The 144,179-nt window shown below is 43.3% G+C and overlaps 3 protein-coding genes and 1 long non-coding RNA gene across 6 annotated transcripts in view; 3 read left to right on the forward strand and 1 right to left on the reverse strand.

Annotated features, from left to right (window-relative positions):
* Nucleotides 1–3,700: 3,700 nt before the first annotated feature.
* On the forward strand, nt 3,701–14,436 carry LOC141126958 (uncharacterized). The gene is made up of 3 exons (XR_012241469.1): nt 3,701–3,800; nt 14,180–14,260; nt 14,349–14,436. It is a non-coding gene; the product is annotated as an uncharacterized lncRNA (long non-coding RNA).
* Nucleotides 14,437–42,272: 27,836 nt separating this feature from the next.
* LOC141126972 (killer cell lectin-like receptor subfamily B member 1A) lies at nt 42,273–70,057 on the forward strand. Of its 3 annotated transcripts, XM_073613062.1 has the most exons (7): nt 42,277–42,385; nt 53,039–53,128; nt 58,870–58,953; nt 64,136–64,223; nt 68,091–68,239; nt 68,873–68,970; nt 69,705–70,057. In XM_073613062.1, exons 4-7 carry the CDS (start codon nt 64,199–64,201, stop codon nt 69,832–69,834), a joined length of 402 nt encoding a protein of 133 aa, XP_073469163.1. In that variant the 5' UTR covers nt 42,277–42,385; nt 53,039–53,128; nt 58,870–58,953; nt 64,136–64,198; the 3' UTR covers nt 69,835–70,057. The 3 variants fall into 3 exon arrangements, 2 of the variants coding, with proteins under 2 accessions (XP_073469172.1, XP_073469163.1); XR_012241472.1 differs by lacking the exon at nt 68,873–68,970; XM_073613071.1 differs by lacking the exons at nt 53,039–53,128; nt 58,870–58,953 and having other exon boundaries at nt 42,273–42,385.
* Nucleotides 70,058–80,385: 10,328 nt separating this feature from the next.
* On the forward strand, nt 80,386–108,152 carry LOC141126984 (uncharacterized). The gene is made up of 8 exons (XM_073613082.1): nt 80,386–80,497; nt 87,889–87,981; nt 88,290–88,373; nt 89,182–89,268; nt 94,132–94,218; nt 105,068–105,210; nt 107,662–107,768; nt 107,956–108,152. The coding sequence occupies exons 1-8, from the start codon at nt 80,449–80,451 to the stop codon at nt 108,083–108,085; spliced, it is 780 nt and encodes a 259-aa protein (XP_073469183.1). The 5' UTR covers nt 80,386–80,448; the 3' UTR covers nt 108,086–108,152.
* Nucleotides 108,153–128,082: 19,930 nt separating this feature from the next.
* Nucleotides 128,083–144,179, reverse strand: part of LOC141128874 (cytosolic phospholipase A2 gamma-like) — a 63,819-nt gene continuing 47,722 nt past the window's right edge. Inside the window, exons 10-13 of the mRNA XM_073616489.1 lie at nt 142,435–142,530; nt 137,815–137,972; nt 130,334–130,505; nt 128,083–128,255 (exon numbers count right to left, since the gene is read on the reverse strand). Coding sequence (XP_073472590.1) covers nt 128,083–128,255; nt 130,334–130,505; nt 137,815–137,972; nt 142,435–142,530 — 599 coding nt within the window. The remainder of the gene's footprint in view (nt 128,256–130,333; nt 130,506–137,814; nt 137,973–142,434; nt 142,531–144,179) is intronic.

Consider the following 144,179-nt stretch of genomic DNA (forward strand, 5'->3'; position numbering starts at 1 on the left):
TGTGAGGGCTCTGTGTACTCTGTCCAGTTCTAAACGTTCAATAGGGATATCTGGCTTTAGTTCTTGTAATAGAGCAGTAATAGTAGATTGCAGGTCTGTCACAGATTCAGGTATTCCCCTTATGCGCAAGTTTGAACGTCTGGCTCTATTTTCATAATCTTCGAGCTTAGTTTGAAGTATTAAATTCTCTTTTTTTAATTGTTCCAATTCTGTTATATTTTCTTGGGTTGTAATTTCAATTTCATCCATTTTTATTTCTAAGGCTGCGGTGCGGTTTCCCAGCTCTCTTATTTCTTTGGTTAGGCTGTTTGTTATTTGGTCTGAGGTTTGTTTTAAAGCCTTATGAAGCATCTTTTCAAATTGTAATAATATTACTGGGGATACTGAGGAGGCTTGTGGAGAAGTTTGTGAGAGGATTTGTTCTGTATCTGACTCAAATGGAGAGTCTTGCTGTGACATTTTCTGTCTGTGAGAGCACCCTGATGCTGTATCTTGTGAGGTGACTGGAGCTGCTTCAGCTGCAGTGAGTGCCTGTGAGCTCTTTGTGAGGTGATTTTTATTTCTGCCACGGTTTCCTCCCAGTACCATATTTCCTGCCCAAACTTTCACAGTTTGTTCCCTGGGGCAAAAAGGTTCAAATGGATACCTTTTGAGCCTGCAGGCTCCGCTTTGTCCTTCTCTTCTCTCCTCAGCGGTGTGGAGCTCTAACAATGCATGTCTGCTCCGCTAGGCTCCGCCTCCTGCCCCTCATCATTATTTTTTTTTAATCTTGCTTCGGGGTTCCCCTGTGGGGAATTCCCATGCCGTTTTTATCAATGAACTTCTATGTGTATTGTCAGACCGGCAATTCATTAATAGCCGTGAGTAGTTTTAAATGGCTTTTTTCCTTCGAAATGTCATTTTGCTGTCAGACTGTTCTAAACACGGGAAACATGCGCCCCTTTGCAGGAATACTATAGACACCCCCCAGCTACGAAATTTAAAGGGATATTACACTTTTATTGTTTGACTTTAAGCATTATTAAAATCACTGCTCCTGAAAAAACGTCCATTTTTAAAACTTTTTTTTGCATTGATCCATGTCCCCTGGGGCAGGACCCAGGTCCCCAAACACTTTTTATGACAATAACTTGCATATAAGCCTTTAAAATTAGCACTTTTGATTTCTCCCATAGACTTTTAAAGGGTGTTCTGCGGCATTCGAATTTGCCGCGAACACCCCAAATTGTTCGCTGTTCGGCAAATTGTGAACAGCCAATGTTCGAGTCGAACATGAGTTTGACTCGAACTAGAAGCTCATCCCTACCCCTGACATATATCAAAAACTGTAAATAGGAATGCACTAAAAAGCATTCATAAATAATCCAGTAAAAGTCCATCAGAAAAATAGAAGAGAAGTGCTCTTGTGCAAAAAGTTCATCTAAAATTGTGTATCAACAAAAATCCATGTTTCAGTGTGGATAGCACAATCTTCACACCCAAAAGTGCACACCCAACTCTCGAACCGCTTACCAGCTACTCTGACCCCAAGATGGGGGTCTGGCTGCACTTTATCCCAGTATTCCTATGGGATGGATGGATATCAGGAGCCAAGATTCCAGGATGGGTTACCATACGACCAGGATGTTCAACAGCAGGCTCAGCAAAAGGGAAAGACAGAGGAGGAACTTATGGTGTAGTAATTAAAAATTCAGGTTTTTTTAACCACTTCCATACCGGGCCTATTCTGGCACTTCTCTCCTACATGTAAAAATCATAATTTTTTTGCTAGAAAATTACTCAGAACCCCCAAACATTATATAAGTTTTTTTAGCAGATACCCTAGGGAATAAAATGGCAGTCATTGCAACTTTTTTTGCACGGTATTTGCGCAATAATTTTTCAAACAGCTTTTTTTTGGAAAAATAATGGTTTCATGAATTAAAAAATAACAAAACAGTAAAGTTAGCCCAATTTTTTTGTATAATGTGAAAGATGATGTTACGCAGAGTAAATATATAACTAACATGTCATGCTTTAAAACTGTGCACACTCGTGGAATGGCGCCAAACTTCGGTACTTAAAAGTCTCCATAGGTAACGATTTGAAAATTTTTACAGGTTACCAGTTTATAGTTACAGAGGAGGTTTAGGGCTAGAATTGTTGCACATGCGGCGATACCTCACATGTGTGGTTTGAAAGGCGTTTACATATGTGGGCGGGACTTGTGTGTGCGTTCGCTTCTGAGCGCAAGCTACCAGGGATAGGGGTGTTTTAAAAAAATTTTTATAATTTTTTTATTGTACTTCATTTTTTTTATTATTACACTTTTTTTTTACATTTTTATTTTTTTGATCACTTTTATTCCTATTACAAGGGATGTAAACATCCCTTGTAATAGGAATCTATTGTGACAGGTCCTCTTTATGGAGAGATGCGGGGTCAATAAGACTCATCTTTCCTCCAGGCTGGAAAGCTTGGGATTGAGAAAAAAAATTCACCGATTTCATGCTGACAGCCGCTTTGTTTACATCTGGGAACCCAGGGGTGACGCATAACGTCGCGCCCGGGCCTCCGACGGTCAACATCTGGTCACCGGAAATCTCTGTCGTCATCATCCAACACGGGCCGATTCTTTCTCTGAGTCCCCGATGGCACGGGAGAGTCTGGAGAAGCACCGGATAGTGGCATGAGGGGTGGTGACCATATGGTCACCGGAAATCTCTGTCGTCGTCATCCGGCACCGGTTGATTCTTTTTCTGAGTCCCAGGAGACGGGAGAGTCTGGAGAATCGCCACTGGATCCCCTGAGCTCTTCCACTTCTAGCACTTTGTATCTTAACGCGTCACCCCGTTTCCCTGAAAAAAAAAGAGGGTATCTTCTTGTGAATTTCAACAGCAACAGGCCCTTTAGTAGCATCCTCAAAGTAGCACTGGTACTAAGGGTATGGCCAAGTACCCTATGTCTCTGTGGGAGCAGTTAAAGCTATATATAAGTATAACTATAGCACCCTGGCTCAACAGTTTCACAATAACTAAAGTTGTAGGCAATGGGCCTTTCTCACAATTTCCAAGAGGCAGATTTTGGCCAGATCCCCCGCAACACTCTTCAGTAGGAGAACCCTCCTCCAGTCTCAACAGGTGTTTCTTCTTCATACTTCCAGCCCGTAACACATGCTGGGGCCTAGCACCTTCTCACACATTGTCCTCTTCCTAGGAGAAGCCCAAGGGGAGCAAGCCCTCTAAACCTTTTCCCTCTCCCAGGCCATACCTTCTGAATCCACACTTCATGGGTTCACTGGGTTAGATGAACATCCATAACTCTAGAGGTGGACCCTCCACACTATATGTTGGAACATCTTTCCACCAAGAGTCAGGATCAATACACTAGGTTTATGTAGAACCTGTAGCACCCCGGATAAATAGATCTCAGCTCAGCTGGTTACAGCTCAGCCGTAAACACACTAAACCTTATTATTGTCCAAGGCAGGGGTACTACATACCATTTATTATATTTCTTTATAACTTCCTTTAGCACAGTGAAGACCTTTTAGTTCCTTTTGACTCACCTCACCGTAAACTGGTTATAGTTTTTCTATACATGGGTTAAATAAAAAAAAGGTGATGACGTTTCATAGAAATGGGAGGGCAGAGATGAAGAATGGGTTTGCCTTCCTATATAAATAGAAAGACCAGCTTCCTGTCATGTCAGTTAATCTCTAACACTTTGACCACATCTGCTGGCCCTGCATGGTCTATGAACCTGGCCGACTTTGGTGGAATCTGTGACTTACGCTGATCTTCAGTTCAAAGCTGGTACAGGTAAAGGTGATTTCTATTTTCAGTCAGGTAGGAAAATATCACATTTACAGTAAAGTACCAACACCCCCCCCCCCCCCAAAAAAAAAAACCCAAAGAACTCTAAACCCAGATTTGATCCAGAGGAACGTAAGAGAACCTTTAAAAGGTGTGAGCTAAATTGCTCCTACTGGGAAAAAAAATACCTTTAATCCCAGCCACTCTCTGGATCAACAAATAAAAAAAGAATATTAATAGCCAGATATGTTTGGTGAATTCTGAAACACATCCAGCCTTTACAAAACCAATTTACAGAGCTGGGACTAGAAGCAATCCATGCATGATATAAAAATATTATATATGTTATATAAAAAATAATATATGTTATATTATATATTATATAATCATTTATATTATAATTATATTATAGCATTTGTATATTATATCATTTTTAAATGTATATATTTATTTTATTTAAATATATAAATTATACATCTAAAAAGATATTTTATTTTAAATAAATATATGTTATAATCGATAAATAATAATTAGATATAATAGTTTTTTTTTCATATTATAAATAAATGTAAATATATCTAGAAATATTTTATTAAATTAAAATGAAGGCTAAAAATGAAAAAAACTTTTAAAAACCATATATATATATCTATATATATATAGATATATATATATATATATATATATAGATCTCTATCTATCTATCTATCTATCTATCTATATTTTAATATATATATATATATATATATATATATATATATATATATATATATATATATATATATATATATATATATATATATATATATATATATATATATATATATATATATATATATATATATATATATATATATATATATATATATATATTAAAATATAGATAGATAGATAGATAGATAGAAAGAAAGATAGATAGATAGATAGATAGATAGATAGATAGATAGATAGATAGATAGATAGATAGATAGATAGATAGATAGATAGATAGATAGATAGATAGATATCTATATATATATCTATATATATATATAGATATATATATATATAGATATATATATATATCTATATATATATATATCTATATATATGATCTCTGTCTCTCTGTCTGTCTGTCTCTCTCTGTCTCTGTCTATGTCTCTCACTTCTCTCTCTCTCACACACTCTCTTTCCTTTTAAATATATTTTTACATTGATATATTTATATATATTATATATTTTATATACTATATATTTTATTTCAAATACATATATTTCATGACAAATAAATAATAATCATAAGTATATAGTTTATTTTTATACACTTACATTATATTAAAATTAAAGTGAAAAAGAAAGATATAAAATATTCATAAAGATATGTATCTAAAAATATTTTATTAAAACAATATGAAAACTAAAAACTGAAACAGATATATATATATATATATATATATATATATATATATATATATATATATATATACACACACACACACACACACTGTATATATACTTTCTCTCTCTTTTTATGAAAGTCATTATTACTCTGTGGAAGTTTTTGATGGATTTTATGTGTAATTTACTATTTTGTAAATATATAGTGTAGATCTGGTGCTCAGCCTGAGGCCCATTGGTACTTGCTATGTAGACCTTTGCAGACCGCAGTAGTGGAGGGGATTGCATTGATTTTGCAGAGGGGCTGTAATGACAATGATCTCTAGCAGTCTCATATCACACATTCTCATTCTATGACTGTCTTCAGCAGCAGGACTCCAGTCTCCAGCAACACCTGAAACATATCTCTAGTCTCTGACCATCTCCTCTATTATGTCTGAAGTAGGGATGAGCCGAACTGCCCTGGGTTCGGTTCAGTAGGGATTCTGCGAACTTCAAAGAATCTCTGATTCTGAATCCCATCTCTACTGAAATCAATTGGAGCCAAATCTGTCAAATTAAAAATGCCCATTTTCTTGACCAATAGGCAAAGGGGGTGTCAAAAAAATAGCAATACCCTGGTGAACATGCACCAATGCAAATTTTTTATATATTTTTTTCTATATCCATTTGGCCATTAGATAAAGGCTTCTTAGCCGAAATGCGTCAGTGTATAGCCTGTACCATGTAACTAATAAAGTACTTTTATTCAAGAGCATCTGAATTGCCAGCCTTCCTGATTTAAGTATGGTATCTGTGGGTCCTGAACGTCCTGGCTAAAGCACCGGATCACAGTTCCTGGACTTTTATATTGGCAGTGGAGCTGGGGTAACCATTTGTTTCTCATTTGGCCAGGAGTAGTGATTTTTTTTTTTTAATGCTTAAAGTGAACTATTAAAAATGTCCAATTCTTTTAACCACTTCAGTCCCAGAAGGATTTACCCCCTTCCTGACCAGAGCACTTTTTACAATTTGGCACTGCGTCGCTTTAACTGCTAATTGCGCAGTCATGCAATGCTGTACCCAAACGAAATTTGCGTCCTTTTCTTCCCACAAATAGAGCTTTCTTTTGATGGTATTTGATCACCTCTGCCGTTTTTTATTTTTTGCGCTATAAACGGAAAAAGACCAAAAATTTTGAAAAAAAATGATATTTTCTACTTTTTGTTATAAAAAAAATTCAATAAACTCAATTTTAGTCATACATTTAGGCCAAAATGTATTCAGCCACATGTCTTTGGTAAAAAAGTCAATAAGCGTATATTTATTGGTTTGCGCAAAAGTTATAGTGCCTACAAACTAGGGTACATTTTCTGGAATTTACACAGCCTTTAATTTATGACTGCCTATGTCATTTCTTGAGGTGCTAAAATGGCAGGGCAGTACAAAACCCCCACAAATGACCCCATTTTGGAAAGTAGACACCCCAAGGAAATTGCTGAGAGGCATGTTGAGCCCATTGAATATTAATTTTTTTTGTCCCAAGTGATTGAATAATGACAAAAAAAAAAAAAATTACAAAAAGTTGTCACTAAATGATATATTGCTCACACAGGCCATGGGCATATGTGGAATTGCACCCCAAAATACATTCAGCTGCTTTTCCTGAGTACAGGGATACCACATGTGTGCGACTTTTTGGGAGCCTAGCCGCGTACGGGGCCCCGAAAACCAATCACCGCCTTCAGGATTTCTAAGGGTGTAAATTTTTTATTTCACTCCTCACTACCTATCACAGTTTTGAAGGTCATAAAATGCCAAGATGGCACAACCCCCCCCTCCCAAATGACCCCATTTTGTAAAGTAGACACCCCAAGCTATTTGCTGAGAGGCATGTTGAGTCCATGGAATATTTTATATTTTAACACAAGTTGTGGGAACGTGACAATTTTTTTTTTTTTTTTGCACAAAGTTGTCACTAAATGATATATTGCTCACACAGGTCATGGGCATATGTGGAATTACACCCCAAAATACATTCTGCTGCTTCTCCTGAGTATGGGGATACCACATGTGTGGGACTTTTTGGGAGCCTAGCAGTGTACGGGGCCCCGAATCCAAGCACCGCCTTTAGGATTTCTAAGGGCGTAAATTTTTGATTTCACTCTTCACTGCCTATCACAGTTTCGGAGGCCATGGAATGCCCAGGTGGCACAAACCCCCCCAAATGACCCCATTTTGGAAAGTAGACACTCCAAGCTATTTGCTGAGAGGTATAGTGAGTATTTTGCAGCTCTCATTTGTTTTTGAAAATGAAGAAAGACAAGAAAATTTTTTTTTTTCTTTTTTCAATTTTCAAAACTTGGGGACAAAAAGTGAGGTCTGCAAAATACTCGCCATACCTCTCAGCAAATAGCTTGGGGTGTCTATTTTGCAAAATAGGGTCATTTGGGGCGTTTTGTGCCACCTGGGCATTCCATGGCTTCCGAAACTGTGATAGGCAGTGAAGAGTGAAAAAAAAAATTTACACCCTTAGAAATCCTGAAGGCGGTGCTTGGTTTCGGGGTCCCGTACGTGGCTAGGCTCCCAAAAAGTCTCACACATGTGGTATCCCCGTACTCAGGAGAAGCAACAGAATGTATTTTTGGGTGTAATGTCACATATTCCCATGGCATGTTTGAGCAATATATCATTTAGTGACAACTTTGTGCAAAAAAAAAAAATATGTGTCTTTTTCCAGCAACTTCTGTCACAATATAAAATATTCCATGGACTTGACAACCACTTGAAGACAAAGCCCTTTCTTGCACTTTTAGTTTACATGAAAAAATTATTTTTTTTTGCAAGAAAATTACTTTGAACCCCCAAACATTATGTATTTTTTTAAAGCAAATGCCCTACAGATTAAAATGGTGGGTGTTTCATTTTTTTTCACACAGTATTTGCGCAGCGATTTTTCAAACGCATTTTTTTGGGGAAAAAACACACTTTTTTAAATTTTAATGCACTAAAACACACTATATTGCCCAAATGTATGATGCAATAAAAAAGATGATCTTAGGCCGAGTACATGGATACCAAACATGACATGCTTTAAAATTGCGCACAAACGTGCAGTGGCGACAAACTAAATACATTTTAATGTATACACACTACATAGTTACATAGTAGGTGAGGTTGAAAAAAGACACAAGTCCATCAAGGCCAACCTATGTGTGTGATTATGTGTCAGTGTGTGATTTTAAAAGCCTTTAAAAGCCTTTACAGGTTACCACTTTAGATTTACAGAGGAGGTCTACTGCTAAAATTACTGCCCTCGATCTGACCTTCGCGGTGATACCTCACATGCATGGTGCAATTGCTGTTTACATTTGACGCCAGACCGACGCTTGCGTTCGCCTTTGCGCGAGAGCAGGGGGGGGACAGGGGTGCTTTTTTTTTTTTTTAATTATTTTTTTGCTTTTTTATCTTATTTTTAAACTGTTCCTTTCATTGTTTTTAAATCATTTTTATTGTTATCTCAGGGAATATAAATATCCCCTATGATAACAATAGGTAGTGACATGTACTCCTCTGCCCTCAAAGCATCTGACCACACCAAGATCGGTGTGATAAAATGCCTTCCCAATTTCCAAATGGCGCTGTTTACATCTGGCAAAATCTAAGTCATGAAATGCTCCTAGCTTCCGGTTTCTTAGGCCATAGAGATGTTTGGAGCCACTCTGGTCTCTGATCAGCTCTATGGTCAGCTGGCTGAATCACCGGCTGCATTCTCAGGTTCCCTGTTGGAACAGGAGAGCCAGAGAAAGACATGGAAGACGGTGGGGGGGGGGGCATTCCCTCCCACTGCTTGTAAAAGCAGTCTAGAGGCTAATTAGCCGCTAGGATTGCTTTTACATGAAAGCCGACCGCTGGCTGAAAAGAATGATACCAAGATGATACCTAAACCTGCAGGCATCATTCTGGTATAACCACTCAAAGTCCAGCAACATACCAGTACCAGTATGCAGCCTGTGGGCTGAACGAAAAAAAGAGATTGATCGGTGGGTGTGCCCACCATTAGAATACCTCCCTTCATCCACCCACTTCTAATGATGGGCATACATGCACCGTTTATATATGCCGAAGCATGGGGGCATCCTCCCGCGAAAGGTAGGAGCAAATCGCTCCTCCGCCCCTGCTGCCCCCATGCTTTGGCATATATCACCTCCGCTGGAGTCACAGCTTTATATATCGTGGGAGCAAACACTGTTGCTGTCAAGATAAATAAATCCGCGCTGCAGCTGAATGGCATACCTGAAGACAAAAAAATGGTTAACAATAAAGCACAGTAAACGGTAAAGTATAAAAAATTGCATACCTGAAAAGCAAACATGATAAAACACAATAACAATAAAACATTGCAGAATAGAATACAGTAAAAAAGAGCAGAACAATAGAGAGAGAATAGAGAGAGAGAGAACAATAAAACAACAACTATTTTTATTTTATTTTATATTTTTTTGTGGTTTTTTTTTTTTACACTTTTTTTTGTAACTAACTTTTATAACTGTAACCGGTTCCAGGTTCGGGTCTCTAAAAATGCGATGGCATCTTGGGAGACCCTGTGAAAGTGTGCCTAGTCTGTGCAATGCTGTACCCTACGCTAATACTCAACTAGTGTATGGTAGCATTCAAAACATTCACCAATGCAAAGACCAGGATTATCAGGACAGAAGGGACAATAATAGCGGGTGTCACGCCTATATCCGCGCTTGCAGCAGACACGACATCTTTTTTGGGGGGGTTCGTTGGGTAGGGGTACTCGGGAGGACATAAAGAAAATGCCTCTCATGCAGCTGACTGCATTTGGTTGGGGATGTGAATGGGGGAAGTACGGGCGCTGCAGAAGTGGTGGGTTCCCAATTAGGATTGGCGAATGCAGCAGGAAGGGCATTATGGGCATGACGGGCCTGTTTGTCTTCTTCTTGGTGGCAGCGGGACACTACTTGTGCTTGCCACCTCACCAGCTTGAACTGCACTTATGGGACTCGCCACGTCACCAAGTGTTACTGCAGTGCTGGTTTGACTACGACCGGGGTGTACTAGGCCGCTGGTGATTGCCAGTTCCCCAAAACGCTACCAAAAAAACTGTTAGTGATCGCAGGGATCAGGCCTGACTCTGCGAACGCTGCAGTTATGCGTTTAGTGTTTTGTAAGTGACAGTGATCGATCGATACTGCACTTGGGTGGGCTGGGCTGGGCCGGGCGGAGGGGCAAAACGCAGGTGCTAGCAGGTATCTGGGCTGATCCCGCTAACACTGCGTTTTTGGGAACCCTAAACTGCTGAGACGCTAGTATAGATCTGATCAGATCAGATATTGATCCGTTCAGATTCTATACCACTAAGGGAGGTGTATGCTGCGTGCGTGGGTGTTAGCGGTACTGGCGCTAACCTGACGCTGCCTGGGGCGACGCAGACCCTATCTGACCGTAAAACCTAACTTATATCACCGCCGGGCGATCAGGGGGCTTAACCTTTATTAGGTAATAAACGGCGGGTGCCCTGAAACTATAATAAACAAACTAACTAACCAGCATCACCCGTAACACTTATACGGTGATCAGTGGTGAAAGGGTTAACTAGGGGGCAATCAAGGGGTTAAAACATTTATTAGGTAGTATATGGGGGTCCCTGACGCTATAAAACGCTGACGGCGAACTTAAATATTTACCTCCCTAACTAGCGTCACCAGTGACACTAATACAGTGATCAGAAAAATGATCGCTTAGTGACACTGGTGACGGGGGGTGATCAAGGGGTTAAAACTTTATTAGGGGGGTTAGGGGGGTACCCTAGACCCAAAGGGGGCTAACCCTAACTGTCCTAACACTCTAACTGTCACAAACTGACACCAATGTAGTAATCAAAAAAAAAAACTGCTTGGTGTCAGTGTGACGGGGGGGGGTGATTAGGGGGTGATTGGGGGGTGATGGGGGTTGTATTGTATGCCTGGCATGTTCTACTGTGTGTGTGTTTGTGCACTCACATTGATGTCTTCTCTCCTCGGCGTCGGAACGGAAAATACCGAGCCGGGGAGAGATGACATCACTTCCTCCGCTTCTGTTTACTATGCAGAAGCCGAGGAAGCATTTCATTCGCCAGGAGCGATCGCGAGGGGGGAGCCACGAATGAGTGGCCTCCCCCTCACCTTTGAACGCCCCTGACGATAATCCGACCGCCGCAGGCACGGGGAGGGTCCAATCGGACCCTCCGCCCGCAGGAAGGCAAGGACGTACCTGTAAGTCCTTTTGCCTGCCCATGCCATTCTGCTGACGTACATGCGGTCGGCAAGTGGTTAAACAACATGCCTGGGGGTGGAGGTCCTAACCCCGCCTGTAAAGGGACATCTCTGTTATGTACAGAAAGTGCTGCAGCTGCACTGACATTTACAAAGGGAAAAAGGGTTTACAATTTCCAGTAAATGACATTTCATTGACAGCTTCTTTGTTTTTTGTTGTTTTTTTGTTTGTTTGTTTTTTTTTTTTTTAACAACACACGGACCCCTCCAAGAGATTTCCATGTATTTTGGGGAACCTTTGGAGGGGTCTGTGTGCTGTGCCGCACTCTGGTACTGGAGGCGATCGGGTCCTCTCTCTGGCTTGGTATCAAGACGAGTGAGGGGAAGATGGCCCCCACCCGTCTCCATATCACTGCAGGGCGGAAGCGACGTCAAAACGTCACTTCCGCCCATAGCTCTTTAAGGGCCATTTTATTTTTTTAATTTTTTTAAATTACATTATTTTTTATTGCATTTTAGTATAGTTATGAGATGTGAGGTCTTTTTGACCCCAGATCTCATATTTAAGAGGTCCTGTAATGCTTTTTTTCTATTACAAGGGATGTTTACATTCTTTGTAATAGGAATAAAAGTGACACAATTTTTTTTAAAGAACAATGTAAATTATAAAAAATAAAAGGTAAAATAAATTAGAAAAAAAAAAATGTAAACATGCCTCTTCCCGCTGAGCTTGCGTGCAGAAGCGAGCGCATATGTGAGTAGCGCCCGCATATGAAAATGGTGTTCAAACGAAACATGTGAGGTATCGCCGCAATCGGTGGAGTGAGAGCAATAATTCTAGACCTCCTCTGTAACTTAAAACATGCAACCTGTAGAATTTTTTAAACGTCGCCTATGGAAATTTTTTAAGGGTAAAAGTTTATCGCCATTCCACGAGCGGGCGCAATTTTAAATCATGACATGTTGAGTATCAATTTACTCAGCGTAACATTATCTTTCACGATATAAAAAACATTGGGCTAACTTTACTGGTGTCTAATTTTTTGATTCAAAAAAGTGTATTTTTTCCAAAAAAAGTGCGCTTGTAAGACCTCTGCGCAAATACAGTGTGATAGAAATTATTGCAACGACCGCCATTTTTTTCTCTAGGGTGTTAGAAAAAATATATATATAATGTTTGGAGGTTCTAAGTAATTTTCTAGCAAAAAAAAATGATTTTAACTTGTAAACACCAAGTCTGAAAAATAGGCGCGGTCCTTAAGTGGTTAAGTAGGCTCAAATCGCACCGAATTGCAGGTGCATGCACTTTTTTTGGAGTCGCACTGCAAACAGATCGCATTGTTATTTTGTACTGTGTTTGCAACCTGCGTTTGGGGTGTTGTTACCTTTGTATTGACACCCGCAGCAGATCACAAGAGCAGTGGGATTAGAATGCGGTGCGGGAAACACGCATGGATCACGGTTTTTCCCAGCACTGCATAAGTGTGAACCTTGCCTGAGTCTTCTCTCTCCCCTTCCTCTACCTCCTTCCTGGTCTCACAGGCTATTGGCTCCTGCTGCTGTCAATCAAATACAGTGAGGAGGGAGTAGGAGGGTGGAGCCGAGCTGTGCTGTGTGTGTGTCTACACAAGCACATAGCTTGGCTCGGAGTGAGCCTGCAGGTGCACCACCATAGTAAGTGGCTTTGTATGGTGGTGCACAGAAAATATGAGGAGCTGAGACCAGGGTTGGAACAAGGGGTGGGCAGGAGGGGCCGCTGCCCTGGGTGCAATGGGTTACTTTTGGGATCCTTCTGTTACAAGGCTGACATCAATAGTGACTAAGGTTGTGTTTTTAACAAGCGAGTGACTGCTGGGTGGGAGAGGGGACGCAGTTTGGCATCTTTGCCCTGGATGACCTTGTGACGGCACTCATTGGACCCAGGCAGCACTTTGAGATGACGCCCAAGTTTTTTTTTAGCAGTTTTGTGTATCATCCAGGGGTGGACTGGGCCGGGGGACAGGGTGACAACTGCCCCGTAAAAAGGCCACCCTGCTTCCCCCTCAACAAGCATACTCAAAGTTGCCGTGCGCAAGGGCACTCACACACAGTCTAACACCGGCTGTTAAACACTCCAGCACACATGAAGAGCTCAGGTGTGTGTGCAATGAAAGATCCCTTTCCCTCCAGCTCAGTAGCTGATGTTCGAGTGCAGCCTGCGAGGCTTGAATTTCTATTGGGTGGAACTGAAGGAGGGGGTGTGGTTGGCCTTGCACCCGGCCCGCCTTCTGCTCTGGTGCATGCATGAGGCTAGGCACTCAAGACTGAAGGGGGCAGCATTTATTTCTTGGACCCAGGCATCACAATGTCTTGGGCCAGCCCTGTGCACATGCATGTAGTCCTATGGTGGTGATGAGAGTGACAACCTCAGCCTGGACTCCAACCTAGCCACGGCCCCAATGTGTTTCTGCTGCACCCGCAGAGCTTAATCATCATGTCCTGGCCCTAGCTGAGACCACCGGCGGGCAACCCCAGAAGAGATGGTTCAGGTTCATTCAATACCATTGCGCGGAGTCGGTAAGTATAAACCTGGTTATTTTATTTAAAGACACAACAAGACTTCACAATCACTTTAGAACTTGAGGAATGGTGGATTATGCATTGCTCACTTGCTACATAATAATGCTATTTGTATTGATATGAGAAAAAATTTACTGAAGACTAGTTCTGAATTGTCCGTGCACCTTCCTTCCCCCGGGAACTCCCCAGCCAGGTGTAAAGCATCCCAGAGCCCGGTAGGTCCAGAAGATGTGAGTGAAGATCTTCCCAGACACAGAACGAGACACAGAGGTATTGCTGGTGGCTCCGTTTACTTGCTCATCCTAATTGTGGACCTGAAGAGAAGCCATACCAATATTCCATTGTTCTTCATTTGCAGATATTCAGATCATGAGATCTGTCATTGTGGTCCTCAGTCTTCTCTGCCTGCTGCTTCTCATATATATCGGAATAAAGTTGAAGGGTAAGTGTGTGGCCAAAGTATACATTCCTGGGAGGAGATGGGTGAAGGGATGGGGGGGCTCTGTAATAATACGTACTGCAGCAATGTTCTAGTAAAAAATACATAATGCAAAAGTAAAATAAAAGTCTGACTCTAAAGTAAAAAAATTGGGCTAACTTTACTATTTCATTTTTTAAAATTCATTAAAAGTGTATCTTTTCACGAAAAATTGCATTTGTAAGACCACTGCACAAATACCGTGTGACAAAAAATATTGCAACAACTGCTAAAAAAATATATATAATGTTTGGGGGGGTTCCAAGTGATTTCTAGCAAAAATACTGATTTAAATTTTGTAAGAAACAAGTGTCAGAAAAAGGTTTAGTCTTTAAGTGGTTAAACTTCCCTCATTTACAGACCGAAGTTCATCCCTTTGATCTAAGATCAAAGTTACAATGTTTATAGTTATCTACCAACACAGACAATGTTGTGAAAAACTTGGCAGGCTGCCATTTTTTTTTCTTTTGACAACTGAGTGAGCAGAGAACTCTCTACACTTGTTACATGTATGAATCGGGAAATTCTGCAAAGGGATCGTGAGGGGGGTTGAATCGAGATCCTGATTTAATAACGATTAATCGTGAAGCTCTACTCTATAGTCTCACTCACATGTGTCAAACACAGGCCCACAGGCCAAATCTGGCCCATATGACCCTTGCACCTTTCCTGCACCCCATCATGTCTGCACCCCCAGAATTAATATATAATCATATATCAAGTGCAAATAGAATTCCACATGTGTAAATAAAATATGTTAACAAAACCATAAATTAAATAAAAATTATGAAATTAATAAAAAAAAAAATCAAAACCAATTTCTTGTGCAATGTGTCCTATGCAATGTGGCTTAACGTGTAAGGGGTGGAGCCTGTGTTGCAAGATGTTGGATGCATCTGTGAATAGTGTGGGAGGAGAGGTGCGTTGCCCGTGAGCTACACTTTGCTATACATAGCATTTTAAAGGGAAATAGTATAAAAAAATACTTTCATATACAAGCTGAAGCCCCTATCAGGCGCCCCCTGTGGTGGTCTTTTATATGTAAAACATTTCTCATGCACCTTGAATGTGAGTGTATTTCCTTTTGTGGCTTTTACGGGTGACCCTGCCTTCCTCTGATGTCACGTGGCATCAGAGGGGGTGGGTTCATCCGTTTACATCACCGGGTGGCCACCCACCCCCAGCTATATTACAGCTGTAATCGCAAAGAGGCTTCAGTCAGTGGGAGCCTGCTATGGAGGCGGAGTTGTTGCATTTTTTTTTTCTCGGGTCGTCAGATGCTGTGATCGAAGATGGATGGACATTGCAGGACAGTTTTTATTTTTTTCCCAAACTGTCTCCTGTCATTTTTACCATTTCGACACTTTTTTTGGTGAATGTGTAGGGGTACAATGTACCCGATACTCATTCACATGGGGGGCCAGGATCTGGGGGCCCCCTTGTTAAAGGGGGCTTCCAGATTCCGATAAGCCCCCCGCCCACAGACCCCCACAACAACCGAGCAAGGGTTGTGGGGATGAGGCCCTTGTCCCCATCAACATGGGGACAAGGTGCTTTGGGGGGGACCCCAAGCATCCTCCTCATGTTGAGGGCATGTGGCCTGGTACGGTTCAGGAGGGGGGGCGCTTTCCTTAGGCCTGCCAGCTTGCTTGCTCAGATAAGGGTCTGGTATGGATTTTGGGGGGAACCCTACGCCATTTTTTAAAATTTTGGCGCAGGGTTCCCCTTAAAATTCATACCAGACCTTAAGGGCCTGGTAATGGACTGGGGGGGGGGAACCCATGCTGTTTTTTCAATTATTTTTATCTAAATTGCTAAGACCCGACAATTCATTACAGCCGCGAGCAGTTTTAAATGACATTTTTTTCTTTAGAAATGTCATTTTGCTGTGGTATTGTTCTTAACACGGGAAAAATGTGCTACTTTACAGGCATACTATAGACACCCCCCAGGCACGATATTTAGAGGAATATTTCATTTTTATTGTTTCACTTTAAGCATTATCAAAATCACTGCTCCTGAAAAAAACGTCCATTTTTAAAACTTTTTTTGCATTGATCCATGTCCCCTGGGGCAGGACCCAGGTCCCCAAACACTTTTTATGACAATAACTTGCATATAAGCCTTTAAAATTAGCACTTTTGGTTTTTCATGTTCGTGTCCCATAGACTTTAATGGTGTTCCGCGGCTTTCGAATTTGCCATGAACACCGCATAATGTTCGCTGTTCGGCGAGTAGGCGAACACCCGATGTTTGAGCCGAACTTACGTTTGACTCGAACATCAGGCTCATCCCTAGTCTGGAGAGTGGCTGGAAGTGAATGGGGGGCTGGGCAGGGTGACAGGTGGATCTACTACACTCAGCGGCCCCACGGGGATACCGCTACATTAAATATGTATAATTTTATGGAAAGCACTGTGATGGTTTCTTTGTTTTTTTTTTGTTTTTTTTCCTGAGCTTCTATGTGAGAGATCTGGAGGTGTGCATTCCTTAGTTGGTTTCCAATCAGATCCATTGGGCTATTTCTCTTAAAGGGACAAGCGCACACGACCTATTGGTTATATAACGTGTGAAGCACAGAAGAAGTGTTTGCCAAGAAGTTGTAGAAGTTAATATAAGGACACATTGCATGGGAAATTTGTTTTGAATTTTTGTATTTATTTAATATTGTTTTTATTAATTTCATTCTTTTTTATTTAATGTATAGTTTTGTTCATCTTTTATTTGCACATGTGGAATTTTTTTTACACCTGATATATTATTATATATTGATTCTAGGGGTGCAGCATGGAATTATTATGAAGATATTTTCTGTTTGGTGTGTGGTACACTAGTAAATTCCAACAGCAGCACAGTTTTTACAATAATTTATGGTTTTTGAATATATATATATATATATATATATATATATATATATATATATATATATATATTTGTAATATTTTTTAGATTTTGAGGTTTCATATTAATTGGAACAACTAGTGTGTTTGTTTTTTTGTACCCCCTCATCTCCGCCCCCTACCTTGTCTCAGCAGTCAGCAACAACACAATGGAGGAAAGAACTCCTACAGTTCCTGTGCTTCTCTGTGCAGCCACAGAGAGTCTAGTCTCTGCCCCCCCCCCCACCCCCTCAGCATCTGACAGCAGAAAGGAGGACAGAACTCCTCTGCCAGATTCAGAGCCTCTCTGTGCAGTTGCAGCACCCCCTTGTCTCCCCATCCCCTGGTCTCAGCATTCAGTAGTCTTTGGAAGCTGAATTCAGCTCTCCTCTGGTTCTCCTCTGGTTCTCCTCCAGACCCTGCACTTTTTGCTTCCTAGCAGCAGCACAAGGTACAGTGGTGGCCCATCCATAGAGGGTGCACGGGCGCCGCCTCCCCTATTCATGATCTACATATCAGGGCACCGGACTATGAATTCCAATGTGGCGGGGTGTTTTTTTAAGCACCTGATTAGAGCCAGAGGCTCTAATAGGCTTAAAAATAAGGTGCGCTCAGAGTGCAGAGCATTGCACTCTGAGCCCACTCAGTTGTGTGACCATAGCGAATTAATTTTTTGCTATTATCACACTAAAGTGCACACTAAAGTTCCTCCCCGCCATTCAGGAGGTAGGTCTGTGAGACCTGTTTCCCGAGTGGCCAAAGCGTCAGGCGATCCCATTGGATGCCTAGCGCTTTGGCGGAAGAGACACGGCAGAGGAAGCTGGAGGAGCTGACACCAGTGCCACCACGGCCGCTGCCTGCACTCCAGGAGAGGACACCACAGCCCGCCACACAAGCGGGTAAGTGCCAGGCCAGACTGCCCGCGAGGGGGGGTGGCTGTGCAACGCCGCCGGGGTGGTGGTGTTTGTTTGCTGCCCCCCCAAAGAAGAACCCACCAGCCGTCATTGGTAATAGGGTACAACTGTGATGTAAGGGAGGGTGGAGGACTCTTGGCTTCTGATGAAAGGGTGAAAGGGTGAAAGGGCTCTTGACATCTGTATAAGGGGGGGGATGCTCTGGACATCTAGTCTTACAGATACAACTGGCCCTTTGAGGGCAACCATAATTATGATGTGACCCAAGGAAGATAATATCTTGTAAAAAGAATTATGAAATACCGTATATACTCGAGTATAAGTCAATTTTTTCAGCACATTTTTTTGTGCTGAAAGTGCCCCCCTCGAGGAGTCAAGCACTTTTCTGCAGCAAAAAAATTCATTTTCCGAACCGAATTTGGGGCCCCGTATCTCAGGGCCACTTGGTGCTAGGAACCCCAAATGTGGTGTGCAAGCCCAGTGGAACTGGTACCACAACATATCCAAATCTGGAGTTCCTAGCACCAAGTGGCCCTGAGATACGGGGTCCCAAAATCGGTTCGGAAAATGTCATTCTCTGCTGCAGAAGAGTGCTTGACATTTTCTGAACCGAATTTGGGGCCCTGTATCTCATGGCCACTTGGTGCTAGGAACCCCAAATTTGGTGTGCAAACCCAGTGGACCCAGTATCATAACATATCCCAAGCTGAGGTTCCTATCACCAAGTGAGCCCGAGATACAAGGCCCCAAAATCGGTTCGGAAAATGTCATTCTCTGCTGCAGAAAAGTGCTTGACATTTTCTGAACCGATTTTTGGGGCCCTGTATCTCAGGGCCACTTGGTGCTAGAAATCCCAGCTTTAGATATGTTATGGTGCTAGTTGCACTGGGTTTGCACACCAAATTTGGGGTTCCTAACACTATGTAGCCCCAAGATACGGGGCCCCAAAGTCAGTCAACTGTGTCCATCTGCAGCAATGTCATTTTGGGACACTTTGGGTTCAGAGACCCCAAATTTTGGCTGCAGCTAGGGGGGCATCTAGGAACCCTTAACTACCGAGTTTGAAGTTCAGGGGACCTATGGCTGCAAATGGGCACAGTGAGGCTGCAAATGGGCATTGTTGATCCTCTTTTCCACTTACAGTAGCTGTGCATTTCAAACCCTCGACTTACATTCAGGTCAATAAGTTTTTTCCATTTTTTTGTGGTAAATTAGGGCCTCGACTTATACTCGAGTATATACGGTATATATATATTTATACAGAAGATGATCACAGTCCAAGGTTCCAAAAATGTATTAATCTCTACAAAGGTGTAGCCACCCTGTCATCAGAGGTTTCTAGTAAACTTAGATATCCTGGATAGTAGTTTGTCCAAGCCAAATTGTACTTTTTTCACTGGGCTCTTCTCAAGGTTCAGAGTTGCAGCTGTACCCTGCTGCTGCCACTGGCTGTCACTGGTACTTAGGACAATAGTCTTGGGCAGTGGTCCCCAAACTGTGGACAGGGGCCAAACGCATCCCTTTTATTGCTTTTAACTGGTCCTTGGGGCAATATTTCATCCTCTGACACCAAAGAAGTGGCACACTTTATCCCAATGACACCAATAATGGGGCACAGTTCCTCCCAGTGACACCAACGATGAGGCATGATTCTTCCCACCCAATGACACCAACAGTGGGGCACAGTTCCTCTCACTGATATTAAACATAGGGCATTTGTTTACTCCTGATGATGCTGGGGCATACTTCCAATGGGTACAGTTTGCCCCCCTCCTCCTAAAGTTTGAAGGACAGTAAACTGGCCCTGTGTGTAAAAGTTTTGAGACCCCTGGTCTTATGGGCGGTAGCAATCTTGAGTTGTTGAGCATTTATGTCCCCTCTGGCAACCACTAGGGGGTTCATGGCCAGTGGAGCATATGGGGGAGGATATAAATGTTTGTATAGGGGCCTGGTGAGCTCTCTTCCCCCAAGGGCTGGGGCCTGGGGAGATGTGTGCAGTGATTTATGCTGAGTTGGATAGGAACTGTTTGGGGCCCCGGCTCAGAGTCCTTAAGCTTAGCTACCCGGCCTGGTCTCAGAGAGTAAAGCCCCCGAGGTGAAGAGACAAAGGATGGAAGTCTTGGTGAAGGAGGATTGTAATGTGCCCATAGAGGACCCTGGCACTCCATTGAATGGAGATGTGTGGTGGAGTCTGGAACCCATGTTGCTTGAGGAGCATGATATCCTACCCCCCCCCCGCAAGGACCAATGAAGGACCTCACACTTTTTGTTTTCTTGTGGGGTACCTGTAGGGTTTGGTATACATTATGTTTTGTTTTGTTTTTTTATTATTCTTGCTGCAGAATGTGCTACAGCAAAAGTAACACACACAGAACCCCTAAATGTCCACCAAATCTGTACATCACAGAGATGTGCCCCTTTACAAGCAGGATTAGGACACCCCCTCCCTCCAGCCCACAGACATGTTATTTAAAGGAATTGAACATTTTTCTTTAACTTTAAACATTTTTTTTTTTAATTCACTGCTCCTGGCCGAATGGTACTATTAAAGGCTAAACTTTGGATGCAAATTCAACTTTTTGCCACCTAAATTGTTGGCAGCATGTTCTAAGGAGGCCTCATTGGTACATTTTGCACCAGGGCAACTCCCATCCCCTTGCAATTATTTTCAACTCCCACCACCCCCACCCCACCCCCTTGCCTGTTAGCCCAGAAAATTATCATTTTTTAGTTGACAGATTTGTCTCTCATGGATTTCAATGGGGTTTAGAGTCGGCATCGAAACTTCTTTACAGTTCACCAAACAATGAATAAACTGAACTCAGGGGGCAATTCTACTCCTTCCTAGTGAAAATATAGAGTGGGGGGAAGAATATCTGTATTATGTGAAAGTACAAAACATTTTTCAGCATGTGGCAGGAGAGAACAGGAGACAGATATTGGAAGGGAGTAATGTTATTATTATTATTATTATTATTATTATTAATATATGCACAAAGATAAAATGAATATACCCTGTATAGTGTCTCCTATACAATGCTATATATTTCTTTTTTGTATAGGTAACTCATCCACCAGGAAAGATGAATGTATTTCAGGTTATGGTAATGTACACATATTTATATTCTATGGTCTGCAGACAACATATTATATTTTTCGTTGTTACTCTTTTGGTAATTGTGTTGCTTATTTAACCCCCAAAGCCCCATCATTCCTATAGAGGTGATCGGTGTCTATAGATAAATCTGTACATCAGTCTCATGAGATCAGTGTTTCTGCTGCATTGACTCTGCACACAGCCAGTCACTGTAAGAGATTGTAATTGGGTAAATGTAGCTCCACCCTTATATCTTCACCCTGTCACTCCCCTGCAGACCAGGAATGTGATTGAAAGCTATTAAGGGCGTCCATGGGGCACAGACATCTCTCCATGGGTTGAAGGCACCCAGGATTAGGATTAAACATCAGGATTAAACTTCTTACATAATGACAGATGACTGTGTTCCTCATCCAAGAGCTCACAACTACTCGCTACTTATGAACCTGTGATAGAAGGTGGGATTTCCTACCATGGATCACTGACATTAGGGAAGTGTTAAGGGGGTTGTTTGAATTCTTTATTGGACCCCTCCTCGCCAAGCTCTTCATCAATGCTAATAGAATGTTTACCAAACGTCCTCTAATAGTGATGATGCGCACATGACCTAACGAGTACCCGGGTCATGATGGTGAACCATGGAATTCATTAAACCCATCCAATTGGTATTCATTAAATGTTATGGCTGCAAACTAGAAGGTAAATAGTATATCTTGATTAGGGGTATATTTCTAGAATCAAGGTATGAGTAATTTAGTCTTTGATGGAATTCCCTGGAAGGAGGGCACACATCTTTTGTTATAAGATAGCGGCAAAAGTCTGTTAGCGCCTGATGAAGACAGAGGACCATGTCCAAGAAACGTATTGAGCGGAAAGACTATGTTGTATAAATGTTCAAAGAAAAACTGTGCTGGTAGGACAAAAAAAAAAAACCACAAAAGCTGCAACTCAAAGTGAAATACACACCATACAGATAAAAAGCAAAAAGAAGCTGCACTAAAAGTAATAGGTGAATAAATAGGGTAAAATAAATTGAACAAAAAATGTTCTCCAAAAAATAAACCAAGAAAGTAACCAAAAGAGCAAACAAAGTTGATTCCAATCCGATGACGTGACCTACTTAATAGAAAAAATGAGAGGCTACCAACATGAAATGAATAACGTAAATGCTGCGAATGAAAAATTGGTGAGTGAACCAATACTATACTAAAAAAAAAATTATAGATAATAATGAATATGAAAATACAAATAAAAAACAAATTATGAAAATTGCCAAATAATAATGCCCTGTACACACGATCGGACATTCCGACAACAAAATCCATGGATTTTTTCCAACGGATGTTGGCTCAAACTTGTCTTGCATACACACGGTCACACAAAGTTGTCGGAAAATCCGATCGTTCTGAATGCGGTGACGTAAAACACATACGTTGGGACTATAAACGGGGCAGTAGCCAATAGCTTTCATCTCTTTATTTATTCTAAGCATGCGTGGCACTTTGTGCGTCAGATTTGTGTACACGCGATCGGAATTTCCGACAATGGATTTTGTTGTCGGAAAATTTTATAGCCTGCTCTCAAACTTTGTGTGTCGGAAATTCCGATGGAAAATGTGTGATGGAGCCCACACACGGTCGGAATTTCCGACAACAAGGTCCTAACACACATTTTCCGTCGGAAAATCTGACCGTGTGTACAGGGCATAAGTCCACAGGATAAACCAATGATGGTAAGTGAATAGTCACTTCCAAGGTGCTTCCTGAAGGGGAATGAATGTTGAGGACACCCAGTGAGAAGTCTTCTGTAATCAAAAAGGACACTGTGAATCCACCACCAAATAAATTGAAGGCTTACCAGCTGAACAAGCTGTCAGAGCTTGTGGCTGTGGACGTGACAGAACCTGATCGTCTCCGACGCTACCGGCAGCTCCGGCAGGTGGCAGGGAGGACCGGAGCACGGTGGAAGGGGGGTGTCCCTCTCCTGCCCCCAATAAAAGTGATCACGGTGAATCCGCAGCTGAGACCACTTTCATCTGAAAGTGCAACGCCTGCTGAAGAAGAGGATACTAGGGTTATGGCAGCTATCTGCTGCCATAACAATGGTATTCCTCTTCAAACAGCTGCTGTATAATGGCGGCGGGCGGTCTGTAAGTGGTTAAGTAACATGTCGGGGGGGTACCCTGACCCTGCATGTGAATTGCTTGATCTGTATGATGTATACAACCTACTACAGCAACATTGACATGAACAAAAAATAGAGTGTATAGATAGTTGAGAAAATTACAGCTCTGACAAAGCAGCCCAGGAAATCCATTTATCTACGGAAAACAGCTGATGTATTCAAAGGGGCAGGTCTCCCAGGTAGCGTCATTGAACATATGTCCATATTTGGTCAATAACGTCACTCCAGAGATCCTCCCCTTTGCATATATTAGCTGTCATCTGTCAGACCTGTCATTTGGTGAAGTGATTAAATAGTTAATGTGCATCATGGCATTGTTTTTATTTAAAGTTAAAAGCTATATTTGTGTTTTGTTTTTTTATTGTTTATATTGTTGGTAGGGAATAGAGGAACTTACTCATTCAAAGTGGGGGTGTGTATCTGGGGGCCCCCTTATTTTTAAAGGGGGTTTTCAGATTCCGATAAATCCCCCTCCCGCAAACCCCCACAACCTCTAGCCCAGGGTTGCGGGGAAGAGGTCCTGGTCCTCATCAACATGGGGACAAAGCGCTTTGGCAGTTTGGGTCCTGCCTGGCAAGGTACAACGCCCCCACGTTGAGGGCATGTGGCCTGTATGGTTCAAAAGGGGTGGGCTGCACGCTCTCCCACACTTTCATGGCCTGTGAGGCTGCAGGCTTAGATACGGGTCTGCTTTGTGTTTTTGAGGGAAACCTCTGCTTTTTTTTTTCTTGATTTTTGCATGGGGCTTCCACTTAAAATCCATATCAGACCCATAGTCTGGTAAAGAATTGGGGGGGGGGGGCTTAGGCTGTTTCTTTTGTGGGGCCCCCTTTTAAAATTTATAACATACCCAAATAGCCTTGTATGAATTATGGGGTAACCCCTGCAGCATTGTTTTGTTGACGACTCAGCTGTCATGTATAATAGTGGTAGTAATATCACTAACACATATGACATTTGGCTCACCTTCAGGTCTTGCAGAATATCGTCTGGAGAGATGGTGTCATCTGAGAAGGTCATGTGAAGGGCCAGCTTTACCTATATGGGAAAATCTTCCAGCAATTCCTCTTTTCCCAATGTGCTTCTGTGCTGTGTCTTCAGCCAGGCTGCCTCTGTCTACCTGGGTGACCTCTTTATAAACTCCTCTCCTCCTCTGGTGTTCTTCCAGGTCAGCTGTGCCCGGAAGGCTGGATTTACCTGGATTCTGCCTGCTATTACTTTTCTTCTGAGAAGATGGATCACTCCAACAGCTCAGGTGATTGCCACTCCAAGAACTCCCAGCTGGCCCATGTTGACCGACATGCAAAATCCCTGCAGGTATGTAATACTGTAAATGGGAATCATAGAGAAATCGAACCAGATGTTTTGACTAGAAGAGATGGCACTCACATGTTCCGACCTGCTGAGACCCTATACATTCTGTTCAGGCTTTTCTTCCTGACATAAATGATTCTTCATCACATACTAGGCATTGGTGTGACCAGGTCCATGGATCGTCCTCCATGCAGATATCCTTCTATAATGTGAGGATCATAGCAGGACAGATATCTTGATCTAAAACCAATAGGTATGTTTATGCGTTATACATATTCAGCAAACCTCGGTCTTTAATGTTATGTAACTTATGATATTTATCAGAACCCATCTAAACCATACAAGCAAAATGTTGTATATTGCAGGCTAAGTCTAAGAACAAGTACAGAAAACACAGGTTAATCCTGATAGAAATGCTGTGTTCCTATCACCTTCATGAGAGCTGAAAAAGCATCCTAAACAGAGTTATCTTTATTTTGTAAACTACTAATCCAATCAAACCACCATATAATGAGGATGGTCAAACACAGGTGTTAAGAAAAGATTCACCTGCTAGTGGCACTGTGATTCTCAGACCTGAAGGTTATAATTCCAGTATCCAACAGTGGGTGTCTCCCAGCTTCCAGCATTTTCTTACAATTAGTCTTCACCTCATGCTGGCTACTGGGAGGGTTTTTAGTCCCTCTTCTGTTATTCCATTTTGCTTCAGTGCTTTGCCTGCTACCTATAAGGTTGAACTGGATGGACTTGTGTCTTTTTTCAACCTGACTAACTATGTAACTATATACAGTACTTGCCTGCCAATTTCTGCTTTCTCCTGTACCATATATCTAGTACCCTGTATTCTGTTACCCTCTCTCTGCTCCCCTTTTTCCCAATCCTGCTCATGCCCGGGTATATCAGCTCTCCTCCATTTGTACATAGCGTATTATAGTTAGGTTGTTGGTTTGGTTTTGCTTCCCTGTCAAACTTATTTTTCACTTTTGCTTTGCTTATGGTTTGTTGGCATTGAATTGGTGTTGTGTGCATTAATAAACCTTATTGTATTCATACTCAGCCTGACCCCAGTTTCACAAGTGCAGATACACAGTAACCCCTGCCGCTGGATCCCATATACTGTACAGTAGACATGCCTATAATTTTTAAATGTATTGCAACCCTAAAATGACACTTTGCTACAATGTAAAGTAGTGAGTGTACAGCTTGTAAAAAATTTGCTGTCCCCTCCAAAATAACTCAACACAAAGCCATTAATGTCTAAGCCACTGGCAACAAAAGTGAATATACACCTAAGTGAAAATGTTCAAAATTGGCCCAATTAGCCATTTTCCCTCCCCGGTGTCATGTGGCTCATTATTGTTACAAGGTCTCAGGTGTGAATGGGGAGCAGGTGTGTTAAATTTGGTGTTATCGCTCTCACTCTCTAATAATGGTCAGTGGAAGTTCAACATGGCATCTCATGGCAAAGAACTCTCTGAGTAACTGAAAAAAAAAATTGTTGCTCTACATAAAGATGGCCTAGGCTATAAGAAGATTGGCAAGACCCTGAAACTGAGCTGCAGCACGGTGGCCAAGACCATACAGCAGTTTAACAGGACAGGTTCCACTTAGAACAGGCCTCACCATGGTCAACCAAAGAAGTTGAGGTCACGTGCTCAGCATCATATCCAGAGGTTGCCTTTGGGAAATAGACGTATGAGTGCTGCCAGCATTGCTGCAGAGGTTGAAGGGGTGGGGGGTCAGCCTGTCAGTGCTCAGACCATATGCAGCACACTGCATCAAATTGGTCTGCATCACTGTCATCCCAGAAGGAAGCCTCTTCTAAAGATGATGTACAAGAAAGACCGCAAACAGTTTGCTGAAGACAAGCAGACTAAGGACATGGATTACTGGCTAACATGTACTGTGACATACTGAAGCAGAGCATAATCCCTTTCCTTCAGAGACTGGGCTGCAGGGCAGTATTTTAAAATGATAATGACCCCAAACACACCTCCAAGATGACCACTGCCTTGCTAAAGAAGCTGAGGGTAAAGGTGATGGACTGGCCAAGCATGTTTCCAGACCTAAACCCTATTGAGCATCTGTGGGGCATCCTCAAAGGAGGAGCGCAAGGTCTCTAACATACACCAACTCTGTGATCTCATCATGGAGGAGTGTAAGAAAATAAAGTGCAGCGCTAAACCTACATGCAGAAAAATAAAATAGTATGTACCTCTGAATAAGTGACATATAGTGACAAACATCAAAAGTATAAGTGTACAGTGACGTACTGTGAATGGACAAAATAATGTCTCTAATGTCTCTAAAAAATGTGACACAATCAAAAGTCCATAAATGGTGAGATAAGTAGAAGTCTTCTCCAAAGCGAGGGGGGTATCATATATCTTGGGGAGACTATGGACACTCCAATAGGAAGGCGGCCACAGGTAACAAAGACACTCAAATCTTCAAGAAGAAAAGATGGGTACCCTTACCGGATCCGTAGGACGCATCTGCCGTATAGCAGTGCGTCTGTAAGGCAAAGGGGGTAGTTATCCAGGATATCCATAGATAGAATAAAATATTTACAAAAATGTGAGGGATGTAATCACTTTTGTGGGATACTGTGTATACTATATATCCAAAGGCCAAGCAATAAAAAGAAGAAACAGAGCATGCTGTATAGTGCAGATACAACCACTTTAAAAAAAATGTAATAAATACAAACACAGAAGTGGCCTGATCAGGACATATTACCAATAAACTCTTCTAAAGGATCGCAAGGTCACCCAGAATTGATGCTGATTGCTGAATCACTCTGACACCATGGTGGGCAGTAGGAGAGGAAATTAGTCTGGTGGAAAAATGCAAAAACATCCCAAGCTGTTGCAAAGAAAGAGGACCATGATTGTAACCTTGGTGAGCAGGTGCCTCCATTGCACTTTTGTATTTTGGGACCCCTTTATAAGTGTGATGTACTCAGTGGTGTAGTGTGGTTTGCCAGCACCCAGGGTGCCCTCTTGTGTAGGGATGAGCTCAGAAGTGTCTAGACAAGAGTTAGAACCTGCCCAAGTTATCCTGCTTGAAAGTTTTCAAAGCTGACAGCGAATTATAGGTGGTGGAGGCATTTCCCACCCCGCAGTCAGGGGGCTGCTGTTGGGGGGAATGCCTACACTGCCTATGATTGATTGTTGGCTATGACAGCTCCCTGGCACCCCTTAGGAATGTTGCGTCCAGGGCAACCACTCCTGTGGCCCAAACACTCTATACCACTGGAGGTACAGTCAGCCTTAGGGCTTTTTTCGATCATGTGGCCATCATTGATGCCCCTCGGAAAAGCAAGTGGATCACTTCTCATAGGGTGTTTGACAGGTGGCAAGGGGGCCATATGTCACCTTCTCATCACCTCTTTTAATCCTCAAACCCGCCCAGCATGCCACAATTGGTGCATTGCATGCCATTTCAGGATGATTGTGACGCTTGTATGGGTCATGTTTGGCAGTGGTTCTGCATAGCATTTATATTGTGTTTTATATAATCTCTAGTTGCCACTGCCGTGCTTTGGTGCTTTATTTATTTGTTTAATAAAATCCTGGCTTGCTTTTTCAGACAGTGCCTGGGGGTCTTTTGTCCTCTTGAGAGATATTTATTCTCTTTGTTTTGCCACTGCCGTCAACTTGGTCATACTGTAGCATTGTGGAAAACAAGTATGCAAAAATACAAAGTAACAATACAACCAAACAACTGTTGCTAAAAAAATCAGAAAAGAAACAAAGTATACAGATCATCAAGAATGGGGAGTGCAGAGAGCATCATATCATAGAAGACTGAGCCTCCAGACCCTCATTAAAGCAGACCTTCACCCCAATTACAAATGTATCGCCCGCCTTCTCCCCCCTCCCTCTCACATTCAGATGTCATTTTTTTCTTAACTAATGTAAAGGATTTTTTATGCTGCATTTTAGGCAGCCTAGACAAGAACGAAATTCACTGCTCCAGAATATGGCCAAGCACATGAAAGCTCCTTTCCAGCTTGTTAGAAATGTATAGATAATTGATTGTCCATAGTCCGGGCACAGGGTCACTTTAGGAAAATGACTTTTTTTTTTTTTTTTTCAGGCCGTCATAAATGCAATATCTGCTGAGTTCTGGGTCAGATTAGACAAAGTCAATGGGAACACCAGTCACAGGTATGTACAGTATGTAAGTATGTCATAGGTCATATCTAATGATGGGGGGAATCTAAGGGTGTACCTATACCCATAGCAGTCACTCCAGATATGAGTTGATAAGAGTGGTTTGTTCTTTACACGTTAATTTCAGGTTACATTGATGGTTGTTGAGGTATGTCCCAAAGTCTTTTATAGGTGAGTCTTTATGAACAACGAAAATGAGATTATCTATGTATCAGGAAAAACCTTGATTTGGTTTCTAGAGGGATTAGTATCTTCAAAGACATGACATTCCTCCTACCAATCCATGTATAATTTGGCATGTGTGGGGGAAATTTTGTGCCTGTGGAAGGGCCACATCTTTGGAAACAGTAATCCTCATATAGTAAATAAATGTGCATTAAAAAAATACAGTAGCTTCCAAAATAAACTCCTTCAAACACATTAAAGGGATTGTAAAGGTACAAACATGTCTATACTTATGTACTCTGTGTAATAAAATCGCACCGAGCAGCCAGGAACCTCCCCTTTCGGGTACCCCGCCTGTGCTTTTGGCCTCTCCTCTCTGGCCAGTACCCCAATGGGAAGCTGCTTCCCATGGGAGCACTTGAGTCCCTCTGCTGCGTCCACTGACACAGACAGCGGGTCTTGGCACTGCCCCCCGCTCCCTCACTGGTTTGATTGACAACACTGAGCCAATGGCTCCTGGTGCCCTAGCAAAGCCAGCGAGACCCGGAAGTAAGGGGAGAAAAGATCTGCAGACGTGCACGGCGCTGGATCAAATGTGGACTCAGGTAAGTAAAAAGGGGGGGGGGGGATGAGGGGGGATGCTGACGCCTAAACATTTTTTAACTTAATGCAAAGAATGCATTTTTTTTAGACTTTACAATTACTTTAAGTATTCACTATAGCTGTCTAGATGATATTGCATATCAAACAGTCACAAGACCAGGCTATGAGGCATTCAGGAATTTACAGATGCGACCTCATAGGTGAGTCACTTACTATTGATGTACCACATCTTATGCCGCGTACACACGACCGGACTTTACAGCAGACTTTGCCCGGCGGACTTTTCGACGGACTTTACGAAGCACTTTCTGAATGAACGGACTTGCCTACACACGATCAACCAAAGTCCGACGGATTCGTACGTGATGACGTACAACCGGACTAAAACAAGGAAGTTCATAGCCAGTAGCCAATAGCTGCCCTGGCGTCGGTTTTTGTCCGTCGGACTAGCATACAGACGAGCGGACTTTTCGACCGGACTCGAGTCCGTCAGATAGATTTGAAACATGTTTCAAATATAAGTCCATCAAACTTTTGAGAAAAAAAAGTCCGCTGGAGCCCACACACGATCGGATTGTCCGACGGACTCCGGTACGCCAGACCGAGTTTTCCGGAAAGTACAATCGTGTGTACGCGGCATAAGTCTCCAGCCTTTGAATGATGTGTTGGTGTTGTGTAGATAAGTAGGTAAAGTTCTCACCAAAGGCTGCAGAAGACTCTCAACTAGGGATGGGCCGTACAACCCCCCTGTTTGGTTCGCAGCAGAACTCCGGAACAAGGGAAATGTCCGAACAGTGAACCTCATTGAAGTCTATGGGAGCTGAACAGGAAAAATCAAAAATGTCCATTTTGAAGGCTTATATGCAAGTAATTGGCCATAAAAGGGCTGTGGGGGTCAGGGTACATCCCTGGGGGACATGTATCATGTATGTATGTATGTATTTTTTTAATGCAGTCTTTTTTTGCAGGAGAAATGGTTTTAATTATGCTTAAAGTGCAAAAATAAAATTTAATAATTCCTTTAAATATTGTGCCTGGGGGGTCCCCTTAGTCTGCCTGTAAAGTGGCACATCTGTAGCATGTATAGAACATGCTGCAGCAAACTGACATTTCTAAAGAAAAAAAATGAGTCAAATCCCATTTAACCATTTAAAGCGGAGGTTCACACAAAAATACAGTAGCTTCCAAAATAAACTCCTTCAAACCCATTAAAGGGATTGTAAAGGTACAAACATGTCTATACTTACCTACTCTGTGTAATAAAATCACACCGAGCAGCCAGGAACCTCCCCTTTCAGGTACCCCGCCTGCGCTTTTGGCCCCTCCTCTCTGGCCAATACCCCAATGGGAAGCTGCTTCCCATGGGAGCACTCAAGTCCCTCTGCTACGTCCACTGACACATACAGCGGGTCTCGGCACCGCCCCCCGCTCCCTCATCACTGGTTTGATTAACAACACTGGTTTGATTAGCAAAGCCAGTGAGACCCGGAAGTGAGGGGAGAACACACGGGTCCCAGAGACAGTAGGGACCAACCAGATTGCGCAGCGCGACTCGCGCATGTACAGTAGGGAACCAGGAAGTGAAGCTGCAACGCTTCTTTTCCTGATTTCCTCACCAAGGATGGCGGCGGCAGTAGCTGAGAGCCAAGCGATTGATTGGCTTTGGCTCCGGCCTCGCTGGACCCTGGGACAGGTAAGTGTCCATTTATTAAAAGTCAGCAGCTGCAGTATTTGTAGCTGCTGGCTTTTAATATTTTTTTTTAGGTGGAGCTCCTCTTTTAGGACAGAGCCTCTTTCTGAGATTTGGTGTTTACAAGTTAAAATCAGTTTTTTTTTGCTAGAAAATTACTTACAACCCCAAACCTTATTTTATTTTTTTCTAACACCCTAGAGAATAAAATGGCGGTTGTTACTTTCTGTCACACCATATTTACGCATCAGTCTTACAAGTACACTTTTTTGGGAGAAAATATACTTTTTTGAATTAAAAAATAAGACAACAGTAAAGTTAGCCCAATTTTTTTTTATATTGTGAAAGATAATGTTACGCCGAGTAAATTGATACCCAACATGACACGCTTCAAAGTTGCGCCCGCTTGTGGAATGGTGACAGACTTTTACCCTTAAAAATCTCCATAGGTGACGTTTAAAAAAATCTACAGGTTGTATGTTTTGCGTTACAGAGAAGGTCTAGGGCTAGAATTATAGCTCTCGCTCTACCGATCACGGCGATACCTCACATGTGTGGTTTGAACGCTGTTTTCATATGCGGGCGCTACTCACGTATGCGTTCGCTTCTGCACGCGAGCTCGTCGGGACGGGGCACGTTTACATTTTTTTTTCTTATTTATTTTACCTTTTATTTTTTATTTGTACACTGTTCTTTTAAAAAAAATAAATTGTGCCACTTTTATTCCTATTACAAGGAATGTAAACATCCCTTGTAATAGACAAAAAAGCATGACAGGTCCTCTTAAATATGAGATTTGGGGGGTCAAAAAGACCTCACATCTCATATTTACACTAAAATGCAATAAAAAAAAATTTAAAACGTGAAATGTCATTTGAAAAACATAAAAATAAAAATGTTTTCCGATACACGTCGGCAGAAGGGTACGTGCAGGCAGATTAATGTACCTGTACATTGCCCTTTAAGAAGCAGTTTGTAGGCGCACGCACGTGGCCGGCGGCACGCGCGCCCGCCGCGATCTCTCGATGTCCGCAGGGATACCCGCGATCGTCTCACGGAGAGGAAGAACGGGGAAATGCTGATGTAAACAAGCATTTCCCCGTTCTGCCTAATGACACTGACACTGATCACAGATCCCTGTAATCGAGAGCGGTGATCAGTGTCATGTCACACACAGCCCCCCCCCCCCACAGTTAGAATCACTCCCTAGGACACACTTAACCCCTACAGCGCCACCAATGGTTAACCCCTCCACTGCCAGTCACATTTACACTGTCACGTTCATTAATAGCCGCGAGTACTTTTAAATTACTTTTTTCCTTTGAAATGTCATTTTGCTGTCAGACTGTTCTAAACATGGGAAACATGCGCCCCTTTACAGGCATACTATAGACACCCCCCAGGTACAAAATTTAAAGGAATATTACACTTTTATTGTTTCACTTTAGGCATTATTAAAATCACTGAAAAAACAGCCGTTTTTAAAACTTTTTTTGCATTGATCCATGTCCCCTGGGGCAGGACCCGGGTCCCCAAACACTTTTTAGGACAATACCATGCATATAAGCCTTTAAAATGAGCACTTTTGATTTTGAACGTTCGAGTCCCATAGACGTCAATGGGGTCCTAACGTTCGTGCAAAGTTTTGGTCTGTTTGCAAGTTCTGGTGCGAACCGAACCGGGGGGGTGTTCGGCTCATCCCTAATTGCTAAAATAAAGATCACAATTTTTGTTATAGTGTGAACATTGTTGTATGGTCTCGGAAGATTTGACACTCCATTTTTTGTTGTTTTATTTACAGCATCAGCAATGAAAGTTGTGTGACGTTTGCTAAAAATATAAAGTTTGTGCCGTGTGACCTGTCTCTGCGCTGGATCTGTCAACGGAACTCCTCCTGGCCAGTCTGCAGGGACTGACCTAGACACAGAAGACCCTCAACAAGGATCGGCCAGCTTTTCATCATCAGTCAGTCCAACCCCTTCTCTGGAGCTTAGACCATAAGCGTCCGCAGAACTTTTTTCAGGGGGGGGCATCATTTTAGGTCACCCATGCTCCGCCCCTTTTTGACAATGTCATGAAGGGTAGAGGCTTAGTCATTATCACATAAAGCGCAGGCATGTGCCAATCAAATGTGGCCTGTACAGTACCGAGGGTTACAGTATGTGTATATATAGGGGGTGGATGGTGTTAGTATATACAGGATGGGGGGTGGGTGTATATAGCTGTATACAGGACATATGATGTATATCTGCAGTCAGTGATGATGGAGGAAGGTCTCTATATACAGGAAGGAAGGTGGGTATATACAGCTACCTCCATCATCACTGACTGCAGATATACATCATCTGTCCTGTATACAGCTATATATACAGGACAGATGATGTATATGTGCAGTCAGTGATGATGGAGGAATACAGGAAGGAAGATGGGTGTATATAGCTGTATACAGGACAGGACAGATGATATGATCTTTCCTATATCTGGCACCCCCCCCCCCCCTTCACTGATTATACCTGTATGCACTCAGCTGCCCCCCTTATCTGTATATATGTCAGACCCCCACACACACACACATCTGTAAGCACACACACACAGCTTTGCCCCCCCCTCCGTACACATACAGCCTCCTCCCTCCTCCTCACAGCCCACACTTGTAAGGTCACGGTGGTCTTCCTTCTCCCGGGTCCTGTTTCCACATGTCCCTGTGAAAATACAAAAGGCAGCAGAGCAAACACGAGGGGCGCACATACAGGAAGCAGCCAGAGGTGGCAGTAAAGAGCTCTGTAAGCTCGGTGACACTGATTTGCAGCAGCTGTGAAGCCGACTCTCACAAACCCAGAGAGCCAGCACAGCTACAGATGCAGCCACGGCAGACCCTTCCGATTCCGGGGGGGGGGTCACTTCCCCCCCCTTGCCCCTACCCGCGGATGCCCATGGCTTAGACCTTCATTGTACTACTTTGTAAATGCTTCTCCTCATCCCAGGTTCTCGTCTTGTCGTGGCCAACCACATTGGTCATAAAGCGGAACACTGAAGAACTATTCAGTGTTCCGCTTTAGCTTCAGTCTCACTATAGAAGAACCCTGATATTAAAGATTTTCCACCCAGAACTGATACAGAATGGATATTTAATATAGTTTTGTGTTTAGTGAATACCTGAAAGTTGAATTTCCTGGGCTTTTTTTTATCTCTTGGAGACTCTATTGGTAAATTCTGTGCACTGAGTTCTGGGGTCTGTGTATATATATATATATATATATATATATATATATATATATATATATATATATATATATACACACAGACCCCAGAACTCCATAAATATATTTTTTTTTACTGTGTGTGTGTGGGGGTGGGGGAAACCTACAGATCATGCAGCATCACTCTGCTCAAGGATACAGGGGCCCTAAGTAGAGGCATAGGTGCCCAGGTCTAGCAACACTACTGTGGTTTAGTAAAGAAAAGTGTGTTTTATAAACATTCTTCCCTCTTTAACACCAAATAAACAGTAAATGGTTTCTAAATAACCTGTGCCTCCTTAACTAGTCTTTTTTACAATTATTTTTATTTCAATTGTATTTTAATTCAAAATTAAGCCCATATGAGCTGCATAGTTACATAGTTAGTCAGGTTGAAAAAAGACACAAGTCCATCCAGTTCAACCATAAAAAATAAAAAATATCATACAATCCCATATACTGTACACAATCCTATACCCACAGTTTATCCAGAGGAAGGCAAAAAAAACCCCAGCAAAGTATGATCCAATTTGCTTCAGCAGGGGTAAAAATACTTCCTGATCCCCCGAGAGGCAATCCATGGATCAGCTTTACCTATAAATGTCATTACCTAGTTATATTGTGTGCACTTAGGAAAGAATCCAGGCCTTTCTGAAAGCAATCTACTGAGCTGGCCAAAACCACCTCTGGAGGGAGTCTATTCCACATTTTCACAACTCTTACTGTGAAGAAACCTTTCCGTATTTGGAGATGAAATCTCTTTTCCTCTAGGCGTAAAGAGTACCCCCTTGTCCTCTGTGATGACCGTAAAGTAAATAATGCAACACCAAGTTCACTATATGGAGCCCTTATATATTTGTACATGTTGATCATATCTCCCCTTATTCTCCTCTTCTCAAGAGAGAATAATTTCAGTTCCTCTAATCTCTCCTGATAGTTGAGCTCCTCCATCCCTCTTATCAGTTTGGTTGCCCTTCTCTGCACTTTCTCCAGTTCCCTGATATCCTTTTTGAGAACTGGTGCCCAAAACTGACCTGCATATTCCAGATGAGGTCTTACTAATGATTTGTACAGATGATATCTCTCTCTCTGGAGTCCATAACTCTCCTAATACAAGAAAGGACTTTGCTCGCTTTGGAAACCGCAGCTTGGCATTGCATGTTATTATTGAGCTTATGATCTACCAAAACCCCCAGATCCTTCTCCACTACGGATTCCCCCAGTTGTACTCTCCCTAGTATGTATGATGCATATTCTTACCCAAGTGCAGAACTTTACATTTATCAACAATTAACCTCATCTACCACATAGACGCCCAATTAGACAGAGCATTGAGGTTGGCTTGTAAATTGGAGACATCCTGTAAGGACGTTATTCCACTGCATAGCTTGGTGACATCTGCAAAGACAGAAATGTTACATTCGATCCCAGACCCAATATCATTTATAAAGATATTAAAGAGTAAGGGTCCCATCACTGAACCTTGGGGTACACCACTGATAACCTTAGACCATTCAGAGTAAGAATCATTAACCACTACTCTCTGAATTCTGTCTTTTAATCAGTTTTCTATCAATTTACAAACTGATATTTCCAAGCCTGTAGACTTTACCTTACACATGAGCCGTGTGTGCGGAACTGTGTCGAACGCTTTTGCAAAATCCAAGTATACAATGTCCACCGCCACCCCTCTGTCCAAGTATACCACGTCCACAGCCACCCCTCTGTCCAAGTATACCACGTCCACAGCCACCCCTCTGTCCAAGTATACAATGTCCACCGCCACCCCTCTGTCCAAGTATACCACGTCCACAGCCACCCCTCTGTCCAAGTATACCACGTCCACAGCCACCCCTCTGTCCAAGTATACCACGTCCACAGCCACCCCTCTGTCCAAGTATACCATGTCCACCGCCACCCCTCTGTCCAAGTATACCACGTCCACAGCCACCCCTCTGTCCAAGTATACCACGTCCACAGCCACCCCTCTGTCCAAGTATACCACGTCCACAGCCACCCCTCTGTCCAAGTATACCACGTCCACAGCACCTCTCTGTCCAAATATACCATGTCCACAGCCACCCCCCTGTCCAAGGTTTTACTTTTTTCTTCATAAAAAGAAATCAGGTTTGTCTGACAACGTCTCTCTTTCAGGAATCCATGCTATTTGTTACTTAAAATATTTTTTTCCAGCAAGAATTTGTCTATGTGGTCTTTTATTAAACTCCAGTATCTTCACAACTATAGAAGTTAAACTAACAGATCTATAGTTACTTAGTACAGTGGAGTAGTGTGGGTTGTCAGAGCCCGGGGCAAGGCAAGTAACTTGCACCCCCCCTAAGCTGCGGACTTTTAGCACTCCCTGAGTCGCTTCCTTTCCTACAATAGTACTGACTAACCTGATTCCTTTGCCGACCACTACACTGACCAACCTGATTCCTATCCTGACCACTTCACTACACTGTCCACTAAACTCCACTACACAGCCCACTCCACTACACTGCCCACCCCACTACACTTTACAGTACACTCCACTACACTGCCCACTCCATTACACTGCCCACCCCACTACACTGTCCACTAAACTCCACTACACTGCACACCCCACTAGACTGTCCACTAAACTACACTACACTGTCCACTAAACTACACTACACTACACTCCACTCCACTACACTACACTGTCCACTAAACTCCACTACACTACACTACACTGTCCACTAAACTCCACTCCACTACACTACACTGCCCACTAAACTCCACTACACTGGCCACCCCACTACACTGTCCACTAAACTACACTACACTACACTGTCCACTAAACTCCACTACACTACACTGCCCACTAAACTCCACTACACTGTCCACCCCACTACACTGCCCACCCACTACACTGTCCACTAAACTACACTACACTGCCCACTAAACTCCACTACACTGCGCACCCCACCACACTACACTGCCCACTAAACTCCACTACACTAAATAGCCCACCCCACCACACTACACTGTCCACTAAACTCCACTACACCACACTACACTGTCCACTAAACTCCACTACACTTAACAGCCCACCCCACCCCACTACACTGCCCACTAAACTTCACTACACCACACTACACTGCCCACTAAAATCCACTACACTACACTGCCCACTAAACTCCACTACACTACACTGCCCACTAAACTCCACTGCACTGCCCACTAAACTCCACTGCACTGCCCACTAAACTCCACTACACTGCCCACTAAACTCCACTACACTGCCCACTAAACTCCACTACACTCCACTTAACTACACTGCCCATCCCACTACACTACCCACTAAATTTCACTACACTTTTGACTAAACTCCACTCCACAACACTGCCCACTAAACTCCACTACACTACACTGCCCATCCCACTACACTACGCACTAAACTCCACTACACTGTCCACTAAACTCCACTACACTGCCCACCCCACTAACACTACACTGCCCACCCCACTAACACTACACTGCCCACCCCACTACACTACACTGCCTACCCCACTAACACTACACTGTCCACCCCACTACACTAAACTACCCACCCCACTAATACTACACTGCCCACCCCACTAATACTACACTGCCCACCCCACTTACACTACACTGCCCTCCCCACTAACACTACACTTCCCACCCCACTACACTACAGTGCCCACCCCCACTACAATACACTGCCCGCCCCACTTACACTACACTGTCCACCCCACTACACTACACTTCCCACCCCACTACACTACACTGCCCACCCCGCTTACACTACACTGCCCACCCCACTAACACTACACTGCCCACCCCACTACACTACACCTCCACCCCACTTCCACTACAATGCCCACCCCACTAATGCTACACTGCCCACCCCACTAATACTACACTGCCCACCCCACTAATACTACACTGCCCACCCCACTAACACTACACTTCCCACCCCACTACACTACAATGCCCACCCCACTACACTACACTGCCCGCCCCACTTACACTACACTGTCCACCCCACTAACACTACACTGCCCACCCCACTAACACTACACTGCCCACCCCACTACACTATACTGTCAGGCATGCTGCATGTTTGCTCGCTGGCTGAAATGAATGCATGGATGTGGCGTGACTATCCCTATCTGCTCGCTGGCTGGCAGCTGCTCCCTCCTCTGAGACGACTCACCTGCTTTTTTTCATTGATCAGTCTGCCACAATGCCAACGGGGAACTATTCCCAGATGACGTCCCAGTGCAAGTTCCAGATCCGGCGCGGTCAGGCAGAGAGGAGGAGGAGACAATGGCAGCGACTCAAATGAGGAAGCGGGACGGGACACCAGGAACAGCCTTTACACATGCTTACACGTGATCACGGACAGGCCAGGCCCTCAGCAGCATATGACCCCAATCGCCCAATCACAGGGCACCAGCTGAGATTAAACATGGCCGCCGGATCGCAGGGGACACAGTAAATAGTAATTTGGAGGATTGAGGCAAAGTGACACACAATGGTGCGGGATTTCGCCCCCCCAAATGTTACGCCTGGGGCCACGGCACACCCCCCCCCCCCCCCCCGCTACGTCACTGACTTGGTAAAGACTGTAACAGGAGGCTCTTGGCAGGCAGCTTGGTGTGGTCATCTACTAGGTGGAATGGTCCAGTACCCAGGCAAGCGATGAAGATAGATGGGAAATAAAAATAAAGAACATATGCTGCTTTGGAACATAGCTGATAATGGAATACAAGAGACAATGTCCTATGTTTTCTAGGTAAAACATATAAATATTAAACCAAAAAAATAAGTTATGCAAAAAAGTTTCACCAAATAGTAAAAAATAATAGTTTATCAGTGACAGCTGCTCTCACAAAATGTCCACATAAACATTAATATTACTAAAAAACGTGTTGCGCTATCAATGTAAAGTGCATAAATTCATAACAATCAATCAAGTAAACATTGACATTCATATATATCAGTGGTCTCCAAACTGCGGTCTGGAGGCCAGATGTGGCCCTTTGCTTTCTTTTATCTGACCCTTGGGGCACTATTTCAACCACTGATCCTAACAATAAGGCACCATTTCTTATACTGACAACAAGGATGGGGCACAATTCCTCTCAATGACACCAATGATGGTGGCACAATTCCTCCCAATTACACCAGTAATGGGGCACGATTCCTCCCAGTGACACCAGCAAGGGGGCCCAATGACCCCAATGATGGGGCACAATTACTTCCACTGAACAGGGCATTATTTTTTCCCACTGATGTTGGGACCTTTTCGACTCCCACTGACCACTGTCTGGCCCTCGTAAAGTTTGGAGGACAGTAAACTGGCCCTTTTGTTTATAAAGTTTGGAGACCCCTAATATATATCAAAAACTGTAAATAGGAATGTGTTTAAATGCATTCATAAATAATCCAGTAAAAGTCCATCAGAAAAATAGAAGAGAAGTGCTCTTGTGCAAAAAGTTCATCTAAACTTGTGTATCAACAAAAATCCATGTTTCAGTGTGGATAGCACAATCTTCACACCCAAAAGTGCACACCCAACTCTCAAGCCGCTTACCAGCTACTCTGACCCCAAGATGGGGGTCTGGCTGCACTTTATCCCAATATCCCTATGGGATGGATGGATATCAGGAGCCAAGATTCCAGGATGGGTTACCATAAGACCAGGATGTTCAACAGTGGGCTCAGCAAAAGGGAAAGACAGAGGAGGAACTTATGGTGTAGTAATTAAAAATTCAGGCTTTTTAACCACTTCCATACCAGGCCTATTCTGGCACTTCTCTCCTACATGTAAAAATCATATTTTTTTTGCTAGAAAATTACTCAGAACCCCCAAACATTATATATGTTTTTTTTTATGTTTTTTTAGCAGACACCCTAGGAGATAAAATGGCAGTCATTGCAACTTTTTATCTCGCACAGTGATTGCGGCTTTATTTTTAGAAATGAATTAAAAAATAATAAAGCAGTAAAGTTAGCCTAATTTTTTTGTATAATGTGAAAGATGATGTTACGCCGAGTAAATAGATACCTAACATGTCACGCTTTAAAATTGCACACACTCATGGAACGGCGCCAAACTTCGGTAATTAAAAATCTCCATAGGTAATGCTTTAAAAATTTTTACAGGTTACCAGTTTAGAGTTACAGAAGAGGTTTAGGGCTATAATTGTTGCACAAGCTCTAACGCACGTGGTGATTTACCTCACATGTGTGGTTTGAACGGCGTTTACATATGTGGGCGGGACCTGCATGTGCGTTCGCTTCTGAGCGCAAACTACCGGGGACAGGGGCGTTTTTTAATTTTTTTTTTTATTTTTTTTTAATTTTACCTCATTTTTTTTATTTTTACACTTTTATTGTTTTGATCACTTTTATTCCTATTACAAGGAATGTAAACGTCCCTTGTAATAGGAATCTATTGTGACAGGTCCTCTTTATGGAGAAATGCGGGGTCAATAAGACCCCACATCTCTCCTCCAGGCTGGAAAGCATGAGATCGAGAAAAAGAATTCACCAATCTCATGCTGACAGCCGCGACTGCGGCTTTGTTTACATCCGGGAATCCGGTCATAACGTAGCACCCGGGCCTCCGAAGGTCATAGAGATGACTGGTGACCATCTGGTCACCAGAAATCTCTATCGTCATCATCCGGCACCGGCCGATTCTTTCTCTGAGTCCCCGATGGCACGGGAGAGTCCGGAGAAGCACCGGATAGTGGCGGAAGGGGTGGTGACCATCTGGTCACCAGAAATCTCTATCGTCATCATCCGGCACCGGCCGATTCTTTCTCTGAGTCCCCGATGGCACGGGAGAGTCCGGAGAAGCACCGGATAGTGGCGGGAGGGGTGGTGACCATCTGGTCACCGGAAATCTCTGTCGTCGTCATCCAACACCGGCCGATTCTTTCTCTGAGTCCCCGATGGCACGGGAGAGTCCGGAGAAGCACCGGATAGTGGCGGGAGGGGTGGTGACCATCTGGTCACCGGAAATCTCTGTCGTCGTCATCCAACACCGGCCGATTCTTTCTCTGAGTCCCTGATGGCACGGGAGAGTCCGGAGAAGCACCGGATAGTGGCGGGAGGGGGGATATGTCCCCTCCCGTTGCCTATAAGAACGATCAAGCGGTAGAACTGCCACTATGATCATTCTTATCGTGCACAGAATCACCGGTTGGAAAGAATGATCTCCTATCCATTCATTTACAGTGCAGCTGAGGCTGCAGAGAAAGGGACTGGGGAATCTGTGTCCTCTGTCTCTTTCCCTGTCTCAAAGGGGAGATGTCAGGGGTCTCACAAAAACCCACCGCCTATCTTCTTTAAGTAACATAAAAAATGAAAGCATTTAAATAGCAGCTCAAAAGGTATGTTCAGTAGAAATTCACAGGAAATACACTAAATTTTCCCTTTAACGATGTGTGAACTATTAAGTTGAAAACGGGGGGGGGGTGTTGAGACTGAGGCTAGGAGATCTCAGCTGATCTATGTATAGATAGACATGAGCATCCTGTATTATTACACATAACTATTCATACCGACTGTGTCTTCTAAAGCTGAATGGAGTCCGGACCTCCCATGACCGACTCCGTGACTTACGCTGATCTTAGACTGCAACCCTGTCTGACAGGTAATGTTCTTTACATTATAAATAGGTAATTCAATTATATGTAGCGATGTCCCGGGCCCCTAAAGGCTTAATGGTGACCTCCATCTGTGCAGAGTGGGTTACAAGTCATGGTGGGTGTAATGCAAGATGAAATTGGGGGCACCAGACACTTTTTGAATGCAAAGAGTTTTATTGTCTCTTAAACAGAACTGTGGGAGAGAGGGTTAGGGCCAGGACACCCTTAAAGCAAAGATAATTGGCAGACTCCGAGACTTCTCTAGGCAGACAGCCAAACAGGTGAAGGCCTCCAGCCGGACACCACTTCTGTATAGGTAGGAACGCTGTCTCCTATGGCAACAATCTTGTAACAGTCACTAACGGTAGTTGTAATTAACTATTGGCAACACAAACAGTTCTCTGCTTACTCCACAGTCGCTCACTGTGGATCCTTACTCCATAAGCTCCCAGTCTTTCAATAGACTTCAGATCCAATCGCCACTGGATTCCATGAGCTCTTCCACTTCTAGCACTTTGTATCTTCCTTAAGCGCCACTCCGCTTCCCTGGCTTGGCACTCGCTGAAGTTTTCCCACTTCTTCACCATCCCCGGCTGGTGAAAAGACTGCTCTGGTACTGACTTCAGCTTACTCACAGTGGTCTCCGGTAACAAGGTGGATGGTCCCTTAGTGGCGACAGCTTCCTCTTTTACTCCCGACCAACAGGTTCCCCGGTGGAACCTTTACTTTTGGTTGGACTCCAATTCAGCAGTCCCAACTCTACGCTGCCCTCTGGCTCCTGGCAAGTCCGTCAGGTAGCTTAGCAGCCAGATGTCCCTGGGATAGGCCTCAGGCTTTGGCCTAGCAGCCCGAGGCAGCATAACACACGTCCACCTAGACAGCTGTCCAGGTGGCACAGAACCCCGATCACCTGACTCCACCCAAATAAATAGGCTCTCCCAGCAGGCCAAGGGACCAAAGAAAATCCCTGCCCATTGGCTGAGACACCCCATCCATTCATGTCTGAGCTTGCGAAGCCCTTGTCTTGTCTAATGTCACCAGCATAGCGCCACCCAGTGACAGAAGAGAAAAGGTGCAACAAGACCAGATTTAGAGAGGAATCAATTGATCTTCTAACAATTAGCCAAGGCAACTATCGCCTGGCAAATAAATTTGATAGCAACCCTGCCTAAATATCAGGGTGCTACATATAATATAAAAATAGCAACAAAAAAATAATGTTCAATGCAGGAGGGATTTGTACAATAAGGCTATAGCATAAAACAAGCAAAGCATCTTTTCATCCAAGTCATTAACTAAATTCAAGTACATTTTTCACTAACAGAGTCCTCCCTGATGGGTTCTCCAAAACTCACAAGCAGCACTTCCACCTTCTTAGTGTTCTGTCACCAGTCAGCCTTTTCACTCAGAAGCAGACTCCCCATTGAGCCTCAGAGAGCTCATATACATAAAAGAGAGAGTCAATGAACTTTAGTTAGCGTAGCATATAACAGCTTGTGGACAGCTGAGACTATTAATGAGGTCTAGTTACCTGGTAAGATGTGAACCTAGGAATGGAGGCTTCATCCCAACCAAAGTTTTATATAGCCTCCGGGTTCCATAACCCAGAACAGAACAAAAATTCTGAAAAAAACTAAAAATGTTGTTTTGAGCCTAGGCGCCGTCTACACATTTTTTCATTGGAAATGTCGTAAAATACCTTTAAATATGCTGCTTCTGCCCTTCCTCTCCAGTGCTCTGTGCTGGCAGAGCCAAGTAACAGCCACGCCCCTCATTACAGATGCCCCACACAGACTTGTACTGCAGAGGAAGAAAGGGGTGTGTCAGACCACAAGGGAGGGGTCTGACTAGTTGTGTTGATCAGAGTGCTGATCACAGTATAGGCTAGATCTAACACCGGTAAAACCTTGAAAATAGAAGCTGTTAATTCCACATCTCGGTTAACTCATATAGATCTTTCTGATCTCATTTAATCAAGACAAAAGGTGTGCATCCATCTCAAATGTTGTCATAGTATTATTGTATTTTTACCTTTTTCATTGACTATACAGTAAATGTGGCTGGGAAGCCGGTTCAAGGTGGAAGTGGATAGAATTAACCAGTGCCTGTACAGTACATCATCTCCCTGTAATGTGCAAACTTATTGTGAATCTTCCATGAGCAGGGGGAGCAATGGAGACTGAATTGAAGAGGTCACCTGCTGATGACATTGGTGACAAAACAGTGATAGCCTTGCCCATTCCACACCTTTTCATGCACCGCTGTGGTCTAAGCAACAAAGAATAAGTGAAACTAAACGGAAGGCTGATATGACTGGGGTTTAAAGGAGAGCCTGATCATGGCAAGGTCAAAATGTTTACGTTATGCCCCGTACACACGAGCGGAATTTCCATCGGAAAAATCTTGGATGGTTTTTCCGACGGAATTCCGCTCAAGCTTGGCTTGCATACACACGGTCACACAAAAGTTCTCTGAACTTTCGACCGTCAAGAACACGGTGACGTACAACACTATGACGAGCCAAGAAAATGAAGTTCAATGCTTCCGAGCATGCCTCGAATTGTTTCTGAGCGTTCGTGTTTTTTCGCGCGTCGGAATTGCATACAGACGAACTCATTTTCGGATAGGAACTTTTTCCGACCGAAAAATAGAGAACATGCTCTCAATATTTTGCTGGCTTGCATTCCGCCAGCAAAAGGCAGATGGAGCATACACGTGGTCGCATTTTCCGACCAAAAGCTCTCATCGGAGTTTTGCTGGCGGCATTTCCGATCGTGTGTACGGGGCATTAGAAGAAAGAAAAGCCCTTAGCGGATTGGAGGAATGTGGTTATGTGGGTCGTGATGTGTCGGGAGGAAGAAGGATCTTCTCTGAAGATCAGTTGGTGCTTTGTCAATGTTGGACTTCAATACGCCCTCCCTACCCCTACCTTCTTCTTCTCTCCCCCACCTACGAATTTATTCCTTGTCTCTTTTTAGTCTATTTTTTTAAAAAAAAACATACATTTTTGTTAATGATACATTTTTTATTTGCACTAACATTCAAATTTGCAGGGGTGTATCCTTTTTCTAAGGTCCAAGCAGTACTAATTCTGCTGTGGGGTGTCTGTGTAAATGTTTTCTATTTTGGAATTTCTGTTCTGTTTCACTAATATAAGATCCTTGGTTGCATTTTTTTTTAATTGGATGAGGCTGTATACCTCATTCCATGAAAAAAAAAAAAAAAAAACAATGCAAAAAATGTAACAATGTTGTGTACATTACAGGAGTTGCAGCTGTATGACTGTATGACCCTTTAATGTTGAAGGTCCCTTTCCCATGTGTGACAATTTTTATTACAGTGATTTGGAAGAACAGTTTTCAGCATTTTGTGGTTGTAAGGTTTGGTTCCATTTTTTGCATCCCCGTAATAAGAATGATGATTCCTGCTGATTATTGATGTCTGAGGTTGGGGGGGGTTGCCTGAAGGCCAGTATTGGGGGTTGTGGGAATATTTCTTTCAGCGTTTCCGCCCCTTTTATTATGGGTTGTAGATCTTTTATTAAATGTCTTATTCCCTCTAGTGTTGGATTGTACAGGTATGTGGTTACTGGCTTGTTACATGCTTATTTGTTTTTTTCTTCTCTTTGTATTGAAGTAGATTTTCTCTTCAGGTTTTCAGAGCTGTGTTTATGCTTGCATTGATGGTTTTGTCCTTGTAACCTTTTTTATGGAAGGAGACTTTTAGTCAGTGGTGGCCCGTCCATACAGGGCACGTGGTCTATCAAACTTACCAGCAGATGTCAGTGGTGGAAATGGCTGGCTCATTATACAGGGGCATTTGGGCGGCGTTTCCATTTGTTCTATGCTTGTAGGCAGGTACAGTCTGTTTTCTCCACTGCAGGTGTGTTTGACCGCAATGACAATGCAGGAGTAGAGGAAGTCAGGAGGAACAGGTTTCATCCATGGGTTCCTGAGTCACTGGGGTAGCGATCCAGTTGAATGCTAACAGCCCATGTGTCTCTGGCTCAGTGTAGGGAAAGGTTACCCATCAGTCTGGGACAGTATTAGCGGTAGGGAGAGGTTCCTGATGAATAGAGAGTCTAGGGACACACCACCCTCTTTGGAAACCTCCCCGCTTGGGCTCAGATGGCCAGGTCGCATATAGACATGTGCACTGCTGAAAAATGCATTCGTTTTCATTTCATTAATTTTTTTTTTCTTGTTTTTCGGGTCATTCGTTATGTTCGAAAAATGTAAATTTGAAAAAATTTGAAAAAAATCGTAAATTTGAAAACATTGGAAAACAATCGTAGATTCGAAAAAAAAATTATTTCTTTTGTAAAAAAACAGAAATTTGGAAATTCGAAAAAAAACAGAAATTCAAAAAAATCGGAAATCCGAAAAAAAATCGGAACTTCAAAAATCCAAAAACCTGAAAATTTGAAAATCTGAAATAATAACTAACTAATAATAACTTAACTGTTACTAACTATTAAATTTATAGGTATTTTAATTTCCTTTCAAATTTGGCTGTTAGTGAACGTAACGAATACAAATTTATCTGAAGTTACGAATTATCCGAAATAATGAATGCCGCATCTAAACGAATGGAATGGAACAAATTAATAATAAATAATAATAATAATAATAAAACGTTTTTTTTATTATTGTAATTTATTATTATTAATTTGTTACGTTCCATTCGTTTAGAAGTGGCATTCGTTCTTTCGGATAATTTGTAAATCTGATAAATTTGTATTCATTACGTTCACTGACAGCCAAAATTCTAATACCTATAATTTAATAGCTAGTAATAGTTAAGTTGTTATTAGTACATTTTTGTACATTGAACCTCATTTGCCATGTAGTCGCCCACCCCATTAATTTGTTCAGGTCTTTTTGCAAGGTTTCCACATCCTGCGGAGAAGTTATTGCCCTGCTTAGCTTAGTATCGTCTGCAAATACAGAGATTGAACGGCTTACCCCATCCTCCAGGTCGTCTATAAACAAATTAAATAGGATTGGTCCCAGCACAGAACCCTGGGGAACCCCACTACCCACCCCTGACCATTCCGAGTACTCCCCATTTATCACCACCCTCTGAACTCGCCCTTGTAGCCAGTTTTCAATCCATGTACTCACCCTATGGTCCATGCCAACGGACCTTACTTCGTACAGTAAACGTTTATGGGGAACTGTGTCAAATGCTTTTGCAAAATCCAGATACACCACGTCTACGGGCCTTCCTTAATCTAGATGGCAACTCACCTCCTCATAGAAGGTTAATAGATTGGTTTGGCAAGAACAATTCTTCATGAATCCATGCTGATTACTGCTAATGATACCGTTCTCATTACTAACATCTTGTATATAGTCCCTTATCATCCCCTCCAAGAGTTTACATACTATTGATTTTAGGCTAACTGGTCTCGAATTTTCAGGGATGTATTTTGGGCCCTTTTTAAATATTGGTGCTAAATTGGCTTTTCTCCAATCCGCTGGTACCATGCCAGTCAGTAGACTGTTAGTAAAAATTAGGAACAATGGTCTGGCAATTACTTGACTGAGTTCCCTAAGTACCCTCGGATGCCCGGTGACTTATTAATGTTACGTTTTCCATGTCTATCTCTAAGTCTTTCCTCTGTTATGAGGGTGCTTCCTGTGACGTGTCATGAGGATAAACACTGCAGTCTTGGTTACTGAAGCCCCCGATTCCCACTCGCAGCCCACATGCACTCGCAGTCATGTGATAGCAGTTATCAGGGTGTATCTAGTAAACATGTGCACCGTCAATAAATTTGTTTTGTTTCGTTCCGTTTCGTATTAGAATTAATTCGTATTTCGTGTCCGAAATTTCATACGAAATATGAAATTTCGTTAACTTTTAGTAACAATTACGAATGTTCGTTATGATGAATTTATCATTATGAGGGGCTCCCACCCTCCCTGTGCTGTGCTGACTTCATGTTTTTTTTAACTTTTAGGTTTGATAACTTTTCGTATCAATTACGAATGTTCGTTAGGAATTTGGATCCGAAATTCGTAAACAAAATTTCGTTTTTCGTACAAAATTCAGAAGCATAGCAATTCATATTTCGGATCCTCCCGAATGTACGAATTTATGGAAATTCGTACGAATTTCCGATTCGTACGAAACTAATCGCACATTTCTAGTATCTGGGGTACAATGCTAGTAAATTGTCCATAAGGTAGTCTAGTAGAAGCTGGGGTCTTGACATGGAGGTTTGTGGCATATACAGCTGGTTTTTAAGCTGGTGCTTATACTAAATGGCTGCTATGGGCATTCAGCTCCAAAAGTCATCTTGTGGTCACTTGGTCTTTTTTTTGGTTTCTTCTTTCAGGGGAAGACAATCTTGTCTTCAGGAAACGCCCAGTCATCTCATCTTTTTTTTTGCTTCAAGAGTTCTGATGCTAAAAAAAAACCTTCTCTGGCCTACTGTTTGCTACAAACTAAGGCCATTGAGTCTAAAGACAATTGCAGGTCCCTTTGGAAAAAGTCCCTTGACATAACCTTCTCTGATCAGCAATGAAAAAACACCTGTATTTTGGCACATAAATGTTACCAGGCTTCAATAAATATATAAAATTCTTACACATTGGTATGTAACCCCAATAAGCTTCACAGGTGGTTTCCCAGATCCTCAAATGTTTGTTGGAGATGTCAAGGAGACAAAGGTACTCTTCTGAATATTAGGTGGCAATGCCCTCATATCTCAATCTTTTGGAATCAAGTATGCGACTTAAGTACCAAAATCACTGAAACCAATATGACCTTGGATGCTGCTTGTTATCTTCTACATATCTCCTCTGCCTCACCTACCAAGTATAAGCATTCCCTAGGAAAACATTTACTTAACTTCAAACCGCTTATCCCAAGACATTTGAAAACAATCACAAATAGAGAAAAATATGATCTACCAAACTCTGAGATATTTAGATATCTCCAAATCAAAAATTTCTATACACCATTCCTAAAGGGGGATACACCATTATCCCAATTATCCATTTTTGAATCAATCTGTACAAAAGATCCATTTGCTAAAGGTACAATTTCATCACTTTATAATCAATTATATGGAGTAGCAAATCTTAATAGACCCTCTTACGTTCAGAGGTGGGAGGAGGACCTGGGACGAACTTTAGAAGACACGGACTGGTCTAACATATGGCTCACATCTAAGTCATCTTCACCCAACATCTTAGCACTGGAGACAAATTATAAAGTCCTAACTCGCTGGTACCTTGTACCCGCTAGAGTGGCAAAATATTCACCTAATACCTCAGCTCTTTGTTTTCGAGGATGCCCAGAAATAGGCACACATTTACACATATGGTGGACGTGCCCAGTAATCCAAACCTTCTGGAAGGAAGTCTTCGTGATTGCATCTATAATATTAAAAAAAATAATACAACCAGATCCATATTTAACTTTACTTAATCTAAAACCGGAATGGTTAACACTCTCTCAATTCAAACTTATGATCCAACTAATAACGGCTGCAAAACAAACAGTGGCCAAGGCATGGAAATCTCCTACATTGGTACTAGCAGAAACAATTCACAGAATGAATAATACAATGTCCCATGCTAAGATGGTAGCCATCGATCAAAATCAAATTCCAAAATTTGAAAAACTTTGGCATCCTTGGATAAAACAACAATTCCTGTCAAAGTTCAATGACTCTGTCCTGTTGCCATGGTAACAGATTAAATGACTTACAGAGACACCCATTCTAAGGCTTCAAAGAAATCAAAAAGAATAATAAACTGACGAGCGGGACAACCTTGTGGACCATACCTCTACCTTTCAACCCTTTTTTCTTCTTTCTCTTTCCTTTTCTCCACCTTACGATTAAAGCTCATTATCAGAATTTATTTGACCTATATACACTCTACTTGTAAACAATATGTATAGTAGGTATAAATCATTTAAATACCTACAAAAGTAACTAAGGAAATGATATATATCTTTAATTTAGGTTTACGTGAACCCAATGTTTAATATTTGAAATTTCATGATATTTACCTATATAAACCCTACTGTAAAACAATGAGCTTACTTTATAGATCCTTGTAAACTTACTTTATGTATCTTTATAACATTGTATACTCAATAAACTTCTTTTGACAAGGAAAACAATCACAAATTCCCATAATTAAAGTTTGGCTACCTGAAGCAGATAATGTGCATCACATGGAAGAGACCTTTAAAATAATTCATGATGGCTTGATTAGCTACCATAAAACGTGGGGCAAAATTGGTTCAAATTTGTTCATTTTGATCATTTTAGATCACGCATGGGTACATAATGGCCCATTATTATTATTATTATTATTTCTTACTTCTGTTTAGGTTACAACCGTGTATTTTTTATGTTAAATATTTGTGCTTAAAGCCGTTGTATACCCTCTTTTTGACATTTTCACCTACCGGTAAGCCTATAATAGGGCTTACTAGTAGGTAAAATGAATATCTTCTAAAAAAGAAGAAGAAAAGGATTTTTGGGTCTTTACGTGAGGTTCATGGGGCCGTTCAGGCCCCCCCCTCCATCCCGGTTCAATATTTAAAAAGGAGAACAAGAGACAGGACATTGCATGAAGCACACGGAAGCAGATAGATAAATTGGATAAAAGACAGCCTTTAATTGGTTCAAATTGTCATATAATTTCATATTTATTTCATCTTTTTTCATTTCCATTAAGTGATACTTCAGTAGGTCATTAATCTGTATAGGTATCAACTGCAATGTGTGTAAATATGCATCAATTACTCCATGTATTTGTAAATATATGTATTTCCTTGTTGGGATGTTAATTACTGTGCAATATTTGAAACATAAAACATATTGATATACAGCAGTGTATAGACAGAAAGATGATTTGGTGGGATTTTAAGGGTGCCAGGCAAAAAAAAAAATTACTAGTAATACACCAGAATATAAAAAATAACAGAGTTTATTACACACAAGACAGATTTAAAAAAGTATATTGGCTATACATATATTACGCAGACATAGGTACATATCTAGTCAATTGATGGAACAAATGGTCACTTAACAATAGTATCCTGACATGTTTCGCCTCCTAGGGCTTTCTCAGGGATGTTTATTGAGAGATAGAGACAGATGTGTCACTGCATTAAACAAAGTACAGTTACAAATGATTCAGGGAAACAAAAGACAAAAATTATATATAGCAAAATGCATAGAATTTTAATATAAAATTATATGACAATTTGAACCAATTAAAGACTGTCTTTTATCCAATTGATCTATCTACTTCCGTGTGCTTCATGCAAAGTCCCGCCTCTTGTTCTCCTTTTTGAATATCTTCATGCAGCCACTGACGTCAGCGGCGCAGGCGCAGCGAAGGTCCGGTTAAGGTCCAGCGTATAATGCCGGACCTTGCCGGAACAGAGGACTCCCACTCACAGCACTGGAGCCACCAACCTGGAAGAAACGCAGAGAGGAAAATGTCAGCTCCCTCGGGATGAGATGCCCACGCTTTGTTCTGAGCTAAGTATTTCATCATGAGCTAGTATGCAGTGCATACTAGCTCATTTATGCCTTCGCCTTGCAGGTTTGTTTTGCTTTGTTTTTCCTTTGCGGGTATACAACCGCTTTAATCTCTCCCTTTAAATCACTTTGTATGCAACTTTAGTTAATCTTTTTTTTTCATTATGTAATACATTACATTAGTGTTTTATGTCTTCAGTTCTTATTTCCTATTTATCTGATATACTGTTTGTTTGTTTTTTTCCAACCGTGGTATATCCATTTTATGAACATTTATAGCTTGATTACTGCTGTTTATGTTGCTTTATTGTATATGGATACGAAAATCAAATAAAATTTCTATTGAAAAAAAAATATATATATACATATATGTATGTACTTTGCGGCAGTAGTGTATTTAGGTTTTGTCCTGCCCTAGGCCTGACTAAACGCATGCACCCCCTAATTTAAATATGACCCATCCCTTCCTGTCAAGGCCACACCCCTTGCTGTTTTAAAACCCATCCTGAAATTTTTGAGTGGGGACGCTAGTTCTGAGGGCCTGGGGGGGGGAGGCAATGGATTCCCTTAATTTTCATAGATTAGCTCTCACTTCCTGTATCGCTATGGGGCAGGAAGTGAAGTGAAATCTCTGCAATGGGACAGGGATGGTAAAAAATAAACTGGCAGGGGCTATAACCCTACCTTATTCTATCCAATATGAAAAAAAAACAAAGTGTTGCCTATAGTTCTACTTTAAGCACAAATTTTTGATAATTATATGGAGAGGACTAAGAAGATATAACCATGCCACTGGTGCAGCAGAAAACATAGCACAGTGAGGAAGGTTTGTGTTCCAGGATGATAGGACAGTCAAAATTAGAAGCGCCTCCCCCCCCCCAAGTTGCGGAATGCTGGTCGGCCGAATACCAGAAGCAGTGCGCTTTATGGGGGCGCTAGACTAATTTGCCTCTCAGTCCAGTCCGCCCCATAAGACTGGCGCTACACTAACAGCGCAAGCCGGCGTGGACTCTTTCTGTGATGCCCCCCCCTGCACAGTGCTGACCTAGGCCTGGGCCTTGTCGGCCTAGGCCAGAATACAGCGTTGCTTTGCGGTCCCAAAGAGTTTAATTATTTATTTGTACATTTTTTTAAAACCTAGAAAACACAGAATTCTCTGGAAGATGGAAGAAGTCTAAAAATGCTTTAGATCCAGAAATGGATGGAGACTTTCCAGTGAGAACACACAGAGGTATGACTGCTGGTAACATTTGTCTTCAGTACATTGTATTAACCACTTCAGCTCCGGAAGGATTTGCCCCCTTAATGACCAGGCCATTTTTTTGCGATTCGGCACTACGTCATTTTAACTAACAATTGCGCAGTCGTGGGACGCTGTACCCAAAAAAATTTGACAACCTTCATATTACCACAAATAGAGCTTTCTTTGGGTGGTATTTGATCACCTCTGCGGTTTTTATTATTTTTGCGTTATAAACGAAAAAAAAGAGCAACAATTTTTGAATTTTTTTTTTACTTTCTGCTATAATGAATATAGCAAAACAATAAAAATGATTCATCAGTTTAGGCCGATATATATTCTTCTACATATTTTTGTTAAAGAAGCAATATTATTATTATTATTATACAGCTTTTATAAAGCGCCAACAGTTTGCGCAGCGCTTTACAACATGAAGGCAGACATTACAGTTACATTAAAATTTGGTACAGTAGGAATCAGAGGGCCCTGCTCGTTAGAGCTTACAATCTAAAAAGGAAGGGTCAATTGATACAAAAGGTAATAGCTGTGGGGGGGGGGGGGGGGTGATGAGCTGATGGAGAAAGTATAACAGTGTATTAGTTAGAAGCAGGATAGGCTTATTTGAAGAGAAGGGTTTTCAGGGATTGTCTAAAGATGGATAGATTAGGGGACAGTCGGACAGATTGGGGTAGGGAGTTCTAAAGGATGGGAGAAGCTCTGGAGAAATCCTGGAGGTGGATATGGGAGGAGTTGACTAGGGAGCTAGAGAGCAGGATGTCTTGGGATGACCGAAGGGAGTGGCTTGGTTGGTATTTTGGGACTAGGTTAGTGATGTAGCTTGGGGCAGAGTTATGGATGGCTTTGTAAATTATTGTTAGTACTTTGAATTTTATTCATTGGGTGAGTGGAAGCCAGTGGAGGGATTGACAGAGAGGAGTGGAGGACACTGAATGGTTGGTAAGGTGGATGAGTCTTGCAGCGGCATTCATTATGGACTGAAGGGGGGATAGTCTATGTAAAGGTAATTCAACGAGGAGAGAGTTGCAATAGTCGAGGCGAGAGATGACCAGGGAGTGAATTAGAAGCTTGGTGGTGTCATTAGTTAAAAAGGGGCGTATTCTGGAAATGTTGCGGAGGCAAAGGCAGCATGATTTGGACAGGGATTGTATGTGGGCCTGAAAGAACAGTTCAGAGTCTAAGGTTACCCCTGGGGACGGACTGATAGATGTGCCATTGATCTTGACAGAGAAGTCAGGGGAGGGGGCACGTGGGGGAGGAAATATTAAGAGCTCAGTTTTAGAGAGATTCAGTTTGAGGAAGTGGTGTGACATCCAGGCTGATATATCTGTTAGTAAATTAGTGATGCGTGAGGAGATTGATGGGGTGAGCTGAGGGGCAGAGAGATAGATTTGGGTGTCATCAGCATATAAATGGTAGTGAAAGCCATGGGAGGCTATCAGCTGACCCAGTAGATTGAGAATAGTAGAGGTCCAAAGACAGAACCTTGGGGGACCCCAACGGTAAGAGGAGTTGGAGAAGAGGAAGTGGAGTTGTAAATGACACTGAAGGTGTGATGAGATAAGATTCGAACCAACGAAGAGTGCAGCCATGGAGACCAAGCAAATTGAGTTTTTTGAGGAGGAGGGGGTGGTCAACTGTATCAAAGGCAGCGTAAAGGTCCAGGAGTTATGCGGCGTACACACGGGTGGACTTTTCGACCGGACTGATCCGACGGTCTAACCGACGGACTTTTGGCGGACTTTCAACGGACTTTCCAAACAAACGGACTTGCCTACACACAATAACACCAAAGTCCGACTGATTCTTACGTGATGGTGTACAACTGGACTAAAATAAGGAAGTTGATAGCCAATAGCTGCGTCTATTTTTGTCCATCGGACTAGCATACAGACGAGCGGACTTTTCGATAGGAACTGGGTCCGACAGAGTTCCGACGTAAAGATTTGAAACATGTTCCAAATCTAAAGTCCGTCAGATTTTCGACCAAAAAAGTCCGCTGCAGGTCCGATGAAGCCCACACACGGTCGAATTGTCCACTGGACTCAGTCCGTCGGACCAGTCCGGTCGAAAAGTCCGCTCGTGTGTATGCGGCATAAGAGTACGGAATAATGACCGTTGGTTTTGGCTGTAAGTCGTTTGTGAGTTTTAGGAGGGCAGTTTCTGTGGAGTGCTGTGGGCGAAATCCAGACTGAAGGGGATCAAGAAGGTTATTCTCAATGAGGTGTTCCCTGTTGTAGTTGTAGACTTAACGTTCAAGGAGTTTGGAGGCAAAAGGGAGTAAATCGATGGGTCTTAGGTTGTTAAGATTGGTGGGGTCTGAGGCCTTTTTTGGTATGGGAGTGACTAGCGCATGTTTTAGAGGGTTGGAGAAGATCCCAGTAGAGAGTGAGAGGTTGAAGATATGAGTTAAGGAGCGTAGGATTGAGTCAGATGGTGACCGTAGTATTGGTTTGCGCAAAAGTTATCGCGTCTACACACTACGGGATAGACTTAGGGACTTTTATTTATTTCTTATTGTTTTTACTGGTAACAGCAGCGATCTGCAATTTTTAGCGGGACTGCAACATTGCGGCGGGCAAATCTGACCCCAAATGACACTTTTTGGGGACCAGTGATATTATTACATTTATCAATGCTATAAAAATGCACTGATTACTGTGTAACTGTCACTGGCAGGGAAGGGGTTAACACTAGGGGGCGATCAAGGGGTTAAATGTGTTCCCTGGGTGTGTTCTAACTGTAGGGGGATGGGCTGCCTGGGACAGAGATCGCTGTGTTACCGATCACTGGGGACAGCAGATCTCTGAGATGTCCCCTGTCCCTGTTCTGCCTCTGTATACAGCGATCGCAGGGGCACGCGCCCACAATATCACATGCATGGACCACCGTACAGGTACGGCGATTCGCGCAACGCTGCCAACCTTCAGCAGTAAATGTACGTGAGCTGGTCGGCAAGTGGTTAAAGGGATTGAGGGCCTGTTTACATCTGTGCATTGTGGCAATGAGCGGTAATTAAGGATGAGCTCCGGCGTGTTCGCACAGCCCACGTGCAGCGCCCGTCAGGAAGTCGGCACTGCGCTGCGCTAACCACAGGCAGTGAGACATTTCCCGATATCTGCAGCCATGCATCAGGACAATGTCTCACTGCCTGTGATTAGCGCAGAGCAGTGCTGACTGCCTGGCGGGTTCTACACGTGGGCTGTGCGAACACGCCGGAGCTCATCCTTAGCGGTAATACAAGTAGTGCAGTGCTGTGATGTTTATTCTGAATGGCACTCCAATGCACCTTTAAAATGCACCTGCACTAGAGCGTACTTCAGCACACCACAATGCACAATAAGTCCTGCAGCAGCAACAAAAGAAGTGAAGGAGCCCATACTCCTGTGTTGAGTCCCATTCACTGGGCTGTAGTAACACAGCTTACCAAAATGCATGATAGAACACTTGCAACACATCCTTTACGGCAACTCTCTCTGTTGTAAATGGGCCCTGAGGCTCGATTCACATCTATGCATGTTGCTTTTGAGCGTTTCTGCAGTGCTTTTCGCATTTTAACCACGTTTTTACCGCAATTTTACAGCGTTTTTGCCGCAATTTGCGTTTTTTTTTCTTTTACACTGTATATAGCTGGTTGCTAAGGAGGGGGCCAAGAAGCCTGCCGCCATGTCCTTAACAACCGATGAACCATCAGTGGGCTTCCCTGCTGACAGTTGAATATAAAAAAAAGAATTGCCTGTTTAAAAAACATTGTGAAAAAAACAGCATGACCCCCCTGGTCCATACCAGGCCCTTGTGTCTAGTATGGATTAGGAGGGGAGCCCCCACACCAATTCTTTTTTAAAAATTGTGTGCGGTCCCCCCCAAAACACATACCAGATCCTTATCCATAAATGCAGCCTGGCAGGTCAGGAAAGGAAGGGGACGAAGGAGCGCCCCCCCTCCTGAGCCATACCAGGCCACATGCCCTTATCATGGGGGGTGGGTGCTTTGCGCCCCCCCACCCCAAAACACCTTGCCCCATGTTGATGGGGACAAGGGCCTCTTCCCGACAACCCTGGTCGGCAGTTGTTGGGTTTTGCGGGCAGGGGGCTTATTGGAATCTGGAAGCCCCCTTGAACAAGGGGGCCCCCCAATCCAGCCTCCCCCCTATATGAATGAGTATGGGGTACATTGTACCCCTACCCATTCACCAAAAAAAGTAGTGTAGTGTGAAAAAATACAGTAGACAGTTTTTGACAAGTCTTTTAAAAATATCTTCTTCCGCGCTTCTTCCTCTGGTCTTCCCCCATCTTCTCCAGCATCTTCCCTCTCCAGGCTTCTCCTTCTCCCGCTTCTTCTTCTGCTCATCTTCTTTTTCCTGTCTTCTTTGCCCGGTGAGCTTTTCCCTCTACCGCCGCTCCTGCTGATGACCCTCCTCCGATTCTGCGTCCTGCTGATATGTCCACGCCAATGTCAAGCATGTCTTAGATAGGGATGGGGGGTGATCATCGGATGTTGTCACCCAGAGGCCCCGCCCCTTGTGATGTCATGTGCCTGGGACATAATGGGTCAGTGAAGTCACAAGGTGGCAGTGCCTCCTGATGACATCATCCGATGGTCACGCCCCCATCGTTACCTAAGACATGCTTGATATCAGCATGGACAGATCAGCGGGATGCAGCATCGGAGGAGGGAGGGTCATCGGCAGGAGCGGTGGCAGAGGGAGAAGAACACCAGACAAAGAAGACAGGATAAAGAAGAAGAGTGGAAGAAGAAGCGGGAGAAGGAGAAGCCCAGAGGAGAAAGATACGGGTGAAGATGGAAAGAGACTGGAGGAAGAAGCGCGGAAGAAGAAGATATTTTTAATAAAAGACTTGTCAAAAACTGTCTACTGTATTTTTTCACACTACACTACTTTTTTTGGAGAATGGGTAGGGATACAATGTACCCCATACTCAATCACATAGGGGGGGTGGGATCTGGGGGCCCCCTTGTTAAAGGGGGCTTCCAGAATCCGATAAGTCCCCCGCCTGCAGACCCCCAAAAACCACCAGCCAGGGTTGTCGGGAAGAGGCCCTTGTCCCTATCAACATGGGGGCAAGGTGCTTTGGGGTGGGGGGTGCAGAGCACTTACCCCCCCCATGTTGAGGGCATGTGGCCTGGTATGGTTCAGGAGGGGGGCGCTAGCTTGTCCCCTCCCTTTCCTGACCTGCCGGGCTGCATGCTCGGATAAGAGGCTGGTATGGATTTTGGGGGGACTTCACGAAAAAAAAATATACAAATTTGGCGTGGGGGGTCCCCTCCGAATCCATACTAGATCCGAACGCCTTTTTTTTCACAATTTTTTTTGCCGGCAATTCTTTTTTTTACATTTAGCTGTCAGCAGGGGGGGGAACCCGCTGACAGCTGATGACTCATCGGTTGTTAAGGACACGGCGGCCGGCTTCCCAGCCCCCTCCTTAGCAACCAGTTATATACAGTGAATGTACAGCTAAAAAAAAAATCGCTGCAAAATTGCGAAAAAAACACATTTTGGATGTGGGTCAATTGAAGTCTATTACATGCAAAATGCTGCATTTTGCAGGGAAAAAATGCATTGATGTGAACATGTTCTATAAGAACCCATGTTAAAAAATGTACCTGCATATCTGAAAAATGCATCAAAAAACTCATTAGTGTGAATGGAGCCCGAGGGAGAACCAACTAAATGTCCAATCGTTGTGTATTTCCAGATATCCAGATTATGAAAGGGGTCATTGCAGCTCTCAGTCTTCTGTGTCTTATACTTCTCACAGTCATTGGAATTACTTACTGTGGTAAGAGACTATTATTATGGTCCATCAAAGCCCATTTTTTGATTTTTGTTTTTTTGTTAACTTCATTGTCTAACTGTAGATCTATGTTTGTCCCAAGCATGTTTGAAGCCGTTTACCGTTGACTGTCTCGCCACCTCTGCTGGTACTATATTCCAAGCATCTACTACTCTGTTAATAAAATAATACTTTCTAAGGTTACTCTTGAACTTTCCTCCTGCAAGTTTGAGGTCATGTCCCCCGTGCTTTTAATCGTAGCTTTATATTGAAATATTTCCCCCAAACTATATTCACACCCACCAAATATTTAAAGGTTTCTATCATATCCACCCCTCCTCCCTTCCCCCCAGACTATCCAAAGAACCAAAAAGAAAGTGGTTACTGCAAAAGTTGCACTCACAATTTTTGGGTTTCAATGTGGAGATCTTGATTTCTTTTTTTTAAATATAAACATATTTGTTTAAGTTCATTGCTATCAAGTCAATACCATTCATTAATGAGTCTTCAAAAAGCAAATTCTGAGAAAATCCCTCATGATATCTCCATTAATCCTCCTAAATTTTGCTCTCCAGATTCACCATCTTATAAAAAATAAAAATGTATAGTGCCACCCAATAAAGTTGTCAAAAAAGTCCATAAACACAAATAAAATGTAAAATAGTGTCATGTTCCATTGATTTTGTAAAACACCTGTTTTTTCTTCATTTTAGAAATGTTTGCTATTTTGTTATTTCAGAATGTACTTTCCGAGCACTTTTCTTTTGGTCCACTCAAATATGGCAGAATGATTACTTCCGACCTCGTCAATGAAGCCAGACGAGGCTAGGCTACTTAAAGCTAGTGGACGTCAACACTAGAGGACCCCTTGATAAGGTCCAATTGGACGAAACGCATTGGGGTGGATATTTTGGTGCTGACGTTGCGCCGATGCATGATCCTGGGTGGGCAGCAGCTTTCAACGTGAGTGATTTGCATCTACAGTATCTCACAAAAGTGAGCACACCCCTCACAATTTTTTAAATATTTTCTTCTATCTTTTCATGTGATAACACTGAAGAAATGACACTTTGCTACAATATAAAGTAGTGAGTGTACAGCTTGTATAACAGTGTAAATTTGCTGTCCCCTCAAAATAACTCAATACACAGCCATTAATGTCTAAACAGCTGGCAACAAAGGTGAGTACACCCCTAAGTGAAAATGTCCAAATTGGGCCCACTTAGCCATTTTCCCTCCCCGGTGTCATGTGACTCGTTGGTGTTACAAGGTCTCAGGTGTGAATAGGGAGTGGGTGTGTTAAATTTGGTGTTATCGCCAGCCAAGCTGGCTCAGATGTATCCATCGTACTCAAACTGCTGTTGGAGAAACTGTGGTCTTCCGGGCACATCCCTGCATGTATGGTGGTACTGTCCTGCAATCACCCTATACTGGAAAAATGTGAATACCCTATTATCTCAACTCACAAAATCACATGTATCATTAACCCCTCAAATTGCTCTACTGGGATTAGGGTTACAAACATGGCATGTACAATTCCATCCTATAATTACACATGTTCTAATAGCTGCACGGCTAGACCTTGCCCGAAACTGGAAATCTAGTCACCCCCCTACTTTTCAGCTCTGTATATCCATTCTTAACCAGAATCTACATATGGAATACATGTATGCTAGAGCGCATTATACCCTTAAAAAAAATCCTTGCTCAATGGGCTCCTTGGTTACAAAAACCCAGATGTAAGTTGGTTATTACATAAAATTAGACGTGTTGCCATCTTTCAGCCACAAGTCCTTACTCCCAGCAAAATACAGTAATAACCCTATGCTATACAAGTGGAACCTTGGATTACGAGCATAATCCGTTCCAGGAGTATGCTCGTAATCCAAAGTACTCGCATATCAAAGCGAAGTCAATGGAAACAAAAATAATTTGTTCCGCATTGACTTCAATGGGATGAAATACCGCATGTGGCCAGAGGCGGGGGGCGCTGGAGAGCCTCGGAAATGGCCGAAAATGCCCTGAGCACACTTCAGCTGACCTCGGGAAGACTCAAGAGCCTTTACCAGGTTTGCAGAGGTCAGCCGAACTGTCCTCGGGCCTTTCCGTGCATTTCCGTTCAGCTCCTCCGGTTCCGTTCGGCTCCGGCGCCCCCCACCTCAGGCCAAAAGCGGTACTGCACACCGCTTTGGCCCGAATCCTGCTCGTTTTGCAAGACAACACTCGCAAACCGAGTTAGGACTTTTAGAAATACAGTGCTCGTTTTGCGTAACTCTCGTTAACCGCGTCACTCGCAAACCGAGTTTGCGAGCTCTGAGTGTGCTATAAATAAGAGTGAAGCGCGTCAGCTGTTTTTCTGTACTTTTTCGCCATAGTGTCCTGTATGCTTCATGATCCAGTTTTTACAATAAAGACGCTTGCAATTTCTCCCGGTGTGCGGCTGTCCAGATCTTCTTGTATACTTCCTGCTAGTACTAGTTGCCCACCTTAAAATTTCGAGAATACTGTCTGTCTCGTTCTGCCCTCTCATAGGGTCCTCTCTCAGGTCTTTATATCCTGCCCTGGGATATGACAAAGCCATTTGTTAAGCACCTACATGCTTATTTATCATTATCTTATCTAAGCTGTGTCTGCCTTTAGTACTCATGCTTTATCTTATTTCTCTTGCTGATGTTAGGGTTCTATACCCGGAATTACTTTTTATGTTTTAAAAATCATCACAATCTTGTTTTGTGTACTTTGAACCACCTCTAAAGGGGCTTGATATTTTCCAAAGTGGTCCATACTGATCGGGTATATTGAATAGCCATTTATTTATCAAACATTTAGTTATGATTAGCAAAACATGTATTTTGATTAAGCAGAGACAATTGTTACAAATGTCAGGCACAGGATGTATGCAGAAGCTGTTTTTGTTTGTGGTTAAATGCCATTCACACCTCCAGCTGTGAAAATGCGTTTTCCCAGAAGAACTCTGCAAGTGATGTATAGGTGCTAAATGGCCATCTGTTTATCAATGTAAATAACCAACAAATTGATTAGGACTTCAAAAGAGGCTCATTCAAGGTGCTTCCCCCCTGTAGAAGGTATAAAATGTACTGAGGCCCCCAGCCTCTTTAGAACATTTATATTGATTGTATACCATGTACAAATGTGTTCTCCATGCTTGTGGTTAGCTACATGCTTGAATATTAAATACATCTTTTTGAATGTGGTTCAGCAGTCAACATGTTATTGGAAACCCCAGACAGACCTAGCCGGGACAGAGGCTTTTGGAGAGGACTGAATGCAGGCCTCTTGCCTTTTGATTATGGGCCCTGGATTTTAAGGGAACAATACTCTTTGTGAGGTGTATGCCTGGGGACCCTGAACTAATGTTACTTTGGATTCAAGTCCATGTCCCCCCAAAACACAAAACTCTGGGAACCCCGTATCATAGTTGCCAACATTGTAAAAAAAATTTTAGGGACACTTTTTTGGCTGTAGGCGGAGTCTTGTTGTAATCGGGGCGGGGCATGCGTTTGTGGGTGTGGCATAGGAAAAAGTAAAAATGTAGCACGCAAAGCCCCCCCTCACATCAGAAGTCCCCAGCGGAGCCCCCCTCACATCAGGAGTCCCCAGCGGAGCCCCCCTCACATCAGGAGTCCCCAGCGGAGCCCCCCTCACATCAGGAGTCCCCAGCGGAGCCCCCCTCACATCAGGAGTCCCCAGCGGGGGGCCCCCTCCCATCAGGAGTCCCCAGCGAAGCCCCTCCTCACATCAGGAGTCCCCAGCGGAGCCCCCCCTTACATCAGGAGTCCCCAGCGGAACCCCCCTCACATCAGGAGTCCCCAGCAGACCCCCCCTCACATCAGGAGTCCCCAGCGGAGCCCCCCTCACATCAGGAGTCCCCACCAGCAGAGTCCTCCTTACATCTGGTGCCCCCCCTGTGACATCCAGACTATACGCCCCCCCCGTGACATTCAGACTGGCCCCCCTGTGACATCAGACCAGCCCCCCTGTGACATCAGACCAGCCCCCCTTGTGACATCAGACCAGCCCCCCTGTGACATCCAGACCAGCCCCCACCATGACATCCAGACCAGCCTCCCTGTGACATCCAGACCAGCCCCCCCGTGACATCCAGACCAGCCCCCCCATGACATCCAGACCAGCCCCCCCTGTGACATCCAGACCAGCCCCCCCTGTGACATCCAGACCAGTCCCCCCCTGTGACATCCAGACCGCCCCCCCTGTGAAATCCAGACCGGCCCCCTGTGACATCCAGACTGCCCCCCCCCCATGAAATCCAGACTGGACCCCCTTGTGACATCCATCGAGCGGAGCCGCATGGTTACAGTAGAGATTGAGCTGCAGCGCTGCCCATCCCCCCGCCCCCCTTTCCATTACAGGTCACAGAAACTGGCAGCGGACCGGAGTGGGCCAGGGGGTAGCCGGCGCCGCAGCTCACTCTCTACTTCAAGCCATCTAGCCAGCGGGGCCCCCCTCCCATCAGGAGTCCCCAGCGAAGCCCCCCCTCACATCAGGAGTCCCCAGCAGAGCCCCCCCCTTACATCAGGAGTCCCCAGCGGAACCCCCCTCACATCAGGAGTCCCCACCCAGCAGAGTCCTCCTTACATCTGGTGCCCCCCCTGTGACATCCAGACTATACGGCCCCCCCCGTGACATCCAGACTGGCCCCCCTGTGACATCCAGACTGGCCCCCCCTGTGACATCAGACCAGCCCCCCCCGTGACATCCAGACCAGCCCCCTGTGACATCCAGACCAGCCCCCACCATGACATCCAGACCAGCCCCCCTGTGACATCCAGACCAGCCCCCCCGTGACATCCAGACCAGCCCCCCCGTGACATCCAGACCAGCCCCCCGTGACATCCAACTTCAGCAAGTCGTCTTCACCACATCTAGATGCCTAAATGGATTGAGTTGCTACTATGTGATTGCAATTTGTGTTACCAAGCAATTGAACAGGTGTACCTAATAAAGTGGCCGGTAAGTGTATATTTATATGTTGATTGTGATTTACATTGAATTAATCACTTTGTTTTTCAGATAAACCGTAAGATGAAAAATTGGCAATTGGAATTGGGGAGAGGAAGGAATGTGTGGGATTATTTAAATGTGAGGAATTTTCCCTCTTGCAACACTAAAAGATTTTGATCTTCTTTTTTTCTGCCCTCATTCCCAGGTTCACCATTCCAGCCATGTCCTGTACAGACCCCAGGAGAGAGAAGCCACGATAGAAGAGGAGATGGAGAGGAATAACACCAACTCAGGTGCTACAGTTTAAAATAACATATTTGGGCCAGGATGAACAGAAGATCTAGGACTCAGAGTAAAACATTTTTGTAGATTTTTATTATAGTTTTATAGTATTTACATTCCCAGCTTTCCAAATGAGACTTTAAATATTATTCTAGTGTGCAATGACTTCCAATGGAGCTTCTGGAAATAACCGGGTCCCCCTACCTTTCCAGGTTGGGTCCCCCCTACCTGTCCAGAGGCTGCCTACCCTCATACCGGTCCCAATAGTCCAACGACAAACTCAGGCTCCAGTATAGGGTTGTTTTTACTGTTTACCGCAGAACACAGACAAAATTCAGGGGTGCAAGATATCCTAGGCACAAAACACTCACTAAGGACAGTTTCCTGAAAATCCCAGCAGTAGCAGGCCCTTTAGCAGCCGTCACAAAATAGGACTGATAATAAGGAGGCAGCCAAACAAACCTTTGACTCTGTGATACCTGGAGCTGTAGGCAATGGACCCTTCTTACAATGTCCAAGCAGTAGCTTCTGTCCAGCTCTCCTAAAAACACTCTTCAATAGTAAGTCCCTTTTCAAGGCCAGCTGCAATAGACATCTCTTCTTCAGACCTCCAGCTCATAACACATGATGAGACCCAGCACAAATTAGCAGCTTGCAACACAAAGGCCTCCTGCTAGGGGAAACCTAAGGGGAGAGAGCACCCGACCTCCTCCTCCCAAATATTTATCCTCTCCCCAGCCATACCTTCTTACCAGCTCCTCAGGGGTTGGCTGGGTTGGATAAATATTCATAACTCCAGAGGGATCATCCCGCACACACTATCTGCTGGAACATTCTTCCACCAGGGTGAACCTGCAGAATCTTTGCAGGATAAATACTAAATTTTAACAAGCCAACGGCAGAAGCAATACACAATATAGAATAAAGTTCATATTTTTACGCACAGTTCTTCTCTCTCAGTAGATAAACCTGGCACCTTGAACCATGGTGGGAGCTCAGGCTTTTTAATATGCAAGAAAATCAAAGCTATGGGCTACGTTGACTCAAAGGGAATGATCGAGAGGATACATTGAGAATATCAATTTATTTTTTTTTGTTTTAGATAAAGTGTTGAAGGTTTGGAAGCCCTGTTGGGTTTTTGTTTACCCCTTTTATAAATCCAGATGACCATTGACACCAAAACTGAAAGCTATGGGAAATCCAAAATCTTTATCAGGTAATAAAGGGGAAATCCTCCAATGGAGACACCTGTTACAGTTTTTGGCGTTGTGACATGAAGTGAAGGCAAATCTGCCCCAATTTAATACAGATAGTAAAAAACAAAACCTTACTGGAATTTTAACAATGTCCTACTCTGTCCAAAACAAAAAGTCTTGTCTTTAGACTGAGTATCTCATTGTCATAAATTTAAAGTCACCATAAGCTAAGACATCCAGCTTGGAGACAAGAGGCTACATCTGTAAGATTATACCCAACAGGCAGTGAGATCTATCCACAAAATCTTGCCTAATTTTTGAAATCACTTACTGTATGCCCCGTACACCACGGTCGGATTTTCTACGGAAAATGTGTGATAGGACCTTGTTGTTGGAAATTCCGACCGTGTGTGGGCTCCATCACACATTTTCCATCGGATTTTCCGACACACAAAATTTGAGAGCTTGCTATAAAATTTTCCGACAACAAAATCCGTTGTCGGAATTTCCGATCGTGTGTACACAAATCTGACGCACAAAGTGCCACGCATGCTCAGAATAAATAAAGAGATGAAAGCTATTGGCTACTGCCCCATTTATAGTCCCAGCGTACGTGTTTTACGTCCCCGCGTTCAGAATGATCGGATTTTCCGACAACTTTGTGTGACCGTGTGTATGCAAGACAAGTTTGGGCCAACATACGTCGGAAAAAATCCATGGATTTTGTTGTTGGAATGTCCGATCAATGTCCGACCGTGTGTACAGGGCATAAGAATGGTCCACATCAATGACCTTCTTGCCCCAAAACAATTCTTTCAGATGACAACCCCAGGCTGCATTACCATAGTTGACATTCCTTGACAATCCTTACATTGATTCCTATGGCTCATTGTTCCAGGTCTAGTACCGAAAATAATGTGGTGCTAATATAACCCCAGAAAAAAAAAAAGTTATGTGACCCACCCTGTTTGTCTGTTCATGGTTCTTCCATCATGATGATTATGCCATTTTCCAAGGAAACTTATTTTTATCTATAGGCCACCCTGCCTGCTCCATGGGTCAGGGTCCAGATCAGATGATGATGGTGTGGTTGAAACAATCTGTCATCTGCTCTGCCTGGCCCATGGTGAAAGTCCAAACTTTGCACACATTTTTTTTTTTTTGTTCAGCCCACCCACCTAGATCTATATGTTGATGGTTCTAAAGTATTAAAGAACAATTTGTCACGGAATTGCTTCCCATACTCTGCTTGAGTGCTTCCATCATATATCTCTTCCTCCCAGTCTGAATATAGATATCAGATATTCACACCGCTTGCAACCAAGAACTAGGCAGTACTCATTTTGGCTGCTGAACAAGAACTGTTTATTTGAACACAGGTACGCTCAGGGGACATCCCCCCTCCTTTGCATAATGACACAGGGCGGGTAGACTACATTCAGTAACAGACACACAGGTGTATTCAAACATGTATTCTCATCAGTAGACTGTCCTATTAGCAGGGAGGGCTATTGGAGGAATTCCCCCCTCCCTTCTCACAGCTAATACACATAGACATATACATCCCATAATACTTTTCTCCCAAGGCAGACACACCAATAGAAAAATGGGATACAGGCACTATACAAACACATAGCAACCCCGACCCCACCTGAAACCATCTAGCAATGGTCTCTGATGAAAGGGGGAGTGTATCTTCATATATTCTTGAGGTCAGACTGGGGTTCTCGGTCGCCCTGTGTCCCCACCCAAAGTGACTCCCGTCACACAGTTGACATTTGGGCTGAAGGTTTTTGAAGTTTATTTAGAAAAGAAGAGTTACAAAGTAAAAGTAAAGATTAAATAAAGATTGGTACAGCTGTGGAGGTCCGGCATGGTTGATTGTGCCAAAACCTAGAAAACCACAGAACACACAAACTTTTTAAGACAGGTGCCACGTAGGACCTTCCTAAAATATGACATTCTTAAGAATTTGCGCAAGCCACCCATCAACCAGCCAACAAGAAACATTATTTTCTGTATTTATGTAACACCTTATCAGCCTAATCTGACACACAGCCTGAAATGCTCCACTGAACAATACTAGGAGCCCAATTGTCTGTTCAAGACATTCCAAGGACATTAAAACACCCATTCCGAGGAATGTTCTATAACATCTTAAATTAGAATGACGAAAAGTATGGAAAGCAGCACGCTGATATTCAGCCCAGTTAAATTCTGTAAGAAAATGGCTTCAGCTTGTCTCCTCCAGAAGTTCTACCCCCTTTAACACATTTCACCCCAGGGCTTAGTATGGGGCGGTTGAAACGTTTGTATCAGTGGGCTGGGCAAGCCTGCACCCGACAGTACCAATATCACTGGGAGCCCGAAGTCTGCTTGGAGCGATGCATCTGTTTTGGTTTGGGATCTCAAAATAAAAGACATTCTTGCAAGAGAACCCATTATATAAAGAATCCCAATATTTGTGAATGGCGCTTAATATTGTCACTTAATCATTATTAAAGCCTTTGCCCTTCTGCCTGGGGGCAGCGCCACCCCCCTGAAAAATGCCACCCAAGGAAAACGCCTTGTTTGACTCACGGTAGATACGCTCTTGGTTACAGGGAGACTCTATAAAATAAGACGCCCCAACATGAACTCCTAATAGGGTCACTGACCTCATGTCATTTTCCTCTTTTGCAGACTCCTCCCACCTGTGCCCCCCAGATTGGATCTACATATATAAGAAGTGTTACTCTTTCTCAGAAAAAAAGATGACCTACTTGGAAATGAACTCTGCCACATTTGGCTGTAGATTGGCCTCCATCCCAGAGACCCTCATCAGCCTTCGGGTAAGTGACCCTATCACTGTATGTACACCCAGTATATGACCAGGGAACCCTTACTATGGAACATGTGGTGGTTTCAGGACTCTTCACTCTAGAAATGGTGTGAATATTCATTTCAATTATCCAATCATGAGAAAAGAAAGTTCCTGTTTACTTACTTCACCTGCACATGATTGGGTTTTTACAGTAAAGTGAGCAAGGAATAGCTTTTCACATGACTTTGAAGTTATTATTCCCACAATTAACAAAATGAACTAAATCAGCCTCAATTACTTTTTTTTATTTCAAATGATTTTATTAGACATTTCAGGTAGATACAAAGTACAAACAGTAGGTGGTGGGGTTGCAACTCTTGCATAGTTAGGCTTGTGAGAAACATGAACATAACCAAAGGTAATGCAAATGCAAAAGCCTATGTTGGGGGGGGGGGGGGGGGTAGCGTGTTCACCCTGAGAAGAAAACAAAAACAAAGAAAGAGCAAAGTAAAGTAGAGAATGGGAGCGGAGGGAGGAAGAAAGAGGTAGGGTAGAGTGGATCAATGACTTTTAAAATCTAATTTTAATCAAAAATTGTCCTGCATACATCATCATCATACCTGTTCAATAATATAACAAGGGTGACATTATCATTTTCCAGAGATTAATTGCCATAACACGGCAGGACTTTTGGGTTGGAATGGACAGACATTCTAGCAATGACACCTGGATGGCAAAGTGGAGGGACGGCAGCATGGAGTAAGTTGGTTGATCACCCTTGAAGTGTAACTTTGGTAGAAGGCCAATGTAAGTAAACAAAATAGGTGACTTGACCAGTGGCGGCTGGTGGGTTCTTCTTTTGGGGGGGCTGCAAACAAACAACACCTCCCCAACACTTACCCGCTCCTGTGGCGGGGCTCTGTTGTCCTCTCCTCTTCTCCTGGAGTGTGGGCAGCGGCAGCCCCGGTGCCCGCTCCTCAAGCTTGTGTCTTGCGTCAAGCTTGTATCTCCTCTTCCACCAAAGCTCTAGGCATCGAATAGGATTGCCTGGCGTTTTGGCCAATCGGGAAACAGGTTTCACGACCTACCTCCTGATTAGCGAAAATTCATTCGCTATCGTCACACAACAGGGTGGGATCAGAGAGCAATGCAATGCTCTGCGCTCCGAGGCCACCCTTTTTGTGAAGCCTATTAGAGAACTATTAGAGAACTATTATTGGCTCTAATTAGGTGCTTCAAAAAAAACACCCACTGGGCATTGGAATCCATAGTCCGGTGCCCTGATATGTAGATCAGGTGGCCAGATGCATGGATAGGGGAGGCGGCGCCCGTGCGCCCTCTATGGACAGGCCACTACTGGTCTTGACTCTCTATGTATCTGTGTTTGTTAGTCTCCCTCATTATCTGGTTCCTATAATACCTTCTAAGCATAGTGTGTGGTCTAAGGATTCTCTGTGGCTCTAATGGAAATGTTTTTTCTGTTCTCCTGGTAGGAAGGTTCTGAAAGGAGATGGGAGCTGCATCAAGCTTGGACGAGATCTAAAGTATGAAAATTGTTATTCTAAGCTTCTGTGGATCTGTGAGAGAGATGCAAAAGAGACAACCAAAGACGCATTATTATAGGATAAAATATACTGTATGTAGAATATAGTTTAAGATAGAGAACTGTAGAAATGAAGATAAAAGTTAAGTTGTTGATCTTATGAGTGTCCAGACCAACCACACAGATGTATGTCTCATCGGGCTCATTTACACTTGCTTCGACTTTAACAATAAAGCTCCTACAGTTAAAATGTGCTTTTTTTTAAGTGTTTTTGATGCTTCAGTGATGCTTTTTTGAAGCTTTAATAAAGATTGGCAAATGCCCCATGTATGTGTGTTGATTTTCTATTTGTTTTAAAGGGGCCCAGTAGAACCTCAGCTCAGTAGTACCTCCAAACAGCAGATCCATAGCTTATCAGTACCCCAGTTTAGCAGATCCCTTGCTCATTAATACCCCCAGCTCTGCTAATCTCCCACTCAGTAGTAACCCCCAGCTCTGCTGATCCTTCTTTCTCTCCTGTCCCTGCTCACCTCTCTCCATATTGCTCCTACACTGCTCACCACGTGTGACATCTGCTAGTTTCTCCTTCTCCGGTCCCCCAGCTCTGCTGATTAACTGACACCCAGTCCTCGCTCTCTCTGGTCCCCACTTACCTTCTGCTATAGCATTCCTATGTTTCATACCAGGTGTGCCATCTGCTAGTTACTCCACTCCCGTCCCCGCTCACCTTCCTGCTGCTCCACGCTGCACACCAGATGTGACATCTGCCCCAGAAACTCCCAGAATATATACACATGAACCTGAAGTGACTGCTGATGACATCTTTCCAGTCTTTTGAATTTTCGAGTTTTCATTCTTATGTTCAGATTTCCGAATTTTCGTATTTTCGAATTTCCGAATTTTCGAATATTTGAATTTCTGAATATTCTGAAAAATTCATTAAATGGGGTTTCGTTAATTCTGATATTTCCGAATTAATGAATTTGTCGAAATTTGTTAAAAAACGAATTTGTAACGAAACGAATTGCATATGTCTACTTTAAAGCATCTCCAAAGCCTCCATAGAAGTCTATGACAAAACGCGTGTAAAGGACCTGCAGCTTTTGAGGGGCATTTATTCAGTGTTAGCTTTGCTTTGTTTTGGAGTTATTTGACGTTTAGATATCCCAGGATGCACTGGAAAACCAAGGTGAAGGTGAGTGGGGACCAGAGAGAGAGGACTGGGTGGCAGATAATCAGCAGGTTTTCCAGTGCATCCTGAGATATCTAATACGTCAAATACCTCCAAAACAAAACAAATCTAACACTGAATTAAAGCCCCTCAAAAGCTGCAGGTGCTGTACATGAGTTTTGTCATAGACTTTGGAGGCTTTGGAAATACTTTAAAGTAGACAAGTGCAATTTGTTTCATTACAAATTCCTTTTTTAACAAATCTTGACAAATTCGTTAATTCGGAAACATCAGAATTAACAAAAACCTGTTTAACAAATTTTTCAGAATGTTTGGAAATTCAAAAATTCGGAAATTTGGAGATTCGAAAATCCAAAAATTTGCAAATACGGAAATCCAAACATAAGAATGAAAATCCTAAAATTCAAAAGAATGAAAATCCAAAAATAAAAAAATCCAAAAATTCCAAAATCTGAAATAACAACTAACTAATAATAACTTAACTATTACTAACTATTAAATTATAAGTATTGGAATTTCTTTTTAAATTTGACTGTTATGCCCCATACACACGATCGGAATTATCGTCAGAAAAAACTTGGATGGTTTTCCGACGGAATTCCGCTCAACCATGCCTTGCATACACACAGTCACACAAAAGTTCTCTGAACTTTCGACCGTCAAGAACACGGTGACGTACAACACTACGATGAGCCGAGAAAATTAAGTTCAATGCTTCCGAGCATGCGTCGAATTGTTTCCGAGCATGCGTCGTTTTTTGTGCATCGAAATTGCATAGAGACGAATGGAATTTCCGATAGGAACTTTTTTTGACTGGAAAATAGAGAACCTGCTCTCAATCTTTTGCTAGCAGGAATTCCGCCAGCAAAAGTACGATGGAGCATACACACGGTCGTAATTTCTGACCAAAAGCTCACATCCGACTTTTGCTGGCGGAATTTCTGATCGTGTGTACGGGGCATCAGTGAACGTAACGAATACAAATGTATCCGAAGTTACAAATTATCTGAAATAACGAATGCCGTATCTAAACAAATTATTATTATTATTATTTCTTATTCATTCGTTCCGTTCCATTTGTTTAGATGCGGCATTCGTTATTTTGGATAATTCGTAACTTCAGATAAATTCGTATTCGTTACGTTCACTAACAGTCAAATTTGAAAGGAAATTCCAATACCTATAATTTAATAGTTAGTTAATATTAGTTAGTTATTATTTCGAATTTTTGGATTTTATTTTTCATTTTTGGATTGTTTAATTTTCGAATTTTTGAATTTTCAAAGTCCTAATTTTCGAACTTTCGAATTTATGAATTTACGAAAAAAGCAAAAAACGAATAAAACGAAAACAAACACATTTTTCAGCAGTTCACATGTCTACTTTAAAAGTGCCAAGAAAGTCACATGGGGTATAATTTTTGAAGGGAAGCAAACACAACATGTGGACTGGACTGTAGGCTATTGATATCATTTAGTGACCAGCGAATGTAATTGGCATTCAAAGTGCTTTTAAAAAGCATGCCCGATGCCACATTTTGAAGCAACTGGGAATGAGTCCTTCAGGTATGTGTTTGCAGTGTACACCTGCACAGGTCCTCTGTCAAAAACCATGAACCAGACTGAGACAGAAGTACAGTAAAATCACACTAGTTTATTAAAAAAAATTAAAAGGTAAAAAGAGTAAGCATAGTCAAAGCATAGCCAGAGTCCAGTAACCAAATCGGATAATCAGCCAGGCCAGAGTTCAGTAACCAGATCGGGTAATCAGCCAGGCCAGAAGTCAGGGATCCAACTAGAGGAACAGCAAGCAGGATAAGGAGCCAGAAGGGATGTCAGTAAAGCCAGTCTTTCAACAGGAACACAGGAGATGGTTTCTTGTGATGTGACCAAGGCGAAGGCAGGAATGAAGTGAGCTGGAGATCTTTAAGTAGGTGGGACTGACAAGCAGATCCACAACTGCTGGTTAACTGTGGAGAGAGAAGAGAGCTGGCAATTAGCTGACAGCTGAGCGGCAAGCTCAGAGAAGGAAGGGCTGAGCAAGCCCTGACACCCTCACACAGTGGGTCCTCAGTAGGCAAAATCCAAATCTACCTGGTTTCGGCTGGAGGCATATTTGGTGAACCTTAGTATGGGTGCCAAATCAAAACCCTAGTAAAGTTAATAGGAGCAAAGTGTTAAAAAACAGTAATGGACATTTTCTAAGCTAGTTCTAAGACTAGAAGCTGTGCTCTACCCCCTCCCCCATACCCAATTAGGTAAATGAGAGACACCCATGCATGTACTATAGCCTCCGAAAAACTATCCAATAAGGAAATTCCCAAACAAAAAGTAGGTACCACTGTGAAGGTGCTCAGTTAAATAGCAATTTATTCATACATTGGGCTAAAATTCAGCATAAAATAAATGTACGCGTTTCGGCCATTCAGGCTCTAGTCATAGCTTACATGAACTCATTAAACACCCTTCTGATCTCAGTTGAGGAAAGGGTGGAGTCACAAACAAGCAATTTATTAAAAGAGACAGAAGGTGGATAGAAAAGGAGAAGATCAAAGATAGATACCGCAATATATCCAAAACTAAAACAAATTCAAACACAGATTTATTTGAGATAGACATTTTATGCAATATGGGAGAGCACAACAGTAGCTCCTGTAGCGTGGGACTTCCTCTGCCTAGCTTAGGGTTGCCACCTGTCCGGGTTTTTTATCATGTGTCCAGGGTTTCAGTCCACGGTGTTCGGGTTTGGCTTGAAGAAAAAGTGATTCCCTAGAGACCTTAGTCTAGTTGTATCTGCATCAAGAATCACACAGAACAGGGAGGGAGGAAGCGGAGTCATCAAGACGTGACGGTTTTAAAAGAGAAGTATGGGTTTAGAAAACAATAAACAGGCCGGGCCCTCTGAGTTTTCTCTTTTACATTCAAGCCCACCGCTTTCACCGGGCAGCTCAGAGCGTGGCCTCCCTGCCCCCACTTTGTGTGCACTTGCAGCTGGCAGCAGGAGAGAGAGAAGAGAGACAACGAGACAACAAGACAGCCACCATACAGTCACAGAGCATCTCCCAACTTTCTTGGTATCTTGGTGGATGGTGGGACTATCTTGGCATGCAGTGGAAGCAGCAGATGGTAGTGGCAGGGGGCCCCAGGTCAACTTTTGCATTGGGGCCCCACAAGCTTCAAGCTGCACCTCTGGTGTAAGCAGCACCAGGCAGGAGTAAGTGCTGGATGAGGCATGGGAAGAATCTCTGGAATGAAGTCTCTTATCAGCGCTCAATGTGAAATCACTTTTCAAGATGCAGAGCAGGCCGGATATTTTCTGCAAAGCCATGGGAAGAGAGGACGTTCAATGCAAAGTTTGGGATGTACTAAACTGGGAAATATTGGAAAATTAGGAATTTACTAGGTAAGTAAAGGGGCTCACCTGCCCTCTGCCTATCCATTATAATACATGTACTTTTACTATGGAGCAGTAGGGCCTCATCCATAGGGGGTGCACGGGAGCCACCCCCCCATCCATGAGTCCAGCCCCCTGATCTACATGCAGGGCACCAGACATATGGATTCCAATAGGGGTTTTTTTTGAAGCATGTGATTAGAGCCAGGGGCTCTAATAGGCTTAAAGAAAAGGGTGCACTTGGGGTGCCCGAAGCCCACCCAGTTGTGTGACAATAGCGAATGAATATTCGCTATTGTCACATTGATTCTCCTCCTGGCCAATCAGGAAGCGGGTCCTGAGACCTGTTACCCGATTGGCGAAAAGGAGATCCGATCGGATTGGCCGCCAGGAGGAGGGAGGAGACACAGGGGAAGCGAGGAAGCAGCCGATTGCAGCCCAGAGAGAAGACGCCGCCTGCGAGATGGGGTAAGTGCGGAGGCTCAACCTACTGACTGACCGACCTGGGGGTGCCACTCGTGACCCCCGACTGACTGGGGGGCAGTGGGTGGATTGTTTACTGCCCCCCCCAAAAAAACACCAGCCGCCACTGCTATGGAGGTTCTCAAAATTTAGCGTTAGGACTGCAGATAATGTGTGCAAACTAAATCCCAGTTTCTAACGCAAACTGTTAGACAGGATAATTCGGTTGGTTGCAGGCTGGTTGGTAAGTGGAGCTGGGAATTTTCTTTGGTTTTGTTTGAAGTCATTAGAATGGCCTTAAAGTATAAGTAAAGGTAAAAGTTTCTTTTTTGTTTTGGATGGAGTGGAGAGTGATTAGAAGCCCTGTCGGGTTTTTTTCTGGGCTGTCTGTGCCCCAGTTAAGGAGATTCACCCTCTCTATTTGTCCTGTTTATCATTATCACTGAAAGTGAAAGTAAAAGAAAATACCACAATTTTGGGTTGACCCCAGAAAAGTGATAGAGGGGAAATCTTCCAATGAAGTAACTAGTTCTGGTGACCTGGGGGACCCCAAGGTATTTCCTTAATTAGTAGGGATCTCCTCTCACTTCCTGTATGGCTATGGGACAGGAAGTGAAGGGACGTCTCTGCAATGGGACACAGATGATGCAAAAAATCTGGCAGGGGTTATAACCTTCCCTTGCTCTATCCAAAATCAAAAAAAAAAAAGTTTTCCCTATAGCTCTACTTTAAACTGGAACAGTGCATTGAGTAAGACAAGCGAGAGACGATGGATAGGAGGATAACACCTGAAGAGGTCCTGGGAACAGAAGGAATGTGAGCTGCCCCAATATCAAGGTGGTGAATGCCATTGGCTGGAACTAAGAACAAGTACCTACTAAGAACCCGAATGCAAACATTACATGCCAGCCCTAGTACTGCAAAGTTTGACTATGGTTCCCAAGGTATATTCGAGGGTCAATGATCCAGATGCTGCTAGTGAGCCCTTGTAAGGAAGAGCATGCCAATAGAAAGATGGCTCCTCTGGATGGACTTCTGCGCACAGGCTAATACACGTTCCCTCACCTGTCCGCAAGAACTGGGCACATGCTAATGCACATGCTCTCGTGAGCATGCCTGTGCACATTGGCGTTCACGTGCACTTGTGACAGATGGTGAGGTCAAATGGGCTATTTAAACTGGGTCTGTGCTCAGGATCAGTGCTGCTTTGTCTTCAGCCTTATGTGTATCCTATGATTCTGTATCCTGATTGCCGTTGCTGACCCAGCTTGTCTTGACTACTCTCTGAACTTCGTCTGCACTGACCTTAGCTTATCCCCTGACCTCCGCTTCTATCTGCCTCATTGGCTCCTGCTTCATTGATCGGTTACAGACCCGGCTTGTTTCCTGACCACGTACCTGCCTGTGCCCTGTACTAGACCTAACCTGTCCTGTGTATGACCTGGCCTGCCTGACTCTGCTAATCGGCCTGCTGTCATCGGTACCTGCCTACCACCCTGCTGTTTCGGCTGACCTACAGTATGCTACCAGAAACTATCTCAGCTGCCCGCTTTCACCAACACCAGCCTGCCTCAGTCTGCTGCCTACAAGCTTGCCTGCTTACTGGAGCCTTCTGACTATTTCAACTGCCCAGCTAGAACACCTACCCTGCTGCTAGCCAGTGCCATCTTAAGAGCATTATAGGCCCCCGGGCAATACAGAGCACTGGGGCCCTGTCTACACAATCACGCACGAGAATAAAAATGCAAATTATCAATAAGGCTATATTTATTGGTACTTCCAACAAAATGAGTGTTTAAACATTAACACAGCATTTGAATAATATTACACAAGCTTGAAAGGCAAGAAATTGAAAAACAAGAAATTACAGATTGAAATGGGACAGTACAAAAGCACTAATTATGTCCAAGTGTGTAAGCGGGAGATATTTGTGGGGGGCACATGGGGGAGCACAGAGTGAAATTGGGGGGTTGTGGCCCCATCAGGCCCCACGCTGGTGACGCCATTGGCACAATGTGGCAAAATGATGCTTGGCTGGTGGGGCCCCCCAGGCAAGTGGGCCCCCCGGGCAACTGTCCAGCATGGCCATGCGAAAAGACGGCCCTGTTGCTAGCATACAGGCACTCGTGGCACTCTGAACTCCTACGCCTCCTATGGGAGCCCTGAGTCAGAGGTGTAAGAGGGGCCTTCCTTATCATATCAGGCTCTACTACCAGGTACATGATAGCCCTGAAGACAGGAAACAGTTGAGAGAAGTGTCAGTTAAAGAAAGTAAGAGAAATTTGCTGACAATTAATTAAAAGTTATTTTCCAAAAGGTGAAGGCCTCTGGCACCTAAGTACACTAACAAAAAAACAGAAGCTTCACAAATAGAATTGAGCCGAACACCTCCCAATTTAGTTTGCACCAGAACTCTCGAACATCACAAAGGTTTGAACCTGAAAAAAATCAAAAGTACACATTTTGAAGGCTTATATGCAAACTGGTATAGGGGCCCAGATACTGCTCTGAGAACATGTATCAATGCAAACATTTTTTTAATTAAAAAGATTGTTTTTACAGGAGCAGTGATTTTAATAATGCTTAAAGTGAAACAACAAAAATGAAAAAGTCCTTTAAATATAGTGCATGGGGGTCCCCTTAGTCTGCATGTAAAGTAGCGCATCTGTACAATGTATAGACCCTGCTGCAGCAAAACTGACATTCATAAATAAATTTAAAAAATGACATTTAAATTGCCGGAGATACAATACCATTGCCGACAATACAAAAATTTAAAAAACAAAAGGCGTGGGGGGTCACCCCAATCCATACCAGATCCTTATCCGACAATGAAACCCGGCAGGTCAGTAAAGGAGGGGCAAGCTTGCGGCCTCCTAAACCAAACCAGGTAGCCCCACCCCTTACCTATTTAAGAACTGTTAAATGGCAGAGCAGGCTTTTGGCGGTTAGCCTTCCTTGCGCGTCAAGCGTTTTCTTTTTTCGGGTTCGGCAGTGCAGGGCATCATGATAGGCGTCGGATCTAAGTCAGGGGACATTTTTTTTTTTTAATAAAAGAATTGTCCAAAACTGCCTCCTGTCTTTATTTATTTTTGACACTTTTTTTGGTGACCCCATACTCATGCACATAGGGGAGGTGGGCGGGATATGGGGGCACCCTCGTTAATGGGGATTTTGAGATTCCAATAAGCCCCCTGCCCGCAGACATCTGCAACTACAGCCCAGGGTTGTTTGAAAGAGGCCCTTGTCCCCATTAACATGAGCCCCCCCTACCCCAAAGCATCCCCCCATGTTGAGGGCATGTGGCCTAGTATGGTTTAGGGGTGGGTGCTTACTCGCCCCCATGCTGTTTTTTCACTTTTTTTATTACCGACAATGTTATTTTTGTATTCAGCTGTCAACGGGGAACCCCGACCCATCCGCTGTTAAAGAGGCAGCAGCTGGCTTCCCAGCCCCCTCCTTAGCAACCACCTATTTACTGTGCCTTGATTGGGCAAAGCTTTTCCCAATCAGGGCTTAGAATGCACTGTGCAGTGTGCAGGGCGTTATGGGGAGCTCGGCGGGCAAACATCCCACCAAGCGCCCTGCAAATTCGGGTGTTCACCGAACGGGCGATGTTCGGGCCCAACTTTTGCTCGGCTCGAACTGTTCACAAGGTGGGAAAGGGTCTTATAGATACACTAGGGGGTGGACCCAGCAAAGTTTTCCACTGTACAGTCATCTGAAGGTAATGGCATATAACCCACGGTCTGTGAATCGATTCCTGTGTCCTGTACTGTACAATAAAGATAACATATTTCTGCTGACACATGTACTGTATTACTCACACAGTGACTGTGGGGCATGTGCATTGCAGTGTACACTCCTGTTATCTGTAAGATGCAGAGAGTAGGAGGAGGAACAATATACCTCCAGCATGCATGAGTGGGAACAATGTCACCTGATGGGCAAAAACAGAAAATGCCAAGCCTGAAAATGACCAGAAGAAGATGGCAGTAGTGGAAAAGAGTTACGAGGTGGAGCATGAATGTGGCATCACTGGAGGGGAGCAAACCAGGAGGTAAGCCTCATTCATATCCCATCCCACTCCTGTTCCTCAAATGCCTCTTTGTAGGGTCAATTTTGCGTGACCTCTGACCACAGCCTTCACCGCCCTTAACAGATATATTTATCAGGATATCTAAATGTTGATCCAGGGAATATCCGATTGCCTCTAGGGGATTAGGAAGGAATTTGGAAAGTGGATCATGCTTTGCTGTTTTTTTTTTTGCCTTCCTCTGGATCAACTCTGGGTATAGGATTGTGTATATGGGATTGTATGTTTTTTTTTTCCCCTTTTATTGGTTGATCTAGATTGACTTGTGTCTTTTTTCAACCAGACTAATTATGTAACTAAGAATGTATCCCATTCTGTCTGTATGGGATAAGAATACACAAAAAAGTTACTTAGCTTGGGTTATAATTCAGAACTCCAGGCTACTCAAGTGAATCCAAGAAACCTGATTCTTTTGTAGTTTACAGTCATCCCAAGTGAAGACCCTTCTTTGATCTTGTGAGATCCCTTTTGGCACAGACCTTTCTTGGTGTTACGTAGCCTCCTCTGGTATAGATCTTCCTTGGTGTTATGGAGCTTCCTCTGGCATAGACCTAACTTGGCGTTATGGAGCCCCCTCTGAAACAGATCTGCCTTATTGATAAGGAGGGGCCTCTGGCACAGACCTTTCTTTGGGTTGTGAAGTCCCCTCTGGCATAGACCTTGCTTGGTGTTATGGAGCCCTCTGTGGCATAGACCTTCCATGGCATTATGGAGCCCCCTCTCGCATAGACCTTCCTTGGCGTTATGGAGCCCCCTGTCCAGTCTTTTTCTTCTCACTCTTATCCTAGTTCCTTCCACTCGCTATCATTGAAGAATCCTTAATTGGTCCAAACTGAACGATTATATATTTCTCATGAAAGCAATTGGATTGAACTGAAGCCCCCTTTGATGTAAGATTATTCCATAATAATTACATTCTGTCCTTGCTATTTTGAGACATGGCATCACTTGCAAGTATAGGTTTTGTTAAGTCTGCCATTACACCTCGCCCTTTGGATAGCAGTTGGTTAGTTTAGCATGCCAAAGCCATATGACCCCCATGGAGATGCACATTAACTGCCTTAACTGCACTCCATCTATTCACCTGTCTCCGAAGACATGGACACCAACCATAAAAATCGCTGAACCTATACTATAATATAGGAGCAATCAACCCACTAGATTTAGGGAGAACATGCAAAACCTTGAAGAAATAGATCTCAGCTCAGCTGACTCAACAGCTCAGCCATAAACACACTAAATGTTACTATTGACCAAGCATTGGTTCTACATATGCTATATTATATTCTTTAATAAGTTCCTTTAGCGCAGTGGAAACTTTTTGGATTCTTTTGATTCACCTCACCATAAATTCGTTACATTTTTTTTTATATAAGTGAATTTAGAAAAAAGAACAATGACCATATATAGAAATGGGAGGGCAAGGATGGGGGGGGGGGGTGGGTTTGACTCCTTGTATAATTAGACAAACCAGCATCCTGTCATATTAGTTTATCTCTAACACTTTGACCACGTCTGCTGAACCCGCATGGTCTATGAACCCGGCTGACTATGGTGGACTCTGTGACTTACGCTGATCTTCAATTCAAACCTGGAACAGGTAAAGGTGATTTTTATCATTTTCTATGTTGGTGAGGTTGGAAAATAAAACATGTGCAGGTACCAACAAAAAATCTTTACATTATCAGATCCCTTAAAACTGATCCAAACTGGTCCGGAGGAAGGGAGGAGGACCCTGATAGCCAGTTATATCTGAGGCATTTTGAAACACATCTAACATTTATTGAATTGATTTACAGAATTGGCTAGAGCCGGTTCTTCACTCACATTTGTGATTGTGAACAAAGTGGGATTTGAAAAAAAAAAAAAGTTTAAATAAAACAGGAGTTGTTTTTTTTTTTTTTCTGTTGAGAACGTGACTGTTTGTGTCATTTCTCTTCTTCTTTGGAGACTTTACTATCAACATTATTTTGGTTTCGCTTTTTTAACAGCGTTCTTTTTTTTATCCCCCCTTCTTGCTGTCTGATAATTAAGGGGGAGTTGTTACCTGTTTACAGGTATTATATACCTATCGGCAAAACCTATAGCATTACCTGATAAAAAAGTTTTATTAAAACCAAGATGTGCCAAAAAACATATATATATTTTTTTTGTACAAAAAGTTCCACTTTAAACCCCCAGAACATTAGATATATATTTTCGGAAAACAAAGGCCCTGTAGAATAAAAAGACGAGTTGCAATTTTTTACATCAAATTACATTTACGCAACTGTTTATCAAACACAAATTTGCAGAAATAAATAAATATAATTAATAAAAATATTAAATATAATAAAGTGGGTTCTGTCTTGGGACCGATTCTATTTAATTTATTCATAAACTATATAGAGGACGGCATAAATAACTTTTGCAGACGACACAAAGATAAGCAGGGTCACAACTTCACATCAGGATAAAGAAGTTTTACAGAAAGACCTGAATAAAATAATGGAGTGGGCAACTACATGGCAAACGTGGTTTAATGTGGAGAAATGTAAAGTGATGCACTTGGGGGCAAAAAACATAAATGCAAACTACTCACTAAGGGGAGAACCTCTGGGGGGAATCAAGGATGGAGAAGGATCTGGGGGGCCTAGTAGATGACAGATTGAGCAATAGCATGCAAGGTCAAGCTGCAGCTACCAAAGGCGGCAGAATATTAGATTGCATTAAAAAAAGGAATAAACTCCAGAGATAGAACAATAATCCTACCACTTTATAAAACTCTGGTTAGACACCATCTGGAGTATTCTGTCCAGTTCTGGTCGAAAAAAATGGAAGAAAAAAATTTTGTCCAGTTCTGGTCACCAGTACTTAGAAAAGATGCGCTGGAGCTGGAGACAGTCCAGAGAAGGGCAACTAAACTAAATGGACTGGAGGACCTCGATTACGAGGAAAGACTGCAAACACTAAACTTATTGTAGCAATAACTCTCGGTGGAGCTGCTGATTTAAGCGGGCTTGTTACCTTCACTCTCCTTCCCTCTGTTTCACCGGCACCGGGACTAGGGTTCCCTTGAGTTTACTTCCAGATGATATAAGCACCAACACTTGAGTACATTTTTGATGCTTTATTGAACAATTAACGAAGGAAATAGCAGGAAAGAGGCAGAAGGGAAACTGCAGAGAAGCTCAAATACATTTCTGTAGGATTCTTGACAAATGTCCTTTAGTGTTGAATATTGCAGTAGAATGCGCTCCCCTTGTGGGACACACTTTTTGCTCGCCTGGATAGGCCTCTCTCATTTGCCTAGCAGCCAGTACGTAGCACGAACAAAAGTCTCTGCCACAAACTTGCTTGAGATGAACCCATACAATCCTCTGCCACAGGATGTATTGGTTTTGCGGTGAATGTCAGACACAGTGCTTGAACCTTTAAGCCAAACCCGGCAGCACTATGCTGTAAAGTTACTTTAGGATACGTCCTCCAACCGAGTCACCAGGCCCCTCTCCACTCTCCAGACCAGCACTCTGCATGATCCTTCCATGACGGGTCCTCCCCTGGGATCTTCCCGGTTGTCCAGCTTCTTCACTCTGGATAGACAGCTCAGGACCATTCCTCGGCTGCTGTGGTAGGCCCCAGATAAGCTTCTGGGCCCACCCACTAACGCATACCGCCAGGAGGGCCAGCAGGTGGCTGTAAAACAACCCTAAAACATGGCGTCTGACCCATAAATACCCTCTCCCAGAATCCAACTCGGAGGACCACCTCCACCAGGTCTCCAGGACAGAAGAGCATCCATACGCTTTGACACGTTGCCTTTCCAACACTAGCCAATAGTAACAACGACACCCACCGGCTCAGTATGGAAACACACGCAACGTCAGCCAAGCTGGAACAGAGGCAAATCTAACTTCCTTTAACGAGCAATTTACTAAATTTACCTATCAGATGGTAGATCATAAATCTACCAGAGCTACATTATTCTCGCTGGAGAAGAGACGCTTGAGAGGGTACACGATAGCGATTTACGAATACCTCAATAGCGATCCTAGCATAGGAAAAAAAATGATTCAGTCTCAAGGAGTGTAAGAGGACACAGGGCCACACAATGAGGTTGGAGGAGAAGCGGTTTAACCTTAAGCTACAAAGGGGGTTTTTCACTGTCAGAGCAAAAAGGATGTGGAACTCTCTTCCACAATTGGTGGTGGCTGCATGGAGTATTGATAGTTTTAAGAGACTCTTATGCCGCATACACACGATCGGACTTCTCGTCGGAAAAAGATATGACGGCTTTTCCGATGGGAGTCCGCTCAAGTTTGCCTTGCATACACACGGTCAGGCAAAAGTTCGCTGAACTTACGACGGTCAAGAAAACGGTGACGTACAACACAGGGACGAGCCGAGAAAATTAAGTTCAATGCTTCCGAGCATGCGTCGAATAGTTTCCAAGCATGCGTGGGAATTTTGCGCGTCGGAATTGCCACAGACGATCTCATTTACAGATAGGAACTTTTTCCGACCGAAAAATTAAGAACATGCTTTCAATTTTTTGCTGGCTGGAATTTGGTCAGAAAAAGTCCGATGGAGCATACACACGGTCGCATTTTCCGACGAAAAAATCTCATTGGTCTTTTGCGGGCCAAAATTCCAATCGTGCGTACGTGCCATCAGATGTGCATCTTAAAGAACACAACATACAGGCACATGAGAAATAATTATAGACACTGACACATGTGCACCTACACAGGTTGAACTGGATGGACCATTGTCTTTATTCAACCTTACCTACTATGTAACTGTGATACTATGAAAATGAATTTTGATGAAAAAACACGCAATTTTTTACCGTTTTTTGTCTTGTAAAATATAAAAGATGGGGCTGTATCGAGTACATAAATACCAAACATGTCAAGTCTTAAAATCGTGTGTGCCTGTGATATTGTTCGCAAATAATTAATGGTACTGAAAAATATCCACAGGGGACATTTTAAAAGCCTTTACTCATCAATTTAGAGTTAACCAGAAGCTCTGGTGCTAGAATTATTGCTCTCACTCTGACATTCATAGCAATATGTCACACATGTGGGGCGACTGTGGCTTACATACACGTGCGTGTGTGCAGGACCACTGCGGTTATGGTAATTTGTTTTTATAATACTTTTATAAAAGCATAGCTGGGTGTCAGAAGCATCTAGCGCTCCTGCTCCTCACTTCAGAATCCTGGTTTTGGCTGTGGCTTTCTCCTTGTCAGTGGCGGTGCGTCCATAAAGCGCGCAGGAGCGCACCCCCTCTCTCCTGTCAGCCCTCTATCACCATAGATAGACACATGCATTGCATGAATCTATCTATGGTTACCGCTGCCGCCCCCTTTTCAGGTGTCCGACCCCTTGTCGGGCGCCAGGCTTCTGAATTTCAGCAGAGGGATTTTTTGGAAGCGCCTGATTAGAGCCGTCGGCTCTAATAGGCATCCTGATTAGAGCCATAGGCTCTAATAGGCTTCCAAAATGGTAAACAGCGGCGCAATGCTGTGAGTTCGCTGTTTACTCAGTGTTGTGTTAGGGAAGCGAATAAATCGCTTTCCTAACACTGACCCGCCTCTCAGACAATCAGGTGCTCCGGTCTGGTTACCTGTCACCTGATTGGCTGAAATGACAGGCAACGTGATTGGACGCCTATCAGGTGTGCAATCATAGCAGAGGACGGGAAGAGGACGGGAGAAGACATCGAGGACTCGGAGCGTAGAGGGCAGCGCTGTGACCCGAGACAGGTAAGTGCTGGGAGGGGATGGCAGCATTTGATGGGGAACAGTAGTGGCAGTTGATGGGCACACTGGCAGCAGTTGATGGGCACAGTAGCGGCAGCTGATGGGCACACTGGCAGAAGGTGTAGCGGCAATTGATGGGCACACTGACAGCAATTGATGGGGCACAGTAGCGGCAATTAATGGGGCACAGTGGCAGCAACTGATGGAGCACAGTAGCGCCAATTGATGGGCACAGTGACAGCAATTGATGGGCACACTGGCAGCAATTGATGGGGCACAGCAGCGGCAATTGATGGGCACAATGGCAGCAATTGATGGGCACACTGGAAGCAATTGATGGGTACAGTAGCTGCGTTTGATGGCACAGTGGTGTAAATTTATGGGCACAGTGGCTGCGTTTGATGGCACAGTGGCTGCGTTTGATAGGTACAGTGGCTGCGTTTGATAGGCACAGTGGCTGCGTTTGATGGGCACAGTGGCTGCGTTTGATGGGCACAGTGGCTGCGTTTGATGGGCACAGTGGCTTCGTTTGATGGGCATAGTGGCTGCAATTGATGGTTTTTTTTTCAGTTTGTGTGCGCCCCCCCAAAAGTTTTGAGCACCGGCCACCACTGCTCCTTGTCGATCTGTCCACCTGCAAGATGATTAATGTGGCCAGTCACTGGGTGGAGATCAAACCTGATTTAAGCCAGCCAAGCCTTCAGTCTCATGCTTGTTATAGAGTGTGTAATTCACAATCAAGCTCCCTGTCTGTCTGCCCTGCTCTGGTAGATTGGATTTCCCTGTGTATAACCTTGGATCGGATAATGACTATTCTCTGAAATCTGCCTGCCTTTTATCTAGACTGTCATTGAACCACTCTGCCTGTCTGCCAACCACAAGTGCCTGTTTGCTTCGCTCAGTTCATGCCTACCCCGGTGTGGTGGCCAGGCACTATAGCATTGTATATCAGTCCTGGGGGAATCAGAGTACCAGTAGACCTGCTTGTCTTATGGGAAAGGGGGCTGCTAAAGGTGAAGAACATAGAAGCCAGCTATAGCGTCTGACCATCTGTGTTTGGGGTAAGCGTGACACTGGGACCTCAGTGATCTATCTGAAGGCTTCAGCTGATTTGCCTAGAAGGGCAAGCAGCCCCTTCAGGCTGGAATCTCCTCCCCCAGGACAAAAATAATTCTGCTCTCTGCCTCAGAATATCTATCTCCTCTTAGCCACCTACTGAGCATCGCACCCCCCCCCCTCTACCAGGGTTGGGTCAGTCTCTTCCAGCCCAGTATATTCTAAAATCCACTAGAATACAGGGGGACATAGCTGAGCCTGTGAGACCCAGAGCAGCCAAAACTAATCCCGTTGTGTCCTTAATTCCACTTGACAATAAGGAGAACTACTTTTATCAGCAGGAACTTTGTTTGGTTTTCTCCTTGGACCAGTGTTTCCCATGTTTGTATAACACACACAACTTAGCATGGTATATACAGCAGTATTTGGGGATTTTACGCAGAGACTGTATATTATCTCAATTCAAGATGTCTATACTTTAAGGACTTTTCACTTCAAGGACTGGTTGTTGCATATGATTTTTTGCATTTATTAATTCAATAAATAACAATTTATATATACTTTTATTTATTTATTTTCTTTATTTTTACTTAAGTATTATTACCATCCCTCTACCCAGTCTTCTTAGGCAATAGGTATCGGTAATCGGTATTGGCGAGTACTTTAACCACTTCCCACCCGGCCAATAGCAAAATGACGGCTGAGGAGTGGTTCAGGTATCCTGACTGGACATCTTTCAGGATAACAAGCCAGCGCGCTCCCTTGGCACACCGCAACACCAATCTCGGTAAAGAGTCTCTGACAGGAGGCTCTTTACCACATGATCAGCTATGTCCAATCACAGCTGATCACAGTGTAAACAGGAAAAGCCATGTATCGGGTTTTCCTCACTCGCGTCTGACAGACAGGAGTAGAGGAGAGCCGATCGGCTGCTTTCCTGACAGGGGGGGGTCTGCGCTGATTGATTATCAGTACAGCCTCCCCGAGGATGCCCACCCAGGACCACGAGGGATGCCACCAGGACCACCATGTATACCACCCATGACCACCAGGGATGCCAATCAGTCACATAAATAATGCCAATCAGTGTCCATCAAAAACCTCTTTAAAATATACTGACCATGACCTTTGACCCAAACTCTAATCCTGGCACTGATCTAGGTCAATAGAGAGAGAGAGCATAGGCTGCATTGAGGTGAAAAAATGTGAACCTTTACAACCCCTTTAACAACATAATTTGCTACATGGGGTGTCTGAGCTAATAGCTGACTCCCCGAATACCCAGAATATTTGATATACCTTTAAATTCTATGGGTAAGACTATCTCCCACTGACACCTCTCTGCCACAAGACAGTGAGACCTGTTTTCCTTTTCCCAACGATCCCTGAATGTGTCCTGACGAAGCTTGATGGCGAAATGCGTTGACACACAGGGGCTCACTTCCTATCATATATTTTATATATGTGTTTTTTTAATTCTCCCAATGTTCCTTTTGTACCATGTACTGTAATTAATAAATATTATTCTAATAAGTTTGAATAATCTCCACTGCTCACTGTGCCCCTAAAGTCCGACCTTGGGTTATTTTTGCCCTTTCTTTTTTATTTTTATACATAATTGAAGGCAACATAAACTAGGTACATGTAGAATTGAAGCTGGTCAGACAGAACCCATGGTACTGCAGGAGAGTGTCCATGAGACTATCCAATGGTCAGGACAGACTGTGTGCAAGCCTGATCCAGTAAGCAGTTCCAAGGCAAAGGCTGGCAGCAGGTAAGCTTAACCCAGTAAACAGCCTGAGGTCAAGGTCAAGACAAATAGAATAGTCAGTAATCTATGCAGGAGTCGGCAGCATGGAATCCAAGGTCAGGGAATAGCAAGGGTAAAGGTAAGAAAGACAGAAGGCAGTAACTTTTACAAGCTGAGCGCTGAGCTTCTAATGCTTAAAAAGAGAGCTGGAGCAGTACAGCCAATCAGGAGGGAGGAGACAGAGCAGCTAGGGCTGATCATTTATAAGTAGTCATGATGCTGCCAGTGGGAGCACACCACCGATGGCCAGTCAGGGCAGGACCGTGTTCAGCTGGGTGGAGAGAGCAGCCACTCGTCGTACAGGAGCGTGACAAAGGAGAGTGAGCGCATCCAGCTCTCTTTCAAAGTTTAACTATTTATTTCTTTATTTACTCATTAGTATTCAAAGGATCTTCTGGAGCACGTAAGAAGTCCAGAAATCCTGTAGATCCAGAAGAAGTGGACGGCGACCTTCCAGCGACAACATGCAGAGGTATGACTGCTTGAAGCACTGCGTCTTCAGTATAGAGAATTAGAAGAATTTAGGGCCTGTTCACACCTGTGTTTTGCGGCGATGCAGCAAGAAGCACAATGCAATGTCATTTATTCTGAATGGTACCAGAACACACCATCAGAATGGACCTGCAGTGCACTGCGGTGAAAATAAAAGCAGAATGATTACTCATGTGTTGGAACCCATTCAAAATGAACTGGCTTTGGTAACACAGCACACTGCACTGCATGGTGTGAATGGGCCTTGAGAGAGAGCCAACTAAATGTCCCATCATTGTGTATTTCCAGATATCCAGATTATGAAAGTGATCATTGCGGCTCTCAGTCTTCTGTGTCTAATACTTCTTATGGTCATCGGAATTACTTACTGCGGTAAGAGAGTTATTAAAGGCACCTACAGGAGTGACGGCAGAAAAAGACAAGGTGGTCCGTCATGTCTGCCCCTTTTTGCTTTTTTTTTTTCTAAAGCTGGTGTAGCACACCCCTGACCTCCAGAAGCTGGCAGAGTACCTCCGAAGGAAGGAAGGGCCAAAGTTTCACCTGGGGGAGTCCATAGCTAAATTGGGGGGGGCTGAAAGAACATCGAGCCTCAGTCTCTTTCTATCTTTTAAAGGTTTTATTTCTCACACGCAAGGAGGGAGATTTAGGGATCCAAGATACCCAGAGAAAGACTTGCAGGCTTCCCAGATCCATGTTCAGCTACACAGTATAAAGAGCCAGCAACACTGTAGATAGCTTATTGAGCTGGTCAACAGACTTCTCACTTTGTGCTGGTTCCAATGCCCTCTGTACTATTTCCTAGGCTTTCATGACTCCTGTCCAAGAGAGTCACCAGGCCCCTGTGAGAAAACCTTCATCCTGGCTTCCTTCAGTGATGTCCTACTCCTGGCCCTCACCTTGGCACAGCTTCCCCCATCAACAGGCAGAAAAGCCTTCTGGCTCTACTACCTTGCCCATTTTCTTTTCTATTATCTATAGTTAAAGCCTCCTCCAACCTTCTAAATATTATTTCCTCCATCTTTTATTTTGGTGATAAAATGTTTGGACAAAGATCACATGTACCGATTGGCTTGCCCTCTCCACAGTGATTGGAGGATAGGGAAGGAAGGGGTGGAATAATTTAAAGGTGTGGAAATGTCCCACTTGCAACACTAACTTGATTTCCTGACCTTCTTTCCAGGTTCACCATTCCAGCCATTTCCTGTACAGATTCCAGGAGAGAGAAGTATGATGGAAGAGGAAACTGAGATGAATAACACCAGCTCAGGTACTACTATTTACCATTTCATCTCTGGGGAGGATGAAGGAAGGATATACGAGGGACAAGAAATCAGGGATAAGAAGGGCTTATATGGTGTGTAAGGAGGCCATTAATGTCAGGTCATAGTATGATATTTATATTAACATTGCAATATATTAAAATAAATAAATTAGAGTTTACGATAATGGGTGACATGTTCTACAGGAGTGGTGATGGGACCCAGTGCAGATCCATGTATACATTCCTTGAACAACTGTTTGAGGGTGAATAATGTTCTGCAAGATGTGAGCAAGTTGTTTGGAAGCCCAGATCATGGATCTAAAGAAGCAACACTGCAAAGCATCAACAACCTGGATAGGAGTGTGGACCCTACCTATTAGGTGCTGGCTGGGGCCAGTATACAGGAGAGTTGTGATATGGAGGTGAAGGTACCAGCGGTAGGTAGCTGGATTACAGTTAGAAGGCTGAGTACAAGGAAGAGTGTTAGAGAGTCTAGTCCTTAGCAGATACATCCCCATAAATATTCCAAGTTGTGTGATGTTGGGGATATAAGCTCAGGAGTGGCATTGCTGAAGCAAAATACCTCCCCTACCAGCAGGAGAATGACTACTCTAATAAGGGTGAAAGCAGGGATACAAATAGAGATAGACAGGTACTGGTGATAGGGGATTCAGTTATTAGAAGGGCAGATAGAGTATTCTGTAACAAAGACCGCAATTGCCAAACAGTATGTGTATGTGGTTTACTGGGGGCTCAAGTTCAACACATTGCAAATCAGATGGACAGAATGTTGAGTGGGGCTGGGGAGGACCCAGAAGTCATGGTACATATTGGTACCAATGACAAAGTTACAGGAAGATAGAGTGTCCTTAAATATGATTTCAGGGGCTTTGTGGTATATTAAAGGTGGTATTCTGAGAAATACTTCCTGTACCTTGAGCCACACCAAAAAGGCAGCAGAAGCTTAGAGAGTTAAACAAGTGGCTGAGGAACTGGTGTAAGAAGGGATTTGGGTTCATGGAGAACTGAGCTAACTTTGTGGTCAGTTACCAGTTCCATAGCAGAGATGGAGACTGCACCCAAATAGGGAGGGTGCAGTTCTGTTGGAGAAGATTGCCAGAAGGTTGAAGAAACTTTTAAAATAGATGTGGGGGGGAATAGATCAATGTGGGCTTTACCACGCAGAGAGTAGGTATGGGGGAAGGGACCTTAAATTAGATGATAGAGTAACCTAATGTATGCATGACTAAGGCCAGGAGGCTTGCTGAAGCAAGGATAAAATGATATGCGTTTGTACAAAATTAAAAGGCATACACACAAATGCTAGAAGTCTGGCTAATAAAAGGGAAGAACTAGAACTTCTGATACATGAGGATGATTTTGACTTTGTTGGAATATCGGAAACCTTGTTTCACAGCTTACATGACTGGCTTAGAACTGTCCAAGGGTATTCCCTGTATTGGAGGGAAAGGGTGGGTAGAAGAGGGGGAGGGATGTACCTCTAGGTCAAGAGCAATCTAATAGTAAATGTGAGGGATGACACTGCTAACGGCGCTAGTGATGAGTTCTGTCTTTGTGGATGGAAATTCAAAGGGACTAAACAAAGAGAATGAAGCCAGGATGTCCCTTTGGACATTCTGTGCTCTCTTCCACTGACAATAAATGTTGTTTTTTTACTCACTGATCCTTTTCACAAGGGAAATGCTGAGGGTGAGGCAGCAGAGAGGTCTTCTCATCGTGCTGAGTGTCTGGGAGAGAGCCTTCCTACATACATCTCCTGGGGTCTATACACAACTGCAACATGTTGTGCTTAGTGCAAGCTCCGGTGCCATCTTGGGCCATCTTGGGCTTCTTTTCTGTTAGAGTCCAGGAATATTTAGGCTATGTAGAGCCTTTCTGGTGGTGGGCGGATGATCCCCTAGTCACTGGTCATGAGTTGAGAAGCTGAGGTAGAAGTCTGCAGTTGGAAAAATATATAAAATTATTCCCGCGCTTAGGATAAAGAGGTATGCAGCCTCCCCTAATTACACCCCCTAAAAGGGAGGGTAAATTATTATAGAAAAAATAAAAGAATAAGGGGTAATTGGCGCTCCCTAACCTGATATGGGTGGACCCTAGATGAGTCAGATTAACACCTGTGTGTGTTGTGCTGCAAACCACCCAAAATTAATAAAGCAGATATAAAAATATACGTCTAATTAACAAAGTGCCATATAAAAGTAATATACGTAAAAACGTATATAGGTGAATATATAAATTCCTGGTATGCAATCAATATGTAACACTAGCCATAATGGCTATATGAGTATAAGTAAAAGTATACAAAGTGCCATATAAAGTGAATGTACGTAAAAACGTATATGAGTGAATATATATAACTTCCTGGTAACTGCAATCAAGATATAACATTGGCCCTGATGAACCAATACATGGGGAAAACCAAGATATTCCCCTGCTAACACCAAGATCTCAGCACCAGAAATTGACCGCGATCTGTCAAAAAAAGCTGAGAGAAATATGATGATGATAAATACATACAGATCACATAAAAATTAGTCCAAGTGATAAGTGTCCAACTCAGTGAAAGACATCAATGTGAAAATCCCAACAAATAGATGTTGTAGATTGCAATATGAAAAAAAGAGAAGTAAAAAAAAAAAAAAAAAAAAAATTAAAAATATATAAAAAATAAAGTGAAGCTCCAAAAATGGCAAAAAGTTCATGCAGGAATGTGACTCTTGTGATTCATCAAAATCCAGTGACTTCTGTGATCCCCCTTAAGGGTCCCCACTCACCAGCTCCCGGTACCCCTGCAGGGGTGACAGCCATGTATCAGTGAAGGTGGATGGCCTCCTGTATCCGCTCAAAGCGTTCGCATGGGTCCTCTATTCACCACAGCCTCCAGCACCGTATCTGGGAGAAGTTACACCGGCTCCTTGTGATCACATCTGATGGAGTGTTGACTTCCAAGACCAACTGCTGTCACGTTTTCACAACTGTTTTGTCCTTCAGGTGGAATGGTGGCCTCCGGGTCACCTCGGCAGGTAGACACACCCTTGGTATCCCTTGAGATCTTGGTGTTAGCAGGGGAATATCTTGGTTTTCCCCATGTATTGGTTCATCAGGGCCAATGTTATATATTGATTGCAATTACCAGGAAGTTATATATATTCACTCATATACGTTTTTATGTACACTCACTTTATATGGCACTTTGTATACTTTTACTTATACTCATATAGCCATTATGGCTAGTGTTACATATTGATTGCATACCAGGAATTTATATATTCACCTATATATGTTTTTACGTATATTACTTTTATATGGCACTTTGTTAATTAGACGTATATTTTTATATATGCTTTATTCATTTTGGGTGGTTTGCAGCACAACACACACAGGTGTTAATCTGACTCATCTAGGGTCCACCCATATCACGCCAGAAGTCTGCAGTTGCTTTGGGTTGCTGATCTTGTGTGGGTCCCAGTCAAAGCTCTGAGCTCAAGCAGCCATACTGCCCAATTGGCTAGGTCACGCCCTTGACCCTTTTTTAAAATAGGCACTGCATTTGCTTTTATTTCAGTCCTTTCTTACCAAGTTGAAGCTACCTGTTATTAAGGAGTCTCCAAGAAACACATTTTGATAAAATATCTTGTGATATCTCCATTAACATCTGGTAAGTCTTGCTCTCTAGCTCTGCTATCTTGCCCATTTTCCTTCTCAATATTAGACTTAAAGCCTCCTCCAACCTTCTAAATATTACTTCCCCATCATATCTTTTGGTGGATAAAGTGTACAGACATAGATCATATGTACCGATTGGAGCATAGGTTACATGTGATGTACATAGAATTGTTGCTGTAGAGTTTACAAATAAACCACAAGATGAAAAAATAAAAAGAAATTGGACAGGGGAAGGAACAAAGGTGAGCAAAAATTGGGCAGGAGAAGCAACAAAGGTGAGGAAACATTGGGCATGGGAAGGAACAAAGGTGAGGAAACATTGGGCAGGGGAAGGAACAAAGGTGAGGAAACATTGGGCAGGGGAAGGAACAAAGGTGAGCAAAAATTAGGCAGGGGAAGGAACAAAAGTGAAGAAACATTGGGCAGGGGAAGGAACACAGGTGAGGAAACATTGGGCAGGGGAAGGAACAAATGTGAGGAAACATTGGGCAGGGGAAGGAACAAAGGTGAGGAAACATTGGGCAGGGGAAGGAACAAAGGTGAGGAAACATTGGACAAGGGAAGGAACAAAGGTGAGGAAAAATTGAGCAGGGGTAGGAACAAAGGTGGGGAAACATTGGGCAGGGGGAGGAACAAAGGTGAGCAAAAATTAGGCAGGGGAAGGAAAAAAGGTGAAGAAACATTGGGCAGGGGAAGGAACAAAGGTTAGGAAACATTGGGCAGGGGAAGGAACAAAGGTGAGGAAACATTGGGCAGGGGAAGGAACAAAGGTGAGGAAACATTGGGCAGGGGGAGGAACAAAGGTGAGCAAAAATTAGGCAGGGGAAGGAACAAAGGTGAGGAAACTTTGGGCAGGGGAAGGAACAAAGGTGAGGAAACATTGGGCAGGGGAAGGAACAAAGGTGAGGCAACATTGGACAGGGGGAGGAACAAAGGTGAGGAAACATTGGGCAGGGGAAGGAACAAAGGTGAGGCAACATTGGACAGGGGGAGGAACAAAGGTGAGGAAACATTGGGCAGGGGAAGGAACAAAGGTGAGGAAACATTGGGCAGGGGAAGGAACAAAGGTGAGGAAACATCGGGCAGGGGAAGGAACAAAGGTGAGGAAACATTGGGCAGAGGAAGGAACAAAGGTGAAGAAACGTCCCAAATGACTTTGATTTCCTCTGTCTTCATTCCTAGGTTCACCATTCCAGCCACATCCTACACGGACGCCAGCAGAGAGAAATAAGCTGGAAGAGGAAATTTGGATGAATAACCTCAACCCAGGTACTACAATTCACCATAACGTCTCTGGGGAGGATTAATGGAGGACATAGGAACAATAGGAATTATAACAATAAGAAATGCTTATGTGGTGTGTAAGGCAGTGCTGTATTCTGGCCTAGGCAAACAAGGCCCAGGCCTAGGGTAGCACTCTGCGGGAGGGGGGCAAAAAAGCCGCTCCCCTACGCTGGGAAAAAGCCCCCCAGACCCGTCCTCCCAGCTTCCGCGGCCGCCTCCCGCACAAATATAGCCCCAGGCGGCCGGCCTCCTTGCTGTAGCGTGGCACTTGTTGATATTATGGCTAGGCAGTATGGGTGTACTTGACCGGGGAGGGGGGAGCGACTGATGCCCGCATAAAGTAGCCGGTGACTGGTTGCATGAAAATTAATTGGCAGGGGCGGTGCCTAATGCTCCACCTACCCTCCTCCACGGCCTCCATCCTTACATTGTATCTTCTCCCGGGCCCAGGGCGGGGTCTGTCTGTGAGGAGGAAAGAGAGAGAGGATGACGAGGAGAACCCCCATGGGGTGACAGGACAGCAGGTAAAATATCGCGGAGATGGTGGCACTAGATAGATGCTAATATTCACTTAAATCAATCCCACAATCTATCTAAGCCAATATCATGCCTGTTGCATATTTCCTTTTGGCATTAGATTAAAGAGCTTTTTATTTTTTCAGACTTTTTGGTTGTTCCTAACTCAGTTAACAAGCCTATTACTTGTCCTAAGACATGAAAATCTAAATGATACTAAAAGTACTAAAAGAACTATTTTTTTCTTTTTTTTAAAGCAAAAACATGACACTTGTATTCTTTAAATGCTATACTGTTCTACTAGTGACATGCCCTTTATATGACATGGAACTCTGGTGCATTTTAATCCTAGGTGCCATTTTTTCATAAAACATTTATATACCATTAAGTGAGTACTTCTTGCTTTCCAATAATGCTTGTAATATTGTGTTAATTGTTTCCACAACTGATAGTATGCATTTTTGTTTTCATTTCTTAATAAACTTTTATGGAACTAAAATTAATATTGGTGGTCTTCTGGGTCTTTTGGTGTTGCTGAGCTCACCGGTGCGTTCTTTCTTTTTAAGGATGTTCCAAACAGTTGATTTTGGCCACACCTAATGTTTTTGCTATCTCTCTGATGGTTTTGTTTTTTTCAGCCTAATGATGGCTTGCTTCACTGATAGTGACAGCTCTTTGGATCTCATATTGAGAGTTGACAGAAACAGATTCCAAATGCAAATAGCACACTTGAAATGAACTCTGGACCTTTTATCTGCTCCTTGTAAATGGGATAATGAGGGAGTAATTCCTACACCGTTCACCTGATTTGGATGTAAATACCCCCTCAAAATAAGTCAAGTCAAGTCAAGCTTTATTGTCAGCTGATTTAAAGCTGAAAGTCTGCAGTTAAAGCACATCTTGTTCATTTCATTTCAAATCCATTGTGGTGGTGTATAGAGCCAAAAAGATTAGAATTGTGTTGATGATCTCCTCAACAGGGACGTGATGACGCAGCGCGCATCACGGAGGGAGTGAGGTGAGAGTGCCGGCAGGAGAAGCGGGCTCTCCTAGGATCCCCGAGGAGCGCACCCTCGGATGCCGCTACATAGGAGATCATATTGACCTACGAGGGGGAAAGGAAGACCCCCCCCCCGCACGCCGCAAAAGTAGCCCCAGTGGGGTCTGAAAAGAAAAAAAAAAAAAAAAACCAAGAGCTTCTGATGCCGCGGTAGAGCGGATCGAGGAAAACGAAACTGAAAGTAAGGAGTGTGGCCGTAGGTGGATACGACAGCGAGCACAAGAGGTTTGGATGGCGCCCCCCTTCCCCCCTATCCCCCCCCCCCGCACCTCTCATGTGAAACACGGAGGATCAGGAACGAATCCCACTGACGCCCAGAAGATGGTAATGTAGAAATTTGATTGATTTCTCTCTAGTTCTGTTTTTTTCTGCTCCATTTCTCCCTGAGAGGTCCTGGAATATGGCTTGATTCAAATAACCAGGAGGTAAAAGAGGACGGTAATCAAAGGTATTGGAACACCTGAAGGGTTAAGCTGTATGGAAGGGAATTACCTGCTAGCCTGTGTAAGGTGGAAATAAGGAATACCATCCACTGTATAAAGGGAGAGGAGGTATACAGAGCAAGTGAACATTAGTAGTTATATTATGTGTATTGATCAAAATAAATAAGAGATTAATATATAATAAAGGGAAAAAAAAAAAAAAAGGGAACCCTGCACATGAAGGGCATGAAATAAAAAGAGGACGGTGATATTAATAAAGCCGGGAGAATAAATAGAAGAGCCCTAAGTGGAAAATTCGGATTGGGATTCACCAGAGGTGCGGGTATGTGGAGGGACCAGGAGTCAGGAGACCAGACACAGAGCGGGACCCCCTCACCTCTCCCCCCACCCCGGTAATCAGTGTGGGAAGAACAACGTCTCTCTTGGTCGTACACCCCAGTAAGAGAGCTGTCCCCTAGGGGAACGGAGAAAGCTAGATTCAAAACTGGGGAAACCAACAGGAGGGTCAAGAAAGAAGGGAGCAATGAGTAAAGCTGCATCCAAAACAGGAAAAGGGGGAGCACCTAAAACACCCAAGGATAAGGTCGTAGGAAGTACGATAAAACAGTTTATGTCCCAAGGTGGGAGCCCAAGAAGTGGAGAGCAAGGGGCCCAGGGAGGGTCGAAGATGGATGGAAAGGGGGGAACCCCAAATAAAACTGGGGATAAAAAGGCCCAATCCAGGGAGAATTCTATAATGGAAGGTGAAGCGGAAATAAGCCAGTTGGAGGAAATAAGAACAAGCGGCCAGACGCTCTTAAAAGAAGAACTAAGTGAGATGTTTAAAAAGCTTGAGAATTCAATCAAATTAGAAATAGGCCTGGTGAGAGCAGACCTGGGAAATCTCCTAGAAAGAGTAGAAGCGACGGAAAGGAAAACAGAGGAATCTGAAAGGGAAATAATGAACCTTAAAGAACAAATAAAAAGTGCCAGGCAAAATCAAAGGGATATTTTATATAAGATCGAAGACCAGGAAAACAGGGACAGAAGACAGAATATAAGACTCCGCTTTGTTCCGGAAAAGAAAGGAGAAGATCTGAGGAGCGTGATCTCCTCAATACTTGGCCCAATATTAGGAGAGGAGGTGAAGGAATTCCCCAAAACAGAAAGGATCCATCGAGTGGGAAGGGTATATAACTCAGAGCACCAAAGGCCGAGAGATGTAATAATAAGGTTCACTTATTATGAAGATAAGGCGACAATTATATCTAAAATGAGAAATAAACCCCCATTAAAATTTGAAGGGTCAGAGATCCAAGTGTTTACAGATCTCGCCACTGAAACTCTGGCAAGGAGAAGGCTCCTGAGACCTCTATTAGATCAGATGAGAGATTTAAATATAAAATATAGTTGGGGGTTCCCAGCGTGCCTAATAGGTTTTAAAAATGGAAGATCTGTAAGATTGAGGTTCCCGGAAGAATTGAAGGACTTTTGCAGAAAACTGGAAATGAAAGAGCCAGAACTACCGGGTTGGATAGAAGAATGATCTGGAGCGTTGGGAGGACGGGGGGGGGGAGTTTTGGGTTCAGGGGGAGGAGGGGAACTAGAGGAGGGGGGAGGAGAGAACGCGGACACTGGACTACCCCTCTTCGGCTTAAAACATCATGCACGAAAGGGGTAAGGGGCACACTCAGACTTGCACCTCAACAAAAGATTTGCCAGCTCCATGGTATCCATGGTACCAGGCAAATGGGGAGCCAAGGAATGGCTGAAGGGAGGGGGGGAGGAGGGGAGGGAGGGGGGGGGGGGAGGAAGGGGGGAGGGAGAGGGGGAACTCGGTGCACAAGAAAGAGAAAAGGGAAGAAAAAAGGATAAAGAAAAAAGAAGGGAAAGGAAATTTAGTCTTAGCTCAGTAATGCAGTCCCAACAAAAAATACTGAGATGAGGAAGTTGAATTTTTTGACATACAATGTAAAGGGCCTTAATAATCCTACGAAGAACCATAAGATCTTGGGGGAATTGGAGAGATACAAAGCTGAGGTTGTGTTCCTCCAAGAAACCCATCTAACATGTTACTCAAAGATTAAGTTATGGTCAAAAGTTTTTCCAAACTGGTTCTATGGGGATTCAATAACAACAAGAGGGAGAGGAGTGGCAATTGGAATAGCTAATGGAGTGAATTTCAAAGTAAAGGAGAGAATGGTGGATCCAGGAGGGAGGTACATCTTTCTGAAGGGCTCTCTGGAGGGATGGAAGTGTACCCTGGCCAATGTATATGCGCCAAACATAGAGGCTAGTGGATTCCTGGTGAAAACACTGGAAAGACTAATGGAGTTTAAAGAAGGAGGTCTGATTGTGATGGGAGACTTCAATCTATGTATGGCACCGGAAGTAGACAGTACGTCCCGTGCGCAGGGGACAATGAACGAGAGATTGAGAAATTTGAAACGTAAGCTACATTCCTGTCAACTGGTAGACATTTGGAGGATTATGAATCCAAATAAGAAAGATTTCTCGTTCTACTCCCCTGTGCATGGGACGTACTCTAGGATTGATTATATATGGATCGAACATTCGCTTTTAGACAGAGTGGTGGAGTCTAAGATAGAGGCCACTACCTTGTCGGATCACGCTCCTGTTAGGATGGTCATGCATGTCTCAGAAACCCAGAGAAGGCGAGCAGGGTGGAGATTAGAGGAAGATCTCTTACAAGAGGCAATAAATGTAAAGATAATTGAACAGGAACTTAATCACTATTTTCAAACAAATGATACCGGAGAAATATCGGGGTCCTCCCTGTGGGAAGCCCATAAGGTTTATATTAGGGGGATATTTATGAAAATGGGAGCTAGAAGGAAAAGAGAAGCAAAGGAGCAAATCAATAAACTAACGGTAGAGACATATAACTTGGAACAGGAGCATAAGGAAGGATTGGGCCAAGATAAGAGAATATATCAAAAGTTAGTTCTAAAAAGGGAAGAGCTAAAAGACCGTATGGATATAGAAACAAAAAAAGCACTTTTGAAGGTAGGAAGGGAAAACTATCAAGGAAGAAACAAGAGCAGTAAATTTTTGGCAAAAGTCTTGAGAAAGAAAAAAAACAGAAATTATATAGAAAAAATCCAAAATAGCAAAGGAGAAATGGTCCATACAACGAGGGAAATAGGGGAATCCTTCAGAGAATATTATAAGGACCTATATTCAGTAGACAAAGATACAAAGCAGGACGGGGTACAGCAAAAGAAGATAGCAGATTTCCTAACGAAAGCTAACCTCCCTAAATTATCAGAAAATGATAAGGATAATCTAGATAGCCCAATAACAGTGGATGAGGTAAATAGAGCATTAACTGAATCAGCAGGAGGGAAGAGCCCCGGTCCGGATGGATTCACTAATGTTTATTATAAAAAATTTAAAGATATTTTAGTCCCGAGACTCTGCGAATACATGAACGGCGTAGGGATAGATTTTGAGCTAAGCAGAGAGGCCCTCAAAGCTGAGATTACCGTCATTCCAAAAGAGGGAAAAAATGTCACGATCTGTTCAAGTTATAGACCTATATCACTTATAAACACAGATGTAAAATTGTATGCTAGAGTGTTAGCGAATCGCTTGAAAGAAAGAATGAGTGAATGGATCCATCCGGATCAAGTGGGGTTCACCCCTAAGAGAGAGGGGAGGGATAATGGGGTTCGAGCACTCCTTCTGCTGCAGCATATCAGGGACAAGGGACCCCCAGGTCTACTCTTGTCTATAGATGCCAAAAAAGCATTTGACAGAGTAGACTGGGGGTTCATGTTCCAAACCCTCAAATACATTGGAATGGGCCCGAAAATGATAAATAGGATAAGAGCTTTGTATAGTCATCCCACGGCCGCAATAAAAATCAATGGCTCCCTCTCAGAGACATTTGTGATGGCAAATGGGACGAGACAGGGGTGTCCCCTGTCCCCTTTGCTCTTCGTCCTCTCCCTGGAGCCTCTGCTGTCAGTGATAAGGGGAGATCCGGATATTGGAGGTTTCGGGGTAGGGGACGAGGAGCATAAGGTCGCGGCATTTGCCGATGATATTTTGCTCTTCATTTCCAAGCCAAAAATTACTATGCCAAACATACTTAAAGTATTGAGACAGTATGGGGAAGTGTCAAACTTCAAGATAAACTTGGCAAAATCAGAAATTCTAAATATTAATTTAGACAAAGAGGAGGAAAGTAAGTTAAAAAAGGAGTTGAATTTTATATGGAAAAAAGAAATAAAATATTTGGGCATAAAGCTAGCAAATTCATTGGGGAAGATATATAAAGCAAATTTCATTCCATTGCTAGAGGAAATAAAAGCTGAAAGTAAAAAGATAATGAACAAACCATTTTCGTGGCTTGGACGCATAAATGCCATAAAAATGATAGTTTTACCTAAGATCATATATAAGCTACAGATGCTCCCAATAGATATCCCTCAATATTATTTTAGAAAACTTAAATCAATTATTATGAAAACAGTCTGGAAAAATGGAAGGGCGAGAGTGGCGTTTGATATCTTAAAACAGGAAAAAAAGAATGGAGGCCTGGCATTGCCGGATATACAGGGCTATTATAAAGCGATATTGGTGTCTAGAGCGATTGAATGGAACAGAGAAAATAAACAGAAAAGATGGGTGAAAATAGAAAATAGTTTGAGTAAAGCACATTTAGGACACATGATCTGGAATCCCCCACATTATAGAGTATTAGATAGTAACACGCACGCACTGACAAAAGTAGTTCTGAGAATCTGGGACAGGGTATATACACAAATAAATAAGGAATATAATTCCCCCTTAATCTCACTATGGGAAAACGATTATTTTGCACCGGGGAAAAAGGAAATTGGTAATTGGTTGAGAGACATAATAAAAGATGGGAAGATAGTGGCATTTAATGAATTAGAGCACAATAAAGAAACATGGGTGTTAGATCGTTGGAGATACCTTCAGCTAAGCCATTTCGTCAACCGACTCCCTCAGCCAATAAGGTCAGGGGAGGAGCTATCAGAACTGGAAAAGCTATGCATGCTAAATAACACCAAAGGCATAATATCTAAAATTTATAAAATAGGATTGACGAGGGGTAGCGGGAAGGTACCGCCATTTATCACAAAGTGGGAAAAAGAATTAGGAGTGCAGATAGACAGCAATAGGTTAAGGAAAGTAATGGAACTGGTCCATGGTTCATCGATGGACACCAATGTCGCTGAATTAAATTATAAAATCTTATCGGGCTGGTACGCCACCCCAGATAGAACTTGTAAATTTCAAAAGGATAAAACACCAGAATGCTGGAGAGGATGTAAAGGCATAGGTAATATGGCCCATATATGGTGGGATTGCCCGGGAATTAAAAACTACTGGGTAAAAATCTTGAGGTATATCAAAGAAATAACTAAGACAGAAATAAAGGCAGACCCCTGGTTAGTATTACATCATGGAATAGAAGGGGAGGTAAAAAAGTATAAAAATTCTCTAGTTCCACACCTGCTGAATGCGGCAAAAAAGATCATTCCAAAAAAATGGTTAAAGGTAGAATGCCCATTAATATGGGAGTGGGTGGATGCAGTGGAAGGTATTCGATTTATGGAGGAAGGAAGGTATGGAGAAAAGGCTGCAACAGTAGGGGAAAACATCTGGCAAAGTTGGAAGGACTTTAAAAATTCATGGAGTATTACTGAGGGGCTGAACACTAGATTTGAATAAAGAGGGGGATATGAGATAGGTGTGCACAGAGGGGGGGGGGGGGGTGGGAGGGGGTGAGGGGGGGGAAGGGAGAGGAGGGAGAGGGGTGATAGGGAATATAAGAAGAAGATTTTTTTTTTTTTTTGATAAATTTCATATGGGATTTAAGATAAATAAATGTTTGTATTCCGGCATAGAAGCTACACATGATGTGAAAAAAAAGAGACAGAAATGACACTGATAAAGTGGAGGAAGTCTCTAATGGAATCACTGAGGTGGCAAAAAAAAAAAAAGAATTGTGTTGATGTCCCAATATTTGTGGACCTGACTGTACTCCTGCGCATGAGTATAGTGGCCCAATAATGAATGATGGTCTACTCCTCAATGGATAACGTTTTCCGGCTTTGCCGCCCTCTAGGACCGGGGATATCCTTATTGCAATAGAAAAATAAAGGAAGAGAGGGCGCACCAGCCTTGTACATTATCCCAAGTACATTTATTTTGTGTAAAAAAAAAAGAAGAACTATTCACAAGCATGTGATTTTTTTTTTGCATAAACGGGCTTCCATCCCGTGGCTATACAGTCCTGGGACCAGCACTTTCCAGATAATAGGGGAGACCATGTAGGGGTCCCCGTTGGCTAATGCATTTAGATGCCTAACAGTAAAGACTCCTTCAGCTCTATGTGTACATGTGTATATATATATATATATATATATATATATATATATATATATATATATACACACACACATGTACTAATGCCACTGATTGAACCTAGTGCTGGGTAAACTGGGGTGCCGTTTGCTGCATATCAAATAGTAATAGAAATAGATGTAAATTTCTATTACTATTTGATATGCAGCTATGAAAACAGCACCCCAGTATTCCCAGCCCCAATCTATGTAGTGGAATAGCAACTGTGTGAAACATAGCCAAACCGCTTTCTATACATCCCATACAGAGGGGATGAGATGATGAATGATCTAATATTACATTTTCATACATTTTCAATATATGTACTTTCATTCTATTGTGTTGGGCCGGTTCCTTTAACAATCCTAAATAACCACTCCCATTAAGGGGAGGTGCTCCGGGTCCTTGGGAGGTGTAATCAGTGGCATTGGTACATGTGTGTATACACAGTGTACAGTGGAACCCTGGTTTGCGAGTAACGCGGTTAACGAGCGTTTTGAATAACGAGCAACTTTTTGGGGGGGAAAATCCTGACTCGGTGTTGTCTCACAAAACAAGCAGAATTCAAGCTAATGGGGTGTGCAGTACCGCATTTGGCCAGAGGTGCAGGGGGGCGCCGGACCCGAGCAGAGCCGAGCGGAGCCAATCGGAGCTGTTCGAATCCTCTTGGAAATACTCTGAAAAACTCAGAAATACTCCGTTCCCGAGTTCAGCTGAGCTTTTCCCGAGCCTTTCTGAGTATTTCTGAGGCTTTCTGGCGCTGCCCCCCCCCACCCTGGCCACATGCAGTATTGCATGCCATAGAAGTCAGTGCGGAACAAATTATCTTTGTCTCCATTGACTTCTATGGGGAAACTCGCTTTGATATGCGAGTGCTTTGGATTACAATTATTCTCCTGGAATGGATTATGCTCATAATCCATGGTTCTAATATATATATATATATATATATATATATATATATATATATATATATATTTATTAATTACCTTTTGTACCACCACCCCCTCCCTTTAGAATGTAAGCTCTATGAGCCGAGCCCTCCTGTCCCTTCTGTATTGACCTTGTACTGTAATTGTGCTGTCCCCCCTCTACATTGTAAAGCGCTGCATAAACTGTTGGTGCTATATATATGTCTTGTATAATATATATATATATATATATATATATATATATATATATATATATATACACATATGAAGGAGTCTTTGCTGTTGGGCTCTGAGGAAGAAGGTTTACCTTTTTTTTTTAATCAAATCCTTTTTATTATTTTATATGAAAACGACATTGACACAATACAGACAACACCATAAAAATAGAAATCACACCAAACCAAAAACCCCCCAGAAAAAAAAAAAGAAGGTTTACCTTTGAAACGCGTAGCCAGCAGGGACCCCTACATGGTCTCCCCTATGATCTGGAGAGTGCTGGTCCCAGGACTGTATAGCCACGGGATGGAAGCTTGTTTATGCGTATTTATTTCCACATTCTTGTGGGGAAGAGGCCCTTGTTGTTATGAACATGGAGGCCCCTTGTTGAAGTCACATAATTTTTTTTTTTTGCACCAAGCTCCCCCCTTAAAATATGCATTAGATCAGAACGATTCATACTGTGAGTGAATTTTCATACTGTGATCCAGACTGTGAGGGGTGAATAAGGCCATTCTTATAGGAGCAGATTCATGGAAAAGAAACCAAGCAACGTCCATCATTCCACAAAGAGTAGCCGCTAGTGGCCCTGTTCAGAGTGACATTTTATTTATGATAATATTTCTTTTGCCGCGTACACACAATCATCTTTTCTCGATGGAAAAAGATACATGCAAACACACGGTCACACAAAAGTTTGCTGAAATTACAACCGTCAAGAACGCGGTGACGTACAACACTACGACGAGGCGAGAAAAATTAAGTTCAATGCTTCCGAGCATGCGTCAAATTGTTTCCAAGCATGCGTAGGGATTTTGCGCGTCGGAATTGCCACAGACAATCGCATTTTCGGATAAGAACTTTTCCTGACCGAAAAAATTAAGAACATGCTCTCAATTTTTTGCTGGCTGGAATTCGGCCAGCAAAAGTCCGATGGAGCATACACACAATCGCATTTTCCGACTAAAAAAATCTCATCGGTCTTTTGCAAGCCGAAAATTGCAACCGTGTGTTTGTGGCATTAGAGTTGAACTTGGAAAAGAGGTTTGATGCACCTTTTCGGAACAGAATTTTTTTTTTTTTAAATACTAATAGCTAAATTCCTATAATCAGGTGAATGATTCGCTGAGCTATATTTGGTGAATCTTGGGCAAATCTGGGTCAGATCTGTGATTTATGGTTATGTGGGTTGTAGAAGGAAGTTAGAGGAGATAAAAAAAAACATCAAGTCCTGATGTGACTTTTTGATGGGGTCACTGACCTCGTGTCATTTTCTTCCACTGCAGACTCCTTCCACCTGTGCCCCCCAGATTGGTTCTACATATATAAGAAGTGTTACTATTTCTCAGAAACAAAGAAGTCTTATAAAGAAAAGAACTCATTTGGCTGCAGATTGGCCTCCATCCCTAATACCCTCATCTTCCTTCGGGTAAGTGACCCCGTCACTGTATGATGTACACCCAGAATGATCAGAGAGCCCTTACTATTGAATGAAGGATAGTTTCAGGACTCTACTTTTGGTCTTCACGTGAGTCTGTCTGAGAGGGGATCTGTCATGGGGGAGTGAGGACATTGTCTCCTACGGAATAGACTCTATTGGGGTGGCCTTTGAAAAATATCATAAGAACAAAAATTAGCTTGAAAATCGCTACACCGGTGCCATCTGAATTTTATATCACTGTATATCTTCTTCTTGACACAAAGAAACATCACGTCCTTTGCAATGGTTATACAGAAGCTGAGATGCTTGGGCTGATTTACTAAAAAGAGATGAGAATCTTCCCCCCCAATAAACTGTATGAATATTCCCTTCAATTATCCAATCGTGTGAAAAGGAAATTCCTGTTTACTAGGAATTTAACCACTTGTGGACCAATGTTAGATGCAAGCTTGTTGTCGGAACGTCCAACCGTGTGTAGGCTCCCTAGAACCTTTCTTGTCAGAATTTCCGACAACAAGTGTTTGAGAGCAGGTTCTCAAATTTTGCTCGGGATCAAGCAGAAGAGCCGCGCTAGCTATTGAACTTCATTTTTCTCGGCTCGTGGTACGTGTTGCACGTCACCGCGTTCTTGATGTTCGGAATTTCCTACAACATTTGTGCGACTGTGTGTATGCAAGACAAGTTTGAGCCAACATCCTTCGGAAAAAAAATCAACGGTTTTGTTGTCGGAAAATCCTATTGTGTGTACGGGGCATTACTGAGTTCCCCCTCCCAGAATCAGTAAGAGTCAGATTGCCCTCTGCACTATCGCAGCTCTAATATACTGTAAGTCGCTAATCACCGCCATTAGTAGTATATAAAAAAAAAAATTCTGTATCCCATAGTTTGTAGACACTATAATGCCTCGTACACACGATCGCACATTCCGACAACAAAATCCATGTTTTTTTTCTGACGGATGTTGGCTTAAACTTGTCTTGCATAGAAAAGAAGGAAGACACATTGAAGAGAGATAACAGTGCTGCTCACCCCAATATGGACAAAAAAAATGGAAAAGAGTACCCCAGCGGGGTTTTTTGGCAGCTAACTATATATATGAGCCAAGCATTAAATAAAACATTGGAATTTTTATTTGGGAAGTAATAGATAGGTATAACACTATATCAATATAAATTGTGAGCTAAAGTGGGGAAATACCCATACCAAATACAGACAATAGCAAACATATAAGGTTATACATAGCATGTGATAAAGCCATTGCATAACAATCCTGACGTGTTTCGACCCATGAAGTTTGGGGTCTCTTCAGAGGATGAATTTTCTTTTTTCTTTAGCAAACTCATCCTCTGAAGAGACCCCAAACTTCATGGGTCGAAACGCGTAATTTGTTATGCAATGGCTTTATCACATGCTATGTATAACCTTATATGTTTGCTATTGTCTGTATTTGGTATGGGTATTTCCCCACTTGAGCTCACAATTTATATTGATATATTGTTATACCTATCTATTACTTCCCAAATAAAAATTACAATGTTTTATTTAATGCTTGGCTCATATCTATAGTTAGCTGTCAAAAAACCCCGCTGGGGGACTCTTTTCCATTTTTTTTAAACTTGTCTTGCATACACACGGTCACACAAATCTTATCGAAAATTCCGATCGCCAAGAATGCGGTGACGTACAACGCGTACGACGAGCCGAGAAAAATGAAGTTCAATAGCCAGTGCGGCTCTTCTGCTTGATCCCGAGCATGCGTGGAATTTTGTGCATCGGAATTGTGTACACATGATCGGAATTTCCGACAACGGATTTTGTTGTGGGAAAATTTGAGATCCAGATCTCAAATTCTGTGTGTCGGAAATTCCGATGGAAAATGTCCGATGGAGCCTACACACGGTCGTAATTTCCGACAACAAGATACCATCGAACAGTTCCCGTCGGAAAGTACGACCGTGTGTACGCGGCATTACTTTCACGCAAACCAATCAATAGACACTTAGAGATTTTTTTTTAAATCAAAGACATGTAGCAGAATACATTTTGGCCAAAATATATGAAGAAATTTTATTTTTTTTAAACTTTTTTATTGGATATGTTTTGTAGTAAAAAAGTAAAAAAATGTTTTTTTTTTTCAAAATGTTTGAAAAAATGTTTGAATGTTTTTTCATTTATATAACAAAAAAAAAACCTAAAAAAAACCCAGTGTTGATCAAATACCACCAAAAAAAGCTCTATATATGTGAAAAAAATTATCTAAATTTCATATGGGTACAGCGTTGCATGACTGTGCAATCTCTGATTAAAGTAGTACAGTGAAAAAAAATGGCCTGGTCAAGAAGGGGATAAAACCTTCCAGCCTCAAAGACTTCTAAAATCACATTTCTGTCAAAAATTGTTCATCATTAACCCCTACACTGTATTCAATATCTATTCCAGAGATTAATTGCTGTGATGGATCAGGAATTTTGGGTTGGAGTGGATACAATGGATCAACATCAAAGCTCTGAAACCAAGATGGGAAGATGGCGGGATGGCAGCATGGAGTAAGTAACGTTTGGTCACTCTTGGAGTGTAACTTTAGTGTAAAAACATTTCATGACTCATTGCACCCACTAGGTAACTGTTTTTGAAATTCTCCCTCATTATATAGTTTCTATGTTAACAAGCATATAGTCTAAGGATTCTCCGAGGTTCTGATGTAAATAAATGTCTTGTCTGTTCTTCTGGTAGGGAGCTTCTGGAAGGCGTTGGGAGCTGCATCAAACTTGGACGACATCTAAAGTTGGAAAATTGTTTTTTAGAGCTTCGGTGGATCTGCGAGAAAGATGCCGCAGAGGCAACCCAAGACTTGATATTATAGAATAAAATATACTCTATATTTTATGAGTGTCCAGGTCAACCACACATATATACTGTATGTCTCTTCAGGTGTGTTTGTAGTATACTCCTGTACAGGCCCAGTGTATTCCAAGGAACCAAAGGATTGTCATGGTTATGCAGTAATGTTTGTCTGTCAGCTTACCTCTCCTCCATGTGTTCACCTTTAGAGGCCACCAGCCACTCTCACCTGGCTGCTTAACCGCTTGCCGACCGGCGCACGCCGATGTACGTCGGCAGAGCGGCACGGCTGGGCAAATGGGCGTACATGTACGTCCATTTGAATTTCCCGCCGTGCCCGTGCGTGCGCGCCGCCGGCGGCGCGCGCCGGCCGGGAGCTCCGTGAGTCGGGTCGCGGGTCCCGCGGACTCGATCGCCGCGGGGATACCCGCGATCGCCTCACGGAGCGGATGAACGGGGAGATGCCGTTGTAAACAGCATCTCCCCGTTCTGCCTAGTGACAAGTGTCACTCGATCTCTGCTCCCTGTCATCGGAGCAGAGATCAGTGACGTCACCCACACAGCCCATCCCCCTACAGTTAGTAATCACTCCCTAGGACACACTTAACCCCTCCCCGCCCCCTAGTGGTTAACCCCTTCACTGCCAGTGTCATTTACACAGTAATCAGTGCATTTTTAATCGCACTGATCGCTGTATAAATGACAATGGTCCCAAAAATGTGTCAAAAATGTCCGACATGTCCGCCATAACGTCGCAGTCACAATAAAAATCGCTGATCGCCGCCATTACTAGTAAAAAAAAATTATTAATAAAAATGCCATAAAACTATCCCCTATTTAGTAAACACTATAACGTTTGCGCAAACCAATTAATAAACGCTTATTGTGATTTTTTTTCCCAAAAATATGTAGAAGAATACGATCGGCCTAAACTGAAGAAAAAAAATGTTTTTTTTATATATTTTTGGGGGATATTTATTATAGCAAAATGTAAAAAATAATGCGTTTTTTTCAAATTTGTCGCTCTTATTTTGTTTATAGCGCAAAAAATAAAAATCGCAGAGGCGATCAAATACCACCAAAAGAAAGCTCTATTTGTGGGAAAAAAAGGACGTCAATTTTGTTTGGGAGCCACGTCGCACGACCGCGCAATTGTCAGTTAAAGCGACGCAGTGCCGAATCGCAAAAAACGCTCTGGTCAGGAAGGGGGTAAATCCTTCCGGGGCTGAAGTGGTTAAATAATCTCTCCTCAAAGCATGGCTCCACCCCAGCCCCTATCAGGGAGTGAAAGTGCGGCCTGGCCAGTCCAACCCAAATGGGAAGCTACTCTATTTAGAGCAGGGGTCTCAAACTGGTGGCCCTCCAGTTGTTGTGAAACTACAAGTCCCATCATGCCTCTGCCTGTGGGATTTATGCTTGTAACTGTCAGCCTTGCAATGCCTCATGGGACTTGTATTTTCGCAACAGCTGGAGGGCAGCCAGTTTGAGACCCCTGATTTAGAGAAACCTAGTCCCTACACTTTCCCGCCTCCTTTTGGAAACCCTCCCTTAGTGCTGCAGGTGGGGAACCGGTCCTTTCTCTGGCCACTCGAAAAATGTGCGCCATTTCCAGGGGGGCAGAGACCTATATAAGCTCTGTTCTCACCCAAGATGATCACAAGGGGACTAGCGTGCAATCGGACAGCTGCTCCCAGGTGACCATAGGAAATCATGGAGGAATGAAGTTCCCTGGGTCTTCCTTCCCCTGCATCATTGCTGCTTTGGGTCAAGTGCCACCTACAGTGGGGAGTACAGACTGTTCCTGCCTACAGCCAAATATGGCCATGTGGCCATATTAGGTCAATGATGTCACAAGCATCCCTGCCTCTTTGGGTGCATGTAGCTGGGGGCCGCAGCAAATTGGCCCAGGAAAGACAGCTTACTTTCAGGTTTGACCGAACCCAAAGGTATGAAGGCATCTCTCCTCTATTTTATATGAAATATTTGTTGGAGTACAGCTAGGACCTTAAGGGAGAAGCTTTGGTGAGACTGGTAGCAAACTATATCCTACAATGGTGGTTACTGACCTTCCATAAGGAGTTGTATCTGGCCCATGAGTTCAATCCCATTGGTGGAACCTTTTTCCAGGTGTAGAACTTGGAGAACAATCTGTTTCAGCGTGAAGAAGGACACTATCTGATTGGAGAACAAGGACTCGGCACATGTGAGTCAGTGTTACTGATGATCTAGGGTTCAGGTCAAACCAAATGGAAACAGGCACGTGGTAGCAGGCTACTGGCCCAATCAGAGGCCAGGGAATTCCCCACCCTGAAGCTGCATGTAAAAAAAAGGGGCAGGGATACCGGTGCCATCTGTGACCTAATGTGGCCATATACTGTCTGTGATGATGTGGATCATACCATTCAAGATTTTCACATATGATGATTGTTTGGATTGATCTCACTATCCTGTGCTTGTATAATAAGTTACATCGTAACTCTTACAATAAGTTGTGTATTTGCGCTGCTTGAAAACAGATTTCCTAATTATATGATCATCCTCAGGTATTAAGTGAGCATAGGTGCCTAAACATATTATAGAACATATCTCATATCAAAAACATATTCATATGACATCAACGCCTTATACACTTAATGACATAAAAAAAAATCCAAACCATGAAAAACAGTAATAAATTGAAAGTAGCACTCCCTCATAAACTATGTGCTGTGTGTAGTGGGGACACTGTCTGAGGAGGGTGAACTGTGAGTAGCTGAGTACTACTGAGTATTGCTAAGTAACTGTTGAGTAACCAAGTAACTGTGAGTAACTGAGTACTACTGAGTATTGCTAAGTAACTGCTGAGTAACTGAGTAACTGTGAGTAACTGAGTACTACTGAGTATTGCTAAGTAACTGTTGAGTAACTGTTAGTAACTGTGAGTAGCTGAGTACTACTGAGTATTGCTAAGTAACTGTTGAGTAACTGTAACTGTGAGCAACTGAGTACTACTGAGTATTGCTAAGTAACTGTTGAGTAACCAAGTAACTGTGAGTAACTGAGTACTACTGAGTATTGCTAAGTAACTTATAAGTAACTGTGAGTAACAGTGAGTAACTGAGTACTACTGAGTATTGCTGAGTAACTGACTATTTCTGAGTAACTGAGTAACTGAGTACTACTGAGTATTGCTAAGTAACTGTTGAGTAACTGTTAGTAACTGTGAGTAGCTGAGTACTACTGAGTATTGCTAAGTAACTGTTAGTAACTGTGAGTAGCTGAGTACTACTGAGTATTGCTAAGTAACTGTGAGTAACTGAGTACTACTGAGTATTGCTAAGTAACTGTTGAGTAACTAACTGTGAGCAACTGAGTACTACTAAGTATTGCTAAGTAACTGTTGAGTAACTGAGTAACTGTGAGTAACTGAGTACTACTGAGTATTGCTAAGTAACTTTTGAGTAACTGAGTAACAGTGAGTAACTGAGTACTACTGAGTAATGCTGAGTAACTGAGTACTACTGAGTATTGCTGGGTAACTGAGTATTGATGAGTAACTGTAAGCAACTGACTATTTCTGAGTAACTGTGAGTAACTGAGTACTACTGAGTAACTGCTGAGTAATTATAAGTAACGGAATCCTGCTGAGTAACTGTGAGTAACCGAGTACCACTGAGTAACCAAGTAGTGATGACTGAGTACTGCTGAGTAACTGTGAGTGACTAAGTACTGCTGAGTAACTGAGTACTGCTGAGTGACTGTGAGTGGCTGAGTACTGCTGAGTGACTGAGTACTGCTGAGTAACTGGCAGCTACTGAGTACTGCTGAGTGACTGTGAGTAACTGAGTACCGCTGAGTAACTGAGTACTGCTGAGTGACTGTGTAATTCTGAGTAACTAAGTACTGCTGAGTGACTGAATGGCTGAGTACTGCTGAGTAACTGAGTAACCTAGTACTGCTGAGTACTACTGAGTATTGCTGAGTAACTGAGTATTTCTGAGTAACTGTGAGTAACTGAGTACTACTGAGTACTGCTGAGTGACTGTGAGTGGCTGAGTACAGCTGAGTAACTGTGTACTGCCTTTATAACTGTGAGCAACTGTGTACTGAGTACTGCTGAATACCGAAAGTAACTGTGTGCTGAGTACTACTGAGTATTGCTGAGTAACTGAGTATTTCTGAGTAACTGTGAGTAACTGTGAGTAACTGAGTACTACTGAGTATTGCTGAGTAACTGTGAGTGGCTGAGTACTGCTGAGTGACTAAGTACTGCTGAGTAACTGTGTACTGCTGTATAACTGTGAGCAACTGTGTACTGAGTACTGCTGAATACCAAGAGTAAATGTGTGCTAAGTACTACTGAGTAACTGTGAGTAACTGAGTACCGCTGAGCCAGGACACAGGTTTAACAGTAAATCGTGCAGAATAAAATTCCTAATCCTCTAGGAGTGTCTCAATTAAATTAGTGGGTATGATGGCCAATGGGTATGGAAATGCGACTCGGTGTACATCTTGTGGCATGTATGCGTTCCTTGAGAATCTGATCGAGGGCGAATACTGCTGCACAAAATATGAGCATGTTGCTTCCTTGGAAGCCCAGGTCCTGAATCTAAGAAGGCAGCTGGCAACACATGGGAAGCCAACCCGAAAGCGAGCTTGGAACCTACCCGACAGGTGTTGGCAGAGGCCAGCATAGAGGCGGGTGAAGATACAGGGGTGCAGGCACCAGAACAGAGTAGTTGGGTGACATTTTGGCAGGGTAGAGGGGAAAGCATCAAGGAAGGAGGTCCTGGGCTGGAACATCCAAGTAATTACGCCTTGCTGCGTGATGTTGGAGAAACCAGTCAAGGACTAGCTGCCAGGGGAAAAACTCTCTCAGTGTGGGTGGGGGTAAGGCTAAGGGTAAGGTAAGACAGATCCTGGTGTTAGGGGATTTAATTATTAGAAGGACAGAGAGGGCTTTCTGTCACAAAGACTGTAAGCACCAAACTGTATGTTGTTTACTGGGTGCGGCACATCGCGGATCTGGTAGGTAGATTATTGGGTGGGGCTGGGAAGGACCGAGCTGTCATTGTACATGTGGGTACCAATGACAAAGTTAGAGGAAGATGGAGAGTGCTAAACAATTATTTCAGGGACTTAGAAGCTAAATTGAAGAGTAGGATCTCCAAAGTAGTATTCTCAGAAATACTACTGGTACCTCAAGCCACACCAGAAGGGCAGCGGGAGATTAGGGAAATTAACAAGTGGCTGAGGAGGCCTCCTCAGAGGAGCTGGTGTAGAAAGGAGTGTTTTGGGTTCCTGGAGAACTGGGCTTTTAAACACTTATCCACTGGGCACTTAAACCCTTTCTTCATAAATTTTGGCCAAAATTTATACTGCTACATATCTTTGGTAAAAATAAACAAAACCGGTGTATATTACTTGGTTTTTGTGAAAGTTATACAGTCCACAAGCTATGGTGCCATTCTCTGAAAATTGATCACACCTGAAGTACTGGTGGCCTATCTCATTTCTTGAGACCCTAACAAGCCAGGAAAGTACAAATACCACCCAAATGACCCTTTTTGGAAAGTAGACATTCCAAGGTATTTAGTAAGAGGCATGGTGAGTTTTTTGAAGTTGTAATTTTTTCACACAGTTCTTTGCAAAATCAAGATTTTTTTTTCTTTTTTTTCACAAGTATGGCTATATCACATGTGTGAGACTTTTACACAGCCTGGCCACATACAGAGGCCCAACATGCAGGGAGCACCATCAGGCGTTCTAGGAGCATAAATTACACATCTCATTTCTTGACTACCTCTTGCACTTTTGAAGGCCCTGGACCACCAGGACAATAGAAACGCCCCAGAAATGACCCCATTTTGGAAAGAAAACCCCAACGTATAATCTATGAGGCATAATATTGTTTTTTGAACATGTCATTTTTTTTCTACAAGTTTTTGGAAAATGTGGAAAGAAAATAAAAATGCATTTTTTTTTTTACACAAAGTTGTCCATTTATACAATATTTCTAACACATAGCATGTACATACCAAAAATTACACCCCAAAACTCCTACTCCTCCCGAGTATAACGAAACCACATGTGTGAGACTTTTCCACAGCCTGGCCACATAGAGAGGCCCAACATGCAGGGAGCACCATCAGGCGTTCTAGGGGCATACATTTCAAATTTAATTTGACTACCTATTACACTTTTGTGAGGCACTGTAGTGGCACTGATGGGCACTGTAGAGCCATGGATGGAGCATGGATGAGAACTGATGTGGCATGGATGAGCATGAATGGGGATGGATGAGCCGTGGATGGGGATGGCTGGGTTTGGCTGGGTATTGCTGAGTATGGCTGGGTATGGCTGAGTATGGCTGGGTACGGCTGAGTATGGCTGAGTATAGATGGGGGTGTATGGAATGGCTGAGCATGGATGGATGGATGAGTATTGCTGAGTATGGATGGATGGCTGAGCATGGATGGATGGATGAGTATTGCTGAGTATGGATGGATGGCTGCACATAGATAAGTATTGCTGAGTATGGATGGATGGATGGCTAAGCATGGATGAGTATGGCTGTGTATGGAGGGATGGCTGAGTATGGAAGGATGGCTGAGTATTGAGGGATGGATGAGTATGGAGGGATGGATGAGTATGGAGGGATTGATGAGTATGGAGGGATTGATGAGCACAGAATTTTCACAGAGCCGCGTTGTGGGTACTACAGATCCAGGGAGAGAGGAACCGGACATGACGCCGCTTTGTTTACAAGTGATCGCTCTGTCATTTGACGGAGCGATCACGTGGTAAACATCCGCGGTCAGCAGCCATTTACCATGATCTGCAGAGGACCCGGCGGTCACGGATACTCCCGTGTGCGTGCCCCAGGGGGCGTGTGGGAAATCGATTCTGGGAGGACGTCAATGTACACCCTCCCAGAATTATTAAGCCGCACTGTAGCTGTCATTCAGCTATGGCACGGTCGTTAAGTGGTTAAAATAGGTGTTGGGGGGTGGGTCCAGATGTAGAAATAACCAGCATGGAACAAGGTTCAGAGGGTAATATTGGGGGCATTAGTGGTAAGGTGACTAGCATACCAAAACCCAAGGTAAGTTAAGTAAGTTGGTAAATCTAAATTGCAGCCTCATAACAACTAACAAGGAAATAGTCAATAGGTCAATTAGTTTCAGTGTAAATCACAAATATAGGAAACACAAGAGTAATACAAAGACACTGAATTTAAAAAGAGCCAACTTACCTAAACTGCGCTCCTTGCTAGACAATATTAAATGGGATTTTTTCCTAGGAACAAAGAACACGGAGGAAAAATGGGAGTGCTTTAAGAGCATACTAAATAAAGGTATTGGCCAGTGCATTCCAACGGGAAATAAGTTTAAAAAAGGAGCTAAAAAAAAAATAACCATGGGTGGACTAAACTCCAACGTAAAAATGCATATAAAAGCAAAAGAAAAGGCCTTCAAAAAATACAAGGCTGAGGGGTCATTGTCAGCATTCCAACATTACAAAGAAAGCAATAAGAAATGTAAGGGTGCAATCAGGGCGGCTAAGATAGAACACGAAAGGCACATAGCGGAGGAGAGTAAAAAAAAACATGAAATTCTTTAAGTATATAAGTAGTACGAAAGGGAGGTCAGAACATATTGGCCCCATAACGGATGATGAAGGGGATTTGGCTACAAAAGATGGAGAGGAGGCAAAGGTTTTGAATATACAGTATTCTTCTCCTCAGTCTTCACAAAGGAAACCAAGACGGTAATGTTATTGTTAATAACATGTCACAGAATGCACCCTCATGGCTAACAGAAGACAGTATAAGAAATAGGCTTGAAAAACTTAACACAAATAAGTCACAGTGTTACGTACCTAAGGGTGAGCTCAAATTGCAGAGGATGGCCTTTCTTACGTCTCCGACTCGAGGCCCCTGATAGAGAAGACAGGGGTGCAGGAGTGAGGAGTGGTACGAGTGGCTGGCAGGATCAACAGCAGATGGATCAGATGGCCGGCACAGCAGACAGGATGGTTTAGAAGACAGGCACTGCAGACTGGACAGCTCAGCAGACAGGACCAGCAGACTGGATGGATCAGCAGACTGGATGGATAAGCAGACAGGTGAGCAGACTGGATGGCCCAGCAGACCGGATGGAACAGCAGACAAGTCCAGCAGACCGGATGGATCAGCAGACAGGTGAGGCAAACCGGGACTGGAGCTGGATGGCTTCAGTAGGTAAGTATAGCAGACTGGAGTAGATTCTTGGAGCATCAGGCAGGCCAGGTCGGTAATCAGGCTGGCAAACAGAGGTACAAGAGAAGCAGGCAGAGGAATCGTCAAACAAGCCAAGTCTCAGATGCAGGTGGATAACAGGAACAGTCTCAAAACAAGCCGGGTCAAACAGGAGCACACATACACAGAGCTGCAGAGCAAACCACAACGTTGCCTATGTCAGACAGGTTTATATAACCCGCCAGACACTAACGTGAGTGCGCGTTCCCGTGCGCACATAGGCACCTGCAATCGTGCACCAACAGGTCTAACTTGCCTAATTCTGGCAGGATTTTCCTGACACACAGGGACCAGATGGCTTACACCAGAGGGTCCTTAAGGAACTCAGTCAGGTTAGAGCCAGACCATTGTTGCTAATTTTTGTTGACAGTTTACTGAGGGCACTGTAAAATTAGTTAAGAGGGCACAGCATGGGGGGGTTAAGAGGGCACAGTAAAATTAGGAGTGTACAGTACAGGGGGTTAGGATGGCACAGTAAAGGAAGTTAGGAGGGCACAGTAAAGGGGGTTAGGAGGGCACAGTAAAGGGGGTTAGGAGGGCACAGTAAAGGGGGTTAGGGGGGCACAGTAAAGGGGGTTAGGGGGGCACAGTACAGGGGATTAGTAGGGCAGTAAAATTAGTTAGGAAGGCACAGTACTGGGGGTTAGGAGGGCACAGTAAAGGGAGTTAGGAGGGCACAGTAAAGGGGGTTAGGGGGGCAGTAAAATTAGTTAGGAGGGCACAGTACAGGGGATTAGTAGGGCAGTAAAATTAGTTAGGAAGGCACAGTACTGGGGGTTAGGAGGGCATAGTACAGAGGGTTAGGAGGGCAAAGTACAGGGGGTTAGGAGGGCAGAGCACAGGAGGTTAGGAGGGCAGAGCTTGGTCTCCCACCCCTGTATTGAACACAGGCAGTGCAGTAACCATAAACAATTTTATTATCTAATAAAAACACACTTACAGGAAGTGTAGGAAGAAAAGGCTCATCATAGCAGAACAAGTCCAGCGGGAGGTGGCCCAAGTGTTGTCCAGTGCAGCACGATGGAGAAAATCCCGGTCCGGCCAGCAGAGGGAAGCCACAGATGCAGATACCCAGAGGACATCCGCACTGCCGGGACCAGTGTGGAACGCAGGGCCTGGAAGTGCCACTAGTGGGAAGCGACCCTGCGACTGCTCTGATCCCCACTGCAGGAGGAGGAGGCGTTCGGCTCCCAAGCTGTCATCACCGGTATCGGTTTTGGGTATTGGCGCATTTTCACGAGTACGATAGTCGCAAAAATGCCTAGTATCGGCACCGATACTGCTACCAGTATCGGTACAGCCCTACTGCTAACCCCTATATATTTTTAGAGCAAACTCTTCTTAGAAAATGGGGATTATTATATCCCAATACATTTTCATGCCCACCATATGAGTCAAAGTGATCCCTCTCTGGCCAGTCTCTATTCTATATTGCAGGTTTGCCATCCACTTATTTGATAATTTTGCATACTCATAAGAATGTGGACATACAATGCCAATATGGGGCAAATAGACACAGCTAGGGGATGAAATGAGGGACATTCTAGAACAAAGTAAATAGATGCACCTCCACAATGAGCAGCGAGTTCTCTATGCACATAACCAGTGTGTGTGGTCCCAAAACACCAAAATTATCCATATACAGTATCATACAGAGGGGGTTACAGTACTGCGAACATAACTTATAGATTCATCTAACATAGCAACTTCAGGCATCCCATCCTTTTTACTAACCTGCATTACACCATGCAGTAGAAATGGAGATTAGTATCTCATGTTATATAAAGTATATGAAACTATTTAGGACCTGAACACTCATCTCTCTTTACATTGCATGGTGCAGATTAAAAATGAAAAAGAGCCGGGATCCCTGAAGTTACCATTTTTTTTAAGCTATAAATTGAAGGTGTAAATGTATGCTCATTGCGCTGTAACCCCCTTGGATTATGTTGGTGTTTTTTTGTGACACACCTGGTTATATGCATAGCAGCTAGCTTTACCTGCTGGTGCTGTCCACCCTCCTAAAATGTATATATATACTGTGTAATATATATTTATATATATACACACACACAGACGCTATTCTTTTCAAATTTAAGTTGGTTGAAGCTACAGTTTGGCTCAGCTTATCATTACCTAAAGTTACTGGTTTCTGTACAAATTTCCATCCGACCATGGGTGGTGCTGTTACCATTGGTGGATGTTGTAAATACAGTCTGGTTGGACATACTGAATACTCTTTGCCCAGAGACAGTTTCGGTGGGAGTGGTTCATTCCACCATGCATTCTGGGTAGGGGTATTTAAGGGGCAGACACCATTTTTTCGGGGTTGGCACTTCCTAACCTCATGGCCCTCCTGGCCTGGGGAAATTACTGCTGCTTAAAATTCTGCCTTGAGGTCGGCGGACCCAAGGCCCAGCTACTAGAAGAAGGCCCAAAGTTTGAGTGGTCTATTGGTCCATAGGATTGTCTCTGCTGTCTGGCCTGCAAGAAGAAGAAAGGGACTGTAGCTACCAGGGGAGGACTCTACAGGGGAGAACTGAGCATAAGGCTGGTATCTTGAGAAGAGCCTGAGAACTCAGTCGGAGATGGGTCTGGGATCAAACACAGCAATCAGTTTATTCAAGATTGTCAGGTCTGTGGCAAAGACTGTGACAAGCATCGTAAGCAGTTTGTTCAAGATTGTCAGGTCTGTGGCAGAGACCGTGTCCGAGCATCGCATCGGCTGCTAGGTTGGTGAGAGAGACCTATCCGATGGTTGCTAAATCCAGCTGTGGAAGTGCCGCTCGCTAGATATAGAAATTCCCTCTAACCGCAAGATTCAAGATACCTAAATCCCTTTCACCCTCTACCCTGCTATTGCATATTTTGTTTCTTCAATAAAACTTAGAAAAAGAATTAAGTGTTGGAGCCAGTGTCTTCAATTGAATATTTGCTATGGGACCCCTATGACGAACACTATGAAGATGGTAACGGTAAGCCCAAATTTATTCAGCAGCTCCTTCGGGGGTAAGTGCTATATATATATATATACACACACACACACACACACACACACACACACACACACACACACACACACACACACACACACACACACACACACACACACACACACACACACACACAAAAGTATTGGGACGCCTGCCTTTACACACACATGAAATTTAATGGCATCCCAGTCTTATAGGACATACACACGGTCGGACATTGATCGGACATTCCGACAACAAAATCCTAGGATTTTTTCCGACGGATGTTGGCTCAAACTTGTTTTGTCTACACACGGTCGCACAAAGTTGTCGGAAAATCCTATTGTTCTAAACGCGGTCACGTAAAACACGTACGTCGGGACTATAGACGGGGCAGTGGCCAATAACTTTCATCTCTTTATTTATTCTGAGCATGCGTGGCACTTTGTCCATCGGATTTGTGTACACACGATCGGAATTTCCGACAACGCATTTTGTTGTTGGAAAATTTTATCTCCTGCTCTCCAACTTTGTGTGTCGGAAAATCCGATGGAAAATGTCCGATGGAGGCCACACACAGTTGGAATTTACGACAACACGCTCCGATCGGACATTTTCCATCGGAAAATCCGACCGTGTGTACGGGGCATTAGTCTGTAGGGCGCAATATAGAGTTGGCCCACCCTTTGCAGCAATAACAGCTTCAACTCTTCTGGGAAGGCCGCCCACAAGGTTTAGGAGTGTGTTTATGGGAATGTTTGATCATTCTTCCAGAAGAGCATTTGTGAGGTCAGGCACTGATTTTGGATGAGAAGGTCTGGCTCGCAGTCACTGCTCTAATTCATCCCAAAGGTGTTCTATTGGGTTTAGGTCAGGACTCTGTACAGGCCAGTCAAGTTCCTCCACCCAAACTCGCTCACCCATGTCTTTATGGGCCTTGCTTTGTGCACTGGTGCGCAGTCATGTTGGAACAGGAAGAGGCCATCCCCAAACTGTTCTCACAAAGTTGGGAGCATGAAGTTGTCCAAAATGTATTGGTATGCTGACATCTTAAGAGTTCCCTTCACTGAAACTAAGGGGCCAAGCCCAACCCCTGAAAAACAACCCCACACCATAATCCCCCCCCTCCACCAAATGATTTGGACCAGTGCACAAAGCAAGGTCCATAAAGACATGGATGAGAGAGTTTGGGGTGGAGGAACCTGACTGGCCTGCACAGAGTTCTGACCTCAACCCGATAGAACACCATTGGGATGAATAATTATTCAGAACCAGAACAACTAGATTTATCTTCCTGTTTACATTTTCAATCAAAAATAATCTGTTTGCCTAAGCAGGACAAAGGAATTTTTCATTCTCGTTTCTATGATCATTCATTATATACAGCAAGAATAGAGAAAGTAAAAACTTCCTTTGATTTAGTAACTTCAGTGGGAATGAGGAAGGTCTGTTTCCAATTTATGACTAGCACTGAAACAGTTAAAGCTTTTTTCCTATCCTGCTCACAAACAGAAATCCTGAGTCGAGGTTTGTATTGTATAGGAGGCGACCTTACAGGAATCAGTATTAATGGAGTTAGGAGTACAATAAATTTAACTAGTATGCTTATGAGAAATGTGGGTGTTCTTCCTTTACAATATAATATATCTCAAGTAGATGAATTCCCATGGAAGGAAAGGGCAGACATCATACAAAAGGATAAGGCTTTATTAATTGCTTTATCTGAAGAACTTCAAAAGGCAGAGATAATATTTAGATAAATAATGGTCCTTCTAAGTGTAATGTCCTACATACACAAGGTTAACCACCACTGCGCCTCGGAAACAGTCTAAATGATGATGATCACCAACTAGTAAAGTCTATCTATAGCTGCCACTTAGTGAATAACAATATATGAGTAATATTTCTAAATCTTGTGACGTGACTATGGTGTATTGCAACCCACGTGAAGAATAAAAATGTGGCGCTATCCTAATCACCCTCTCTATGGTGTCACTGTTGACAGTGAATATCCTAATCTAATAAACACTTTTAAAGTGTGTGAATAAAGTAAATAATGTGAAAAATAATAATAAAAAATATGATATATATATAATGAAAACAAAAAACACCATACACAATACAATACCTACAGTGACTCAGTGATGAAATTGCTGGAAAACCACAAATGTGTCACTCATATAACCAAGTGTGTAACAATTCAATGTGCACACTCAACATAAACTACGTGACTTAATAAATAAAAGTCCAAAATAAGTGCACATATGTGTGAAAAAGAAAGTCCGTGATAAAAATGCAAAACAGTTGTGCCACAACAAATCCTTGTAGTTCCTGAAGTTAACTTGAACTTTCCACCACACCTCTGTGTTCAGTGTTCCCTCTCCCAATAGACAGTCTCTTACCAGTCTCTTACCAGCTCTGTGTGCCCCCACTTTCGTATGAGGCTGACAAGCAAAAGAGTTTCCAGGCAATCAGAAGGGGTTAAATGTATTCCATTCAGGGGCTCGTTCCATATGCAAATGAGAAAGAACTCCCAATAGTGTGATAACGTAAAACCTTTATTGTACACACTTCAAAATACACTTCAAAAGATTCACTCACATTGTGTCAACTCTATAACAGCATAACAAAAAATCCACGGCAATCTGTACACTGCAACCTCCACACAGCAACCTGGGTAGGCTTTCCTCTGCAAAGCGCTGCGGTTCGCTTGTCAGGGGAGACGGAGGGCCCATTGGAAGAGCGAGCGAGGAGAGGGTGAGATAGACCCCTTTACACGCCAGCGGCGTCAAGGTCCTCCGCGACCGCATACCCCTTAGGAAAGTCTTAGGAAAGCCTACCCAGGTTGCTGTGTGGAGGTTGCAGTGTACAGATTGCCGTGGATTTTTTGTTATGCTGTTATAGAGTTGACACAATGTGAGTGAATCTTTTGAAGTGTATTTTGAAGTGTGTACAATAAAGGTTTTACGTTATCACACTATTGGGAGTTCTTTCTCATTTGCATATGGAACGAGCCCCTGAATGGAATACATTTAACCCCTTCTGATTGCCTGGAAACTCTTTTGCTTGTCAGCCTCATACGAAAGTGGGGGCACACAGAGCTGGTAAGAGACTGTCTATTGGGAGAGGGAACACTGAACACAGAGGTGTGGTGGAAAGTTCAAGTTAACTTCAGGAACTTATTCTCTCTGGAGAAGAGACGCTTGAGAGGGGATATGATTTCAATTTACAAATACTGTACTGGTGACCCCACAATAGGGATAAAACTTTTTCGCAGAAGAGAGTTTAATAAGACTCGTGGCCACTCATTACAATTAGAAGAAAAGAGGTTTAACCTTAAACTACGTAGAGGGTTCTTTACTGTAAGAGCGGCAAGGATGTGGAATTCCCTTCCACAGGCGGTGGTCTCAGCGGGGAGCATTGATAGCTTCAAGAAACTATTAGATAATCACCTGAATGACCTCAATATACAGGGATATGTAATGTAATACTGACACATAATCACACACATAGGTTGGACTTGATGGACTTGTGTCTTTTTTCAACCTCACCAACTATGTAACTATGTAACTACAAGGATTTGTTGTGGCACAACTGTTTTGCATTTTTATCACGGACTTTCTTTTTCACACACATGTGCACTTATTTTGGACTTTTATTTATTAAGTCACGTAGTTTATGTTGAGTGTGCACATTGAATTGTTACACACTTGGTTATATGAGTGACACATTTGTGGTTTTCCAGCAATTTCATCACTGAGTCACTGTAGGTATTGTATTGTGTATGGTGTTTTTTGTTTTCATTATATATATATCATATTTTTTATTATTATTTTTCACATTATTTACTTTATTCACACACTTTAAAAGTGTTTATTAGATTAGGATATTCACTGTCAACAGTGACACCATAGAGAGGGTGATTAGGATAGCGCCACATTTTTATTCTTCATGTGGGTTACAATACACCATAGTCACGTCACAAGATTTAGAAATATTACTCAGAGATAATATTTAAGCATGAACAGGGAAATCTACAAGTGATAGATCACGAATGGTCAGAGATGTCAACAAATTCATGGCGGTCCAAGTTTAAAAAAAAAAAAAGAGTTTGGGGAAATACCTCAGTAACAACTGCTGCTGGAAATATATTATTGCATTTATTATTATAATATTATGTATTTTATTTCAAATCTGTATTATGGTTAAAATGAAACAATTTTATAAATTAAGGAAGAAATGAAAAAAGGTGAAGAAATGAGGACAGGTATTTTTACTCGGAGAATTACTTCTGGCTCAACTGATGCAATGATTAGCTGTGGTACATCTGGAGCAACCGATTCAACATGTGTATGAAAGGGCCATAAATGAAGTGTGCTTGATTTAGGTAATATAATAAGTTATATTCAGGGGGAATTGTAGAATAATTCTTTACCTCTCTCCTTGGTGAGAGAGGTAAAGAAGAACCCAAAGATCACTGTGGCTGAGCTCCAGAGATGCAGTCGGGAGATGGGAGGAAGTTGTAGAAAGTTAACCATCACGGTGTGGTATACCAAACTGATTTTATCCATAGAAAAGACCTGGAACAGGTCATTGACACTGAGCCTGAGAGTTTTGTGGTGACTCCCACACCTGGCGGCGCTCTAGGAGAGCACCAGGTTATTGCATTTGATACCTCCAGTGAGGAGGAAGCGCCACCTCTAAGGCATCAGTAAATGAGTCTGTCCACATCCCCAGGAACATGAAGGATCCCAGGAAGGTCTTAGGTGTAGAATCACTGCGCCTTTTTATGACAGATATGCTGAGAGAAAGGTTAGCTTGTTGGAGTGTACAGCCAGTGTATATCCTGCCTTCCTCTCCTGTGTTTGGAGAACCTGTACCATAGGGTATGCATAAACAGAGCTGAATATTACAGGCGGTACTATGGCAATCTCTGCAATTTTGGAAGCATGTAATGCAATCGTTGTTATGGAAAGTTGTCTGTGTGTTGGATATTGTCATACAGAGGTTGTGTATGAGAGGCACTCTGGAGTACTGTTGGACAGGACAGAAGTCTGGGTGGAAGTGCCAGAGGGCACAAGTACATGTGGTGTGCTTGGGGTCATCAATCCAAAAGGTGAAATTGGATAGTGAGGATCAGGTATCAGGACAGTCGCTGGAGGAGAATCAATTGGCAGTGGAGTTGGTGGTTAGTGACATTGCCATGGTAGGCAACCACTCCACTTTGTGCGATTCCTCTCCAGATACTGCCTTACAGAACACTGGTGAAAAGAGTTCTGATAAATGTGGCGATACTTCGGACAATGAGGAAAAGTGCAATGCACTGGTAAATGTTTTGGTAACGACAAAAATAAGGGAAACACCTGATGTCAAGTTTAAATGGTTGCTTCTAATCTTAAAAAATACAGGAAGATGAATAATGGTATGACAGACACAGAAGAGGTAATAGGCACAGTTGAATTTGGCCCCCTACAGGTTCAGGAGTGTAATTCTGGGAGAGATTTCCAGAGGTCCAGGAACCTCCCAAGATGAAAGAGTAAAAGGTCTGAGGACACTGGCCCAAAGCTTAACAAGGCGTCATTAAAAGAGTTCAATTCTCAAATAAAAGTGCCCACACTTATGGCTAAAAAGAGGTTTAAAAATGTGACCACTTTAGCAGTAAAGAGAAAAAGGTTGAGAAACAATATCCAAGTCTTTGGTAAGTCTCTTAGTGTTAAAGTGTTCGAAGGTGTGGCCCCAAGGAAAAATGGGCAGATGGCGTTTTTGGAAGCACACCCGTAAAGAGTCACTGGGGTGTCTTTGTAGTACCCAAGTCAGTGTAGCAGGGGGACATAGGGAAAGTCACCTGATAAGACTGGGTTTGGCCCTTGTTCGTGGTAACTGGCACAGAAGTGCCATTTTGAAGAGGTTTGGCTGGCGTGTTATGCCCCCTCCGGGGTCGAATGGGACCGGGGGGGATATGTGGCAGAACATTGCCCTGCCAGGCTCTAGGAGGATGTGACCCAGAATTCTCAACCAGACAGGTTGAGGGGCTCCAGGGAGCTTGTAACATGAAGAGTGAACTGGATTTTCAGTTTCCTCTTTCTTAGAAAGGTCCACTTTGGGACCTGGAGCCCAGGGATTTCTGAGAGATCCAGGTAGGATGAAATCCCCAGTCCTGGGTCCTGATTTTGAAAACAGCCAGCATACTGATTGGTCAGGTGTGTGCTGGGCTTTTATTAGTAACCTGACCATAGTTCTGGGCTCCACCCCAGCAGATAGGAAGTCTGAGTACCAGGAGTCAGGAGGACTCCACATGGGAGCCAGTGCAGCAAGAAGCTGCTAGCTATATGCACCAAGGTGTTTGGTGAAACAGACTGTATGAGACAGACAAGGGCCTGGAGTGTAAGGCCAGAGCAGTGCTGCAAGTGGGAGCCAACTAGGCTGAAAGTCATTTTTGTTGATGGAAAAAGGAATGCTGAAAACCCCTGCGAGGGAAACCTGTTTGCGGAACTTTCTTTTAATAAAAATGGGCAAAGCCCTTAAAAAGAAGAAGAAGAACCAGCAAGTGGCAGTGTCCTTCAAGCTCTAAATCTGATGCTAGTCCTTTACATGAAAAACACACACACACACACACACACACACACACACACACACACTTTATATAGTTCCTAGGCTTCTCCCCTTAACTTATCCTCGCTGCAGGATACTGCTATAATAGCAGATCCAAACTCCACCCATCACGGCGGGCAGCATAGTTAAACCTTCAAAGACCGGGTCCCTTATAATAGGGGTTCCACTTCTTTGGACCTGTATAGGACCCCTCAGGACAACTTTAGGTAATGTAGCAAGACCAAGTCCTGGTTCCTGGGGTCCAGCCCTCAAAATAGAAGAGTTACAGGCAAAACCTCCTTACGCAAGGCCCAGGTACCATCCTGTGGCCGCAGTGGCGTGGATGGATCTGGTTGTGGAGGTTTTTTTAAATCCACCATGGATCCCTCCCGGAGCTCCTCAGAGCACATCTTCACTCGTGACCAACACCTTAGACACTGGCAAAAAAACTGATGTGCTCCTGGAAGGAGGAGGGGTTATATAGGGAGTGAACTTCCTTGATTGGGTATACCAGTGTCAACACCTGAAGGTGGTCCAAAACCCATTAAGTAATTACTTAAGGCTCTGTGTCCCATGATGTACGATAAAGAAGTTGATATTTTTGGAGCAAAGTGTCACTTGAATTCCAACTTAAAGTGGTTCTAAAGACCAAGTATTTTACCTCAAGGCATTATCTGCATGAAGGTAAAAAACTCCCATGATCAGCTCCCCCAGCCCTCTTAAATGCCTGGCTCCTCTTTTGATTCAGCACTGTGCCCATCTTCAGCAGTGCTCTTCTCTCTCCCCCTTCACACAGTACACAGGTGCAGCAGTGGGAGCCATTGACTCCTGTTGCAGCCAATCGAATCTTGTGAGGAGAGTGCGGGGGGGGGGGCAAAGCTGAGCCACACTACATGCGTCTATGGTTGTAAACAGCGCAGCTTAGGAGCATGAGCACAGCCTTGCTATGAGGGCACTCAGAAGAGGAGGAGGAGTGGACAGCAGTGATGGGGGACCCCAGAAGAGGTGGCAAGTGGCTGCTCTGTGCACAGAGCAGGCAAGCACAACTTTTTTTTTTTAATCACTTTAATAAAGAATAGATATGTCATGCTTACATCCTCCGTGCAAGGGTTTGACAGAGTGGACCCGATCTGCCTTTTCTAGAGTCACCTGGCAGAGCTCCTAGCCCCTTTTCATGGGTGCCCCATGGAGATCCAATTACAATGGGGGTACCCGTGTGGGCGCATCACGAGTCCTGCTGCTGCGTCCATTGACAGACAGCAGGACTCGGCCCTGCCCCCCAGCTCCCTTGTCATTGGATTTGTTTGAAAGCAGGAGCCAATGGTTCCCGTTGCTATCAATCTATCCAATGAGGACCCAAGACAGCGCCTGGAGCTGCTGGGCTCATGCTAGGTGTTGGAACAATCAGGCTCAAGTAAGAAAAAAAAAGGGGGGGGGGGGGGGGGGTTGGCTGCAGTGCAGAGCAGAGGTTTTTTACCTTAATGCATAGAACATTTTAAAAGGTGAAAAACCATGGAGGGTTTATTACTCCTTTTAGAAAAAAATATTATGCCTTTACAACCACTTTAATCCGAACTGACTAAGAACATTATAGTTTAAGCCATTATGTCAAGCTCATGAAATAAAAAGAGCAAAGGGGTTTTTAAATGAAGGGGTTCCATTGAGACAGTTATACAGTTTTAGAAGTTGTTGCAAAACTTAGTTTAACCAAAAAATGCACCCACAGTCAACAATACTATTACAGCACAAACCTTGAATATACATTCCTATCCAATGTACAGAAAGAAGACAAACATGGCATTTTAACAAGGTGTCAATTTTATTACCAGATACAATACGTGATTTTGTAATATCAAAATACATTTAGATAAACATTGGAACCCCTTACCAAAAGGCCCTTGCCTGAGTTTGCAGGAAAATAGTTGGATATGCATGATAACCCCCAACCACCAGTGTCAGAACCCAAGATGTCCATCTTACAATTGCATACAGAAAAAGTATATCTAGTGGTACTTGGTCACATTCAAACATTGCTGAATTTTTTAGGATGTATATCTCTTATGTTCAATATCCTCAGTATTCCATTGCCAAATTTCTTTGAGAACTTTTATTCGTTTGTCTTAATGATCCTCTAAACAGATTTTATTGAAAGTTGCGGACATTGCCCGTTATGTCTAGTTATGTCTTCTTGTTACTCCTCCAAACACATTGTTGTATTTTGACATGGATCTCCCCCATGCTGCTCTCCACATTTTTCTTTGCCATGTCTAGCAATTCATTCATCATAGATGTTTCATAGGAAGGAACACTTGTAGCATACTTCTTGCTTAGTGTCTCTATTTTTTCATTGACTGAAAAGAAACATGTAAAAAATTGTGTAATGAGATAAAGAACAATGGAAAAATCAATGAGATTTTTATAAAAAAACCTTCTCTGGTATCTTTCAAAACAGGCCTGCATATAGTTTGACAACCTTATGTTTTTATGAAATATTTATAGTTTATTCACAAGAAAGCATACATTTCTGTGCTTTAGTTCAGTTCATGTCAAAAGGGAACAAAAATGGAATGTTGCAATAGTAACCATGACGTCAATGCATTTCAGGAGCGTGTCCCCCTTCACCAAGGCTTGATAAAGGGGGATACACACCCGAAACACGTTATCATGATTACTGATAAGACAAGCTGTTCTGTGTCGTCCGGCAGCTCTGCCTTTGTTCTCCTAGTAGCCATTGGCTTCCATTCACTATGAGCAAAGCAGATCCATCCAGTCCGTCCCAAGCGGAGAATGTGATCCTCTCAAGCTTTATCCTGTCATACATCTCCTGCCTGTGCAAATTGGTGGCCATTCTCTGTACTCCATTATCCTGCACTGACAGGTGTGGGGGCATGGGCTGCTCTATCCTGGATCATTGCCGATTGGCACATGGAATGCCAACTTACATACAGAGGACTGCTTTACTTCATGGTCACCAGATACCACTGATATGCCCCTTATACAAGGATGGACAAAACACCCGCTTTTTGGTTTGCAGCAGAACTACCGTACAGGGGAAATGTTATAACCTGAATGGCGAACCCCAATTGAAGTCTATGGAAGCCAAACAGGAAAAATCAAATGTGCCCACGTTGAAGGCTTATACGCAAGCAATTGGCCATAAAAAAAAAAAAAAAAAAAAAAAAAAAAAAAGGAGTATGGGGGTCTGGGTACTGCCCTGGGGGACATTTATCAATGCAATTTATTTTTTTTAATGAGTTTTTTTCAGGAGCAGTGATTTTAAGGATGCTTAAAAAAAAAAAAAAAAAAAAAAGTGTGGGGTCCCCCTAGATGTACCCGATACTCATTCGCATGGCGGGCAGAATCTGGGGGGGCCCCCCCTTGTTAAAGGGGGCTTCCAGATTTCGATAAGCATCAACATGGGACCAATGTGCTGTGGAGCAGGGGGGCAGAGCTGTGTACTTTATTCCTGAACCCGACGCCCATACATTTACACAGACTATGGTTTCCGTCAATTTTGATTGCAGTTTACACCATTACCTACCCTCCTTTTAATGTCTGCACAATACCATACTATAGACTTGAATGTAACTTACCTGTATAGCAAATACAGGGTTCCATCAAGTCTATTTGTAGGAGCTGACAGCCCAATACAAAAAAACTTTTGCTGGTCGAGATGCAAACATCAATAGGAGGTGTCACCCATCAGAGTAGGGCAAGTACAGACCTACAAGGGGGTGGGGGGTTACATCTTCTGCTAGCCTGATTGAAGATGTCACTGCCCCACCTAATCAGAGAAGGTTTTGCAAGAATACCAAAAAGATCTCGCTCACCTGTTGCTTGCCAGGCCCCTTTGCCAGCTCCACACTTACCCCATCCAGGTCGCGGCTTCCGCCCGCATCTCCTCCGAGTCCCGGAGGTCGCTTCTCCTCCCAGCCAATCAGGACTTAGGACTCCCAGCCAATCAGGACTTAGGACTCCCAGCCAATTGCGTCTCAGGACCCACTCCCTGATTGGCCAGGAGGAGAAACAGGAAGAATTAGCGAATATCACCAAAACCATACTTTTTGAAGCCAATTCGAGCCTCAGGCTCTAATCACACGCAACAAAAAAAATAAAAATAAAACGTTGGAATCCATGTGTCTTATGCCCTGCATGTAGATTAGGGGCTGGGCACGTAGATTATGGGCATAGCGCCTCTGCATGAGCAGCTGCCACTGGTAGTAGTGGTGTATACTACAGTAATTTCCAGCTTCTAAAGCGATCAGACAGGTATGGCATGTACAGAATTGCATTGGTCCAAGCTGGAACTATGTAGCAATATCCATACCTGGAATTCAGCCTTTAGCATCCACCAAGCTCATAATACAGAGAGAGAGACAACTCCATGAATACACAAGTCTTATTACAGGACTTTACTCTGTAAGCTCACCTCCACAAGTCTGGGTGTTGAACAGAGGAAAGTGCATCACATCGGGCGTCTCATGTCCATCTCCTTCAAAGACGTAGCAGCTTTTAGTTGGAGGGTACTCATAACTTTCTTCGGTATTTACTGGGAAGGGAATCTGGTGAGCCTTACAGTATTCAGCTGTTCTTTTCAAAGTCTAGTTAAAGAAAAAGAAAATTAGAGTTACGCTTAGCGGGAACAGCTTTTCCAGTAGTCTTTCAGGACAGCCACAATGAGACCTTCTCCTTCCTTTGGAAACACTGCAACAGCCGCCATAAATTTTCACCTCCCCCTGCCAGCCTCGGTATTTTCTAGAGCACCACCGGTCAGCTGGGGAGACATGAACACGTTAACATCACATATTACTATTGTGCCTGCGTTTTAGGTCTTCAAGACCTGCCATAAAAATTTGGGTGGGTAATTAGGGCTGTCCTGAAAGACTACTGGAAAAGACGTTACCGGTAAGCGCAACTCTAATTTTCCCTCCCCATCTTTCAGGACAGCCACAATGAGAGGATAAGTGAGCACTTACCACTTCAGGGCAGGACAACGGCTTGCAGAACCTTTCGCCTAAAGGTCTACTCATTTGCCTATACCAGATTCATTCTGTAATGTTTCACAAAGGTGGTATAACTGGACCATACTGCTGCCCTGCAAATCTGCTCTGATGTTGCTCCAGCTCTTTCTGCCTGCGAAGCTGCCATAGCCCTAGTAGAGTGTGCTTTAATTCCCATGGAAGCCCCTTTACCTGCCAGTTTGAAGGCCTGGCTAATGGCTACCCTAAGCCATCTGGCAATGGTGCGTCTAGACGCCTTTTGCCCCCTCCTTGCCCCACCAAACAAAATAGAGTCTGACTTTCTAAAATTGTCAGCTCTAAACACTGTAGGATACATCTCCTTACGTCCAAAGTATGGAACTTAAATTCCCCATCACTTGAGGGATTAGGGCAAAAAGTGGGCAGAATTACCTCCTGGCTTCTATGATATCTAGAAGCCACCTTTGGTAAAAAAGCCGGATCAGTCTTAAAAACACCACAAGCCGAAAAAAAAAAAAAAAAAAAAAAAAAAAAAAAAAAAAAACACACCCCACACACAAAAAGGGGGGGTCTAACTGAAAGAGCCTCAATTTCGCTGACCCTCCTAGCAGTGGTCACTGCCACCAAAAAAACGGTTTTGTAAGTTAAGTCCTTTAGAGCACAATCTCCTAAAGGCTCAAATGGAGGCTTTGTTAGGGCCTGTAAGACCAGGGAAGGGTCCCACTTATGAAAGGAAGGACCAAGCACTGGCCTTTGTCTTGCTAGAGCCAGAGGGCCCTTCTGGTTGAGTTGGCTAGTGCAGCGGTCCTGGCAGACATGCGAACCGACTCAGCAGAAGCATTCGCCATGTATGCTACTCCTCGCAAAATAGTCAGAAAGGATGACAAAATGGTCTCTTTTTCAAGCCCTCAATGTGGGCTTGAATCTGTGTAAGCCAATGTTCGAGATTACGAGCCACCACTGACCGCCATCTCTGGTTTCAGATTGCCCAGAGTTGATACCCAGGTCTTTTTTAGAAGGGAATCAATCTTTTGATCCATGATATCTGTCAGAGCTCCTAGATCCTCGAATGCCAGATCTGTTTTTCTGGAAACTTGCGAGAATGCTGCGTTCAGTTTGGAGTTCTTGTTCCAGATTGACGCCGGGTCATCCAAAAATGGAAACCTTTTCAGGGATCTGGAAAAGGGTTTCCGCTCAGGATCCTGCCATTCCTTTGACAGTCTCAACCAGGACCTCGTGGACTGGGAAAACCTGTTCTCCCAAGCCCTTATACATTTGGTCGAGGAGAGATAGTCTAACTGCCCCCAAAAGGTCCTCTACTTCATCGAGGGACAGTTTGTATCTTGAGGGTCTCCTGGACTCCCAGTCCCGGTTCTCTCCCGATTCGTCCTGAGAACCAGAGGTAGCACTGTCTGGTTCCTCCCTAGCCTCCTCTCTGGAAGGCCCTGCAGTTTCCTCTGCCGAAGCAATGGCCCAAGGTTGGGAAGATGCAGAGCCCTGTGCAAGGGGTGGGGTTGTACTCTGCGATGCAGGTGAGGGATTAGCGGGAAGCTGTAACCCCTCAAACAGGGTTTTAAAGGACTTAAAGGTTCATTACAACTCTGATGCCTTTAACCCTGTCTCCTGCTCTGATGCCCTTTCATTAACTAGTGCATCAATGCAACCTTTATAAAGCACCTTTTTCCCAAGCCACCCCTAGGGTAGCCCTACAAGGGGCGCACTTTCAATTAGAGCTATGCGTGGCTATTTTCTCTTCAGTAGCTTTCTGAAATACATGTAAAGAAAACACCAATCAATATCCCCATAAGACATCACACACAGATGCAACCATGGGGAATACCCAGTCCCTCCTATAGAATAAGGGACTTGGTCCCCCCCCTCTGACCACCTACAGGGGTTGCTACCCCCCTCCCCCTCACTACAGGAAATATTGTGGGGGAGGAAGTCCCAGGTAGAGAGGACCCTTCCCCAGGGTGCCCTTACCTTGGGATGGCTGGAGCTGGCATTGCTGAGCGCTGTCTGAGCATCGGCTTGAGACATGCTGGTGGTGCTGCCTGTGGAGTCCTCTCCCTGCCTGTGCTGTGTATTGACTCATCTCCAGCCTTAGCCTGGCCCTCTATCAGCCCCGCAACCTGGAACCTGAAGTCGGGGGTCAAAGGGAAATCATCCCCCCCCGCCGGAAATGACGTCACCCGCCGTCCGCCTGGTTCCACACTGCGGCCTGTACACTGCACAGGAGGAACTGGATGTCTCCCAGCCAACAGCCCTGTGGCTGAGAGAGGGCCCCCCGGACTTCCACCTGCGCTCGGCGAAGCTGGGGAGACAAACGAAGATGCAACCGGTGAGTACCATTGTGCTGCCCTGGAGAACCCCTGTCTCCTTACCAGGGACTTTTAGAAATGTATAGCCCCCAGTCTGACTGACTTAGGCTTGGTTCCGGCGCAGTGTCTCCACCGGGGGAAACAAATAACTGAAGCTGGCAGGGGGAGGTGAAAATTTATGGGGGCTGGCGCAGTGTTTCCAAAGGGAGGAGGAGGAGCCAAGGGCTTATTGTGGCTGTCCTGAAAGACTGGGAGGGAAAATTACATCAAAATGAACCCATTGTACTCAAATAGTAATGATGGAAGAAGCCTAGGTTCAGTTCATGAACAGTTTTGCAAATCATACTCAAAATTCAGTGAACCCCATTGAATTCTTTTGGGAGGCTATGCTCTACAGCCGTGGCCAAAAGTTTTAAGAATGAAACAAATATTACATTTCCACAAAGTTTGCTGCCTCAGTTTTTATGATGGCAATTTGCAATCTCCAGAATGTTCTAAAGAGCGATCAGATAAATTGCAATTAATTGCAAAGTCCCTCTATGAAAATGAACTTAATCCCGTGAATAAATACTTCAACTGCATTTGTGAAGAAGGCAGGGCCATCTTTAAGATTGATTGGACCCTGGACAAAGATTTTCTTGAGCCCCCCTCCACGCAATTTCGCTCTCCACCTGCTGAGACATACAGTAAATAGCAGTTACTCAAAATCAGATCAGGCAGCGATTGTGATTGGTTGCCAGAGGTTACAGTGTATCGTTACCGTTCACTGACTGGCTGCTAGAGGTTACAGCACATAACTTCTGCTTGTTGATTGGTTGCTAGAGATCACTGTACATCAATACTGCAGAGCCTTACCACTCAATGATTGGTTGCAAGAGGTTAGTGCACATCATTACTGCTCACCGATGGGTTACTAAGGTTTATAGCACATCATGTCCTCACTGCCTGCACACCATGGACTGGGGAGGTGAGGGGACCCATCAATAGGCCAAAAAAAATTATTTATATATATATATATATATATATATATATATATATATATATATATATATATATATATATATATATATATATATATATATATATATATATATATAAATAATTTTTTTTGGCCTATTGATGGGTCCCCTCACCTCCCCAGTCCATGGTGTGCAGGCAGTGAGGACATGATGTGCTATAAACCTTAGTAACCCATCGGTGAGCAGTAATGATGTGCACTAACCTCTGAAGAAGACCATCCAGGCCCCCCCCCCCCATCAGCAGTGTTGGAATTTACAGCACCTGGCTCATCACATCCAGGCCGTTAAAAACCAGCAATTCTAAAAACAGGATGGAAGAACGGTCTATGAAACAGTAGGCCCTTCCTGGGAGGCAGCGGCCAAGGAAAAAAAAATGTCTGCGACCGGGCACACCCGGTCGGCGTACCTAGACCACCAGGACCCAACCAGATCCAATAGAATGACCAGAATCACCACAGCCGCGATCCCGCAAAAAAGACAGCAGAGGCTGGAGAAGGAAAGGCATAGAGCAAATGTGGGTCACTAGAGCTGCCCAGATATGTTTATTATAGGCCAACACTCTAAATATTCCATCCCCTTGCATGATATTATTACACTCATTATGCAGCTCCATCCATTGGATCTTAGCTTAAAAATGAAAATCCAATACTTTACCATGGCAACAAGTAACAGCCAAAATTTAACTGCTTAAACGCTCAGAATGGATATACCACACTGTTTACATAAGCTCCCGTGACCTTGCCAGAAACCCTGGTACCATCCTGTTGAGCCAGGACGCAAAACAGATCTACCTCAGGTGTGCCCTAGCAGAGAACAATATGATGAAACACGGCCCAGTGAATGGCCCACCCTTTACAGTATTTTACTCCTGGAAATCTTATGCCAGAAAGGGCCGGAACGAGACGCTCTGCCCACCGGAGGATACTGGCAACAGCCAGAGCCGCCAAAAGCCTATCTTGGCCCAGACTGGTGAAGGACATAAGCCACTGCCGTTGCCTTGCCCGACTGTAACCGTGCCGGAGCCCCCAAAGTCGATCCTTCCATGGATCCAGAACTAGTCTGTTCGCATGAAGTGCCAAGATATTACTCGGTAGTCCGGATTTCACCAATGTCCAACAACCCTGAGCATCACTCAGTCCTAGGACCTCTCCCACCTGGACATACTGCCATTGGTAGCCACCCTGATCAATACAAGGAGAGAAAGGATTTACCCCACTGAAGAAATGGAGAGTGAAGCCAGCAGAGTAGGAAAAACTCTGGATTCCTAACTCAGCCGAATCCAATTGTCAAGAGACCCTGGGTACTTGTCCCATTATGCCAGGATCTCCCCTAATGGAGCTTGTATGGAACTATGCAAATTGAATCGTCTCAAAAAAAAAAAAAAAAAAAACCCGCAGAGGAGTCCGCCTGCCGGACAGTGAATGAAAGAAATGCAGCATGCAACTTCCGGAGTATTGGCCGGGAGAAGAAACTAACTGGCCAGAGCTGAAGCTCAGGTCAGAGCTCGGGTCAGGCTCAGATAATACAACAATCTGGCAGAGCCAAGCAGACATCCAATAGTATAGCGTCCAACTGAAATGAGTCAAGGTTTGTATAAGAACTACAGTGCTCCTCTGAGTAGCTGAGGAGTCAGAAGAAGACCGTTCGGGCAGCTGGACATCCGTGGCCCACAGTAGGCCGTGGGCTAAATTCATAGGAAATGCTGGAGATGGGTACATAGAATGCACGCATTAGTGGCGTCGCAAAGTCGCATTAGTGGCGTCGATAGAAATCAGAAAGTCCCCCTGACGGAGGAGTGCTACTGCTGTGTGGATGGACTCCATGCTGAATTCCTGCACCCCCATAAGGCATGTACCATGCAAAAAACTTTGGTCTAAACTACGTGGCATGCTCACCAATGCCAGGAGCCTGGCGGACAAGATGGGTGAACTAGAGATACTGTTGTACGAGGAGGATTTGGATTTTGTGGGAATTTCAGAGACCTGGTTCAACAGCTCTCATTATTGGCTGGCAAACATTCAAGGGTATACCCTTTATCGCAGTGATAGAGGGTAAAAAAGGGGGAGGGGTATGCCTATATATCAAGAATAATGTACAAGTGAATGTGAGAGATGACATCACTGAGGGAGATAGTGAGGTGGAATCCCTTTGGGTACAGCTCCAAAGGGATGAAACAAAGGGGAAAATTACTGAGTATGCTATAGGCCCCTTAACCTGAGGGGGGGCAGACCTATCAATTTGGATTAGCAGCAAGGATGGGAAGTGTTATCATGGGGGATTTTAATTGATGGAGGGAACCACGCATTCATTTAAGGCTCGCCAGTTCCTTAATGTCTTGCAGGACAGTTTTATGGGTCAGATGGTAGACCCACCAACTAGAAATAAAGCATTACTGGATCTATTTATTACCAACAATACATACCTGATCACGGATGTGGAATTACGGGACAATTTAGGTAACAGCGATCACAGGTCAATTAGTTTCAGTATAAATCACACAAATGGGAAACAAAGGGAATACAAAGACAATGAATTTCAAAAGAGCCAACTTCCATAAACTACGAACCTTGCTAGAAGGCATAAATTGGGATAAAATATTAGGAACAAACACGGAGGAGAGATGGGTTTGCTTTAAGAGCATATTAAATAAGGGTATTAGCCAATGCATCCCATTGGGTAATAAATTTAAAAGAGTGAACAAAAGTCCTGGATGGCTTAACTCCAATGTAAAAATGCATATAAAAGCAAAATAGAAGGCCTTCAAAAAATACAAGGTTGAGGGATCATCGGCTTTCAGACATAATAAAGAATGCAACAAGAAATTTAAGGGTGCAATAAGGACCGCTAAGATAGAACATGAAAGACACATAGCGGAGGAGAGCAAAAAAAAAAAAAAAAAAAAAAAAAAACCAAGAAATTCTTTAAGTATGTAAACAGTAAAAAAGTAGGAGTCAATCCTAGTAAAATACTAGTAGTGAAAATAAATATGCAGCGCAAATCTATGGAATATCAAACAACTGTGTGGACAATTTCCACCAAATATGTATTTATTCTATGTCAGATGGACATTTTATGGTTCTAAAATACCCAGCCCCCCATTAGAACACTCCGCCCCATTATATGTGTGAAATTAGCCTAAATTATGTAATTGATCAGATGAAAAAAAAAAAAAAAAAAAAAATCAAGTGCAACTGCAAATTCTCAATAAGTGTCTAAATAAAGTGACTGCTTATTTACATGTCTGTGATAGCAAAGGATTCAATATGTTGAAAGCAAAAAACTCTTAAACTTAATTATTCTACACATTATTTATGGTTAAGTTGTAAAGTGCTACGTAAACTGTTGGCGCTATATAAATCCTGTATAATAATAAATAATTATTTTTATTATTAATAATTAGCTCCTACAGAAAAAACGTTTGATTTAATAACCAACCAAAAAAAAAAAAAAAATTATATATTTTTATAAATTATACCCCATCTATCTTCGACTGTGCAAAAACATGTGTGCCATGATTATATGTGGCAAAAATGAACATACATACAACTGGAGAATGGCGAGTTGCATTGCATGACCATAAAATGTAGTTACCTCAAATGGATCTCCTGCACTGAAGTCAAAAGATAAAATCAGATCTACTTTGCGATGAGGAGGCAACACTAACGGGTACGGAGTATTGATTTCCAAACCGGCATCGATCAGATGGATGCGCTCTTTATGAAAGAGGTCACAGCCGTCTGGGATTTTATCTGGGAAATAAAATCAATAAAAATATTACACACAAAAAAAAAAAAAAAAAAAAAAAAAAAAAAAAGGGAATCTTTACAAATATTTTCAGGAAATAAAATTCTCAGGTGCCCAGCCTCCAAGGTTTTTCAAAATGTACAACTTTTATTAAAGTTTCAGACAGGCTTTTAATGCAGAAGAGGGGTCTATGTATAAAATCTTTGTTGTGTGAATAGAACAAAAAACATTGGCACAATCAGGATGAAAAATTCCCACACTTCCTCTATTATGTGTGGTTCCTGTATCAGTGCCATCTAGTTTTCAAAATACATTTTGGTTTGCGAACAGATAATTTTGTGGAAAAAACAAAAAACACACAGCATTATGGCCACTAGGTGGCCCTTACAATATAGGAACACCACATTAGAGAAACTACAAAGATTGTCATCCTGTGTATGTGTACATTTGTCATATCCACAGAGTGAAGATTTTATTTATACATTAGACCTTTTAGTCTTTTGCACAAAAATATGCTTAACTGCTTGTTTGTACACACACACACACACACACACACACACACACACACACACACACACATGAACATACAAATTCAGAAATCTGGAACCAGGTAGAAGCCCAGTCAGTCAATGAGATCAGCAGCCAGTGTGGGAGCTCTTGAATGCCACATCTCTGGAGTGGAAATTACATGTCAGATTTTTGTCTTCACTTTAGCTCCCAGTTTTAAAGCTGCCTTGTACCCAGAGAAGCAACTTGCTTGAGTGCATATTAATTTCCTACATCCTTGGCTGGGTGTCTCTTGGGTAGGATGGGTTTTTTTCTGTACACCAGTATTGTCTTTTTGGAAATCTGTCTTTGTTCTTAGCAATAGGCTTTCATTTTCTGCAGCCTCCAACACATCCTTATGAACCTTCTACCATGTGAACAAGTTCCACATGCATAGGTAGGGTTTGACATTATGGTAATTAAGAGGATGGCAAAGGGTACACTTTTCATGAGCGTGGCCTTTTTGTTGTTACAGCCCACCACGCTCCAGTTCTCACTCTAGAAAGTCTTGAAGAGCATCTTCATGTCATGGCATAGAGGAAAACGGCTCTTCCAGCCCCCATAGCTCCTGCCATAGATATAGTTCTCATAAGCAGAGATACTCCTCCTCCCCTGAGCACTCATTGCAACCAAGAGGCAAGAAATGCTGGTCCTGCAGTGCGGATCCTTTACCAGATAAGCTCATGAAAACTGCTTCCAGGACCTCTTTAGGGACAGAGACTTTGAACGTCAACAAATCATCTCCCTCGAAAAAGGTAATTCAAGAGTTGCTGCTGGAACTCTACTCACTTAAAAGTTAAACACAGCCACTTCAAAACATTCCAGACATAGGTCCAGTGGCTAGCTCAGAGCATCTCATAAAACCCCTTTAACCAAGGAGTTTCCAGTCACCTCTCCAAGAGACATTAAGTTCTACACAGAGGGTTCATTTGTCCAAAAATGTCCACCCCTACTGCACATTCAGCCCTTCCTGATACAGAGGAGAAATCAGTTTGATTCCATGGAGTTGGAACAGGACTTTTCAGGCTTTAATTTGATGGCTCAGCCATACATTAAAGCAATGAAGCAGGCCCTGGAGTGGAGGAGCCAGAACCCCCCCCCCCCCCCCCCAACATTAAAAACCTACTTTCCATTCTTGAAAAAGCAGTCCTCTTTCTTTCCCTTTGACAGAAAATAAAGATTTCACTCCTGATGATTGGCAGAAGGGGGATAAGAAGTCAACTGAGTAATTGTTTGCAGAAATTGCATCCTGTAGCAGAAGAAGTTTCCTCCCTGGATAATACCCCAGTAGTGGATGGGGTGGTCATTAGACTGACCAGAAATGTCACTCGATGGAGGATTTCATGTTCTTTCAAGCTGTCTTGGATAGGAGGATTGAGGTGAATCTATGAATGTCATACCAGGCACCTGTAAACAAACTATTGCTTTGACTTTGGTAGCCAGAGCGATGAAGGTATGAACACAGAATTTGCCATCTCCCAGGATCTTCCCAAGTATCAGGTCACTCATGCCTTAGATGAGCACAAGTTATGGTGCACTTCAAGAGAGGCAGTGATAGATGGCTTTCAGTCAGCTTCTAGAGTGATGCTACATTCGGTGATGAATAAAAGGGCATTATGGCTTAGGCCTTGGTTGGCAGACCAATCCTTAAAACAAAGTTGCCGCAAATTGCCTTTTGATGGCAAGTTTCTCTTTGGTCAGAAGTTGGATGTGGCAATCTCCAGGGTTGTAGGGGAAGTCAGCTGAACTACCACAGGACAAAAAGGTCAAGGCACCAGTGGGTTTGCCTGGTAGGAGCTCCCAGTATCGATTGAGACAGGGCCTTTTCGGCAAAATGGATATAAAAAAAGTGTGGAAGGACACAGGCTATCCTTTTAAAAGACACAGAGGCAAAAGGTTGGCCACAGTTCCATCAGACTCACTGAAGTCTTTTTGATGGGTGGCCATTCTGAACAAGTGCAGTAGGAGCCAGGTTGACCAAATTTGCAAATGGTATGGGCGACCCGTTGTCAGGATCTGTGGGTACTTTACACCAATTTCTTGGTGTCCCTCCAGAACAGAGCATGCATTAAGCCTTAACCAAGATATCCTTCCAATGTTCTGTGGCTGCAAATGTTCCAGTCCCCTTCTTACACAGGTTTACAGGATTTTACTCAATTTCTTATACAGAATAAAGACAAGAGAATGAAGGCCTGTGATAGACCTAAAGAAATTCAATTGTTTCATTTGGGTAGAAAAGTTTAAAATACAAATCATTCAAGAGAGCCAGCCAAGGAATTGAATTGTTTTGGTGCATCTACAAGACCCCCTACCTCCACATTCATATCCTTGTCTCATTCCAGATATTTCTCTGGGGAGAAGAGCATTTTCAGTTTGTTCACCTTTCAGGCTCTGCACTTCACCCAGAGCCTTTACAAAAGAGCAATATACCAAAAGAAAGCAGTGCTAGTTACAATAACAAAAGTGTGAAGTAATACAATTGATGCAGAAATAAAATATGTATAAAAACGTGAAAAAAAAAAAAAAAAAAAAAAACCACACTTCAAATTTATTGTGTAAATAAGATCCACCACTAAGTAGTTAAATACGCCTCTTAACATATCGCCTGAACCATTAAATTAGAAAAAAGTTCATAAGCATTTTGCATAACCGAAACAGAAGCAATTCCATAAACCAGGTCAGCAGCTCCCAGCATCGAGGTCACCAGTGAGAAAGATGCCGAGTCCGGCCAACTAGAAGCACAGACCCCCGCCACCATGTAATGTCACAGACAGGCCACACCCTAACCTTTTACAAAAAAGTGCTGATTGCAGTTCTGGCCCCACTCAGGGAACAGGGCCTTCAGATTCATCACTACTTGGATGACATCCAGTTGTGGCACAGAAGATCAACTCTTAGTTCAAATGGAAACTCTTTTGGCAAACCCAAGGAGCTTTGGCTGGACAGTTAATTCAAAAGAGCCAGTTAAGGCCCAACCTGCAGATGACCCATCTAGGGGCTCAGTTCCAGCTGGCTACCTTTTCAACAGGTAGTAACCAGTAATCAAGGAGAGATCCCAGGAGGGCGAGGTCTTCATTGGTAAGGAGTCTCCTGGGGACACTGTTATTGTGTATCCTGATGCTACCCGGGGCCAATACTCAACTTATCAGAAACTCCTCACAGTTGCACAAGTCTCTGGTGGGAATTATGGCAGGTGACCCTCACTCTGTCTACTAGGGCCGCAACCCTGGACCATTGTTACTACTGATGCCAGCGCCAAGTTAATTATTTGATTGCAGGTACTTATTTAGCACTGTCAGTTTACACAGCTCTTATACATATATATTGTGCATATACATCAGTCCCTGCCCTCAGGGAGCTTACAATCTAAGGTCCCTAACTCACATTCATACTTTTAGGACCAATTTAGACAGGAGTCTATTACTCTATCACCATATCTTTGGAATGTGGAGGAAACCAGTGTACCTGGGAGGAAAACCACACAGGCACAGGGAGAACATGCCAAGTCCAGGTAGGTAGCGTTGTGGTTGGGATTCAAACTGGCGAAACCTAGGGCTGCTAGGCAGAAGTGATAACTTCCCATGTTGGGATGCCTCCTATGACCATCTCAAAGTGTAAGGCAAGAATAGTTGGTGCCCATTTTTGTAGAAGTCTGAGCATCATTTATGACACTATCTGCATTGTTGCCTCACCCAGTGACTGTGCAAGGACAATAAAGCAGCAGTGTCATACATTTAGAGGCAAAGGGGACCCACAGTGGGGCCCTACTCAGGGAGGTAGAACCTAGCTCTGGCCAAAGAAAATTTCCAGGATTAAAAGAGAAGTATTTTTCAAAACTGAGACAGACCGTCTTTCCAGATCCCAGCGAGCGATTCCTTCATCAAGTAGCCTTTTTTTTTACAATGTCACACATATGCTCACATTTGCATTCGTAGAGGAAATTGTTTGTCGTTCCCCATTGCCACTTCACAAAACAAGATGCAATGTTCTTCATCACTTTAGCATTTTCATAGACACCTGGAGAAAAGAAAAAAAAAAAACAAACATTCATGAAGCAACCTGTGACAGTTGCCAGACAAGAGAAAGAAAAAAAAAAAAAAAAAAAAAAAAAGGAAAATCACCATATCAATTCAACAACCCCTTTTCAGGGGCCAAAAAAAAAAAAGTTTACTGCATTTACACTGGCTTAACTTGGCCCCCTGAAAGAGTTATGCCACGTACACATGAGCAGACTTAACAGCAGATTTGGTCTGGTGGACTTTGAAGGACTTTCCTACACATGATCAACCAAAGTCCAACGGATTCGTACGTGATGACGTACGACCGGAATAAAACAAGGAAGTTCATAGCCAATAGCTGCCCTAGCATCGTTTTTTTGTCCGTCGGACTAGCATACAGATGAGCGGACTTTGACCGGACTCGAGGCCGTCGGAAAGATTTGAAACATGTTTAATTTCTAGGTCCGTCGAACTTTTGGAAAAAAAAAAAAAAAAAGTCAAATGGAGCCCACACACGATCGAATTATCCGACGGACTCCGGTCCAAGTCTGCCGTAAAGTCCGCTCATGTGTACGCGGCATTACAAGCAGCAAATCATGGATCTATTTTGTATTGGCTTACCCGAGTCCAAATTCCTAAGCCCCAATGAGGGGGAAGTGTGTTTGGCTCCTGAAATGCACTAGGTTTTTTCCACTATGAATCAATTAAATTAAATATCATGGACGCTTGTTCGGTTCATTGGACTTTATATATTTCTATTTGAACACATGGAGCTTTGAAGATTGGCTTTTACATAGTTACATAGTAGGTGAGGTTGAAAAAAAAGACACAAGTCCAACCTATGTGTGTGATTATGTGTCAGTATTACATTACATATCCCTGTATGTTGCAGTCATTCAGGTGATTATCTAATAGTTTCTTGAAGCTATCAATGCTCCCCGCTGAGACCACCGCCTGTGGAAGAGAATTCCACATCCTTGCCGCTCTTACAGTAAAGAACCCTCTACATAGTTTAAGGTTAAACCTCTTTTCTTCTAATTGTAATGAGTGGCCACAAGTCTTATTAAACTTTCTGCAAAAAAGTTTTTCTCCCTATTGTAGGGTCACCAGTACAGTATTTGTAAATTGAAATCATATCCCCTCTCAAGCGTCTCTTCTCCAGAGAGAATAAGTTCAGTGCTCGCAACCTTTCCTCATAACTAAGATCCTCCAGACCCTTTATTAGCTTTGTTGCCCTTTTTTGTACTCGCTCCATTTCCAGTACATCCCTCCTGAGGACTGGTGCCCAGAACTGGACAGCATACTCCAGGTGCGGCCGGACCAGAGTCTTGTAGAGCGGGAGAATTATCGTTTTATCTCTGCAGTTGATCCCCCCTTTTAATGCATGCCAATATTCTGCTTGCTTTATTATTAGCAGCAGCTTGGCATTGCATGCCATTGCTGAGCCTATCATCTACTAGGACCGCCAGGTCCTTTTCCATCCTAGATTCCCCCAGAGGTTCCCCCCCTAGTGTATAGATTGCATTCATATTTTTGCCACCCAAATGCATTATTTTACATTTTTCTACACTGAACCTCATTTGCCATGTAGTCGCCCACCCCATTAATTTGTTCAGGTTTGGTGAATCAATGGTGAAGTATCTACGTGTTCTGGTAGATCATAAGCTT

This window comes from Aquarana catesbeiana, linkage group LG01 (assembly GCF_042186555.1).
Source record: "Aquarana catesbeiana isolate 2022-GZ linkage group LG01, ASM4218655v1, whole genome shotgun sequence".
Taxonomy (NCBI): domain Eukaryota; kingdom Metazoa; phylum Chordata; class Amphibia; order Anura; family Ranidae; genus Aquarana; species Aquarana catesbeiana.

Bases quoted from the DNA above. Each gene is read 5' to 3' on its own strand.
- LOC141126984 (XM_073613082.1), top strand. From the start codon at position 80,449: ATGGTGGACTCTGTGACTTACGCTGATCTTCAATTCAAACCTGGAACA. The intron at 94,219-105,067 runs GTACTACAATTC...CTTCCACTGCAG, and splicing joins GATGAATAACCTCAACCCAG to ACTCCTTCCACCTGTGCCCC. The intron at 107,769-107,955 runs GTAAGTAACGTT...TTCTTCTGGTAG, and splicing joins TGGCGGGATGGCAGCATGGA to GGAGCTTCTGGAAGGCGTTG.
- LOC141126972 (XM_073613071.1), top strand. From the start codon at position 64,199: ATGGAGAGGAATAACACCAACTCAG. The intron at 68,240-68,872 runs GTAAGTGACCCT...ATCATTTTCCAG, and splicing joins AGACCCTCATCAGCCTTCGG to AGATTAATTGCCATAACACG. The intron at 68,971-69,704 runs GTAAGTTGGTTG...TTCTCCTGGTAG, and splicing joins TGGAGGGACGGCAGCATGGA to GAAGGTTCTGAAAGGAGATG.